Raw genomic sequence first — 144,179 nt, 5'->3', positions numbered from 1 at the left:
AGATGGAAAATAAGATACGAGGAAGCCCCTTGGGTCTCCTGGGGCCGGCTTTTCTATTTGCTGGGGTTACAGACTCTGATAATGCAAGTTGTAATTAATATAAAAGCAGGAGACAATGCGGGTGAAGAGGCTTGTCGTGCAGCGAAGGCCACGCAAGAGCAGGGGCGGCTGAGTCGCTGTGCGACGCGTCGTTTCGCACGGACACACACCTGCCTTGCCCATCAAAACACAACCCGCTGCTCCCGCCTTTTTTTTTTTACTTCTTTTCTTTTCTCTTTGTCTCTCCCTCTCCCTCTCTCTCTCTTTTGGTCTCCCTATCCTATCGCAATTTCAAATAAAATTGATTTAGGACTGTCTTTGAATTTGGTCTCAAATTCCCAGGAAACCTGAGGTATCTACAGAACGAAAGTGTGTGTAGCGGAGAAACAGTGAGCACAGAGGTGTGTGTGTGTGTGTGTGTGTGTGTGTGTGTGTGTGTGTGTCAAGTAGCGTGCGTGTGTGCGTGCGTGCGTGTGTGCGTGCGTGCATGTAGAGGGAGTGGTGCATAGTGCTGTATGCTATGGCTGGGAACTCCGAGTTACACATCCCGTCCTGCTGACACACGAGAAACACACCAGGCCGTAAATCTCCCCCGGCTGGCGTTTCAAGACGCATCTTGCACCTAAACTCCTCACACATTTTTGTCAAATTTAACACGTAATTACATAGCCTCGCCGAAAAGACATTCAAGTGCAGGGTCACGACTATTCAACTCTTCACTATTTACAAGACCGTCAATTATCTCCTATGCTTTAAAAAAGGAACATTAATTTGCCATCAAATAATTGACAGCTGAATTGTTTTAAAATATAGGAGTGAGTGGAGTATGTGGTGTGTGAGAATGTAAGTGTGTGAGTGGGTGTGTGCGCACATGTGTGTGTGTGTGTGTGTGTTTATGCGTGTGCGTGTATGTATGTATGTGTATGTGCGTGCGCGCTTGTGTGTGTGTGTGTGTGTGTGTGTGTGTGTGTGTGTGTGTGTGTGTGTGTGTGTGTGTGGCTTCATTTTCTGAAGTGGTGTTTTGCACAATGCCCTGACTAGCACATTACAAGCACAATTATTTTATCAAAGGAAGCAAAAAACTTTAATCCCAAGGCGGCAAGCCTTTTGGGACCTATTCTGATGCATGTAAACAACAACATGCACAAAATCTAGAAACTGCCTCCCTCAATAACAGAGACAGATGAGGGGAAAATTATGATAAAAAAACCCAAAACAAACCTTTCGAAACACACAAACTGTCACTTTTTCCCCGGCTGTATTCATTATGAATTTTAAAAAAAACAATGCACCGCATTTTTGAAAAACAGACTTGCATATTTGAGCTTACAGCTTTGCCAAATATTGCTCTCATCTGTGCCAAAGGTCGCTCTCATCTGTGCTGGCGTAGTGGCCACACATCACTCACGAGCAACAAGTCCTGCTTCTCTTCCATTGCTCATTAGGAAGGCATGCCAGCAGGCCCAAGCATCTGAACACTAATCAGACAGGATATGTCGAGCTAGACGCCGTACCATCACAAAACAATCATCCGAGATGGCAGATGTCACTGTGCTATGCCTCTGACTCTGTGTATAAGTGTGTGTGAGTGTGTGTGTGTGTGTGTGTGTGTAGGGGGGGGTGCTGGATCCAAACACAGGCAGCCTGCACGTGCTACTTCATTCGGAGAACCTCCACAACTGAACAAACCCACGGTTCAGCGGTTTTAGGAGCCCTGTAGGCTAAATGTAGGCAAACACACTAGTGCGCACAGGTGGCCAATCGTGGCCCAAACCATGCAAATAGCCTTAGAACTATAGACCATTAAAACACCTTTTGGAGAGAGAGAGAGAGAGAGAGAGAGAGAGAGAGAGAGAGAGAGAGAGAGAGAGAGAGAGAGAGAGAGAGAGAGAGGGAGATTTAGTGCTTGCTGTGTGGTTATTATTTCTTGCGGGTTACCTTGACTTGGAAATTAACAACATGTAAACAGAATAGCCTTTAGTGAGCCAGTGCAGGGCTTAGATAACCTACACGTAACCTCGGCAGGAACTACAAGCATGAGCCGCGAGCACTGGAGAAGAATGGGGTGCCAGAAACACACATGCCACAATATTTCTTCACGGCGCTCTCTAAAACTATGCACCGAGGCGGGAGAGGGTTTCAGCCGAGCAAGCTGTGAAACAACTGCAGCGAACGTGAAGTGCGCTTGATTTAAAAAAAGAGAGAGAGAGAGAGAGAGAAAACTGTGCAGTGGCGGGGCCCAGGCACAAAGACAAATTCATTAGTACTGATAATATTCAGCAAGCATTAATTCCATTCTTGGCCTTAATTGGATGTAGAATAGAGCCGGCTGAAATTTTATTGCAGTAATTAAAAGGCAAACAGGGCCGTACTGACACACGACACAACTACACTGTTCACTGGGGGAGATGGAGCTTGTTTTCACTTTTCATCCGTATGACAATATGATTAATTTGTACCCCCCCCCCCTTTAGAAAAGAGAGTGGGAGCTTATGGATGTATGGGGGGAGCAGTATGTGTGTGTGTGTAGGGGGCGTTAGGGAAGTAACAGGAAGCAAATATAAGAAATCAACTACGCGACAAAGGCCTTGTCTCCTTTGACAACGCCATAATCCAATCAGCTCAAAGATAATGTAGCATTCAAGTGTAAATAAAACCCTTCTTATTAGGCTCTACCATCAGGTAGAGCAGAGAGAGAGAGAGAGAGAGAGAGAGAGAGAGAGAGAGAGAGAGAGAGAGAGAGAATGAGCACAAACGCCTGTCTCCTTCATGAAGAGCCTCATCATCCCAGGCAAAGCAACTTTCACCAAATGAGATGTAGCCCAGGGCTATATATTAAAAATGCATATCAAAGCAAAGAAAAATGGACGTGAGAGATTCTAACTAAATAAATTAGCATATCTAACTATCAAATTGCCTTCTACTCTCTCCAACCAAAAAATACAGAAATGAATAATAAAACATAACCAAAATAAAAAATAAAATGAATAAAACAAAAACCAGTATCTGCTTGTACTTGACATCAGATATGCCTGATGTATTTACTTTGCAGTTATATGGTTTTAATGCTCGCCTCAGCTACAAACACGCCTCTTGCTCAGGGCAAAGGCTTTCTCAGCGAAGAACATTTACAAAGTGAGAAATAAGCCTAGTTTGGTCTATAGCTATGCCCATATATGCAATCTCTGCTTATTCCAAAATTCAGAGATTTATAGATACTGAAATGTTTATTTTTCAGTTCAAACTATTTCCTATTCAAATACTCTGTTCCTTGTTTAACCCTTCACTTGATGATCTTATCATTCAAAAATTGCAAGCACAGATGAAGATATAGATATTATCACTACAACAATACAACAGGTTTTGATCATGCAAGTAACTATTTTCATAATAGTTCAGGTGCACCCTCTCAAGTCGCATACTGGGTTAATGGCAGTGTAGGCGACAGGTCATACTGAAAGCCATTTGTGTTTGTGTGTGTGTGTGTGTGTGTGTGTGTGCACTTAATTTGAGTTTTGCATATCAATAATCTGCCCACATGCCTACTGCTACAAGCCAGGAAACAGTAGCCGACTGGCTAGGTCTCCTCTAACAAGCACCAGAGTGTACTTGCGAGGAACTTGCACTATGGTAGCACTGACCACACCAATTAGCTGTTGTAAAATGTCATTGCTGCCGTAAGAGACATATAAATCGCTCTAAACTAAAATACCTAATGAAGTGGTCAGTGCAAACGACTTTCGGATAAATTACCTGTCGCGCACAGCCAAAGTTTCTTTATGGCCACTCCTGATTTTCTCCATTAATATATTTAATTTTCTAATTATCAAAATGCTATGTCTTACAAATGGCCGGATGACAATGGCGCGGTCTAAACATTGCGAGGGAGCTGGAAATTGGCTTGAGCATCAACCATCTGCCACGAAACTAAACAGGCTAGTTTATCTAATCTCTTCGGTATAAACAACAGCATGCCTCATTTCTACACTTATTCTGAGCTAGATGCACAGTTCGCGGGGCTTTCAACTGCCGTTCCACCCTACTATCCACGTTAATTCTAGTTTTGTTCACCTTGCAGTATTTAAGCAACCATGCATGCACTGCGGACATTCAAAGCCAGCTCGTCGCTATTATAACTAGACCCAACAGATGCAGTCCGTTGACTTTGCATAACACTTAAATCTGCTTTAATTCCTAATAGGCTTGAGCTTGGGCCGCTGATACATAACCAGTCATTCTGTCGTGATTCACCCAATAGGCATAGTTATGCATTCACTCTTAAAATAGCATACACGCCTTAACAAAAAAAGAATTAATAATAATAAAAAAATCTTAATTTTCAACAGCACATTAAACCCAACTCGTATGTTCGTGCTACATTTATTGCCCTGAAAATCTCGTTTAAAACCACGGGATCGATCTCCAAATGTAAAGGCGGGCTTCAGGTACATATTGTTATTGAATTCAGTTCATATTGTGACCGTAAAATGGGCGCAGGGAGCAGAAGTACTTCAGAGAGCAAGCCACAAGTCGATCAATAGGAAACAATTAAACACATTAACCAACAGCGTGTAACGTCACTACTACGCTGCCCGACGTAAAAGAAGCTCTGATGCCACATTATGAACTTGACATTGAGGGCACCCCGGCAGCTTCAGCTGCATGGCTTAATACTTTCTCTGCGCTTATGAAGTAAAATCCCACAGCTATAGTTAGAGGGCTGTCTACTGGGTTATATCCCCATGGCATTTACGCACAATGTTCTTTTTCAAAAACAGCACATAGGCCTACAACTGAGGTACATTGCCAACGAAAGCCCATCAGTGTTAAAGAATACTGGCCTACTCACTCTACGTTGTAACCGAAGAGCGACTATTCCAGCCAAACACAAGAGAGGTAAACACATACAAGAAATCCTCAGACTGTACGGAATGGACACCGGGAGAGGCCTTTGACGCCTCCAACCACAACAAAAACATTACTAAATTATACAAAACTGACCAAACTCGCCAGATAGTGAGGATATTTTGAATATAACATCTAATCTAAAACTATGGATAATTACTAACATATATGTGACCTGTGCCTTTGCGTTTTAATTCTGTGTTTACCAAAGAATACACCATCGCCAGTTTAGTGACTACTCTCAAAAGCATTACCACACGCGAGCGCGCACAAACGCAAACGCGCGTGCGCGCGCAAACACACACACACACACACACACACACACTGTCAACAGGCTCAGAAGCGGCGCCACACGCGCCATAGCTACACATCACTGCAAGACAATAGTCTGTTATGAAACCAATTAAACCCGTGTTACTTACGTGATCTGCTAGGTTGGTTGAAGATCCCGAGAGTTCCTCGTGGTCCGATTTTGAGCTGCCATCCCGTTCGTCAATAACTAGGTCTATTGGCATTTTCCCTTTCAAACAACTGATGTACCGATGGCAAAAATTGTCGCAGAGCTCGTGAACCTAAAGGCAAAAGAATATATCTTTTTCAGGACAAGGGGAACTCCACAGGCGGTCCAAGAATAACCACAATTATGGGGCATTATCGGGCGCGACAAGGAAACAATAGTGAAATTGTTGCAGCGCTTATTATTCTCAAGAGACTGGCGCAACAAGTTGAATGCACAGAAAATAAACATGGTGCACAAGCTGATAAAATACCTAGACAAATATGTTGCACCTTCTAAACCTGTATTAGCACACTCTGACCCCCATCGCATTTAATATTAAACAATTGCCAACAGTTTGATCAATATCCCACAATAGTGCGTAATGAGTGTTTGAGCTTTTAATTCAACTGCAACATACATAAATAGCGTCATAAAATATTAATATATAGTGTATCAAATATTTCCAGAAGAACATTATCTTAGTTGGTCACTACTGCGCCATGCTATACACTGGTTCACTGGTATATACCCATTATTTTTATTCAGCTGAAGACAAATCGCAGTAAAGACATTTAGAGGCCCATTTACCTTTTCTAACTCCAAAAGATGAAACCGCAAAACTTGTATGGCTTGTATCATCTGGAAAAAAGGAATATATAACATGTTTTAACATGGTAGTCGATGACAGCCGTGTTGTCGTTGCACTACGATAATATAATTTACTAACTTTGAAGGATTTCATATTGCACTTTTTTTTTTAAGTAGGCCTATTGTCCCTTTATATTTACCATGAACATTGGGCAGGTGCGTCATCTAACATTTTACACATATTTTATCAAAGACATATATGACAACAGCGACAGAATGACTGATTTCTTAAAGCAACAAATTTAGTTGCATGGGTTTAACAGAAAATGCACATCCACGCAAACGCGATGGCGGATTCACCCCTACATGTAGCCACCGCGTTAACACTCCCCTAATCAGTGCTTTCCCTCACGGCCTCCTATGGTAGCCTAATGCTCTGCCACTCGAGACCCCTCCGAGCTTCCCCTTGTTCACTTCAAAGGAACCTGTCGAACATCTGTGTTGTGCTTTTGCATCAAATCCTCCTATATTTACTTTGCAATGTCAAGAACAGGGGTGCATGTTGGAGACAAAACAACCATAACATTTAGTGGCAAATGCAGCGCATGTGGAGGAAATACGAAAGTGTTCTTGAATCACGCTTACCAAATTGTCCAACTCTGGATTTGAAGAGAATAGAGGTTTTTCTGCACGGACCTAAAATATCACCAGAAGCGGGGGTTAATTTGATCACGTGATATAACTATATTACACAATGACATCTACAACCATAGCCAACTGCATGGCAAAATAACAAAGTTATTTAAGAAAATAGTTCAGTATCCTAAATTAAAGTTGTGACGGGCCTCTATTGTGCTATTCTTAACGTCTTAGCAAAATAATGCACGTGCCAATGACAATAGGCTACTTCACGTGTCATTCGCTAGACTTATTGTAATATTATTTTTACGATACAAAATTAGGAGAAACTTCTTCAGTCAGTAAATGCATGTTAATCCACAGTTTTTACTGTATTGCTATCAAAGGCTTATTCAAATATACAAAACACAAATGGCAGACGGATGTATATAAAAGTGACCTGTTTGGCAAAGACTGCGATGTCCTCGTTGAAGGAGTCGGAGGAGCAGACATCGCCGCCTGCTACCCCAGGCTCCCTGGGAGTGCACGTCGCCAGCTCACACTTCTCAAAAACCAAGGCAAGGAGGGGGAATAAAGGGTGACTGCAAGAAGGGAACATGAACTAAGCGAAACATAGCCGACTACTTAGTTTAAAGTGACATATTATAAACTAGAAGATGTTTGTAAAAGTTTAAAACATATAACGACGCCATTATTTTCACTTAGTGCCGGCCATGGCTTCTCTTGTTGTCTGCTTACAACTTGACATGTAAAGCCAAAATCCTTTAGTTGTAGCTTTGCATCAACATGTTGTTTTACATATAAAATAATAATAGTTATTCTTTAAAACAACAAGAAATATTTATTTGGTTTGTAAACTAGAGCAGACATAATGTTGTTCATTAAATAATGTTAACATATATTTCATTTTCAATCCGCACAGTGATACTGTCAAAATTATAGTCCATTACTTTACAAAGTGTGTGAAAATAAATAACGCGCATTTAAATATGTGTAAGGTGCCCTGACCTGTTTTATTATGTGTTTGGTGACTCTGTTATTGTTAATTGACAAGTCAGGATCAGGATTATTATTTTTAAATAGGCCTACAGACGACTCTGACAAGTGTAAACGTAGCCTAGTCATATTTTTACAATTAAACTGACTGTAGTATTAACCAAACGCAAAATGAGTTTTAATAGGCTAATCATGGAAATAATATGTTGCACCTACATGACAGTTCCACTTTTAACACCCCGCGTTTTTTAAAGCATTTTTGAAAAAGTAGAAAATAAACACAATTATTACTCACCCATAAATTAGATCTTTGTCCCTCTTTAAAACATCGTTGACAGCTGAGCCCATGCTGGTGGGCATTACATTGGGATGGGGTGCATGTGCACCGTAATGCTGGCTGGCGTGGAGCGGAGGTCCATGATTCAAGTGGTGGACCTGGGGTAGCGGTCGAGGAGCATGCGGATCGTACATAGATGCCGGAACTCCAACTCCGTCCATTCCCCCATAATGGGCCAGTTCATCGTACTAAAGTGAAACAAAATCATATCAGAGGAAACAAGGAAACTTTTGTATCATAGAAGTGTACAGGAGTGGTGTCAAAGAATCAAGTGATTCCTTCAAAAAATGAAAGGAAAGGAAAAGGGAAAACCATAACAAACCAAAACACAGTGTGTAGGCTACACGAGGTTAAAAAGTATTATTATTGTTAAGAGTAGTGCGTCGAAGGAAATGACGGCACTGGTTATTCTACTTTTAAGTGCAAACTGATAGTTTTGAAATTACCAAAAACATTCTAAACTTCTGTATCCCCGAGGCTGAGTTACTTTCGTGTTACTTAGAGTCCCTTTAAAACAGCTCCACGAATGCCGCGGAGATCACCGGTATGGTAGGGGCTGTCACGGCGCTGGACGAGTTGAGATACAGCAAAAATGTCAAATAAAATGCCTCAGATTGTAGTAGTTTGCAAATGAACCGCCACCGGCATGCGGATAGCGATAGACGAGGCCCTCCGATAGGATTTGTATAGGTAAGTGTTGGAGATTTAAAACCTACCCTTTGCGCCATCAGGCTGCGCTCCAATAAACTCCTGGATGTGTCGTATATTCAATATCCCAGTCTGGTAAGAATGTGATTTAGTGGTAAGATTCCTTTTTCAACCAACTTGGTGAATTCTCCTATTCTCCAATGTGGTTCAGAACAAGCAGAGGCATCAGGAGTTTTGCAATTTTTCTTGTTTTCCTCTTTGCCCCCAAAAAAGAAAAAAAATGTCAACCACCAAACTGAAGGTTACAATCGGCCCATCAACAACCTGCATGTAACTAAACTGTCGTGTCTCATGGCTTTTTGCCACTCCAGCTGTCAATCAAAGCCAGAGGTTGTCAAGGTAATGAATGAATGATGGTTGGTGATGATGTTCAAGAGAGGATGAATCTTTTTAGCCCGTTTTCATCCAACAACTCCGCGTCTCCTTTATGCCTCCGGATCGCTATCTTGTTTTATCATTACTGTAAAAAAAAGAAAAAAGTAAAAGAAATTAAGAGATTGCAATTCAGATCGTTCCTTTTCCCGGTAGGTATTTCGTCTATCTCGCAGTCTGAGATGAGTGAGTGTCAGCGAGTGTTGGCAGGTTGGCTGCTAGCTTGCTTATAGAACAGAGTCAGTTCGCAGCGCTGATCGGCGGGAGAATGAAATGACGGAACCCGGAAGTAGAGGTGGCCATAGCCAGTCCTACAGCAGCAAGAGAAAGAGAGGAGAGACCAAAGCCTGTGATATGCAGAGTATGCACACGGACGGCTTCAACTCCTCACGGGGGGAGCCAAACAACACAGCATCTGCTCTCCACCGATTTCGCTTGCAATATGAGCTCCTAAAAGTAGCAGAAGATGGACAAGAATGGAGCGCGGTTATACTGTAGCCTAATCTGCTTTTGCGTTTAGCTCGGCGTTTGTGCTGGTAACATCGCAAGCAAAGAGCACAAACCGTTTCAGTGTTAAAATACGGAGGCACCGCACATGTCGTCAGACCAACTTTTATCGGTCTGCACTCCAAAGCGCATTTCAAATAAACCACAGCCTGCCAACTTGTTCCAGTAGTTGTTTTGATAGTTATCGTAAGTTTTATCAACTGTAAGTTTCCATTTAGGTGGCGATAAACTGACAACACAAAATGCCAATAGGCTATCTGAAACTCAATTCATAAGTAGGTTACATTGTAAACGACTGACAAAAATCGTATCAATTGACGCATTATTTTCATCTCCATAAGCGCAAACTATTTCTTCGAGAATCCAAGGCCTTTCCCAAATGAATAAGGCAAATGGAGTGATATTGACCACCCCTTTTCAGATAAAATGAACTTTTCCAAAGGTTTTTGCGAGGAAAGTAATTTTGTATGTGTCTTCCGTCCAATCGTATCTCTAGATAGAAATCCGTGCCTTACCTCAGAGTAGTCAATTACGAGAGCTCCCCAAGATCATCAATCATAGGGAGAGTTTGAAGTTTAGAGGAGGGGCAAAAGCTTTGCTCATCGATTGTACTACGGCTTGCCCCTCTCTCTTTTTTCCAAGTCCAAGCTTTTTCTGACCTTAAAATCTAAACAGGCCATCAGTCCCTTTTGCTATTTAGTTTCATCAATAATAGGCTAATATAGATTGTTATGCGCATGACATCACCGTATCGATACGTTTTCTCACAAATGGTAACATTTATGGCTCCGATATTTTGTTGTCGAAATTCACCATGCACGAATGGGATGCGCTTGGCACACTGGCGAGGGAATGAAATGGACGGAGCAATAAGGTCAACAGTCTACCCAACAGACAAACAAGACACAAGGCTTTCCGAAGCAGTGAGAGAAATTATAACGATATCATAAACGATGCAGTGTAACAACAATTATGTTTGTGACACAAGGGGGTGGGGAGCCCTACAAGAAAAAGTAGAACTGAAGGGTTGACAAACGGCTCTGCGGACATTAACATGCAATAGAGCAAGAGAGGGGAACTCCACTGTTGAGCAGAGAGGTATGGCAGTCTCTCCCGGGCTGGTCAGCGCTGCATTCTGCGTATTGAGAGAGAGAGAGGCTGGCTAAGCATTTCAAGACTGATACTTTATTATTAAATCAACACTTCAAAATACTCGCCTGGGCTGAGGCTTCTAGCCTAACCTAACGCTAGAATCATCACCGGACAAATATGGTAAGTCTTTCGAATATCCTTTTGTTACAAGCTTAGTGAATAGTCAGTAACGTGCGTCTTAAGAGGACCAGTTGGAGATAAAAGTCAAAAAGTTGAGTGTGCGTATAGTATTATCGTCATTACCGAAAGCGGTAGGAGTGGACTTAATCACAGTGCGGCAAGAAAATGAGAACCCAGGGTATTATTTGAAGCTGTCGGCATATTCCTTTACACTTGAACAGGACTTGTATTTACGTTTTCTTCTTCTTTCAGTCTTGGCTTGTGTTAACCCTTGGCAAAAGGTTTGCGATTTTAATATTTTAAGCACTTGCTCTCAACACGATGACCTACAGTATAGTCAGTCTACACCAACATTACTTAAGTGCATTTAAATCGTGCCCTTGGACACAGGCCAATTTGAAACTGAATTCTAATAAATGATTGGTAAACAACTATTGTTTTCTAAACCACTATTTATTTAGTATAGGCTCTAAAGTCCAAGACCATAGGTTAATTTAAATAGAACAACACATTAATTGCCACACATAAAAGGCCTGAATGACAGCACCACCATTCAAAGCATGAATTGTTACTATGACTTTTTTTATCACACTGACTGGGCTATGTTTTGGGGTGCTTCGAGTTTGTAAACATAAAGTCCCAATAATAAACCAAGCACTGGTGGAGATTCGGCGCACACGAATATGCCATAGTCTTTCTGCAAGAACCTTACTTTTGCAAATTGATACGTTTTAACAAGACACGTTTTATCTCCAAAAATAAGGGGCATGAATGAAATCAGTGTTCCAGTAGACTCGGCGTACAGGTCCCACGCCTCTGCAGAAGATGGCATTAACAGGCGGTAAAATTTCATCTCGTGGTGTCAAATTGAGGTCAGTTTAGGGTTAAAGCTCTCGGTGTCCGCGTGGGACATGCCCAGCTGCGTTCGGATTCATTAGGGGACTGAGGATCCATTTCAAGAAAAACACTATCGAGACAATCACGGGGCCAAGGAGCCATTTCGTGGCACATCCTAGTGAAGATACTGTAAAAAGTGTTACCTTTAAAGGGTCCCCCTTAACCTATGCGCTGGATATGGCAAAACATAATTATAAAGAATGCATAATATTTTGCTATAATTTTAATTGATTGCCATCACTGATGCAGTTTACTGAAAACCTCCTTGAAGCTATTGCTGAGCAACTACAAAACGGCGTAATCTTATTTGCAACTTTGTTTTGAGTTAGTTTACCTTTGTTTACACAAAAGTGTATAATTAAAAGCAGTGTACAATGAAAGACTCATACTTTAGATCACATTGACCTCCATAACAAAAGTCTTGCCATTTTAAAAGATGTCTGGGAATAAAGGGTGTAGGCTATAGGTAATTATAAATATGCGTTTAAATTGCATTCAACGCTGAGGTAAAATCTGCATGTTAACTTTAATGTAAAAACACACTGTAGCCTATGCCCACGGTAAATGGTCATCTGTACCAATCATAACACTGTTTTAATGGTATCTAGGGACTATGGAAATAAAGTGCAAACTGAGGAACAAACTGTATATTTTAAATAAGATTCCCCTCAACTGTATACATTTGGCAACCTCCTTAGCATTACCTCATCGTGTTGAACTCTCTTTGACCCCCAGTGAAATGTGACTTGAAGCTAGACTGCATGGGCAACTCAAATACTTGTAAAAGTTTCGCGACTAACTGTAAATTCCTCTCTTCCAAAGTCGTGTGTTCTCCACACCAGCTCGCATGAACGAGTTGGTCAGGCTGCAAGAAAGAGAAGGGAGCTCTACCATTCCCTTGAAATCTGTAATGGTCTATCTGTGGCTTGAAGCATGCCAGACGATATCAAATCGCGGCCCTGTAGTGACACCTAGCGGAACCTTCCCCACACCAACAGTTAATTCACAAAAGTTGCGCTACTTCTAATTATATGATGGCGTTATAGCTCTTCTAAACTCTGTACCTTAGTAAATGTGTATTAATTTTATTGATTTATAGGGAGAATTAACGAAAAAATAATGAAAAAGTCCATAATTCAAATACACTTTTAGTGTTTTATTTAGATATCCTTACCAGTTTAAAACTGATAATCTCCCAAATATTTTAGATGTTTTAGAAAATTACTTGTGTATTTGTGTAGGCTACTCTTATGAAAGTCTTTGAGTATCATCCGTTTTTACGGACTGTATCAGACAAACATTTTAGTTGGACGGAAATATTACCTACCATTTTCTGCATTTAACCCAAAACGTGGTATTAAAATGGGTTGATCTAGTGACGGCGTTGATGGTATTATTATTATTATTATTATTATTATTATTATTATTATTATTATTATTAGTGGTTGTTTTATGCTATATTGTCTCGTGTGCTTCTCTAAATGTGCGTGTAGTAGGCTAAGAACACTTTACCTTACTGCATATTATTTAAACGACATGGGTGACGCACAAATGTTTTAACACATTTAACACAAATACAACATTTTATATGATTAATTTATTAGTTGTGTTTTTAAATTGATTTTAATTTTTACCATATCATTTTAATCAAACACCACGCTGGCTCAACACCAATTCTTTAAAATTGCATTCTGCATAAAACAAATATTAGATTTGGCAAACGTGGAAAAAACTGAGCGTCCGATATAGGCTTAAAAAGGTAGGCTATTATCCATTTTCTAGTTAAAATCTCGTGAGTAATAGAAACTTTGCCTTCTCTGGTTTCAGCTGCACTGAAACACAACTGATCATTTTTTTTATTTAGGTACACCGAGTATATTTGAAGATGCAGCTCCCGTTTCTCAGCATCCTCCAATGTAATTTGGGGAAGTTTAGTTAAATCGGGAAAGGAGAAAGTTAATCGCGGTGACTCTCTCTTTGTGCCTCTGTCGCTCATCATTTATCAGTCTTTAGAGGCTTTAAGTGGCAATATTGGCCCTTGTTCATATTAAATACATGGGTCCTTATCTATACTATCGGAGCATCATTGTTCTGAATGCTTTGCAGCGAAAAGAAATGTCCGATGGAGAGGGCCTCCCCGAGTGATCAAAGGAAAACTGGCTTTAGGCGCCAATGACATTCCCTCGTCTATTACCGATATTATGAGACATAATTCTCTTATTCAATTCTCTTTACACTCCTAGCTCAGTGAACCCCTCCAGTCATCCAGTCAGCTATCTCAGAGGAATGTTTAACCAGTTATGTGTATATTTGTTTTATTTGTCTATTTGAATGTTCATGTTTATTTTAGTGTTCAAGAGGCAACTTTCTGTATGCAGTGTTTTGAAGTAAAATAAAATGTTATTTACTCACAAACTCTTACAATTGTTGGCTGTGTATTCATCCTTGTGTGTATGTACGACAAGCCTTCAGGAAAGAATGTGCCCAGGCAGACTCATTATTATGCACACACTTTTATCCCCAAAGACCCCAGGAGTACAAATAAGAGACCCCTTTTGGGAACGTACTGTAGGCTACAGTACTCTTTTCAAAAACTGGACACAGGACTTGAATGAAAGACAGGCTATATGAAAATATCAAGACTGTAGTGTTTGTTTAGTGTTTGATGTGCAATGGAGAGACTCAAACTGATTTTTATGTGCACCTCACACACATGAAAATAATTTTTATAAGCCACTAGCGTCACACACTCATTCTGCCAACAACGGAACCAACACAGAAAAAAATGCATGGAGTTGTCCCACAAGTTTTTTCGAAGTCGCTCAACAACGCAAACTGGGTCATGAGATATGCTGAAATATGGTGCCTATTGATTGTGATGGTGACTACACTGTTATTAATTATCACTGACGCAAAAGCTTGATACCAAATGAAGATATTTTCAGCTATTTGTACTCACATTGACAGACTGCAATTATTCTAATGATTCACATAATTAAGGATTCTCATCAACTGAATAAAAATTCCTAGTCTATCAGTTTGGTCAGTTGAAATATTTGATATAACTAGAGCTTGCGAAGATGAACTCTAGGCTGATGCCGTCTTTTTTTTTTGGCATCACTGAAATCTATTGAGAGATGCTGCACGTACCATAAACTAAACATCTAATTGCAGTAAGAAAATACTGAAATGATGTTGATGATACAGTGAGAACACAGCAATACAGGCATTAATCAAGAGTCAAGAGCAGAAAGGACTTTCTCTGGAAAAGTTTTTGGGGCTGACAGTATAATATTTACACTATGATGTTTCAAAAAAGATATTTATTGAAAATAAGTGTCATAGTAGCCTACTTTACACTTAGTTGAAGCTAACTGACACACACACACACAGGCTGAGGAGACAAGCAATAACATTATACACTAGAGACATCTATACTGAATAATAGCAACTTATATTGATTTTAAAGCAGCGTTGACTAGAGATGGCCGACTCAAGCGTGATGATCCAGTGAAAGTGAGGATGGTAAAACGTGTGGAAAAAAGGTCGCCAATCTGTTTTGTATTATGACTGATCCACCACAAAGTGAGTTACATCAGACCATGAGGCCTCTTGATCACAAACAAGTACTTATATTTGTGGAATACATCACTAGTTTCTTCTGAGAGGGAGAAAAAGTGTGTGTGTTTGTGTGTATATGCGTGAGTGTGTGTGTGTGTGTGTGTGTGTGTGTGTGTTTACAAGAGAAAGGAGAAAGAGAGAGAGAAATCCCCTTACTCATGAATTGTTTAAAAGCCCTTCCAATTTAAACAAATGCAGTTGCCACGTTTGTTGGGTGTTTTGTTTTTCCCCGTTTCTTCCTGTTTGAGCGTTTCCCTCTCGGTTCTGGAAGAGTTCACATGATCAAGCAAGGTACCCAGGTAATTACTGAGCATTGTCAAATAAAGGGAGCACTGATTCAAATGAGGAGTGAAATATCAAAGCCAAGTGCTCCCTTTGCAGCCCGTTGCTTATCCACAGCGGAGACGGAAATGAGAGAAGTGCCACGGGGACACGGAGAGAAAGAGAGCGAGAGAGAGAGAGAGAGGGAGGGAGGGAGGCTGTGACAACAGTCAGACACACGTCTCTGAGTAAATATCGCACCATAAAGACCTACTATGTCACACACACACACACAGAGAAATACACATGTCTAAGCACACACACACACACAAACAAACAAACACATTTTTACATGTAAGACCTATATTCAGATACACAAACAGATTAATGTATGTGGTTTTGAACCAACATGCCGATGGCCAAGCAAACACATTTGCTGAGGCAATAGGGTGCTTTGAAATATGTTCTGATTTTCTCCTCGAATCCCCCATCTCATTGGTTAACTCATAACTTGAACTCTTCAGTTGGGATATCTGGTGGTTATGGAACTTCACTGACTAACTAGTTGTAAGACAACATAATCTACACCAATGAATGATCTCACTGAAAAAGTCGATTTCAATGGAGACCGTTTATGAAATATGAGGTGTGATACAAATAAAACTAGTAGGAGTCGTCTGCGGCAGATGTCACAGTGATTTTGAAAGTCTCTCAGTGTGACATTTCTCAGTGCTTCAAATAACGAACAAAATCCACAGCTTGTTATGACCAAAGAGATTCCCTTGCTTATTTAGACAAATGTTCTTCTGTTGTTGCATCATAACTATGGAAGTTGATATGTGCATTACATAGGCAACACAGATTTCAAGATCCATGTCTGAAAAATATCTGCAAAACACACACACATACAAACAAACAAACACATAAATATATATTACAAAGTTAAACAATGTCAAGCAATGTTCTTAACACAACAAATGAAACAGATCCGTTACTCTGGTTGGTGTGTTTAATGGTTGGAGGCAGAAGAGGAGAGCCTGAAAGAATGTTTGAGAATTTAATACCATAAACACACACTTCCCTCCCTCTAGCTCACAGGCAGCTCTGAGGGATACTTTACATGTAAATATTCATTCAGCAATAGGACTGGATATAAATTATTGAATAAAACAAAGAAGTACAATGCTTTAGCATTAAATGCATGAATCTTTCTGTATATGTATACATCTCTCCATAAGGCTCATGGATGAACGTGAAGTTAAAAAAGCCATGGGTGTGAAAAATGGTCATGAAATAAGCTGTGGAAGAACAAAATGGAGGGGAATGAAGACATGTGGACTATGTCTCCAGAACGTTTATAATGAGGTCCAAATGAAACAATATCTGCTTGAAGCAACAAAACAAAACATTTGTGAAAGGACAGTGTTTTTTTAGAGCATACCTCATAGAACATTTTATGTCTGCAGTCTCATACTGCCGAGAGAGGTTTGCCACAGTGCGATCAATGATGCGATTTGCAAACCATGCAAATAGAGATTATTTATCAACTGCTGTTAACATGCAGCTTTGGGATAGAGATCAAATTTAGGGAAGGGTAAACATTTAGGACACTTTTAGAGATAAAATAAGTCTTTCTGCTTTTCTGGGCATATTTTCTCAGAGTATGTTTAACTCTAATATTGCAAACTCTGTCCTAGTTTTTTTCCCCAAAACTCATTTGTAGAGGGCATAAACCTGATGCATTTCCACAACTGTCAAAAAGAATCTGTGAAAGTTTCCAGGTGTTCTGTGTCTGACCACATTCTAACCTTGATGCTTTGTTACATTGTGGCCTGTGGCTGAACTCATGACAGACTGTCACAAGTTGACGGACCTCAAGTACCGGCTCTAGTTAGTCGGTACTTAGGGATTCCAGAGCCTGGCTTCCGAGGGGGGATTGTATCGAGTCTGCAGTCTGGCTCACCTCAAAAGTATTTCTTTGCTAACAAACAGGTAAGCCTCGGCATGCAAGTGCCTCTAGACATCTTTGGTGAAAGATACAGATAACACAAGGTTGAAAAGGTTCACTATGACTGAGTGGTTCATTCGACTGGCAAAAAAAAAAAAAAACCTTCTGCAACGAAAACATGCACCTTCCACCACCTTGAATATGAGCATGCACATGCTTCTGCCTGGAAAATAGTTTTTTCATCCAAGCAAAATGGCTTGCAATTTGGACAGGTACTGGCATTGCTATATTGCAAACGGCCCAGTTCCCTCAGGGAGTAAATTGAGCTGGGTTTTCTACATGAGATATGAGACTACTGAATGGCTTCAATTCATAGATATGCTCTAAAAGGTACAGTCAAAATGACTGTATTTGTCTTTAGAATCCATGTAGTTTATATTACTAGCTTTGGGCCTGAAAGCTCTGTCATTGAACATATGAAGAAAACAATAGGTTTCATGAGAACACAAACCAGTGCTATTTGGTATATACAATAGTATTCAACAGAACGCTGTTAGATTCCAAACCACACACTTCAGTGTATAGTTCAGTGTTGGGCAGCCGTGGCCTACTGGTTAGCGCTTTGGACTTGGAACCAGAGGGTAGGCATGTCTGAAGTGCCCTTGAGCAAGGCACCTAACCCCTCACTGCTGTGTTCACTGTGTGCAGTGTGTTTCACTAATTCACGAATTGGGATAAATGCAGAGACCAAAAGAGAATATATACTTATACTTATACTTATACTTATACTTATACTTATACTTATACTTATAATTGAACTGTTTGTCCTCTTTTCACTCTCTGTGACAGAAAGTCACAGATAACTTAACATTGCTCAAATACATCACTTCCTTCCTCAGAGGGATTATGTAAGCCTGGCTAGCTCTTGGCTATCGAACTATATGACTTCATACTGCCCCCTCCAACTGATTGGGGGGCAGTATATTATTACATCTATCCATATTACATGTACCTTGGTTGAGGCAAACAGACCATGGATAACCACCTAGCCTAACAGGGGGTACATTTGTAAATTGAATTTGAATGAAAATGGATTTATGCTCCAAAAATTTGAGCATTCCATTTCTAAACTTTGACTGTCATGATTTAGCTTGTCTGTAATTGGATTTTAGCAAATAGCAACACAATTATTGACAGTCCATCGCTTTGCCTTGCTGTGGTATGATGCGAGAGAGGGCGATGTAGCCCTAGCTGGTTAGCATACTTTCTGTGGTAGATCATATTGAGCAACTGTGCATCGGCATTTTCGGCATCAAATCTAAGCAGTTATTCCTACACTGTAATACTATTTCCTTTTTTAATGATTTGCTAAATTACTTAAATATAGCACATTTAATAAACATCTAGGAATAAAATGACAATATACACCACAATAAAGAGAAGTGATACTTCATTTTAACAACTGTGGGCCTTATAAAATGACTAAGAAGTGTTGGTATCATGACTTTATAGTGATACTGAGTCATGTAATATATGCCCTGAAGTGCCATAAGCAGCAATGTAATCATTCCTTATTACATGGCACTACCCCACAATGACTTTAAACTTTGGCTAATCACTCTAAATAAAGAACTAAAGAGGTTTAATTTCATAATTCTAAATACACTCTTTAGTCTGTCAAGTGTAAAATTTTTGGATATGGTTGTAAATACCACAGAAGAACTTTGTGTGAGTAAGTTGACTGAAATGTAAACAAAGTTGCTCTGTTGGCCCAATGGTAGGTTTGCTTGTCATTTTATATCTCACAAGATATGTGAGATAAGATAAGATTAATAAGATAATACTATGGAAATGGTCAGTATTAAGTAAAGAGTTTGATCAACAAAGTATAATATTAATTTACATCAGTGATTGGTTGATGTGATATCAGTTAGATAAATATAGAGGTTTGCATAAATAAGACAAATAATGCCATGGATCTTCAGGGGTTACTATGATAACATTACTCAGCCAGTGTTTTCTTTCCACTCCATACCTTGCTCCCAAAACCTGGAAGACTAGTGAGATATCCTTAGTCTCTTCTACTTCGTCTAAGACCTGTCTGGCTTGGTTTGACCTACCTACCAGATATTATGAGTACTGTAAGCAGAGCCCTAAGTGCATACAACACTCATCACCATGTCAAGGTGACAGCACCACCCTACAGCATGATCTTTCACTGCACAAATAGTCTTTATGTCCCACCATCTCTGAACAGCATTAGCAAATACATCTGCCTTTTAACCTTAATAGACAAGACCATCACAGATATAATATGGTGTATTGATATTCCAAAAGTGAATAGACAGTGCCTCTAGGTGAGGAAGAGGGTGTAAAACAACTGCCAGTATTGATAAAGAGACACATGGTTCTTAATTATGTGTGCGATGACGGAGGCGTGGGTTAGCCGCTAGTATACCCAATATAGTAAACGCTGCAACGTCATGAGAGCTATCCAGGCAGTGATACAGCAGTCAGCTTCATCAATCAACTGTTATCACCTTCTATATCACCTTTACAACTCACAGCATTTCAGGGCTATTCGGGGAAACACACGTTTGTTTGCCCTTAGTGGGTATCGTAGGGAGTGGATGACCAATGAGGAAGAGGATGGCGAAGATACTGGCAAATGTATATTTTCTTAATTCTGTTTGGAGCACAGCTAATGTCTGAAAGTGTCTTGCAATTTTGTGAGGATTTCAATCATACTCTGAGTATGATATTTTTTACACTGAAGCCAAGCAGGTGTACATATAAGTGGGCAATGTACTAAAAGAGGGCAGTTTCAGTTGTATCACTGCGGTTAAAGGCACACATCCATATTATAGCTGTGTTGTTTTGATACTACATTGTTATTTTCCGAAGGTCACCCAGGGTCTATCTCAGCTTATTTTTATTCACTGATTCACTAATTACATGATTTGCTCCTCTGTGAGATTGAACACTTGCACTAATTGTAAGACATAATAACAAATATCATATGTCATCAGGACCTAATTAATCGAATGTAGTTAAAATAAAATGTGGAAAATAATAATTTACTATTTCTTTCCAATAAATATATTTCTCCAGGAGCAACAATCTCATCTTTCTATTTTTGCCATAGTGGACTAGTAGGTAATGGTCACCTTGACTGTTTGCCCAGCTTGAAATGCACCAAGAGATACAGCACCTTCATCCATTGTGTCATTTCTTTGTTCCTTGGTGCAGTGAAATTTGAAATTTAATGCATTTTCATCCAAGTACATCTGTACATGAAATTGTGCATTCTCCTTTAATATTCACTAGTGGTTAATTATTAAAGGTATGTATTTGAATTATAAATATACTAGTTATACAGAAGTAGGCAAAGCAGGCACATAGCCTGGGGCTAAATCCTTCCATTACCCATTATTTTCCAGCCTCCTGCCTCCGTTTCCCTGCCTCCTATCTTTATGTCATCTCCAAAAAGAGTAAGGCATTCCTTTGTACTTATCCACCCCTCCCAGTATGACCACGAAAAATGCCCCCACCCTCGCTATGTATGGGTGCTTCCTTGAAGTAGGATGTCACACTTGTCTTAAATATAATAAATTGCTATCTTCAAGGCGTCCCAGAATCCCGAGCACTCCCCACAGAAACCTGCCTAGACTGCCCCCATCCAGCCGTCCAACATGTCACAAATCATCCGCCATGGCATGCTTTACAGTAAATCATTAACTTTGTCAGAAATGACTCGGCTAAGAGACAGGACCCAGAGATGCAGCAGCCTATAGTCTATGTGTGGGGAATATGGAATTGTAAACAAAGAAGCCTGAGCTGCTTCTTTCTGCTGCCTCTCTCCCTCTCTCTCTTTCTTTCTCACACTCTCTCCATCTCTCTATCAAACACACACATACACATGCCCCACTCTTCCGTTAGTTTCCCCCTCGTCTTCTCTCTGTCCCTGAAATCCATGAATAAAATGCCAGATGTATCAGAAAAGAGAGAGGACACCACAGTAACTGTCAAACACAAGATAAAAAGTGAGATAAAATATTAAATTCAAGTCTCTTTTCTATTCTGGGCCTGTTACGAGTTTCTCTCTTTTTTGTTGAATTTATAAAGAAGAAAAGTTTGTCCACTGAAAACCTACTCTGCAGATTTTAAAGCCTAGTATCCAGTTTTTCCCCCGAGCTCCTCATGTACAGGCCTGACAACAACTCATCATCGGAAAATATAATCTGCCAATGAATAGCTTTTTAACATGATTAATGTCATCCTAGGTGATTTGTGATACCCTTGGTTGGAGGTTTAAAGGTAATAATTACATATACATTATACGCCCCGGCTCAGGCGCAAGTATTATAAATGGCTTCTTATCAGCCTATTTCAAAGCCAAACCGGGGGATATTCTCTGGTACCTGCAAGATATCCTCTTACCTCCATCAAGGAGATCACTAATTTTCTTTCAATTTCCGCCACACTTCTCTTCAGAAGAGCCTAAAGAATGATTGATAATGGATGAAGGAAAAGCAGCGTAGTACTGTTTTTAACCTTGCTCAAGTCATTAATCCAGTTTATGCCCATGAAGGTAATAAAGGAGACAATGAATTAGTCATTAAAGCACAGGTCAGTTTATTAGAATCCCTGATTGAACTGTAAAATGACTTCTCCCAGGCTGCCTGGACGGGGAGATCTGCACAAAGAGAAGGAGCTTCAGGAGGAGAGGATGGGAATCATGTCTCCGTGTCAGGAGTTCAAAAGAAATACATGCTCCAAGAACATCTCCCATGGATGATCAGATGCTCCACTAAACATAAAGGTCCTTAGTGCCCAACATCTTTTGTTATGGCATTGGCTACTGAATGAGATCTTTTCTTAAAATAAAATACTGCTGTTTAACCACTCTTCTGATAAAAATATGTATGTAATTATGGATGTGATGATGTAAAATGATACAGGTTATCTAACCAGTTCCAGATAAAATAGCAAAGTTGCTATTCTAACGGCCTTCAGCCTGGTGAGTTATGAAAGTGGAGTTTCTTGGCTTCATCCAGACATTCCACTGTAATCTTTATGGAATGTTTGCCACTGTGGCCAATTTCACTAGGTGTATATATGGCCTAAAATACTGATCAGGTATTGAAAGCTTTGTTATAACCACCATTGTTTTTATAGTATTATAGCTGGCTCAAGCCATGGTCTATGTGCTCACGTAGGCTGTATTCATTTCATTGTTTTGTCAAGATATGATCCAGCAGTCACTAGTGTTTGTTTTAGCATCTGTTCAACAACTTTTTTTTCTTTTTGCTCGGCTTTTATTTTTAATGGCAAAATAAACACTGTCATCCTTCCTCTTTGAAAACATCTTCCTTCCTGAAAGCCGGTTTTTGTTGGGTAATTCTCAAACAACAGTTTCTGCAGAGCCCTCAAGCTAGAGCACCAGGAGCCTGAGTCCCCTTAAGGACCATTTGTTAAGGTACGCCCCAACCTCTGCATTATTTGATGTGCCTGTGAGATGGCACCTTTATCTTGTCACTGGCTAGAAAGTCTGCTTTTCCACAATGCTCCCATTCCCCTTGGTGTTGATTCAGAGCAGACTTTCTGTGATCTTGACCTTTGTTCATACACAGCAAAAAGAATATTATGGCGTTGATATTTTTAGAGGCTTATGACTCCAAAATAAATAAATAAAAAGATCTGGAATTTCTGAAGTGCTTATGTCAAGGAATGAGAACGCAGCCAAGAGAACAGCAGTCTCTCAGACACAAAAAGGGCAAGCCCTCTTAATGACGGCATAACTACTGTTTTTGCATGATTTTTGTTATCCGCAAAAACACATGCCAAACGCGTAGCACAAATCTAAAAACGCAGTGTGGTAAATTGAAGTTATTCATTCTTGCTGGAGCAGTCCTCATAATCCTGTGGTAAGTCTGAGCACTCATTTAGAGTAGCCAGTAATGAAGGCTTGACTTTATTGGTGCTTGTATGTTGGATCCCCTTTAAGTAAGCCTGATTAACTGTTTGGATTTCAGACTCTATGGGACGCCACTTAACCCTCTGCCACAGTTCACAGGAACAGTGCTCTGCCTGGGAGGGATTGAAGTGTCCATGTTAAAGCCCCAACCTCGCCGAGCGACTACTTAATTTGACAGACACCATAAAGGGGGAAGCCTCCTCGGTGGCGCTCTTCAAGAAGCCCCGGCATAAAAATGTATTGTTTACTGACTTGTACTCAAGGAAGTCATTTTACACTTTGAACATCCTGACTCCCCCTCGGTTTCTCTCTCTCTCTCTCTCTCTCTCTCTCTCTCTCTCCCTCTCTCTCTCTTTCTCTTTTTTGGTGCCATACTGAGCTCAGTTCTTTCCCACCGCTCTTGCTAATGTGCGACTCCCCTTTAACAGGCACCATCTCTCTAATGAGTGAAATTGCTTATGAAGGGAATCTGTTTTGGATGGTGGGCATGATTAATGCACCCTGACAAGATGTCTTTCCTCGAGGTGCGTTGCTTTGCTTTTGCTCAGCTCTAGTGGAGGCGTGACGTAACTCCTTCTCCATCTTTCTTTCTTTTTTCTTTTCTCTCTCTCTTTTTCTTTTCCTCTGTCGGAGGAAGTTTTGGCCTCCCAGGGGAAGTCGATGGGTTGAATCATTTTGGATCACGCTTTGCTCCGGAGAAACCAGGAAGTCGGTAAACACTAATATTTCATGTCCCTCACACATCCGTCCCACTGTTTGATACGAGCTACTCCTAATTCTCCATGTGTTTGCTGATGCTGTGTGCACATACACACTGTACCATTGCAATCTGTTTGCACAAACAAGTAACATGTTTGACTTAAAAAAAACATCAACAACAAATAGACCCCTTCCGCTTAGAAAGACAGACGTAACGTCAAAGGAGGGGGTGTTGGTCGGTGACGGCTGATATTCTAGTCTAGTCCAGTGTGGGACTCCTACTAATGATATGCTGCTGTCTCAGCTGTTTGATGCTATCTGTTTCATCAGCGACCTCCATTTCCACAATGCTGAGGGATGACGGCGATGATGCTGGTGATGATGATGATGATGATGATGATGAAAGATTGGCCGTGATGAAAAGCCATTTGTTAATATTCATATTTACATCATTAGTCTCAAACAGCTAAGTGGCAACCTTGACAGGCGGCACCATACAAAGATCCCACACCATGCGGAGTGCTGGCCACATAATAAATAGGCATTGCTCATACATCATCCTAAACTGCAGGTGTCGTGCGGCTGATGTATGCGCACATTTGTGCTGAGACTTAGCAACGGGATGAGTGCACTTAGAGGCAGGCCCTCACTTAAGCCATGTATTAAGTGTATTTTCCCATAATTGTAGTAGCAGCTTCTTTTTAAATAATATTTGCTTAACTCCAGCTCAATAAGAAGATCTCTATGAGCTAATTAACCTGCTTGGAATGTTTTGAAATAAATAACACAGGGGAAGCCGCATCATCTACTCGCCCAGCTGCCTAATCAGTGCCAGGTCTTTGCTCTTGTCAGTGGCCCTAACTAGCAAGGACCCGAGATCACACTTAACGCAATGAGCTTCAGCCGAACGGATTTCATTGCCGGGGCTTTTTGGCGCAAATGAGGCCGGAATAACAGGGAGCATATTGCCACCTCTCCACAGACGAGGAAGGAGCTCTACCTGTTCCAGCCAGATGATTCCAGTCAGGGCTTAATGAAGTCACTAATGACTGACCCAGTAGAGGCAAAGGACACAGGTGACCCTCGCGAGCATATGGAGGGAGAGAATAACAAGAGCAGGGCAGTGGACAGAGGACAATCGCAGGTTTTATTCCAAAGTGGCACCACAGAGGTGCGACTGTGTCAAGGATGGAAATTGAAAAAGAAGGGGTGACTGCAGGCAACAGATGTACGATTTGTCACCAGGCAGAGTTCAATAAAACACTCGGTGTTTAGGAATGAGGGATTGATAATATTAGACATTCCTTCCTGCGATCGCGCCGTTTAGGCTTGGTCGTCTGTTCTGGTTTGATACCGGCTCTAATTGTGTGTGACTTTCCTGGTGAATGTAGAATGAATTCTCCATAATTTCCGCTGCAGAGATAGCGGCTCATCCTGTTCCTGCCATATGTTGAACTGCGAGAGGAAGGAAGGAGGTTTCAGAGAGGGAGAGAGAGAGAGAGAAGAGAGTAGGAGTCTGTTTAGAAATGCTCGGTTTCATTATGAAGATATAATTGTCTTTCCTTAGCTGCAAAACAAAGAGCAATCAGACAATGTATTTATTTTTAATTTTCCACGCATGTTTTATCTGCACATATGCCACACAGTGGAGGGAGGTCTCTCGTTCATGAGAAAGGGAGGGGCAGAGGGGGAGATAGTGATGGTGGAAAGGAGAGAGAGAAAGAGAGAGGGAGAGGGAGAGGGAGAGAGAGAGCATTATCATAGTCTTACATTGCTGGCTGTCTATTATCGTCACTCATAGGCTTAGCCCCGGTGCAAAACGTCTCGGGAGCACAGATAATGTTCTTTTTTTTCCCCGCGCCGAAGACAGGTTGGTGGCTGTCATGGGCCCGGCCAGAATAAATGACAGGGTTCCGTCGGAGCGCCTCGGAGGCATATTAGGGCTCGGGAGCTGTCCCAAACACGAGATGAAAAATCATTTTGTTAGAACGGCGTGGGGGTCACCCATCACTGTCTAATGCACGTGCTGATTAATTGTAAGAATGGATCAACATTATGTCCTTCCTCTGCGCCTCTTAATTGTCTAGCCCCAACCCCCCACCCCTATGTCCCCCAACTGCGCTCATTGCTCTTAGCTTAATGACGTGCCGTCTGCTTGGCTGGGGCACGTGTCTGCTCCTACACGAAGACACCACCCCTTACCCACCTCCACACATCTCCTAACTCCTGGCCACAATCCTTTTTTCCAAGCCCCCCTCAAAAAAAAAGCCACCACAATTCCCCCACTCCCTCACCCTACATTAGGATGTTCGGGGGCTCATGTTTACGTCTATGGCAGGCAGGCAGGCCGGCTGTTAGTATTAATGTATGTAGATTTCATTTCTGATGAGTGATTATTTGACTGCTCATTTTAGCTGGAGATTTATGGCATGCTTTCTATCTCCTGACTGCAGTGCCAGTCTTATCTTTAATGAAAGGGACGAGGGGCATTAATCAGGTTTTGTCAGCGGCCCTGACTAAGACATTAAATGTATTGTATGGGGGTAAGTAAACACGCTCCACATCCCTCTCTACTCCACTACATCAGGCCAGAGGAGAGAGAGTGAAGAGGGGGAAAAGCCCTCATTAAATTTATCATAATTTCACATCTGCTGTTTTTGAAGCAATGTACCATGAGGCCATAAACTGTATTACAACTGTGCATAAATTCAGCTGATTTGTGGCTGGAGTAACTAATTCCTTGAGTACATTTTAGAAAAACAAGCAGTGAGCCCTGAAATTGCAATTCCATAAAGGCCTTAAATTACTGAGTACCGAAATCAAGAACTTGCCTGAGTTGCCACGGCTACGGTGACCGTGTTACGGAGAGCGGTGGCTGCGACGCTCCCCGAGATTGAGTCAATAAAACCCGAGATGAGTGAGCCATATACTCAAACAAAATTAAAGGGAGAGGAGAGGAGAGGACGGCACCGGCGCCCACAGACATGACAGAGGAGTGGGGGTGGGGGGCAGCGACGAGTCTCGCATCTCATTTTGCCCTTTTAACCAGGAGAATGCCTTTGAGAGACCACCACACAGCATCATCCACTCCATATTTTACCCCAACCACCACCATTACCACCCAGCTCCCTCTCCACTCCTCCACCCTCCTCCTCTCCGCCCACTCTTGCCCTAGCTCCCTCAGGATGAGCCGGTGGAGGTGTGCCAGCACCCGTGTGCCAAGCTTTTCATTCACAAAGGCCAGACGTGTTATGAATCTGACAATTAGGCAAGACGGGGGTTGCATCAGTGTTGGTATTTTGGGACTGGAATGTGCCCCACATGGTAGGCACTTTTCCCTTCACTGCTCTCTGTCAATTAATGAACTGTCACTGTTTTTCCCCTCTGTTATTGTTATTTACTAGTCCTGCAGTCAAATGGATGTAGATGGCTTGGATGGAGTGCCCAGAACAAACAATCCACCCTTAACTTTTTATTTTGGTACATCAACCAGGCATTTTACTGCGTTTAAGCCTTGATGAATATTTCATGCCGTGTGTTGCAGCCCCCAGAAGTCATTTGGGACCAAGTTGAACAAGATTCTCATATTCTCACATGGAGTAAATGAATATCTTTATCGCCACGGTGGGAGCAGGGGCTGCTGAGAGAGCTGGGGCGAATAATCAGGTAGAGCAAACAGATATGAGCCCCAAAACAGAGCAGGAGAGGCTCCGCAATAACAAGCTCTCACTTCTCCCCACAGCACGCAAACTGTTATTATGATACAGCTCACATTAGGAAGCATGGCAACCAAGGGCCACAGCAGAGGGGAGGGGAAACATCATTGGCTGCAACTGTGAGGTTCCACATAAGCACACACCGATAATTGTGTGACATGAATAGTTGTCCCAGCTGTGGATTGAACATCCTGTTTATTATTTTTTATTTAATCTATGGAGTGTATGCTTTCTGCATGATATACTATTGTGCATTTTTAATGAAATGTTGAATGTTGAAATGTTTCTCCAAATGGCATACTGCGACAGCCGTTTCTCTCTCTCTCTCTGTGAACCGTGAGCATACTGTACCTGAGAGAGGCATAAAGCCAAGTGACTTGAGGGCTCTGTTTAAAACTGACTCCCTAACAGAATGTCATTTTCATACTGAGATCACGTTGAAAGAATGGCACTTTAACGGTGCACATTTATGTGTCGATTTATACACATAGGACGATCTCGTCTGTAGGACAAGATCATGGAAGGTGTATTTTGACAGGAGGCCAGAGATAATTTGCCCTCATATTTACTTGCCACTATATACTCTATGGTAGGTAAAAAGAAAATTTGTCTCCAGGAACAGTTCTATGGTAGTCATAACAGCAAGGAAACAGTAACACAATCGCTGTGCATCCCAGGGCATGTTTTTCAGCAGGGCATTACAATTTTGGGGGAGGAGGAAGAGACAGTGATTTGGATATGGTTGGCAGCGCAGAATTCCAATAATTTCTCATGCAGTGTGTAAAACAATAGCTTCCCAATTCACTTTATTAAAATACCCAATAATAATTGATTTAAAGGCTATAAAATGTGTTCATTAGAGGATTATATTTAAAAAATATTGGAAGTATACCTAAAAGTGTCACTTTTATTGTGGATGAACTGGATAATATAATTTCAAAAGAGTGTGATTATATTCAAGATTTGTCCTGCAGCATTATCTGGAAGCTCGTAAAGGGCTGAAATTTAATATGATGCTTTCAGTCAGTTTAATTGAATTTTAATTGCCACTTTGGGCAGAAGGTTTAGATCAGATCAATAAAATATTAAAGATTTGGTGCTTTGGCATGGAACAGTCTCCCATCCTACCTTCTGCAATGTGTCTTTGAGGTGAAAGGGAAAAGAGCCTATATGTTTATGAGCCATTTCCTTAGCTACCAACAACCTCCCATCAGATCAGAGTAGCACTCGGCCGTAGCTAAATAACAGCAAAGTTGAACAAGCAGAGAATCCATTAATTAACGTTGTGTGGGAAGAGTGGACGGTCACCTTCAGAGAAAGGGCTTTAATGTGCAGGAGCTATAAATATTTTGAAATGTCACACCTCGCCAAGACAGCGTCAGGCCAGAACCAAGTGATAAATCAGCCGCCAAGAAAGACCAAGAAAGAAAAGATGGCTCTTTGGTATTTTAGAAATAATTACTAATACAAAAAGGGTAATGAAGGAACCAATAAATTACATTAAAAAGGACTATTAGGAGGGGATTAGTTTATAAAACTATGCGCTGGTCCTTGAAAATTACCCTACTGGAATATTGCCCGTCTTTCCCCACCTACAGCATAACTCATAAAAATAAAAAATATTTTCCATAATACTGCAAAGTCCTTAGATTAATGCTCAATTAATCGATGTGCTCAGATGTGCCTTTTCCCAGCACGAAGACACATGCAGCAGCATGATCAGCAGTTTCCCATTTAGATGAATTCCAGCAGGACTGAATGAACAGCCCTCCGTGCATGGTGAGAGCATCTCTAATAAGATCACATTTGTCATAGGTTGGTTATGTTAAAAAGACAGGTGATATTTACATATAGCTGAGACTTAGGTATTAGGGCATGGAATGACTTCAAAGGTTGAATGACCAGAATGAAGTCCCAGTCAGCAGTCACCCATAGAGATGCGCAATATAGGCTCCTGTCCACCATGCACTGTAAATCTCTGCTTGCCCAGGCTAGACCCTACACCACTATAGGGCTGGGAGGAATTTATGCCCCATCCCATTGGAGGGCTCCGAGACTGAGAAATGGCATCAGCCAGCCTGTAAGGCCCATAAAAGTCCAAATTAAATATCAAATTGAACCACTGATGGATGTCGGCCTGCTCTAAATCGCCAGTTCCTCCCACAGACAGGTGCTGCTCACATGGCCGCCACCCAGACAACTTTGTTAGGGGAGCGCCCATTCCACTCTCCCCTGAAAAACAAAAAGCTTCTCCACTGGCAGACAACAGCAGCAGCAGCACCACTGTGGCTTAAAGGGGATAAGTGTCAAAACCGTGTGCAGGATTGTAAAAGGACCCTGATCTTTGGGGAAATCAGAGTAAATGTATTGCGAGGCCATGGAAGTATTTTTCAAGCCAAATCCTGGTATGACAACTTCTCCAAGGAGTGGGCGCTGATATTTGAATATCGGGCTTTTCAGCGTAATTGTGTGTGTATTTATAAACTGAGGATTGCACCCTTTCTGAGATGTAAAAGTGACAATGCTTGCTGTCATGTTCGGGTTCAGCAATGCAGGATCGGTCTAATACCCTCCCTCCCATACAATAGCGGAAATCGCTAGGCTAAAAGTGTATATTATGAATCATCTATTGTCCCCTTGCTTTGTATTATCCCCCCAAGAAAATCCCAATCTGTGCACGAGATCCTGGCTGATGGACATACCATTATTCACAGGGCGGCACTTCCAATCGCTGGCAGGAGAGTTGAGAGGCAGTAAAAAGACTGCCTTAAGATTAATCCTCTCGCGCTCTCTCACTCACACTCTCTCTCTCTCGAAGCTGCTTCCGCATCCGAATGAAATAGAACATCCCTAGCCTTAATCAAAAACTTTTTATCATTCCCAACTGGTGAAATGGGATATTCTTATTCCTCGCATGCGCTGTACTGAGATGACACTGGAGGGGGGGGGGAGAGAGAGGGAGAGAGGAATATGTGCCGGGCTTTTGTTCTTATAACAAGTGAGAACAATTTGGTGAAGTCAGCTTCTCCCTTGCATTACATGCTTTATCTTAAGTGGAAAAAAGAACCCTCCAATCTTGATGCATTACACAGCTACAATAATGGGCCAGTGATTCTCCAAAATGTGCCAACACCCCAATCAGTTCTCTAAGCTTGCTTTGAAAACGGTGATGATGACAAAAAGGGTTAGTGGAGGTTTAACGAAACAGAACCCAATTATCGTTGAAAAGAGGTAGAACAAGGTCAGTGAAGGGATGGATATTTCAAATCCGAGGCAAAGCAAAGCTCTCGCAGCCAACAAAACTGGCCAAGTCCTCAGAAGTTTCAGGTTGAAAGAAAATTTAGCTAAACTGCTTGTGTGACCTCCCAGGGTTGAATGTGGGGCTGAGATGTGATTTGGCTCACAGTGTGCTCATAGGTAGCAGGTGAATCAGAGCATTAGAAGATGTGCCAGCCTACACTCTCAGCTCCTGATCATACCTCCAGCTCGTGCTTTTAGCGATGGAGTGTGAATTTGTTTTCACAGAGGCGTTAATGAACTGATGAGTTTGTGTGCTTGAGAAAATAGGGTGTTTTATTTAACAGGTTACCAGGCAGAATAATGAACACTGAATGTGAGAGGAATGGCAAATATCCTCCAGATGTAGGCTATCTGTGACTTGCATTAATGTCTAAGTAAGTACTGTGTACTCAACTCAAGAAGACTGAATTTAGCCATGTTACTGGAACAATCCATGATTCCTGCAAATGTTTGTATTTAACCTCACCAACAGTCAGTTTGTCAGTACTATGACATAAAACCCTCAGTAGTGCATTAGTGCAAATTCTTAAACTGAGACAAGATGGCAATCCCATTGTTAGAGAGTATAGTATCGTAAACACAGGCGCTCCACTAAAAGTCCTGTTCAGTTGTTAAAGATGAACATTCAATGTTTGTAGATATATCACCAGCTCTCTGGTAAGACCTTAGTGGATGGATTGACTGCCTGGTGTGATATTTGCAGGTAAAAGCTATTTGGGAAGTCAGGTAAGTCTATATTGAACTTTTTATAGCACAGTTCAGTTGGCTTGCAGACCCAATACAGTTTTGGTAGGTTAGCCCTGCTAACATTAGCACAAGACATTAGCAGCAGTAGCCTTGCCTAACATATTTGTATGGTGTTGTGGCATAAGCAAAGATTCTGATCTATTTTGACAATCCTTTAATCATATGTTTAAACCCGACCAATAAGTTAGATAACTAGGATTAATGTTAAATGAATGTTAATTAATTAATGTTTGGATTAATGTTAGGATTAAATGGCATTGTCCCTGATTACTTTAAAACTGCAAGTGTGAGCCCATTGCTAAAGAAATCAGGGCTTGATCGATCTCTACCTCAAAACTACAGACATATTTCCAAGTTACCATTTGTATCAAAGATTCTTGAAAGATTAGTGTCTAAGCAGCTTGTCTCTGCACTGGAAAATAATAATCTTTTTGAAAAGCTACAATCTGGTTTCCGAAAGTATCATAGCACTGAGACAGCACTGCTGAAAGTTACAAATGACCTTTTAAGAACAGCTGATGATGGCATGTGTTCTGTCCTTGTACTTCTTGATCTTAAGCGCCCAGCCTTGACACTATTGATCACAGCATACTGCTGCATAGACTGGAACATTGGGTGGGAATTTCTGGTACAGCCTTACAATGGTTTTCATCTTACTTGTCAAATAGGAAGTTTTGTGTTTCTGCAAACAGTTACACATCTTCATTTTCTCCTGTCAAGTATGGGGTACCTCAAGGGTCAGTTTTAGGACCAATCTTATTTTGTTTATACATGCTTCCTCTTGGGCACATTATCCAGAAACACTGTGTCTCCTTCCACTTCTATGCTGATGATACACAGCTGTTCCTGCCCATTAGTTCCTCTGATCCTAGTATGCTGAATTCCTTAAATGAATGTCTTTGTGACATAAAAAACTGGATGTCAAACAATTTCCTCCAGTTGAATTCTGACAAAACAGAAGTCCTCATCATTGGATCCCAGCCCATAGTGAAACAAATGATACCATCCTTAGGTCCCTTTCAATTTTTAGACTGTGTAAAACCTGTTACAAAGAATCTTGGTGTCTGGTTTGACAGTAATTTAAGCTTTGAACGTCACATGACAAAGCTCATACAGTCTTGTTTCTATCACCTCAGAAATATTTCCAAGATTAGTTCCATCTTAACTTTTAAAGACACTGAGACCATTATACATGCATTTATTTCTTCACGCCTGGATTACTGCAATAGTCTTTTTTCTTGTCTGAACCAAAAATCTATAAAGAGACTTCAAACTGTTCAGAATTCAGCTGCCCGGCTTCTTACTAAGACAAAGTACTGTAATCACATTACTCCTGTTTTAGCCTCACTGCACTGGCTCCCAGTAAGCTTTAGAATTGATTTTAAGATTCTTCTGATTACTTTTAAAGCTCTACATGGCCTGTCTCCCAACTACATATCTGATCTCCTAGTACCTTATACACCTGTGCGTACTTCAAGATCATCTGGTAGTGGTTTCCTAACAATTCCTAAGGTCAATCTCAAAACTAAAGGGGAGAGAGCATTTAGTGTCAGGGCACCTAGGCTGTGGAATGACCTGCCTGATGAAATCAGGTCAGCCAAGTCAGTATGCTCTTTTAAATACCTCCTTAAAACTCATCTTTACAAGCAAGCCTTCCTTAGTTTTGTTTAAGTATACTTCATTTTGTGTTAAGTTTATTAAGTTTTATTTCAGTGTCAAGTTTTATTTCAGTATCCTAAGTTTTATTTCAGTGTCAAGTTTTATTGCAGTGTTTATTTTCCTTTTTCAAATTTATGTTAAGTTCTAATTGAATTATTATATATTATTTGATTGTTATATTATTATGTCTTATTTGCATTTTCATTTATGTTGATATTGTACAGCACTTTGTAACTTTGTTTTGAAAAGTGCTATATAAATAAAGATTATTATTATTATTATTATTATTATTATTATTATTACTATTATTATTATAGGATAAATGACTGGCTAACTTAATATTTCACACATATAACCATACACCCGCTATATTTGCCTCCACTATACCCACTATATTTGCCTTAGCAACCCGACTGGACTGTGCTCTGATATGGATGATTTTTAAGTTCATTTTAAATCTCTATTTATGCACTTAATATATTTATCAATTCCATGTCTATTTGTATGAATGATTATGAGTGGAAATGTTGTTATGTCATTGTGTTTTTGTACACTACTGGACATTTTGAATTTCCCTTCTGGGATGAATAAAGTCCTATCTATCTTATCTTGGTCAAATAGATGGTAGCCTACATCTTGTTTCCAAAGCATTTGGACTGAAATGGACTCTAGTTTCCCAACTGTTCAAGCTTTTCTTCATTAATGGGATATCAAAAACACTGCTGGTTTAGATTGTATCATCTTGTTGGTGACCTCAAAAATATTTTTTGTGGTAGTCCGAATGTATTGACTTGTCCCTAGTTGGACTGTCTATTCCAGTACTGAAGACTTTGAATATACCAAAACCAGTTACAGCCCATGTCTGGAATGGATATAGCTTAAGCTCGGAGAAATGTGATTAATCCTCAAGTTAAATCCTTATATATTTATATTAAGTAAATGTGAGTAAATCAAATGTGAATGTATTTTCACTAGTTTTCCAGATATACACAGGAGAGATGTTAAATTCCTTATGCTATAGGCAGGGGATTTCCCACAGTGACCAATCAACAACCAAACCTGACAAAACGCAAAGCACTGATGTGGGCATTAACAAATACCCCTTCATTCTTCAGTAAATCCACTTATTGTTGTGGCCGTTTATGATCCAATGAGCAACATAACCAAATGCCAAATACCAATAAATACTACATAAGTATCAATCCATTCTTTGGTCATTCCTCTTCGTTGCTGTGACTCGTTTATGATATGATCAGCAACATAACCAGATAAAATGAAAAGCCATTGATGCAGGCATCAACAAATACCACTGAATGCCAAATACCAAACACTGGGCACCACCAAATACCAAAATATTACTCCATTCAGTAATAATTAGGCATAACAGACATTGTGGGTAGGATTTACAGTAACTTCTGAGTTCCCAGATGTTAGTTTCAGTTTGAAAGTTCATGCCCGTGGTGCAAGGCAAACTGCACCTCTCTTTTCAAACAACTGAGAGGACAGGCTGGGCCCCTCTGTCCCTTTGTGTCTGAAGGTGTGGGTTCTTATGCAGATCACTAATTGCCAGGGCCTTTGAGGACCATGGCTTTTCTCTGGGACATGCCAGCAGAGTAAAAGACTCTCTCTCTCTCTCTTTCTCTCTCTCTCTCTCTCTCTCTCTCCCCTTAAATTGGCAGCTGGCAGGCAAATGAATGCAGTGTGAAGTGAGCCCACAGAAGTGCAGGTTCCTGCTGTTCAGGCAACAAAGGGGCTCCATGCGAGACATCTGCTGTTCAGTTATCAGAATACATTTAGTCACGTGCCTCCAGCACGGCCCCCACCACACCATTAAGCCCAGGCAGGCAGGCAGGCAGGCAGGCAGGCAGGCAGGGCAGAGCAGAGCGCTCTTCTCCCCAACCGCCTCTTCTTCCTTTCTTTCCACCGGCATTTTTTAAACATCCTTCATTCGGTGTCATTTGCCTCCATAATCCCCCCTTTTCCCCCGTTTCCTTTATTTAAACAGTTTTAGGCCGGGCCGATAACCCTATCTGCTCCTATGTGTGAACCATGTGTGAAAGATTACAAGTGGGCCTGAGGTAAAACCAGGCAGAATCTTAATGAGCGTGCCTCACAGAAGCAAAGGTAAATTGAGCTTACCACCATGATAAATTAACCTAATGAATGCAATTGTTCTGTTCAGGCTAGCTTGGGCTATAGCCAGATGGTCGATACTTGGCACGCACCATTTTTTTTTACTCTCCACCCATAACCAGTAATAACCACTAATGTAGCTAGAGACCGTTTTTACATAATTGTTTGTTTTATTGCTCATATTTCAAGAAAAAAGACCTGATGTGATCAGTGTTTGGTGCTCCATGTGGATTTATTGGGATGTAAAGTTTATTTTGAACCAGGGTTGATGAATTAATCTCCATCAAGGATCATTTTGTTTGGTATTGGCACAATAAGTAAAGGCTCTGTCATGTGCAGAGATAGGGAAATGAACATGAGGTCATTTAAGACTCACTGGATAATCCTCTAGCCGGATGAATCACTGAAATGCCAGACTATGTATTTATTTATTTCATTGTTTCTAATGCTACCTCCAGAAATGTCTACTTCAGAGGTGGGGTGGTTCTCTGATGATGCTACCCCAAATGAGGCCTTTAGTTCTCTCTTCTTTCGTCAAGGAGGTGCACCGATCAACTCCTATCAGGTGCGCTGTCTCAGGCTCTCATTATTGTCATTGCTAAGGTGTGCGAGAAACTAAAGTGGCGGGTTCACCGCTTAGCAAAATAACCTGCTGCAGCGTAATGATAGGGCTGCGAGAAAGACAGCAGCGTGCATTCTGTAGCCGTCCCCAACGTAACTTGTGATATCCGATGTTTACTTTAAGCGCTTAATCCGACCACGTGCATAATTTGGTTAGTGTGCTCGGATGCTCGTCTTTCCCACCGAACTCAGAGCCTGTCGACATAAACATTGGAGAGAAAGCTGGCAGGAAAGCCCCCACGCGTCGGGGACGAGGGGGACGGCACGCGTCCAGATGTTCCACCGCTTTCTGGGCTATCCGTGACACTCCTCCATCACGAGCCCTTCTCCCTGAGTAAGCAGCAGAGCAGTTTGCGCCGTAATGACTGTCTCGCCTGGGGCCCTCCTGCACATCTGTGCTGTTCTCCGTGCCCCCCCCAACCACCACCACCCCATCCTCCAACCTCCGCCCCAGCCCCAAATCCTGCATCTCCTCATCTCCTTAACAACCCTGACATCCCCCACGACCCCTCCCCCCCCAGCCCAACCTCCCTCTCCTCTTCCTGGAGGTAACCGCCTTATGCTGTTTGCCTCATCAGCCACAGAGAATATCTCATCCCATCAACCATACAAATAACACAACACTTTAAACCGGATTCAGCTCAGTTTAGGAACAACTGATACTATGAAACATGATCATACATTTAGTCCTCCTTCAAAATGTCTGTGTGATAAAATCTAAAGTGAAATTTCAACAGAATTTAATATAACTGAAAAATTACAAATGGAACACCACAGGTAGAAAAGGGTGATCATGTGATCCACTGTTTTGATGGCATACCATTCTATTGCTGTGGTTAGGGTGGCATGATTAGTGTTTCATTTATCTGCCATATTTCTGTCTAATCCTCTGGTACCTGCAGTCTGTCTGCATGTGGAGGTCCTAATTGGCTGTTTCATGTGTGTATTGGGGCCTGGACGATGGGCAGTAGGGGACATTCGGTGGTGTGGTGCTGGAGAGGCACGAGGACGATTGTGAGAGTGTGGTGTGATTTTTGTCACACTGAGGGCTCCCCATTCGCCTCGCTCATTACCGACTCCGAGAGGAAGGTGTGACTGAGGTGTGACCATCTGCTGACCAGTCACTCCACCCACACATGCACACACACCCACACATGCACACACACGCACGCACACACGCACGCACGCAAACACAAGATTCACAGCTCCCTGTGGTTAGGGATACAGATGATGAGGAATGGATTGATCAGCAGGCCCTTACTGTTGCCCCGAGCTTTAACACTCTCCCCCATAGCACCAATAGACCCATGTTATGGGTTGTTTCATACAAACACACACACACACATAGATATACACACACACACACACACACACACACTTCCACTGTGACCACATATTACCCCTTGCACACCCACACACATTACTTTCATTGTAGCCACAGATTACCCCTTAGACACTTACTTACACACACACACACACATATACACACTGTAACATGCTCCCCTGTACACATGTCACATGCAAAGCTGGTGTGCTCACCCACAGCCTTGTTTTCGGCTTCATTAAGCCACAGCGCCACACAGTTTGGGTTGACAGGATGAGGAAGCGCAGTGCGATCTCACCCCGCAGGTCCCCCATTCAGATGATTACTGGGAGAGAGCCTCTCTCGTTACGGCTTGAGGGGGAAAACTACTAATTAAAGGGACAGCGGCGGCTTGAAAATGAGCCACTCGTACACCTGTGGACGCTCCGGCTGGGGATACTGGGGATTTTTCTGCTAACTCTCGCTCCCGATGGTGGGTTTGGCTTGCTTGGAATGGGGGGGCCGTTAACTTAGAGAGAGAGAGGGAGAGATAGGAAGAGAGAGAGAAAAGAAATGAAGGACAGAAACTGTCAGACATTTGAAAGGCTTTATGAAAATGATCATCCAATTAGCAACTATGATCAAATCAGGCATGAACTCTCTCTGGAAGGCTCCATAATTCTCCTTCTCTCACACTGTCTTTTTCTTGTATGTGTGTGTGTGTGTGTGGTGTAATTTCACCAAGCTCAAATGAACTCGTGAGAGGAAATTCAGTTAGTTTTCTCATCACTGGTAATTATACTAATACATTGGAAATGCCTCTTACAAAATGCATGAGCCCTCCAAGCCACCTCATTACCGTGATATCATTTTTTGGCAGAGTATGTATCAAACCCATTATCACCATGGCTATTCTCCTCTCTCTGCTCTTTCCCCCCAAAGAAAAAGAAAAGTGACTATCTGATGGGGAAAGAAAAAGTGCTGCCTTCTTCACTGTTTGGCCCCTCTTGTAATTAACTGCAACTGCTCGACAGTGTCTACGCCCTCTTTTTTTATCGCCGGTTTTATTAATCCTGTGTTCTTTCTAAATAGCTCTGTCAGAGCTTTTTTTTACGACTGAGAAGACAGGACCAGACTCACAGCTATGTGTTCTGCATATATGTTCAGCATTAATTTAGACCAATATTGGTTTCCCTGACTTTATGATATTGCTTATGCTGCCTCCCTCTCTCTCTTTCTCTGTCAAAGTGTGAGATGAACTATACCCATTGACTGACAGATGAAAAAAAAACAAATGTAAAGAGATATAATGCACCCTTTCAAACTGTTATTGAACGAAGACCTCTATGTGAGGGCAATAAAATCAAGGCAGATCTGGTTTGGTATTTTTGTCGGTTAATGTTGGGTACCAGGCAGAGGTCCGTGTTGAGACATGAGTTAGTTCCAGCGTTTAACCCTACCAAGCTAATTTATGCTCTGTGGCACAGGACACTCCATCATCACACCTCATTGGGGAGAGACAGTAATCTCATTAACCAGGATTTAATGAAATGCAAGGATACACTTCTTAATTTGAGAGATTACTGCAAGAAAAACCAGGTGTAAATCTCGGGCTCTCCTGTGTCGTCATAAATCGTAGCGAGCTCTTTCAGAGGAGAACTGACACAGTGTGAATGGAGGCAGATGTGAAAGATCCCACACTGTAGGCAATGCCTACCACAGACAGCATCACTTAGAAATAAGTCACTGCATTGAAATCTATGCTATATGTGAAAAGTGAGGAAATGTTCACATTTTTGTGCTAAAGAGTCAATATATGTTCATATATTTGTGCGTTGTGTAAGTATTCTAATAGTTCCAGAATGTCAGATGTGGGCTGGTGCATTTGCATGTTATGTGAGCAAGAGAAATGCACATTGAGAATAAAGCACATAGAGCACAGGCTGCTCCATTCTGCATTTGGATCATTTCTGGAGGGCAGAGAGGCTGGTGCCGGCTGCGTGTGTATTCCCCGCTGAGCGAGCCGAGCGTTTGTGGTCACCAGAGAACTGACTTGGGATTCGGCCTGCCACAAACCAACAATAATATCCTGCTCCAGATTGGAAATATCGGAGCTGACATTACTGAGAATGTGCATCTTAAATATCCTCCTGACTACTATTATGAAGTCCCACAACTGTGTTAACCCCCAAGCTAAGCAGTCAGATAGAGTGAATACTTATTAGCGTATACAGAGAAAAGAGAAGTGGGGGCTGGTGTGTGTGCGTGTGTGTGTGTGTGTTGGGGGGCAGAATAGATTTTAGTCTAGTCTTCTAAAACGTACGTGTTCATTACCGATGGTGACTGCTGTGATGGAGAGAAGGAACCACCAGAACAAAAAACCAGCCCATTGCCGGCAGCGCGATGCAGAACATTAACACTATAATTTACATAAAATTACTTACATACTGCTGCAGTAATTTAATTTGTTTGACCAGTACAGTGCAACTGTGAGGAATAGATTTGGAAAGGCACACAAGGGAGCTGTGCTTATTCTTCCACATGGGTAGCTCTCTCACTGAATATTGCACATCGAAAAATAGGGACAGTATATAAAAAAAAAACCTTGATTTCATTTGTAAAGCGTTGCATCTTCTCTGACTTTCTCTCTCTCTCTCTCTTTCTGACCCTCTCTCTCCCACAGATATATGTTACACATTACATCCATCAGACTTTGAAAATATTATTTTTTAAAAAAATATACTTCCTTCACCACAATCAATATGTCTGGGTATCTGTAAAATCTGAATTAGAAATATGTAAATATGTTTTTTGTTTTTGTTGAAGGATATTTTCAAAAACAGTAACTAAAAGGAATTTGTGTTGTTTTGCACCATACACTTGCACTGCTGGGAATGCAACTTTGCCATGCATAAATGCATTTCACAAGGCTCATGTCTCTCCCAACCATCAACATTCTGTGCACAGTTCTTCTGTCAACAGGGCGCTCTCTGACTTTCACTGTCATTCTACCTATCACAGACTATCTGCCAATTCCTGCTTTTCTCCTGTATTTTTCTGTGCAAAATACCCCTTCATCCCCCTCTTTCTCTCCCTTTCTGCCATACCCTTTTCCATCTCTCTCTCTCTCTCTCTGTCTATCTCTACTTTCCTTGTTATTGTGGGGCGGCACACATGTAATCAAAAACAAGATGGGCATATACATACGTACATGCGTGAGCGGGCGAGGAATGGGCAAGGGACATTTTCCGCCCCTCCACCCGTCTTCTGGCTCGGATCGTTTGAATTTGTGGCAGAATTACAGAAGGTCTTATTTGCTAGGCTCGGCTGGCTTGACAGGTGAGCTGTCAGCCTGCTGTCTCTCAGAGTCTTTAGCTTCTGTCTGCTCGCCGCAAACCCTGTCAAATGACAGAAAAAATACCCACCACCACCAGAGAAAAGAACTTAATGTCCTATTCACCCTGTCGCCATTTGGAAATTGCTCAATCTTTTCCCCCCTTTTTTTCAAACAGCTGACATATTATTATATATTGTTTCCTGGGGAAAGGCATTTTCTATTATTGCCATTAGAAATATGAAAGTTTTGGGGGGCATGAAACAGGACATTTGGGAAGGGGTGGAATTGATTGTAAGGATGTAATTATTTAAAATCGTCTGTTAATGTGTATTATCATGTCATTAAATGTAAATGAGATGAAGCGGAAGGACCCCAAAGTTGAAGACTTGTGACTTGCCTGAGAAAAAAAGGAGAAAAATATCTTGAGCCCCATATGTTTCTTCCACACACACGCAGGATGCTTAGTGGGCTTTCAATGGCCTGAAATGAAGATTTACATGTGAACAGCCTGATAATGTCACTCACCTACAGTGTAACTATAATACACATGCAGAAAAGCCTGCTGGGGGGCTGCTCCCAAAACAACCAGGCCACTCTCCCCAGAACTGTGTTTGTTTTTCAAATAGTCACGGCAAGAAACATGCCACGGGACCATTTGATTGGAAAGGCCTGATGCCCTCAGAAGCTCCACTAGAAAGAAGACAGTGTGTCTGAGGGGTTGCATGTACATGTGTGTGTATCTGGATGAGTGTGTTTCCCTGTGTGTGTGTGTGTAGCTTTGTTTTTGTGTATGTGTGGTAAGTGTATGTGTGTGTGTGTGTGTGTGAGTGTGTGTGTGCGCGCACGTGTGCGTACTCTAGCATTTGATCCCCAACATGAGCGAGCATCATTCCACTCCAGCAGCTTAATAAGGCTGTCTGGGCCGGCAGCTCTTTACCGCCCCGAGCCCTGTTATCAGAGACATTAGGCTGAATATTAATGTCCTGGCCCGAGACGAATACCATTAAGCCTGGCTGGCCATTTCTCTCTGTCCTTCTCCTCCACTGTACAAGAATTAATGAATCGTGGGTAACACAGAGAACAAAAAAAATGGAGCAGAGATGAGAGATTTCTCTTCAGTCTCTTTGGTTGTTATTTTTCTATCTCTTAAAGATAAATAAAAATGGTAGACGCTGAGGTTGTTTTACAGGTTTGGTGTTATATGAGTTATATGATGCGAGATACATTTCTGCTTAAGAGCAAATACACAATATTTCTCTTTAGTCCTCTGTTCTTCCCTTTCGTATTCAATTAATTATACACATGATGAACCTCTGTGTATAGCTAGAAGGTAGATGTGGGTAAAATGACAATTTGATTATGAGTTGTTCATTTCTTGTTCTTTTTTTTCTCCTTTTCCCTTCTTTAACCCAAGAGGTTTACGTTTGAAGCGGGGAGTTGGGGGGAGCGAGGAGGGCGAGGGAAGGCACTCATTACTCCCCTAAGTGCCGTGGCGCTCCAGCCCGGGCAAAGTGAGCTGTTAACGGATATAATTTGCGCCCAATAGCCAGAGGAGGGCTTTTGATATGCAGAGGAGCTGACCCCGCCGCTGCTGCCTTAATTGGGTTTTTAATTTTCCAGGCCATCTGACAATATCAAACATGATCCCTGAGCTTTCGCTACAATGATTGGAGGCCCCCGTGACAAGAGAGCTGCTGTTCATTTACCTTTTTTTTCCTCTCTTCTTCTTCTTCTCTCCCCTCTCCTCCATCCCCATTCGAGAGAGAGAGAGAGAGAGAGAGAGAGAGAAAAGCCTCTGAGGTATAAGGAGTGGGGAATGGGGAGATTGGAGGGCTTTGCGGGGCAAATTTGTCTTCATGATAATGCATCGCTGTGGCGCTGATGCCGCCTGCGCCAGGCCGCGGGTGATGGGCCTGCCGAGCCGTCCTGAAGGTGTCAAGACCGAGGCGGCTGGATTTACACGCTGCCATGGCGGCCGCCGCAGATAGAGAGCTCCGAGGACACACAATAAACAGACAGTGATTTTTACTGTGCCATCGAGCACGGAGGAGGAAGCTATCTGTGGCTCTGCCAACAAGGCTGGCTCAGATACTGACTACTAGTGGAAATGATTGAACTATTTCAACCCCTCTCCTGACCCTAATTTCGTTAAGTCATGATTTCATGTTTTATTAATACTAGTAACCCGAGTTGTGTGTGTGTGGTAGGACCAGAGCTTGTCTACATGGTACAATTACAGCCAATGTGAAACTTACTCACCACTTTCAGCAATACCCTTTCAGCAAAGTAAATGAAGTGGTCAGAATCAGAAAGCTCCCCCCCCTCCCCCCGGACACATGAAAAAAGCAAAGCTCTTCATATGGCCATGATTGGCTTGTAGGCCCATCAGACATTCTGTGATCAGCTCAAGATGGGGAGGATGGGGGTGGGGGGTGGTGGGATTGGCTGACCCAGGACAGCCAGCGACATGGTGCCGCTCACAGCACTGCAGTCCTGCCAGCTCCCTGTTTGTTCAATCTGCGGGACCACACAAAGAGGTTCAACCTCCTAATCTCTTAACCAAACAAGACAGCAATTACACAGGACGATAAAGAGGGAACATTTCCATCCAGAATGACAGTGTACTGGCCGTGGGAGTGTCACTCTCTCTCTCTCTCTTTCTTTCTCTCTCTCTCTTTCTCCCTCAGTCTTCTTGGACACAGTTGCCTTTTTGTGCGTCTGAAAGGAAGAGATTCCCACTCTCAAGCACCTGCCAGACATGCGGCAACACCTGTTCTTCACATAAACACCATGTTGATTCAGCACGGGCCATATGCTTTGGCTCTGGTTTTGTAACAATAAAAATGCACACAATTTAGACCAGTTGTTTGTGTTTTTTCCTAAGGTAGAATCCTGGAAACATGATTATTTGAGGTTCTAGAATTGTGATGAAAACGTATCTTAAAATACAGACTACAAAAACAATTTAACGAATCACAAACTTCCTATTTTTTCTTACATAATGTATTTATTGGTACTAAGCCATGGCTGGTTTAAAGCCTGTATAGACATAATCACAATACACCTTCAGAACCATAAAGACAGTCACACATTTTCTATTTCTTTCATCACACATACATCATACATACACCCTCTCATAACTTTAATTAGTGATCACTAATATGTGTAGGGAAATGCTAATAGCTTAAGTAACAAAGCAGCTGTGTGTATTAAAATCTGCAAAGTAATTATTACATTCAATATTAATTTAATTTGCATATTTTGTGTAGTGTGAAAATTTAGGAGGGTTTCTCTAATCAGTCTCCTGAAATAAATTAGCAGCCAACAAGACCCAAGAGACTTAAAGGATTTCTTGAGATGCAAAATAAAGGTAGCCTTGTCTGTCAGATGGGTATGAGGAACTCTCAGTTAAAGCTGTGACAGCACTCTGTGTATTCCAGTCATATAGCAGTTTTCAGACATCGAAAAAGTGTTTTGTTGTTTCTATGCTCGCTATGGAAGTGACAAGGCCATCATTTGTTGTTTATGTTCATTCTGCATTTGAAAATAAATAATCTCTCTCTCTTTCTCTCTCTCTCTCCCTCTCTCTCACACACACACTCTCTCTGTTTCTCTAGTAAATAGTAATTGTAGGGTGTAGGAACATCACACACTTAGAAAGCGGTGGATACCAGCATGATCACAAAGCCCAACAGGCATTTCTTTGTCTTACTCTTTTCATACCAAAATCTGTGCTCCTCTGTCTGTTCTTCTGCTGAGAGTGTCTGTCTTTTGAGTGAAATATGTTGTTATCTCCTTTGGAGTCTAATTGTCTGGGAAGGTTTGGAGAGGAGTAGTGCTACAGGGCTCTCCCTGTGGACCAAATGGGTATAATATGTGCTGCATTGTGTGTTGCCATAATTCCAAAATGTTGATGGAAAATGATACTGCAATACATCAATCTGTTAGCATGCAGTACTATACTTACATGTGCTTAAATACATGGTAATGTGCACATCTCTTCCTGTGTATGTATAAAAGGACCAAGGAGAACAAGGACACAAGTGGTGAAACCAGGGAAAGAATGATACATCCGTTCTGGATGTATGAATCCGGGAACATGTGAAGGTGGGGGCAAGACAGACAGAGATAAAGAAAGAAAGGGGAAAAAAATAGTAGAGAAGCCTGTCCGGTTACTGTAAATCACGTCCCTAAATGACTACACCTCAGGAAGTCAGTTCCTGGAGTCAAAAGTGTAGAGGTATTTATATAATAACACTGTTTCATTCCAGCATCCCTAGAGGTAAATCTACAGGACCTCCACTCGGCCCCCCCCTCCCCCACGCTCCTTCCTCTCCTCCTGGATGTAGTAGTGTAGGGATGTAGTAGTAAAATAAGAGGTGGGTAAACTATGAATTCTGTGATCACGGTGAGATGGACTGCGCCATGTGGTATCAGATTTTTTAAAAAGGCATTCAGAACATGTTTGATGATGGTGGAGGTTATTGTCCAATGTTTATAACAATACCAGTGGTATTAAATGGTTCCTAGAGTGTTGATGAGTGTACATATTGTGAATGTAGATAATACATTTTTGATGGATGTTAAAAGTTGCAATAGGTGGATAAACTCTAATAAGAGGTGGATAAACTCTATTTCTGAAATTTCAGAGGTGGATAAACTGTGTTTACTTGCGTTTAGCCTCCACTACATCCCTGCTCCTCACATCTCCAAGGAACTAAAGATGGGAAGACAGAAGTTTGGCTGTTTCCATTGCAGAGTTTTAGATTTCCAATATATACTTTTCCCAGTTGGTATGAAAGAGTCCCCAGTCAAAAAAATATGATTTAAAGTAGGTGGACCATTTCCTCCAGTCATCTCATGTCCATGGGTTGTCAAATTTGATTAAAAATACACTGTGCTATCTTTTACTTGCCATGCTACTTATCGTTCATTTGAGTTCATTGTCAGATTCTGGTGATGTCGTGCAGCTAACGCCCACTAAAATGATGTGGTCCAGATATAGAATCTCCATTGTGTTTGGTGTAATTTCAGGCCTTTTTCAAAGACTTCATTCATCACACAAACCTCTGGTGCCCATAGGGAAATGCTAGTCAAAAATATTTTTTCACAGGTGGTTAAGATCTATCTGAGAACACTGTGCAAGGAACAAAAGGGATGAAGGAATATTCCAGAAACCTCTGCCTCACATTGTTTTCTTTAAAGATGTGTCCAAAAGGGAACTACAGAAATGTTACACAAACAAATATTGTTATTTATAACTTTTCTGTTGTGTATTACTTGATTGTACTTAATGAAAGCCCACCGTGAAATGTTCAAGATTCACTGCACATCAATCTTATTTAAAAAAAACAAATGTTTTTGATTATATACAGCAAAAAGGTAGATAATAAAGTGACGATGGAAGCTACTTAAAATGATGATTAAAAATTGGTACAAGTGTTAAATGCCCCTGCTGAGTTTGCTCTTAGGGGAGTGCATGCAGGGATGAGGAAAATGGTTGTTCAGGGTCAATAGTCAAGATTGGGGGAGCTTTGTCGATTAGCAACCCTTTTCTGCTGCTCTGTCTCTAACCAGACCCGCAGTGGCACCATCAGGCTTTCTGTTGTCCTATTATTCCGCTCAGTGATTGTGATAATAGCATAGTCTTCACTCTGTCTTTTTTTAACCATTCTCTTTAAGAGGTCGATTAGGCAACATCCTTGTCTTCCATTCTCTAGAACATTCCTTGTGGTATTTCAGTGCTATTGTCTGGAGATCCTTTTTAAATATGACCATTTTGGTCATTTTTCTTTAATGTGAGCCACATTTTCATTAACATTCCTTCTAAACTGTGAATGCCTCCAGTTTGCTGCACCACACGGCTAATCCTGAAGCACACTTGCTTAAGTCCTCTTGCCTTGTTTTAACAAGTTGAGACTAGTGACACACTAGCACAATAAACATCCTCCTAGTCCGTGGTGCTTATCCTTTGGTTTGATACACAACCGGATGAAGCAGGGGGAATCTTGTTTGTCGTTTAACCTGCTTGTTTATTTTTAACCCTCGCCACACCTATGGATTCCAGGTCAGCGCTGCACAATCCAGAGCCAGGCCGTCAGCCAAAACCTCGAGACACCCTTCCCTTTCTACCCGTGACCTCCAGCAGCCTATGTGTATGGAGAGGTGTGGAGGCGCCGTGACACGGATTTGATGTAATATCACATTGTCAATGTGGCCGAGCTGGCTTGGACTCCCAGCTCTAATGGCCTAAGAGACACTGCAGACAATCTTCCCGGGGACAGAGTAAATCCTATCAGCTCCCCACAGTGCCCCCAGCTGACAACAGCAAAGCTTGCTTGACCTCTCCCCCACCACCACCACCACACCCCCCACAAGCATGCCAAGCTGCCTTTACAAACCCTTTCGCATGCAGTACCCTCTTCTCTTTATTTTTCTTTTTTTATCCTCTTCTCCTCCCCCCAGCCCCTACTATGGAGGATAAATGTGTGTGAGAAGACGTGTTAAAGAGTAGGGAGAAATGGGGTGATGCTGGCAGAGGGGGTCAGGTCACAGAAGGACAGACAGACAGACAGGTTTTGGAGGGGGTACTGCTACTCTTCCCTCTGTGGTGCTGGTAACTAAGCTACAGACCTTCTCTATCACAACCGATTGTTAAGTGATGTAGTGTGATGTCTAAAAGCCTGAAGATTGTTTCACTAAGAGCTTTTCAGTAAATATATTGTTTCCTTTTTTAAATCCGCACCATCTCCTGTTAGGAGTGCTAGTAATGTAATCTCTCCTCAGATTACCTTGTCTGGGAAATGGTAAATCAGGAGGACCCAAACGTCTTTTCAGTGGAATGCTGAGATAATGATATTTCTAAACAGTTCTTACTGTTATTAATTCCTCTATCTTCGCAGCAATGCTGAAAATAGAAGGTAAGACCAGACTACATATGTTTGCGGGTTTAAACGAAAGGTTCTTTCAGTGCATGCAGCCAGTAATGGACCCCCTGCCTAACTCCAAACCCCCATACCACCATGAGCTTTTGTATAAAACCAAATAATGAGATTGGGAGAGATAAAAGTAAAGGGAATTTAAATCCCAGGCACACATTTGCAATCTGGTTCCTTCATGCAAGTTGATGAGATTAAAGAATTCCTTGTCCCCGTGTGCCTACTTCAGGAGATGGATACACTATGTGATTAGCTAACTGTGTGCTGAACTGTATTTTACAGATCGTTTGAATGCAGTTGCATGGATTGTTCATCTTGCCGCTCACTTGAGTTTTGTGTATATAAATGGATCCAGATTTGGAAGATCTTTGTGGGAGGCTATAAGCTCTTGAGGATAAAAAATGCAAACAAAGTAACATTTTATGAGCCATGTGTCATCAATCACATGAAAACGAGTCTGCCTGCACCCAAATGGTTCATTTCATTTCAGAAGAAATCACTGAATCTCAGCAGGCTTGTGATAATATGCAGTTTTTGTTTGGCTAAAAGAGGAGATGGGCCATTCAGATTCTACTAAAAGTGTTCAGGGTTCAGGGAGGGGTCAGGGGGTCACCCAAGGACAGGTGTTAAGGTGGAAGTGAACCCAGGAATGGACACGGATAGCATCAGGAAGGCCAGGACCTCCCCGTGACCCTTACCGCGGTTTGGGCCACAGTTGTCCCACCCCCAATTCCCTAGCAGTCCCTTATCTTCCCCAGCAATTCCCCCAAAAGCTCACAGGCACGACTGGGGTCTGTCAATCAGCACGTGTGCGGGAGGTTTCACTCTCTATCTGACTTGCAGGGGATGGGAGAGTGTCGGGAGAGGCCACTGACAAATCACTTCTGCTCCTGATGTTTTTCAGGTTTTTTATCAGTACTCTATTTTGAGAAGGCTTTTCCCCCTCTTCAGCTTGGTTAGAGTAATGCCAAATTGCAGTAGCTTCAGCATTTCAAACTACACAACTAACTGCTGTTAGTGAGAGAAGGAGACAGTATTCCTTTAGTTATAGATGGGCTCAGTTTTTACTGAACATGAATTCTGTGACGGCAATTAGGTGAGTTGTGTTATGGTATGTAAAGGTTACTGTGATTACGAGGCTCACATGTCTGTCACAAAAAGCACATAAGCAGCAGGCATTCTTTTTTATCCCATCCTCTCTCCCACTTTTACCATATATGGAGAGCCCTAATGATACACGCTGTAAACTCCTGCAAGCATTACCTGCTAAAGCTAAAAGTGACCCTTTAAACTATAATGGGGCCATATCACTCACCGTGCCAGAGAGAGAAAGAGGTGTAAAAAAACAATTTATACGTCTTTGTTCCTCTGTTTAGTGCCGTTGAGTGCTGTTTCACTTTCAGTGGTGACGAGACCTTGTAATTTTCGGAGTGTCTATCAAAAACGAATGGATGGACCATCTGCATTAGCCCTCAGCATGTTCCACCACACGTTCATTCCCCCTTTTTTTAAGGGACGTGCGAGAGAGGTTCTTCATTAGTTCACCATGCTTTTTGTACACAACAACTGGTGACCCAGGCCCTGGTGCTCTCCTCAGAGGCTGTAATTGTGCCATAATAGCAGTCTTGGGCTGTGTTTAAAGAGCACTAAAGGTACTCCCCCAGCCCTCTGTGAAGATGCTACGCTGAGCGGCTTCCCCGCTGTGCTAACTGCTCTTTAATGAAATGTTAGTCACAAAGAAGACATCATAAAGGCATCTCTCAACACAATGGTGTTTTATGTGGTCGTGATCCACTGCTTTGAGAGGGGAAAGTGTCACTAGTTCCTTGACAGCCAGGATTTTGCGAAAAAACCTGCAGCGGATTGGTGAGATAGGGGCCTGCGGTGCCTATGGTTTCTGGAAAGTTCTTGTAGAAGCTTATAAGTTTGGAATGAACTTTTTTTAAAAATGCGAAACTACTTCTGCAAGTTGTATAGAAGTACTTCACGTGTTCATCTCCCTGCTTGGCGAGACTTGGCGTCGCTTGCTAAAGCAAGTTTAATTCTTCATAAAGCCATCGCATTTGGAATTCTACCCCTATGCTAGAGAGAAAGTAATGGCTAAGATTACTTGGAGGAAAGAAAATGAGCAACTGTGAGCATTAGAAGCTTGAGAAATTATAGCTTTCTTCCCCACTGATAAGTGCCTGGACTGTTAATCGGCCCAAGAATAGATGAGAGACCAAGAGCGGTGGACTAGACTTAGACCCACTAAGAAAACATCAGCTCATCAAAGAGAGTGAGAGAGAGGGAGGGAGAGAGAGAAGAGAGAGAGAGAGAGAGAGAGAGAGAGAGAGAGAGAGAGAGAGAACACAAAAGGAGCAAAGCCTTCCTGCTATCGTGGTGTAGTCCCATGCATTTACTCTAAAGATATTTATTCAATTTCTTCACACTGGGGAAGGAATATGATAATCCTCTAAATGTCTGCACACACCTTCCCAGTTAACACTCTCCTTATTAAAATATGCAGATTAATTTGTGACCAGTTCTGCATGTGATTATGGCGCGTGGATTGGGGTGCTCGAGCCTCGGCTCATATTTGTAATCTTCTAAATTTAACAACGGACTGAGAGCTTGTCAATTAAACGGAAGGAAATGATGTGAGAGCGAGACTCATCTTCATCTTCTTGTTTTACGCTCGACTGGCCACCAAGTTATCGTTTACGAGGCTCCAAATAATTGCCATGGAAAGTTTTGTTGAGAGCTTGCTTTCCGAATGAATTTATGGGCTCTCTCCCGAAGACAGCCTTTCAATATGCTTTTGCCCCACATGTGCCCGGGCTTTGTCAATTACAACGTGTGTCAGCGGGTTAAAAAAAAGATCATGTCATTTTAGATGAGGGAGGGCCACATGAGAAGACTGCTGTGAAGTAAGACCTTAGAGAACGGAATGGTATTTATGTCAGTGGTTAGAATGGGGTAGGACTAAAGTGGGTTGTATAATGTGGTACATTGAATTATCGGTTTAATTTCATATCTTTTTTGCCCTTTGGTTGAACATGACATTGGGATGGGAGAATGCCTATTTTTTCCAGGGGAATTCATGTTCAATTTAAAGGTAATAAAAATGCTTCACATTGCATGGATATAATTGATATTATATATTGGATGCATGTAACATCTTGTTCAACAACCTTCTGATGCCATTGGTAACAGCATGTCAACCAACACAGATCTGTACATTGCAAATCTGTGCAAAATATTTCTACATTACATTCGATGCTTTAACCACATGAGCAATCTAATTAATAATACGGAATTTGTCTATATGTTTTACAGCTAAGACAGGACAGTAGGCTCATCCTATGTTGTCTCAATGCAAATCTTTCTCCTGAAAACACAGTCAAGAGTAAACTGCTGAGTACTTTGGTTTCAAAGTCGCTCAATTGTAGAGTTGCTTCACTTTCTACCCAAGACAGTGACTGAGAAGTGCAGAGTGAGATCAACAGAACCCACATCTCAACAATGAACTGCTCACAGTCTCTCTTTGTCATGAAATACAATAAAGTCATTTGGGTTAATTAAATCCAATACAGTCAAGGACTGAGCCATGGTCAAATTTTCTGTCTTTCACATTTTGCCAAAATTGAATTAGGCCTGGTCCTTTGTCAGAGCATAATGGAGAAGGATGGATGTGGCTCTGCTGTCTCCGAGGCGTTATCAAGACCCTGGAGAGGGCCTTTCTCCTATTGATCGTAAACCACCAAATTGGACTAAATCCCATTTCCTTACACATCGTTTATTACCGTGCAAAATACATAGCTATAAAACACAAAGTTATTAGTGTCTGTCGCTTATGAGCTTTTCAAAAAGTTGTGGCTCAGTCATATGACTTTGTAATGTTTTTTTGTCTGTTTTTTCATCTGCTCTCTCTTTTGGGAGTTTTCCAGGGCAGACAGGGGGAATGAGTTGATGTTCAGGACAAATATTCCCGGCAGGCAGTTTTTGACTCTGATAGTGGAGGCTGGGACCTTGAAGCTGGTGCCTGTGTTGAGGTGGACTTCCCCATCCGTCTGAGTACACGGCCAGCCTCAAGGTCTCCCAACAGCTCTGACACTCATGGACCTCACCTCAATTACATCTGCCTAGCCAGATTCCGTTACCTGAAATTACACCCACTGGACGGTGATTGAGTAAGGTACTGGTATTGTCAAGGTCACATACAAACATCCTCCCAAAATGAATTGTCTTGTTATCGTGTGTTTAGCACTGGACAGCACACCTCACTTTAATTCAGTTCTGCTGTGGTTTAATGGATTTTCAACCAAGTATAAACTTATAGAAACCAACTAAAACTCCACATATCTATGTGGCAAACTGTTTCACTTCTGTGTCGGAGGGAACCATGCCTCGTTCCAGTAGACTGAGCTGTCAGCAGGTGGTGGTCTCCCAGCATGCAGTGCACAAGTGCCCACTGCCCGGACAGCCAAAGCCAGTCAGACAGAATGAGACAGGATTAGAGCCCGTTCCTGACATTTGGCACAACACCCGACTGGGGGCAGAGTTCATTTAGCCACGGTGGGTCAGGGGTCACACTCCCGACTCCACTTCTCCTGCCAGGTTGACTGGAAGAAGTGTGGAGTGACACAGACATGTGACCTCTTTCCTTTTGTTAAGACTTTCATTGCCATTACTAACTGTAGTAGAAAACCAGTCCACTGTCATGTTTTAGTCATGTAATTGAGCATTATGTTCTAAGAATCTATAATAATGTGTGCTGGACTGGGTCTATGTACAAATTTGCCCATCTGCTTTATATTCTGAAAGTACAAAATGTGTGTTAGTTCTTTCATACTATCATTTGCTCTGATGAGATGGTCTGGCTGTGGAATGATGTGTGTTGGCAAGAAAAAGAATAGGAGAAGCTACTGTGCCTGTGTCTCTTTCTATCTATCTTTGTGTGTGTGTGTCCTACATGTGCATGTGTATATATCTTTGTGAAAAGAGGAAGGGAGGGGGGCCGTAGCAGGGTTCTCCAGTCCTTCAGTCACTTCCTTTTGCTTGACTAGTCAGCTCAGCCAGGCTCGAACCTCAGCCGTTGTCATGTTGGAGTGTGCTAATTAGGCTCCGGTCTAATTTTCCAGGATGCTCTGCTACCCTTTAAATGGCGATTTAAAATTCAAAGTGATGGTAATTGTACAAAGGCATGCTGATCTAGTAATCACCCCAGGGTTTTAGACATGTGGGCACTTTTTTCTCTCTCTTTCTCCCTTTCCCTTTCCCTGCCTGTTGTTATTGTATGGACCTTTAGTGGTGTTGGAAGAGGTCTTAAGTGGCCACACAAACAATGCCCCCTCGTCCTGCGTTGCACTGTGGCTAAGCTGGCCTTCAACAGGGCCCGGAGACCACAGGTCAATGCAACCAGCGGCTTCAAAAGCAGCAGGGCCAAATTAAATGTCAAAATAAGAGTCCACCTCTGGAGAAGAAGCAGTGGGATGGTCATTTTGAAAATAGGAACCGTCAGGAGCAGCGGAGGGGGGTCAGGAGAGAATCAGATGGGGGGAGGGGGCTTCTTCCAGCGGGTCGCTGTCAAAAATTCATGCCACTTTCCACTGCTAGAAGTCTGAAATGATTGACACTTTCTTAATCACTGTTTATATTTACGGATTTCCCTGTGATGTTTCCCTGCTGGACGAAAAGCAATGAATTTGGCATTCTCTAGAATGAATGAATAACCAAATGAGCAAGTACTCTTTGAATTGAATAAATAGTTGGGGAGTTGAGTTAGTCTGAAAGTTATTTAAAAACAAAAACAAAAATATTTTTATTAAAAATTGTTTTGTAGAAAATTACAATGAAATTATAGATTATCAAGAATTTATGTTTGCTACCTTCAGGGGGGACCTTACAGTACATGTTAAGTGAATGCAGATGTGAGATACTAATATTCTTAGGGAAGGGTAAAAAACGCATATTTCGTACGCATATGTCCAGTTCTGGTCAACATGGCTTCTTTCTTTGTTATACTGGAACATTTGGGATTTTTCCATCTGAGGAGGAAATACCCCTGTTGTTTGATACTATTTACTTTTATTCAGGCGTGGCTTTGGCTTTGTCAGCCAGGGTTTTTTATTTGTTCTTGAAAGGGATTCCTTGAAGTGACTGGGGTGTCAGGCTTGTGACGCTCGTCTTTTCAATTGTCTTTGCACTTGAAGGAGATGTGAGGGAGTGTGACTCCTCAGCCGTCACAATATTGATACAGTACGAAGGCTGTCTCAGCTCAGGCCCTGTCTCTAATCTGCACTGACAGCCTGCATGGCACACCAACGAGAGCAGGTGTGACAACACACACAACATCCACATGAAATCAGATGGAGACAACACACACACACACACACACACACACTTGCTGAAAGTTGGCTTGCGCTACGCTGTGGAAGTCTCGGAGATAGGAAATTAGTTGGAAGTCGATCCTAGTTGTCTTCTATCCCTCCAATTTTGCCTGGAGTCTCACTATCTTCCCTTTCTGTCTTTGACGGAGTAGGGAAAAGGTTGTTGATAGAAGTTTCTGTTTTTTTTTCTTCACTTTTCTCACTCTGTGCTATTCAGCCTGCATGTCACCCTTGGTTCCATTGTCTCCTTAGAGAGTGAAAAAAAACCCAGTGGACAGTGTGTTTGGGGTGAAACAAAGAGACACAATAGACTTTCAGAAACACCTTGAAGTCACAGACTCATCTGTCACGCGGGGAGCCTTTGGGCAGGTGTCTGGCCACAATGGCTAAGGTCACACACACACTGCTCCATCAGATCCTTTTCTAAAAGGCCACGGTGATGGATGGGTCCATTAGAAGGTTCCATGCGCAGGCTGAAGTGGGCTTTGATGCAATGGCATGTGTGCCAACAGCACCGCTGTTGTTTAGCCATGAGTTGTGGGACCAGTTAATGAGGATTCCACAAAGTCAATACCTGCTGATTCTTTAGGTGCAGATGCAGCAAGCGCCATTCTGACAATGGCCTTAACAAAAGACTCTGTCTGATGTTCCTTCACCCACACTGATGACACATGAAACTTACGAGTGTCTGTCCAAAGGAAATGCTTAGCAACCATGAAGTGAATTGACAGTGAGTCGGGCTAACTGTTCATTTGAAGTCATTTTTTATGGTGAAGCTTTAGTCATTTTGTCTTCTGAAAAGACCTTCCATTGCCAATTTAATGTGAATTTCAAAGAAAGAAAAAGTTCAAATAACAATATCTGGTCCATTTGCTCTCTATTGGGCATACGTAATAAAATGTAAAAACCAGATGTATGTAGGGTGTTTTCATACATGCATTGATGGAGTATGCAGATGCAAAAATTGACTTTGCCCTAATTGTGTTGTCACCCTGTTGAAGTATTGCCAGTGAGGCATTAATTGCTGTCAATTAAAATGCAAGGTAATGGATTTTTCTTTCTTCTGAATCAATAAACACTAACATGCTTAATCCATTAGCTGATATGAGTGCCTTACCGAGATAGTGTCTGGCCAGCCTTGAATTTCATCACTTTTTTCAGCACCATTATACACGCTTCACTGGTGGTGTCTGAGGTACAGTAATGTGTTTGTTTGTTTGTTTGTTTGTTTGGACGGATAAATATTGGGAAGATTCTTGAGAATGAGCAGCTGTCAGGTGATGAATGTGCACGGAGTGGGCTTCTGAGATGGCATTGTTCATGGTGCGGCCTGAGCATTTGGAGGGTTCACAGTGTGAGTGACAAGGTGAGAATGGGCAGCAGCGTGCCCCTTTTCTTTCACTGTAAACACACACCCACACACACATAGACACACACACACAGACAGGGCACACACACACAAACATACATACACAGATAGACACACACACAGACAGACACACACCGCTTCAATCTTTGTGTCTGCCAGGCTGCTCTCCGTATCTAAGCTGCAATCTCATTCCTTGCCAGTGATCAGGTCACAGGGGTGGAGGGGGGTGGTTGTGGGGTGGATGGAGGGGGGGATTTTTGTGAAGACTCTGTCGGTCTTCAGTGGAGGGAACATCAGCACCAGAGGACAAAAGACTTTTGATAACAGTGATGAAAAATCTGAGCACAAGAGAAAGAATGAAAAAAAGAGACAAACCCTTTCTACAAAGGCCTGTCAAACGATGACAGTGTTTGTTTGGATCTTACTCATTCAATTTTAGGTATTATTTTAGTTTGTTGTTTTGCAGCACAGAGCACTGGGAAATTGATTGCTCTCATTTCTTAACGGAGAGTACTGATGAAGTATGAAGGTTTTAATCAGCGTAATTACCCTCCCCAAAAGCGTTCAGTCATTTTCTGATTGGGCCTCTGGATCCGCTCACTGCCCAACCCAGTACACTTCTTTAGACTGACGGACAAACTGTGTCATCGCAAAGGTACTTTTTGTCTTAGACACCGGCTCAAATGCTGACCTTTCCTGGCCAGACTACTTTTTCTTTTATATGCCTGTTTTTCTCTCTCTCGAGTCCAGTTTTTCCTCCCTCTCTTCTAACTCCCACAGGAAAGACTTGCGTTTGTTCATTTGCGGAAGAAAGAAGTTGAAGGCCAGGACATTCTTTTCGACTGTCAGATTTGCAAAGATTGCCTCCATTATGATCCTATTAGCAGACGAGAAAATGTGACTACTTAAAATGGATTTATGGAAAATGGTTCTCCAAAAAGAGTCCTGCTCCCTGGATGAATTTCAGCTCTCCTCTAAAGATTTCTTTTTTCTTCTTCTTCTTTTCTTGCATACAAATTCATCCTGAGGGCCTGTATTTGTCTATTTCAAGGCCAACAAGTCTTTAAGTCATAATCCCAGACTGTAAGTACCACTTCAGGTTCCCAGTGTGCAACCTGAAAATTGTTGAGTCTAAGTTGATTTCCCAAGGGATTAATTCCTCAAGCACCTGCAGTTATTCTTAAGTCTAGTAATTATTCTTTTCTTCCCAGAGGAACTTTCCATGGGACAACCCAAAGATAATACGAGGGGGGTGGATTAGTTTTGTCCAGTCATGCTAAATCCACTCAATCATCAAAAAAGTACCCAGTAGCCCACGGTCTTGTGGTGGTAGAAGTAGTTCCAGCAACATTCAGTCGTCTCTAAACTTTGACACCCAGCTGCCGATCTTTCCAGCAGCCCTTTGCGTGGGTTTCCTGCTCTCAGGTAGCGGAGGAAGTGGCTGAAGGCCTTTCCGTGCTGGTGACGATCTCCACCAGTTGGGCTTCCGCAGGTCAGTGCCTGGTTGAGGGCCCGTTGGCTGGCACCATATGTGCAGGGAGCGGCACAACGGCAGCCGTGCCAGAGAGAGAGAGAGAGAGAGAGTGAGAGAGAGAGAGCTCAGGTAAGATTCCCGGATTGCCGGATCTGCCCTCTCAGAGGAGGGGAGGTGTTGAAACCTGAAGGGCCTCTCCTCATTCCCTCAGAGCATGCAACCATCTGCTCTGCACGCACACACACACACGCACACACACACACACACACAAAACGTACAAAACACACACACACACAAAACGTACACATGCTTGCACACACACATCAGTCCCAGCTGGCACCCTTTCATCTGCCTACCCAAAGCCCAAACCAGTGTGATGAGAGAGGTCTTCCAGTTTGACTGCAAGATGTACCTGAGCATCTAGCCATGAGTGTGTGTGTGTGATGTGTGTGTGAGAGAGGGAGAGAGAATGAAAGAGAGATTATAATTGCTTTCTGAAAGTTGAGACACACCTCGAGGGAGTTTGTGGTTGAAACACCAGTGATGTTTTACTTATTGCATATTATGAAGCATACCTTAATTTAATTTATATAATCATTAAAATGTCTTTAATTTCCTGTTTTTAGATTAATTACCACAGATACACAATGTGTTTTTAAAGTATTTTTTACTGTATTTATCTGTATTTCTGATAAGAATGCAAATGTTGGCATTAGAGAAAATTCAAACAAAGTTTGTTGCCGGAGAACAATTTGTAACCAGAGCAATATAACAGTCTTCAGGCTATTTGAATATTGCTTGTGAGCTGAGGCATTAAGTTCAGGTGAACCTGAGCCCGCTGTTTCAGGTTTTAAGAGATAAAAAAAAACATATTTTAATGGAATGACCAGTTTGAACATGAATTATTTCACGAGGACATGCACTGCATCTCACTGTGACACGGGTCCAAATTGATTCTGTGGAAAATATCATGTGAATAATTAAAAGCACAGATTAAGCGGTGAGATAATATTTAATTAAGGTGCTTCGTTAGAATTCCTTCGTACACACCATTAATGAGCCATTAACACAACTAATTAATTAACCTGCCTCTGAATACAAAAGAGAAATCCAATCTATAATGAATATTTTTTTTTTTTGAGGAAGTTAATTAGCAAGGCTGTGTCCACACGCAGTCACAGAACCTAGCCAATGGAATGCTATTAATGTGTTGTCAAGGCTATGGGTAGAAGGCCTTGCAATTTAAAGTAAGCAAAGTTTGTTTTTACTCTTCCATTCGTGAGGGGAGAGATTCACTGTATACATACAGTATAACTGTTTTACTGCTTTAAGACAACAATGCACACAGTAAGTGTTTCTCCTCTTAATAGAGCTGTTTGACTTGTTACGTTCTATCGTTCTAACGTTCTATGTCTCAAGGGGTGAATAATATTGGACGTGTTGTGCTTATTAATGATTGAAATACATTTTTTGTTACCTGCATGCACGGCACACTATCAATATAAAGCCTGTAAAAGGGACACAGAGATTACTATGGAAGAACCAGATGAAGGAAGAGAAAAGAGGAAGAAGAGAGAGATAGAGTGACACAGGGTGTGTGTGTGTGTGGGGGGGGGGGGGGTTAAAGCCAACCCCCTGTGTGATCCAGGGTGAGACCCCCCCACCCCTCGCCTGACTTGCCCCCGCCACTCAGTTTGCCCCCTGTAGAGATCCCTCACCCCTGTAGCGTGAACAATCTTCTCCCATGATCCGCCAGCTAACCAACGTGCATAAATAAAATTAGATATCTCCCATCACTGCGCCTCCCTGTCCGTCTATGCGTGTGTGTGTGTGTCAGCTTTTCTCTGTGTGTATGTATGTGTGTCTGTGTGCATGCATGACAGAGAGAGTCTCTTTATGTGTGTGTATGTGTGTGTGTAGTTGACAGGACAGAGCCATTTTTCTGGCTGGTATAATCTGAGGCGTCTCCGCTCCGGTCATACGTATTAATCCTGCCTTCCTATAGCCTTCTCTTATCAGCATCCCCAAAGCCCTGCTCTCTGGGGATCCTCCTTGGCTTCTCAGCACACTTTAATCTGTCCACTGAAATTGTTAACAGGATGTAAATGGGGCCCGGGATGAAATATGGTGGCGTGTACGACACCCATGTTATTGTGAAGCCTTTTGCATGCAACATATAGATTACACAAGCCGCCGAAAAGCCTGTCTGACTCCACTGACTGATGGGAGGACAAATATGTGGATCACTCTGGATGCAAATGATCACAGTGTTTTGTATCAAAGTAGCTGGGGATCTTCGGCAATGCTGCTGCTGTTGCTGCTTGTGCGGCGTCTGCTGTTGTTGAATGATTGAAGAGCATCGTATTTGATCTCACTGCTCCCGTATCAGTCAGACTCTCCGCCGCCGCGACTGCTCCTCGGATCGCCTCTGATTGTCACGTTTGCGCAGCCAAAGGAGGCTGGGGGGGGGAAAGAGGGGGAGCGCAGTAGAGTCTGGGCCACTACTGTATGTTTGCTGTTTGGCGGGAGCAAACAACCACCAACCATCACCCCCTTTGTTTACAGAGGGCAGACTCGATTCAGCCATCTTGATAGTAGGAGCTGGAGAGTGGTCGCGGCGCCTACCTCAGAAATGAAGACCACGAGTCCCGGCAAACTGATGTGCCATCACTCAGACCTAATTAGTGTAAGTGTGAGGCGAGGTAGCTAGTTTGACATATTCAAGTCTCCTCACACTCTCCTGTCATGGTTTTGTTGGCATTTCCGAGTGAATGTCCTATGTTGCCAATGACTGGTTATTAGAGGAATAGTCCAGATTTTTGGGGAAAGAAAAAAAATTGGGAGGGGGGTGGAGTATGTGCATGTTTTCTGCACACTTCTGCAGATCTGTCACAAATTCACAAGTCCTGTGTGCTTGGGTTGGCATGTGACTGGTTATCACTACCAGTCGACGGGGACAGCATTAGCATTGTGATTTCTTGTATTTTTTCTAGTGAGCCATAATTAGTGCCTCCCAAACTCCACAACAACATGCAAAGCAGCCCAAACCGGTGGCCGGCCTGATTAAAGACGACTCGTTATCTCTGATGCGATGTCAGCACTGGGGGGTGGGTGGGTGGGTTGCTGAGAGTGTCACCAACACAAACATGTCATCGTCATGAGTCTCACTCGTGTGCGTCCATCGCTGAAGATATGAGATCACACTGTTATGATCTTTAGAGAGCTACTTTCGCTTCATGTTGATACAGTCTATCTATTTGGTTACACAAATATCTCATCTGCCTATACACTCTCACTAGGCCTCACCTGGTTTCTGTGCCTTTGTTAACCTTTGCCATCCAAAGGTGACAATTTAAATGAGCCTAATGTTTTGCAGTATTATGATTTTAGACAATATTTTTTAATTCACCATTAGGTGCATGACATTTCTTTTTTATTTTATTTTATTTTATTTGTGAAATCAAGCAGTGTGTAGAGGTGTAGTGTGTTCCTGTACCTACATACAATAGAATGGGACTCACATGTAATTTTACCCCATGGAGACAGGTGAGGGAAAGGTTTGACAGACAGATGCAGATGACCCAGAAAATGTGCAGAGTAGAAGGGAAGGGGCTGGTGCTGGTGGAGGTGGAGGTGATGGTGGTTGTGGGGTAGGTTTGGGTGGGGGCTGGGAGGGACGAGGAGTAATTGGCTTGGAGAGCCTCAGCGAACTCCTGTCCAGTCGGGCATAATTATTACAAAATCAAGTGCCGGGGCCATCCCGTGCGGCGGCAGCAACTTTTTAATGGAAATGTTACAAACAAGGCCCTCAAATGAGGAATAATTTTTGCCCACACTCAGCAGTGTGCCGCGTCGTGAGGGTGCCAAAGCTGGCAAAGTCGTCCAGCTGCGGGCTGATTAGGAGGATGATGGAGCTCGGCTGGAGGACGGACATGGCCGGGACTTCCTGGAGGAATAAATTTGCACCTGCCCTGTCTCCCACAATGGCCCTCGTGCCGGCGCCCGGGCGACGCGCTTAATTAAAAAACATGGATAATTTGCACACTCGCCTCGGCCCCCAAATTGGAAAGCCAGTTCACCACTGAGCGTGTTAATTTGCACAGGAAGCCAGGTGATGGAGAGAGAGAGAGAGAGAAAGAGAGAGAGAGAGAGAAAAATGGAAGGAGAGAGAGAGAAGAGAGAGAGAGGGCCATGCGTCCATGCGTCGCGTCATGTCAGGAGCCAGAGCCAGGCGGAAAAAAAACGTGGATGGAAAGGAGGGGACCAGGAGGATTAGGCGTCGCATCCCAGTCCTGGTTACCTCCTCTCCTTTTTTACAGGACGAGACATAAAAGAGGCTGCAAGGAACGGGGGCCTGGAATAATCAAAGCTGCAAAGCCGGCATGGTTGTGGGATAATCTCCATAATGTGAGAACACAGAGGGACCAGGGCAGGGGGACACGTCCTCCCTCGACAGCCCGAGTGGGATTGATGAGTCTTCTGCCATGTACTTTTTTCTTGGGGAAAAAAGAGGATGAATTATGACAGTTTTCATATTAGGCAGACTTATCTGGAGCAAAGAGCATTAAGTGAGCAGAGTACATCGGCCGATACCATCACAAATTGACCTGCCAATCACGAAGCCTCCTAGCTTGAAAGGTGCAGATAAGGTATTTAAGGTCACTGAGAAGAGACGTCTCTGCTACATCTATGGGCTTTCCCTCTATTATCAATCGCATGTTATTCCCCTGATCACACGGGCATTTTCCTGTGCCGTGACTCCAAATGGACTTTAGATCACTGACTGAAGTCATGGTCATTTCCCCAGATCTTCGTCGAACATGAAATCCCATATTTCACAGATTTTCCCAAAGAGGCCCCCTTTTAGTCATTTTTTTCTCCATTACTGAGGCAATTTACTCAATAAAGAGTATATTTCTAAGGCTTATGGTATAATCTGGCTGATATTTGTTCTTCTAATGAATACTAAGAAGGTATACTGGTGATCACATTCTTTCCAGATGACCCCAGTGCACTCTGATTAGGCAAGTAACGGAACTTGAATAAAAGGAACTTAAAAATGTTCTAGTTAAGATCAAATAACCACGAGTCAATTCAAGTAATCCCTGCTAGGTATTAAAGTTGGCAAATTCTAGATAATGCCATTAGATTCCGAGATGTATGCGCAGCAGTGGGGAAGAGCTCTCATTTAGTGGACTGAACAGTCTAAATGAAAGCTCTTGCCTTAATGGAAGGGAGGAGGGCTTATACGAGTCTTAATTGTCACAGACAGGACATCATTATCACCGCACGCAATATCCTCAAGCCTGCCGATGAGCCTTCTGTCTCTGCTCTATATACTATTTATGTGTAATTGGAGCAATTCACTATATATATATATATATATATATATATATATATATATATATATATATATATATATATATATATATATATAGAGAGAGAGAGAGAGAGAGAGAGAGAGAATGTGGATTTGAAGATAGAAAGTACTTGGTGCCTCAATAAAAGGCTGTGAAAAGTTGCTGTAGAAGTGCGTGATTTGAGTCGGAAGACAAGATGAAATAGGGAAAAAAGTGACAAGCTGGAGGGAGTGTCTGAGGCCAGAGGAGTTGAGAAGAGTGTTACATTTGGGTGAGATCACTCCTCACATTCCGCCGGAGCTGTCGTACCTGTCGCCGTGGCGATGACAGGCGGTTTGTTTGCACGGGAGGTCAGGCCTGAGTGCAGGGGAAGTGCAAGAATGCCGGCCTGCCCCGTTCTGCTCGTCAGCTGCCTCGGCGGCGGCGTGGGCAAGGTGGGGGCCAAGGCAGCAGCGGAGGTGACATCTTGATTTATTGACCCCGTGGGGGTCATCTTGACCCGTGTTTGAAGTCGCAGACATAGTCGCACATGATGCATTTCCTCCCATCGCCTATAATGGACTGTCTCTGTGCTAAGTGAGTGCTTTTCGTTAATGTAGTATTTTGATGCATTAAAAAATACACTTTCATCTCTGTGAAATGGTCAAGGGGGCCACATATTTATGAGGAAATTATTTCTCAAACCATTATCCTTAATGCTTCTCTTGTATACTGTTTGTCCAAACACAATGGTGTGTATTGTCAAAAACTAAAGTATGTTTGTATATAAAAGTCATATGCTGATTTTGCTACCTAAACCCATTTGTCATTCAGAAATGTTTGATAAGCTTGTAATTTCCTGTACAATGCATTCATGTGATTGTGTATTAGGCAGTGACCATGACAGCACATAATAGCACTTAAGAATAAAACAATTATTGTTACCAGGGGCCAAGTCCTTCCAGCTTTGGTCAACTTGTTCTCACTTGTTCTGCTTTTCTTCTAAGCTCAATATGATCAGGCTCTCCTGGTGTCATCACTTCCATAATGACTTCATCCTAAGAACAAAGCCCTAACGAGTGAACACACAAACACACACGCTTGCTCTGCCCTCGCCTTTTATACCTATACAGGGCACACTGTAAGCACAAAATCCATGGGCAAAGCAAAACACACTGCCTTTTAATCGCCACTGTGTTGCCAGCTGTCGGCACTTGGGTGGTTGCGTGCGTGGGTGTGTGTGTGTGTGTGTGTGAGGGGCGTGTGGGTGGGTAAGTGTGTGTGTGATGTTGACACTGTTGCCCGCGTGCCTCCTGTTGGGCCTGCCAGCTGCCTCTCCTCCGCTGGCTGAGGCGGCCCAGAGCGGTGCCCGCTGACAGACGTCTTTTCTCTGCCGCCGCGCGTTACTGGATCTGTGTGGGGGTTTTCCGGGCTCTTCTTTTTTTTCAAGCGACGGGCAACAAAAGAGAGCTAGGGAGCGGAGCGTGACGCCCACAAAGGAGTCTGCACGCTGGCCCTGTTTGTCAACACTTACTTTTGCCACAAGGCTGCAAATGTACACACACACACACACACACACACACACACACACACACACACAATTACAATACATGTGTGCAAACATATACCCATACAAATTTACATATAAAGACAAAAAACTAAATACATGTGTCACATTTGACAAAATGATCATGTATTGTAGCAGTTATGTTCAGATTATTCCACATGCATGTGAACATATCGATCATGCAGTGATCATTTCAAGGTGCCACAAAAAATGAATGTGCGCAGTTATACATGAATACACCCACACACACACACATCTTGCAGACTTACACACCACTGGACAGGCCAGGTGATGGCGAGTGTCACGTGTTTTTGCTTGTTTGGTTGAGCCAAACAAGAGGAACAAAAAGAGGTGAGGCAGACTCTGTGCTGTGCTCCACACTGTGGTTATGTACCGTCAACCACCAGATGTATCCTCACTGAGGAACTTGTTTACACTGCTGCAGCTGGTTAAAAGCACTGTATGAGCAAAATGGTGAAAGCTATGTGAACGAGTACTGTACACAAGGGGATTACTAGTTCATTTACTGTGGACTGAGGAGCTCAATGTCCATGTTTCAAAAAGACAAACCAAGCTTTTTTACCAGTTTTTTTTCTTTCGTCATTAGGTGGCTTATATTGTTTGTGTTGAGATTGTGGCTTGAAACCAGCAGTTCCATTTTTGAAACTGCACTTGGAGGTGCAAAACATGTGTTTTTTTATGTTTCCTACATACACACACACACATACATACACCCACACTGTATATATGTATATCTGTCGCATTTATGCTGAAATGATTTGGACAACAATCACCACTTTAAAGCTTTACATGTCATTTCAGATTCAGGTAGTGCCATATTTTACTTCCTCACTTGTCAGCTTTGGGTGAATATGAAGATGCAGCACCAGCACTGCTGCTGCTATCCGGAGCCTTTTTTAATAACACACTCTGGTACAAACACTGTGAGGGATGAAGGCACATCTGCAGCTGCTGAGAGAGAGAGAGAGGCCTCAGGTCCCACATTTACAACATCCCAAAGCTTCTATGGCCATCAGCTCCTCAGATAGGTAAAAATATGTTAAATGTATTCAGATCACCCTCAGTGCATGCATAAGATATATAAGAAGACGTCCCATATCTTGGCAGACAAGTCCATCATTAGGAAGCAGCAAGGCGAGTGTTTGTGAAGCGGAAGCACGCCTACGATTTGCCTAACACATGCCAACCCGTCCTCTTTGCATCTCATGGCCTGTAATGATATGTGACTATTTTGAGAGGAGATTGTCTTTAATAAAGGAGACTTAAGGAAGAAAGAAAGTTTGTGCCGGGACGGCTGCCTCTAATTGAGCGAGGCAGCTGTGTGTGTGTGTGTGTGTGTGTGTGTGTGTGTGTGTGGTGGCGGCGGTTTACTGGGGACTGGGCGAGGGAGGATGAGAGTGCGTCACATGATTAAAGTGGAGATTTGAGCTAGAGAGGGATGTGTGAGGTAGAGGCAGAGATAAGAGGAGAGTAACCATGTTTAAAGTGTGCTCTGATCAGACGTTCCGGGAGGGAGAGTGGTGACAGGTGTACCACAGACACATCACTCCTACAAAACACACACACACACACACACACACACACACAGGGATGGAGTGTTTGGTGCTGGTGGTTGTGTGTGTGTGTGTGTGTGTGTGTGTGGTGGTGGTGGTTGTTTGGGCGTTTCAAACTCAATTGCTAAAATTAGCAGTGTTTTAGAATATCTTTTTTGGTGCTTGGGGGATTGTAAACAAACATCATTTTTCTCTGCCTGTGGTCCCCAGTGGATTTGAGTTGTGCCTGCGTTGCTACATCATATTTCAGAACAATTTTGTGTTACATGCTATGAAGTGTTTTTGTGGGATAAGATGCTGGCTTATGAGAACGCACTCCTTTAAATATAGTCTGAACAGACAAGGTGAGATAGCTAAGCATTATCTGAGGTGTCTGGCTAGAGTTAGGGTGTGGTAAGAACACTAATAGAGGTTTAATAATATACTGTAACACAAATACAGCGGGAAAGTCTTTAATAATTATATTACAGAAACAGAAAGACAATTGTCAAAAAATTGTCAACTCCATATACTATATCAATTTAGAGTAGATCAAGATATCAATCAAGGGAACTGGAAATTAATACATGTGAATGGCCAATTTGGTGTAGAGCCTGTGAGAGTACCATGTCCCCTTACACCCAGACACTTCCACAGACACGTCCAGACAGACACAGGAAGCTGAGCTGACATGATGAGTGGGGGAAATGAGCTCTCATCTGCCCCTGTGTGCCGAGAGGAAAGACAAAAACAGAGGTGCAGACTCAGCTTTTTACTCTCTCTCTCTCTCTCTGTCTCTCTAGCTCGCACGGCCGTCCGCACAAAAATGTGCAACACGCCACCGCCGCCGCGATGCTCTGCCATTCCCTACGTGTACGGTAAACATTCGGAGGGGAAAACAAATTGTTCATAAGCTACCTGTTTAATTTTTCAGGGCTCCTTCAAGCATACATTTCCATATTAGTTGTGAAGCGGCGGCTTGGCTCGGCGGGATGGATGACGCTGTCAGGGACGGGCCATAATGGAGGAGCCGTATGAGTGATTTCTACCAGGGAAAGCCTATTAGGCCTGACAAGAGGATGATGATATTAGGCCATCATCATTCAGAAGACACCACCACCACCCACACCTTCATCCATCTCTCTCTCTGTCTCTCTCGTCCTCTCTCTCCCTCTCTTTCTCACTCACTTCCAGTCATGTAAGCTTTCTGTCCTTTTTTTCTCTTTTCCTCCCTCCCTCTCTCGCTCTTTCTTGTCTTCTCTCTGGTGGCCAATACAAAGACAAATTCTGCCCTTTTCTTAGCCCATGAAACATTTAACATTTCATTCCGGATTCTGGCAGACGCGAGTAAAAAATGGCCTAATGAATCTTACTTATTGTCTAGCCCTAGTGCAATCATGGGGCTAAATATGAGATCTCTGTCCCCTCGTCCGTATCCACGCTGTTTCTCGGCTAGCCGGCTTGCTTTTCTGCACTTGGGCTTTGCCTGAAAGGGTGCTATTGTTGCCAAGGCGATGACTGATCTTGGAGTGAGCGCTTCTCCGAAGCTATGAGGTCAAAAAGGCTTCTGAATTCTGATTTTCTGTACCTGTAAACGCTCACGGGTCAATACTCAAGGAATTGTGTGAATTATAAATATCACTCTTCTGTTCTCCACCCTTTTTCCGTCTCACCTCTCTATCCCTCCCTCAAAGTGTGTATGTGTTTCTCACACATTTGAAAATCTCTCTCTCTCTCTCTCTCTCTCTCACACACACACACACACACACAGACAGTCACACACACAGAGTGTGAGCCTCACACGGGTGAAAGAGTCTAGCTCCGTCCGAGTTGTTTGCCCGCGGTCTGTGGGAACTGTGGCAAGCCTGTTTTCATGGGGGATTAGGCTCTGAAAGTGACACGGTGCCCTGGCCGCCACCCTGCCAGCGCGCTCCTTTCATGAGGCCATGAACCTGAGACGGCCGCCCTGACCCAGCGTTTGACCCCCGCCGGCCCCCATCCAGGCCACCGAGGGCCAAGGAGGGGGTCAGCCCCGGAGCCCCAAGCCCCATTCTGGGGGACCGATCAATGAAGCCAGCAGCGGGGATGGAGATTGGGGTGCTTGGGGGGCAGGTGGTAGCAGGGGAGGGCTATTGTGTCCGCGGTCACTAAGCGTCAAGAAGCTACCAATGCTCACCCCAAAGTTAAACTGCTTGGTAACTTAGCTACAGAGACCTCTATGACTTAAGCTGTTTACAAGTCTACGGACATTGTAATTTATCAAATATGGACACAATTGCCAGTATGTTTTGCCATTGGCCACGAGTCTAAAGCACATACATTGTGAAAGTATGTAAAATAATAAGCCAAAGTAGACATGAGTAACATATCATACTATTCAAACTTCAATGTGTTTCAAGTGTTTGTGACTTTCTATCACCAGACATCAGAAAGAGACATAAAGAGAAAATAAAGTGACAAGCCTAGAATTTTAAGATGACACATCGCAGTTTGATTTATCCCCACTTAATACAAAAAAGATGACAACATCAAATCCTCCTCCATTTAGGTGCCTCGAAAACACTTTAATTGGAGCTCATTATGCATACTTATGCATGCATATGAAAAGCAGATGACTCCGAATGATTCCTGGCAATTTTAAGACCCTCAGATTTTTGTCAAGAAGGTATGCATAAAACCATCCTCCACGACAGAAATGTCCCAGGAGAGCCTGACGAAATGTTCAAACGCTCTATGTGGCTTACTGGTTTTCATAATCCCTTCCCCTTTTTTGATATATTTTCAAAAACTTCATTTTGACGGGGAGGGGGTCATTTTAAAAAACAATATAAAGAAATAAACAACTGTGGGTCACTTTTTTTAGTCTGAGTCACATCTTAGCGTTAATAAACATCTCCAGGAAGAATCCCTGGTGAAGTCATTAAGAGGGACCCCGGTGTAACATATTCAAAAGCACTGGCGTGTAATATCTCCCAATGAGAGATCAATTACAGCACCAGCCTTTGCTGCATGGCTTCAACAAACCGCCCCAAATGTGTTGTATTCTGACCAGATAAAAGAAGACATGCAACCGCTTTCATGCATCACCATTCCAAGGAAATTGCAATATTATTGGGAAGCACATCTGACTGCACTCCGAGAGACTGGGTCTGGGAAAATATCCTTGAAATAGATGCCGGATTATTCCCGTCTTGCGCATATGAATGTGCTCCAAATTAGAGGGGGTCATGTTTTGCAAGGGCTTGGTTTAAAGGTTTTATGCAAAAACGTTCATATCTCTCCGCCTTTCCATTAGCTAGCCTTTGCTGAATTACTTAATGTGTTATAGACATTTCGCCATGAAGCAATTAAGGGATTATTGTAATACCAATCACACTGGCTGTTTGCTGTTGCACCCTGCTGTCTGTCTGGCAGGTTCAAAGCCCCGACCAGGCCGCGCATGTGAATTACACAGTCTTCTCCATCCATGAACCTTACAGCAGGGCTACACCAGCCTTACAACTGAACCATCTCAATCGCAGAGTGAATGCTGCAACAAGCTTCCTCTGCAATCTATGGAGCTGACTACACCACACATTTAAAAAAAAAAAAACTATTTTTAAAAAATAAAAAAATGTCATGCTCCCGAATGGAATACTTCAGTTGCGTTCTCTGTGTAGCCTGGCTGATAGACACACACAGCCATCGGGGAAAGGCCTTATGGCAAAAAACCCTACCTGTACTTGTGTCAGAAAATGGATTACTCTTTCTTTTTTGTAAGCAGGGGAGGCCTTCCAGACGGAGTGACAACAGAGTTGCATGGCAAACAACTTCATTTGATCAGCTTTATGTAAAGCAGCCAGGAGACAGCGAGTGGGTGAGCAGATTAATTGTAAATGTTTACAATGGATTTTGGCCTGTGTGCTAAACATGATAATCCACCCAGAGACCCAGGGGATGCAAACTAGCAAATTAATAAAAATTGGATGCCATGGCTTATCGTGGACTTGTGTCAATTCAGTTCTACTTTTAGTCTGATGGCAGTAGTCATTCCCCCAACACACACACATTCACATTAAAAAAATCCCTCACTCACACAAACAAACAAACATATATTCAACATGTTTACTAAAACCTAAAATCAGTGTAGACAACAACAGTACCTGCCACCATGCAACATAAACTTTGCACTCTACAGACATTTCCAACCTTATGGGCAATACTTTCTGCATTATGTTCTTCTTATGCATTTTAATTGTATTTTCCAGTCAGGATCAATGTCATTAATTGGCTAACCTGCCATTTTTAAACAGGTAAAGCACAATTATCTCCAGCGAAAGTCTGACAAAGGGATATGAGCTTTCACACATTCTCCCACTCAGGGAGGGTACTAATGACGAGAAAGAGAGAGAATAGCAGAGAGAGAGAGAGAGAGAGAGAGAGAGAGAGGGATGGAGGGAGGGAATGAGGCGGGGTGGGTCCTCTGCTCGCCACACCATAATCAGCTCTGCCTTCAATCAGGAGGACTTAATTAGCTACTGTTATGAAGGTAAGCGCGGCTCAGCAAAGCGTTCCACAAACAATCCAAATGCTACGCTGCACTCCTGTGTACTCCCCTCTCAAACGTGCCAGGAGACAGCCATACATACTCAATGGGCGGCTGCAAATCTATTAATTAAGCCCCCCTTTTGCATGGCTGGCGAGCACAGTGTTTTTTTTATTAACGCCTGTGACTGTGTGTGCTTTTGAAATGTTACCTGCGTGGCTAGCAATTGCACCAGCACTGAAGCCAGTTATTAAAGATGGTCTCCTGTATAGCATGCATTATTCTTGACAAAGTGTCTGGTGCTGTGTGCTTCATGTAAGGTACAGGTTGGCTGGGATATAAGTCTGGCCTTTAGCTCATGATTATTTGATGTTTTCATGTCTTCATTCAGCCTCTAGGCCTATTTGATGTACACCACACGGTATAGAACTGAGGAATAGTTTAATAACGGAAACGGTAATATTGTGGTCTGCATAGCTAGTCATGTTTGTGATAATAGTCTGCCGGTGCATGACTGATGTGGCTATTGCCATGTCTGAGGCTGCGTGTCTGTGTCAAATATTATCTCTTCTCACCAGATGAACAATTAGGCTCCAGTTTTTAGTGTCTCTGTTCTTAGACACTAACTTCCCTGTGATGGGAGACAGGCATACACTCATGGAAATGACACGTTTTTGTGATATTTACCAGGCATGGTCAGAGGTGTAGATTATAGCAAATTGAATTTTCTGTCCAATCTGATTTCATAACAAAGGGGAACACAATGCTCGGGGGCCAGTGCGAATGTTATCACGCGAGTATCAGCACTCCGGCAAAATTGAATTGCATTCTGAACGCTGCTGCTGCTGCTGCTAGCGCTTCTCCCACCCGAGCACTCCATCACTTCACTTTTCACTGGTCTTTTTTCTCTCGTCTCTCATTTCTTTTGGTCGGGTTCATTGTCGTTTTTCACCTCTTCATCCCTGAAAACGCACCTCAGCCACACACGCACACACACATACGCACGCACACACACACCCATCGACAGAAACGCGAGGGCCAGAAAATGAGCAGGCAGCATAACTGGCGGCAGGGTGAGACTGGCCTGGACGCGGGGAATGAACGTAGGCCATGATTTATTGCGCCGCGGCGGAGCCAGCTGCCCAGCCCCACGCTCTCCACACCACTCCGCTCAGCTTCCGACAGGGCGGCTCTTTATGTAAAACAAACCATGTGTCTTCTTTTAATCTCCCTCCACTCCACTGCAACACCGAGATTTCCCCTAATGTGTCCTGAATGACAAGGCGAGCTTATGTTAATTGAAGCAGGCTTAGAAATTGCTCTTGTTATCATCGGTAGAGTAGGGAGATGGCTTGATGAAAGATAGAAGTTTGAGAGTAAAATTGTTTGAAGGAAGGAGAACAGTAGATGGAGTCTTATAAATATTGTGATTTTGATGAGATATATTTATTTCAACTACTTGGGTGTTGAGTTGCCATAGAGAAACAGTGAATGCAGTCCATCAAATGTAATTGTGGTTCCCATTGAGGTAGTGCTGTCAAAAACTATTAACATTGCCTTTGTGGTCATTTAAGGTTTTGTACTCTCAATTTCATGTGCCTGACGGCACATTTTAATATTACTTCTTTCCTTTTAAGTGTTTAAAATCAAACTTGATGGAGATCACATTGGACATTTTCATAGTTCACCATGCAACCAATCCATTGTGGTATTTCTGAGAGAAAAAAAATATATATTTTTGCTGTGACGATGGTTACAAAAATTGCTACTGAAAAGACCACCAGGTGAACTTTATTCACTGGATCTCATTGACCAACAGTGGACAGAGGGGCACACCAACCTGTCAAAGTAGTGCCAAAACCTCATGCACCCCATTCAACCCACACAGTGCTTGATAGATTGACAAGTGATTGAGACAAAAGTGTTTGGTCAACAAGCCATTTAAGATCCATTATTATGGAGTGTACTCTGTGTCCACTGACAGGTAAACACGTCTTCATTGATCCGGTGGATAGACAGAAATATGTTCTCTTGTTCACCTCCATCAAGAACCCTTCACAAAAGGCAACGCCAAACAATATGAGGAGAGAAAAAGGGACACTGGCACAGAATAGGCTTGACATTCTAGTCGAACGGTAAATAATGGCAAGGGCTAGCTGGGCTATCCATAAACCCTGAAATTGCTGTCTGCGACGATAAACTGTGCAACCTGTTTCTCCCAAACCCCCCGTCCAAAGACCAACTGGGTTGATGTGGTTTTACTCTCCTTAGTGTCAGATTGGGTCTGTCTGTGGAGAAGCAGCTCAGGGTAATTCGCTAATGACTAGCAAAGCCCCGACTGGCCAGATGCATCTGGGTCCTGAGGAAGCCACTCACTCACAGCCTCCTCCTTATGCAGCCTTGGTGCCTGTAGTCATTTTGGTTTAGTCAATCCATTTGGAAACTAATGAGTTGCTGGGATTACCAAATAATAGTTTTAAGATGCTTCAGAGAGCTGGTTAAGAGTGGTTAAAAATGACTGCTTCATGGACCAAAACCAACAGATAATAAAAATGTTATTATTGATTGGAAATTTAAGACATTTTCATTTAAATAAAAAAAAACGTTAGATTATTTTATGAATGTTTTGTGCGACAGTGGGTCTTGATGCCTTTGGATGCTATTTGGCACAAAGACACACTAATGTTTCTTTTTAAATGCATCACAGTGAAGAAGGAAACAATACCAAAGCAATTGCACAAATGAAGCCCATTAATATTCCCAGATTTGTTCTGAATGCTGGCGAGCAGCGAGCTCTTCCATGGCCTCGCTGTTATAAATGAGAGCTCTGAAAGTTGTGCTGCATAGTAATTTCTGAATGGTTGCTGTGAGTGCACCGCGAGGTTGTGCCATCACAGCAGGGAGATTATATCCTCCTGCCGTATAATGATATATAACAAACACACTTTCTCCCCCCTGTCCCACATCCCAGTGGCATCATAGAGCCCACACCACTCACAGCAGTCACATGCCCATTAAGAGCAGAGGAACTGACAGGAGGTCACCCTCCTCCATGGCTTTGTTTCAGTTTTATTTTTATTTTGACCACTTATTGTATGGTACTCTCTCGCCCTGTCTCCTCTCTCTCTCTCTCTCTCACTCCCTCTCTTCCATTTTCTTAATTTCTCCCTGGGTTCTTAACTTTCCTCCCTTACCGGGTGGAAAAAAAACAAGCACAGTGGGTGATTCACACTATATTAAAAACTGTTGGTACAACAAAGAAGTCTAATCACCAGTGCAAATTATCAGCTGTAAATTAAATCCCGGCGCGGAGCGAGACGGTAATAATATTCCCGGCCTCTCCTGTAACAGTGTAATCACAATCTGAGTTTAATATCCGCATTCCCCTGAGGACCAGGCACTTTGTGTGTGTTCTTTAAGGGTATTTTTTGCCATTTTTGTGAAAATTGTATTACTGATAATGAGTAAGAGATGGTTGTTGCACAATTCACTTTAGGGGCTGCGATAACAATGCAGTAATTCACATAGCCCCAGAGCAAGGACTGATAAGCTGTAAGTGAATCCGGGTGTCCTCGCGGTATTGTATTTCTATTCAATACCTCTTCAGAGACATCAAAACACCATTACAGCTTGACATCTGAAATCACTCTCAAAGACTTCAACCCATCACTTTGGTCTCCTCATCTGTTGATTTATTCTAAGTATTCTTGCAATTTCAGCCCGGCTGTTATTTTAAGGGGCGGTCTTGAAGAGATGATGCAGTTCATATCCAAGCGGGTCCAAGTGCTTGTCATCTTTCCTCTGTTCACATCACTGCTTAATGCGACGGCATTAAGCTTTCCCCCCTCTATAAAATCATGTTATCACAAACACACAGAAACCGAATATTTGCATAAGCGTCAACTAACTACTTAAACATTTCCAGCAGATGTTCACTAGGTGAGAGAGGATTTACAATGCACACACCATATGGATCCTTCATCTAAATGCATGTCACTCACAGTGTCCTTTCCTGCAGCATATATCTGATTATTCTGAGCTAAAATGTACAGATTATTGTATAGCCCCTTCCTGCTTTGAGGAATAGGTAGGTGGGTGGGTGTGTAGGGGGTAGTTGGAAAAGAAGGGGGTGGGGGGTACCTGGGTGTGCCCAGCGCATTTTTATGCACCAGAGCCCATGTTACTGCTGTACCTCTCGTTCCACTGCGCCCTCTTGAATACAAGCCGATTATGGATAACAACCACATTACAGCGCGATACATCAAAGAACTGGCTTAGAGCACAGTGGGGAGCCACTCCGGCACATTTCAAAACTCCAACCATTCTAACAGCCGAAAAACATGTGATGCACTAAATGTGTCACATTCAAAAAGGGGGTTTCTGATCCATTTGACTCTGCACCTCGATGGCAGTGTGTGTGTGTGTGTGTGTATGAGTGTGTGTGTTCATTAAGAGTGTTGGGTAGAGTTGAGGAGGATGTTTCTGTAAGCAAGAGAGAAAGAGAGAGAGTAGTATGGATGTTCACACAGAGAAATGCAGTACTCTGCACAGTTATTGGCAGTGGGTTAAGCTTATCACATTAGCTAGGAGATGAGGCTTACACAAAACTGGTGCATGGGTGTTTTAATTGCATCTCTATAATTATATATAAAATAATTCATTTAGATTTCATTATATATTAAATGTATTGATAGAAAAAAATACTTTTCAGGAATGGTTCTGGATAACTGACAATATTATTATGACCGCCGCGCAGCGAACGGGACACTGTAAGACCGGGGTACACGAAACTTGGTGGGCATGTAACCCCACATGGATAGCATGGAACCATCGTTTTTCGTTTTGATCTGTAGCCCCCCCGCTGGACTGGACCCCCAGAAAGGAGGGTAGGGCAGACACAGTTTTCTCTGAATATCTCGAGAACCGTAGGGCCCATTTTTTCCGTATGTTTGCCTCCAGGGGTCATCTTAACCCATTCCATGTGCACACATGCATAAACAGATACACACGCACACACATACATTCACAGTAATCATATGTATGACACATACTCACACAGTAGACATATGTACGCATGCATGCACATGCACAAACACAGGCACATACGCAGGCACACACACAAGCACGCACACACACACACACACACACACACACATAAACATAAACATGTACATGCACACATGCACACAAGAATTTCTCAGAATTATGAACAGGCAAGATGGGGGTGGGGTTGTATAAAATGAATTTTACATGTGAAATCTATGAACTAATCATGTTTTGGTACTTGTTGTCTAGCAGATACCAGTGAGAATTGAGTGTGGATAATGAAATTTAGTGAGACAGTTAGAATCATATAGGCCTTTCAGCGTGATTTATTTTTGTGGAAAAAATGTGCTGGACTGGGCGGCGGTCATATTTTGTACCGCTCTGCGGTACATCTAGTTATTAAATATTGTATCTCATTTTAACCATGATGATGACCTTGGTTAGTGTTATGTGGTCAGTCTAAAATGTTATACTCTACATAGCTCCATTTTTCACATGCTCCATTAACAATTGTAACAGTGTTAGAAATAACGAGCAAACCCTACTTGACACATGTGACACATGAAACCCTTTGGGTTTGTGCTAGTCCAACAGTCTGACATGATCCCCAATAATGAGTATGGTGTGATTGCAGTCAAGTAAGAGCACAACTTTTGATGTTTGTGGAGCAGTTAAGAAAGGAACAACGATGCCTAGATACAAGTTTCATAACAACAGCCAAAACAATATAATAGATTCATAACCTTTGGGAAAAGTTATGTGTTATGGGAAATGGAAGGTACATACAGCTGTATGATTTGTACTGTTGCCTTAGTTGTGTTGAAACAAAATACAGTTTTGTAGTTTGAAGTGAGAGATAATTGAACTTGAGCATTTCTGTTGGAGCTGATCAACACTTGAGGAATATCAAGGCAATTTGAACTGCACCGGGCACTCAGCAATGTTGTTTGCATCTGTGAGTTTCCGGCAGCGAGACCTGCCAAGTCTCCCTGTGGATTACAAGGGCACTTAGATATTTCTCCCTGGCGGAACTGCAACGGAGGAGGGGGGAGAAAAGAAGTCAGTGCAGGAAAGGATTTTGAAACCCCAGAGCTAACCCTTAAATCCCTCCACACCAGCCAGCAGACACCGGCAGCACCAGCGCACCAGAAACAAGAGCTATTTTCCACCAGCTTCTCTATGCTGCTCCGCTTAATTAAGAGCATTTGAGTGTCTATTAAAACACCAATGCATGGTTGATTCGGCCTGACCTCTCCTCATGCCCCCTACCCCAAACCACTGCAGCTCATTATAATAGCATAATTGTAGGTAAGCATCCTACAGTATAAACAGGACTAATTAGCACTGGGAGCAGAGTTCACAGTGGCAAATGGTTCAAAAAAACCTTGTCTACAGACGTGTAAATAACCATCATTTTTACTAGTGACATTTGGTATGAAGGTCAATTACCCAATAAGGAAGGATTAAAAGTTATATGCAGTCCGGTGTGGTGGAATGCATTACAGTAGGTGTGAAATTTAACACTGTTTCCATTTTTAAGGGTTTGATGTTAAAATACAGCCACAGTATATTACATAAAATGGTTTATTTTATACACTTTTTTATATAAGCCTGTGTGGAAACGAGAGAGACTGAGACAGGAGGAATGTATTTGCTGTGAGAGGGTATGTATATTTCATACTTCTCATATCTCCCACCAAGTTTTATGCTCCCCCAGAAAGTCGTGAAGGATTCTCATGAATTTGTCTCCTGCAGGGATCCAGGGCACAGCTGATGGTGGACAGCACTTGCTTTTTATTCTCTCTCTCTCCCCCCCCTCCCCCCTCCCTCTCTGTATTCCTCCTTTAAAGGCTCCCTTTAAACTCAGGCCACTATTAGGAACCCCAGTGCATGTTTTGGTTTCAGGGCTTTGCTGTCCGGATTAACAGCATGTTTTTTAGGAAAGTCTGTTTCCCTTGTGTGTCCCCTCTGGACAAACCCTCACAAATAAATACAAGCCTAGTGGGAGATACATGCTGAAAGAAAGGAAGAGCGAGGGAGAGAAAGGAATGAAGCTGTTTCTTCCCCTCATGTGAAGGGGTTAAATATGGTGTTAATCTGGTCTTATATCCAATATTGAATATAATGCTGTCATCCTTAGACTAATGTGCACTAACTGGATATACATTGTGCAGGAATGCTCTTACTTCTTGACGTGTAACCTGCCTCTGAACCGTCAAATTTCTCATGCATTTGATCCGTCCGTTTTATATGTTTTAGGTCTTTTAAAAGCTTTTAAAGCTACTTAGTAACAGTCGGTCGATCAAAGCCCCAGAGCCTTCAAGCCTCAGTTGTATTGGAGCACAATTTTTTGGATTGTCTGAAAGGAGAGTTGGACACAATGAAATCTTATTGTTTGCCTGGAGTTGAACTCTATAAACCAAACACATTGGTGTTTGAGTGAAGCTAGTTGTGCTGCAAGAGGTTTTTGCAAGCATGGTTCAATACATGCAGTGTAATGGAACACATGTTGGCCTGGTATTAACTTCGTGCTGCAGACTGGGTCTGTGCACTTTCAGTGACCCCAGTTTTCCTCGGGACCTCCTGACCTGCCTAAACTCTCTCTGAACTAGCCATTCTGGACCTTCTCACACTGGCACTTTAAGTCGAGTAACTGTGACAATGCCTCTGAAATGTCTGACTTTTTGGGGTCCAAATTGATACCAGAGTTAACAATAATAATTTTCAAACCGCATCACATCTGCCTCCATCACCTCCTTCAACACACACAGGCAGAGGAGTGGACATGTCTGTCTGTCTCACAGTTCATGAAATATTCTCTCTTTTTTGCATACATTGGATAAAGTGAATGCAGGACTACATCCGTCTGCATGTGTGTGTGTGTGTGTGTGTGTGTTTGCGTCTGCGTGGGAGGATGGGTGGGGGTTGTTTGGTGGAGAAGGCTAAGGTATCAAAGATCATAAAAAAGTATATGACAGCTGACAATTTCAGGCTTTTGATTAGGATTTGTTGATGTGACCAGTCCTGGGGTCTATCCAAACTCACTCCGGGGATCCCGCCTTGGCACACTGTGCTCCAGACAGAACGACCCGACAGTTGACAGAATCATGCGGCACAGCCGATTTTTCCCCCCCGTCTCCCCTCAATGCATTCTCTCTCCCCCTTCCCTCCTGAAAGCCTAGTAATTAGAGTCTCTGGGCAACATGCAGAAACAGCGCTCACACTGTGTGTGGTGTCATAGAGAGCCCCAATTATGCAGCCATTTTGCTTGTGGATGCAACTTGTTCTTATTGTAAATTACAGACATATGCAAGGAGGCACTCTCACACATTCATTCTCTCCCTGACACACACATTCTCAGCTATATCGGGCAATTAAACCTTTTTTTGAGGATAGAAATGCTAAGTGAAGCAACATTACGGGCTCAATCAATTTAGCCCTGAAACCACTGCTTAGGTATATCAATACTCTGCTGTGCTCTCAGAGGTGGCACTGTAATATGTTGAACATCTTACAGCAGAAATGGTTGTGGTTGGATAACTGAACACAATGATGGCATAGGAACCACATAAATACTTTTTTACAATGCCTACAGCACTGATGATATTAAACATATTAAACAAACTATGCATTGCTAAAGATAGTTATATCAGGAAATATACCTATCTAAATATCACAGTTTTTTGCGATGGCGTTGGCACTTACTCTGTAATGGGAACAATCAGTCTTTTAGGTTGATTAAGTTGGAAAGGATTATCTGTTGGCCCAGGACATGGAATTATCTGTTGTTAATGTGAACCACACACCTTCTCAAACTCTTCTGTCTATCACACTGCTCCAAACTTGACATCTATGACATCTTCATTCCATTAAGGCCATCCATTAAGATTTTTTTCCTCCACATTACCACAATTATTTTATTTCTTGCTTTTTATCAACATCAGAAAGATGAATTAAAGCACACTGTATGTATTTCTTATGATGGTAGAAATAATGTATGATAATTTTCCTCTCAGAACATTCTGTTAAATCATCCTTGAATAATTCAGCACAAATGGGCTATTATCTTCAGCCCTAATATCAAATACAGTGCCATAGACATTGTCTAATGACGTTTTGAAATGGACAGAACAAGCTTCGGATGGGCCGGTCATGCCTTTGAAATGGTTTTCCTCAGGAGCAACCCTAATTGCTGATGAGCTCATTCAAAACGCACCAAATTAAATTTTTTAAAAGATGACAGACAAGTTAGAGAGAAAGAAGGGCCAAATAACTTCAATGATTCTTTTTTAAAGCAGCAATACTGTGTCTTACACTGTATGTCATACCATAAAGGAAGAATCTGGTTCCCTTTAAAAGTTTTAAAGAAATCTGTCAAACAGCATAGCAATGCCTAGAGTGCTTTAAACATGTTGAGCATAGTAGACAATTTGCAAGCAAACTTGCAACTGAAACATCCTATCCCTAAATTCAATACTGTAAGACTATGCTCACCAAAAACATTTAGTGAAATAACAAAGGGATCAGTGGCTAGCAGCCTTCCAACAAAGAACTACAGTTGCAGTTACTATGTCAGTTGGATTGATGTTAATACATTTGCAATCATATTAAATGTCCTTGATTAAAGCAACACCAAAGAACTTTTCCTCTGTCGCACGCACTATTTGTTTATCCAGCACCGGCTTTGCAAATAACAATGTCCACAGACAAGGTAGAATATGTTGCATGATTTTATGAAAGTACAATGTATTGCGACATCAGATGCAAGTCAAATTTGTAGTTTCTCATGTCTCATTCCATCAAACTACAGATCCGCTACCCGATCCGGCAAACTTACATAGTGCGGTTATAGTCGATAGAGGGTCACCAAGTTTAATGCAGAAAGTGCCGTTCACCCTGTTATAAGTTGATGAACCACTGAAACGATTTTCGAAACATTATTTTAAGGTACAAAAAACTCTTTGGTGTTGCTTTAAAGGGAAAACTCAGTCTAAAGGTTTATATTTGTATGATAACGAGTGTAAATATTTCTTTGAGGACCAAAACAATGTTAAGCGGAGAAGTTTTGAGTAAGACTACAGCATGCATTTACAACAAAGTAGCATTAGCCTGGCTGAACTTAGGCAAACCTGTTAGCAAATCTGAATTTGCTCTACAGGTCCATTTGGAAAAAAATCCCATTGATGCCCGTTTCCGAACTTCCCATATTATGCTTATAACTATGACCAGGGGTGTAACCAGCAATGAATCGAATAATTCCAAAACAAATACACGTTCCTGAGTTCAAAAACATACGTACTGACATGGCCAGTCCACACCACCACACTTTATACAAGATGTCTCATTAGCTAGTAGGCAAAATCATGAAACTATTATTACCTTATACTATTATGAACCTTTTTACTAACTATAATGCAGGTTGAGCTTGCACTGTAAAAACAAATCCCCATCAAATTACAATTAAGCTACTTGCAGCAGGGTTACCACTGTGTCACTGTACTTTTCATAGTGTGCTACTGTGATTTTTTGTATATACTGCTGTTTGTAGTTAGCTAATAATGAAAATACCACACTAATATCATATCTTCTCAGGCTATTAATACAGCGTGACTACCATCACTGTATAGCCTGAAAATATAAGAGGTTTGTTTCACTTTATCTCCTAATATGAATTGATTTTAAAGTCCTTCTCAAGTTCGGTTTGTCTCATTCTATCTTCTAATGCACTTTGGCATAAGAGATATATGCCTGTTACATGCCAATTATCTGTTTGTACAGCTCTCAGAAGCAGTGCTAAAAGTTGGACCGTATTCTGATCAGCAGTATACATCTATTGATAGCTACTATGAATGATCGGTTGTTTCTTTAAGAGACTGTTGTTTTCACACACTTTTAGAAAGGAATAAAATCGGAAAAGATTTTGAATGTCGACATGTCGATATTTGACATGACAGTCGGCATCTAGTACATCAATATAAGCACCTTCACCAAATGACTCATAATAATTCTAATGTCACTGTAGCGAAGGTGACTGCCTTCTCCCTTCGCTACAGTCCCTGAAAAAGGAAAGCTGTATGAAGCAATTGGGGCCTTGTGTAGAGAATAATACAATCCCTGGACAATGTACAGTACCTCTATCTACAGTATAAAATCCTATTATGTTTAAGCACTGGAGAGATAGTGCCATTGCAGGAATTCTCAGTTAGGCCAACAACATCAAATTCCACTGGTGGGGAAATGCACAAAGACCATAGCTACACCTGGTCAAAATCTCCATGTAAACCTGTTCTACACTAATGTTTATTGCAAGAACAAATTGCATTAGCTTTGCTATAACTGTGATAGGCTCCTTCAAAGATCAGTCAATGGAGGCTAATACTTTAATATTGCCTTCCATCACAAAGCGGGACCAGCAGAACTAAGTGGAACGTCATTTAGATGTTAAATCTGAAGGAGATTAGCGCTATACTTATAAACTGCTTAATGCATTGTAAAATTTCCACTGAACCTTTGACAGCAGAATCGTTCCATTTCTCAGACACATCCAGAGAGAGAGAGAGGTTGTGTGGCCAGACATTTTATGAAACAATCACAGGGCTAGATGCCCAGTGTTATTTTGATTTAAGAAAAGAAAGAAAGTGTTAATGAGAGGTCTTTTAATTTCTGCTCTGCTTCTGGGCATTCTAAAAATATCCTTTAATAACCATTGATGCAGGAGTCAATGTGGGTATTTTCCTGAATTGTAACATGGCATATATTATGTGGATGTAATCCCTTTTTAAAATGACTCCGTCTGTTTTTTCATATTGAACACTGTTGATCTGGCAACAGTGTTGCGTTGAACATTGCTTTTTAGGGGAAGGAATAATTTCAAGGCATTGTTGGTCTATCATAGAAATAGACCTACATGTTACTCTATTGTGCACCACTGCCGATCTTATGCTTCTCTCTCAAATTACATGTCATGTTGCTGCATTCAATTGCTGGTGCAACATTTGGTTGGCAAAGAGAAAATCCCCAAATTTGCAAGAGGTAAAAGACCTTTAACATGACAGGAGTTTCAAAAGAGTGTTATTGTCTTTTAATTCTGTGCCGGTATAGCCATTTCGGTTTAGATAGACAACCTTGTGTTTGTTGAGCTTTGCTGTACAATGAGCAGGTGATGGAAGCCACCACACATTCTTTTAATTTCCCCAGTTAAAACAAAACGTGACCGCCGAGTGAAACATAGCCTTGTCACACAATGTAACGAAACCATTAAATGCACAGCATTAAGGGGGGGACGAGACGCAATTAGCCAAGAAATGACTCTGATCTTAGTGACATTTGAGGAAAATCGTAACACAATATCCGGAGCGGCCAGCTGATTGACAGCCTAATCCACGTTTGATGGGTGCTGGTCCACATTCCGTGAGCAGAGCGGGTCGCGGGCAGATAACGAATACAGCTGCACATCCCTGATATGTCCGTGACGACTCGTCACCGGGCAAATTCCTTCGGTTTAAACGATGATGAAAGTATCGACCATTAATGACAGGATCATCTCCCTGCCTGAAATAAACGCTATAATCCCCTCTGCCAGGTCCATGAATTCCTAATATGAGTTATATAAACTGTGGTAATAAATCTGTGTTAGTTCAGTTGTCTTCTGCTGTGTTCTGCAGTCTTTTCTTTGCTGAGATGTATATGAGTACATTGCATTTTCAGTTTTTAAATAACAGTCATCAGTTTTGTTTAAATTTACCATCACCGCTTTGAATACAAAACATTGGCACTGTATAACATTTCTCCACCATATCATGTCCTCTGTATTGAGATGGTTTACCTTTTCTTCACTATATTTTCTTTAAAGACAGAAATCTCCAAACAGAGGGTTTGGAGCTGATTGTTTTTTAGTCATGGTCCAGAGAATTCTCCAGATCAATTGCTTCTACTATATTTATATATAAATGTTCTCTCATTTTGGAAATAATACATTGGGCAAATATTTTGTGTTCTTAATTCAGTAGCTTCATTTGTTGATGACATCAGGCTCCTCTGGGCCTAGAAAACCAGTCAGCCTAAATGGCTACATCCCAATTTCACTGCCATTTCAGAAACACAAGGATGCCAAGTCCTGCATCTTTTACTTGCACCGATTCATAAATAACAAGTCGGAATGTATGCAATGACAGCATAATTACAGAAAAATTGATGGCAAGAACATTTTGTTTTGATTTATTTCTGATGCATCAGATCTTTTCATGCCTGCTGAGAAAAAGGAGCATATGACATAAATGCAGGAGAACCATTATGGGTCATGCCTTTAAAAGGTATGGAAACATCATGCAAAGAGGGGAAGACCTTTGCTGGTCTTGGGTGCTTTTCATATTAGATAAAAACAGTCCACCTACCAGACGCCTGCCACACAAAAGGAGGGGAGGCATCCCATAATTCTCCTCCCCTCACCGAGATGATTGTGGCTTTCCCCCCTTCTTTTTTTCTGTCTCCTCCTTTTTTTTGAAGGGGGTGCCTAAAAGTGATGATTAGGGCAGAGGGAAGCAGAAGTGAATGGTTTATGAATATTTCATGTAAATGTAAGCGGCACTTACTGGACATAAGGTCTGATTGATGGGAAAGTCCCTCTAAATGCCTCGACTTTGAAGGGTTTCAGCCCCCCACCTACCCCCCTCCTCCAAGGCCTCCTTCAAAACGCTACAGTTAATAGCAGAATAAAGATGTATTTAGCTGGAGAGCTCTTCATTAATGGCTTGCGTTAAACAAAAGTAGTGGCATAGGATTTGTGTCAGTGAAGTGGAGTTGAAAAGGGCTGACGGGTGGAGGAAAAAAGACAAGAGGGGGAAAGCATGTCTGGGGGTAAAATGCAGCTTTTAGCCGCTCCACTCTGCCATTTTCTTTTCCGCTACGTTTTTCTCTCTCTCTCCCTCTCTCTCTCTCTTTCCCTTTCTCTCTGTCTCTCGCTTTCTGAAAAACTCTCATTTCGTTTTCAAGCTTCAGCAGCAAACCTACGGGGGGCCCTCCTTGGAAATGTCAAAAACTAGATGTAGCCAGCTGCGGCGATGGCCGGCTGCACAGCCTGCTCCTTGCACTTAAGTAGAAAAGCGGACGTCTGTCCACTCACAGTTAGATGGATCATACACCTGTAGCAGCGTCAGTCAAACGCTGCACCCAGTCTCAACAAAAAGGTAGACCAAGACTGATAAATGGACAGAACCTGCAGCTGTTCTGGCCATTGACATTTGTGGATTTCAGTGGATTGATATTCTAAATAGAAATACAATAGTGTTTTCACAGAGAAACTTTTTGGAAAACAAGTACATGTACACACACACAAAACTCTCTTTTGAAAAATGAGTGATAATTTTGGATGCATTTTACATTACATTGTGTTAAATGTCAATCAATCCTTTTTGCGTTTAGCCATGCCCACTTCAACATTAAGAGATGACAAATCCATCCTTTGTCTCAGGCCTTAATGAACCCTGTGCATTTCTCTGTTAACCACAAGCCCATTTCCAGACAACCATCCATCACATCTCTGCCTTCTTTATGATATTGTGTAATGAATTGAACAAAAGTGATTTGTTGTAGTAATCCCTTTGATTAACTGAAGAAAGTCCTGGTATCCTATATATTTTTCTGCCACCTGTTCTCTCTCGCTCTCTCTCTCTCTTGCACCATAAAAGAATGGTCCCCAAAAGGCATTTGGTATCCTATCAATTGTAGGGAACACTGAGGTACGTGTGGTTTTGTGCTTCTACCTTGGATTTCTATTAAAACTGAGGCGTTCAAATTATCCCCGCCGCCATTATTAATTAGCTTTAGTGCCTTTTCTCCACAATCTTTTGCCTATTATTCAGCCGGGCTGTAGAATTCTAATAACTTTGGTGTCATTTAGAAGCTTTAGAGCATTTCAGAAGCTGAGTATTTGGACTGTTTTATCAGACTGGATCCCTCTGGGGAGACCATTCAAATGAATAAGCTCTCTGTCAGATGTGTGTACTTCCAGCAATATTTGACGCTGTTTTGATTGTCAAGCCGAACATTGAATGTTTTTGTACAGTTGTGAGTCTCTGGCAAAGAGGTCTGCCATTCAAAAGCAGCCGTAAAAGTTGAAGATGATTTGTGTAAATCAGACCGAGATGTGGGAGTGCAGGAGATGGATCATTGTCAAAAGGGCTCTGATGGCTTTTTTCCCCGTGTAATGGCTACGTGTGCGAAACCTTCCTTGAATTCATTTGTTTAATCCCTTTGTTTGAACAAGGCTGAAGTGTAAAAATGAGTGCTTGGTTGAGGGAGAATGAACGATCGCAGTTTCATCTCTGCGGTGGTATTATTTTTTGCCATCAAGAAGATTTTATTGCCAATGAATTTTGAGCTCTGCCAAAGAGCTGCTCAACCATTTCTAGTGGGGATTCTCTCTTTCACACACATAGAGGGAGAGAGAGAGAGAGAGAGAGAGAGAGAGAGAAAAAGGACACGTACACACACACACTATCAGGTAACTGACTGCTCCCCTCTGTATTCACCTATGTCCCGAAGGGTTTGGGTTCAGCGAAGGGACTCTGTCCCTGGGCCTGTTTGGACGTGTCCCATATTGTCCCAACTCTCTCCCAAAGCACAGCCATAACCCCCACCCAATCCCACCAACTCTGACACGACGCAGCCTGAGACCTGAGATTTCTGTGCCGCGCACCAGAGCGCCACTGAACAAGAAGTAATTTGCTGTGCTCCAGTGGTGTATGACACACACGCGTGAGTCGGCACCTCTCTTTATTCCCCTAATGGCTTCTCTTCCCCCTGACGACCAGTTATGCGTGCTCTTGTAAATAGACACATTTTTAAAGGTAGAAAAGAGAAAGTGTGTGTGTGTGATTGGGTGGGGGGGTGGGGGGTAAAGAAAGGTATAACTCTTGGTCTGCTGGTTTGACCTTGGTATGGGGTCGGGGGGAGCATGGTCTGTGATTACTCTAATCTTTCCTGGATATGTGCAGGCTGAGATGGTGCTCTGATAATTCTGAAAGGGGGTGGAGCCTGCCCATCAAGGCATAGGGAAAATAATAGTAAGAGGAGTCCATTTGCGTGCCCAGGTCATTGAAAGGGGTTTGTCACAGTGTCATTTGGATCTTTGAGAGGATGGCCTTCTGGGTCATCGGGGTGACGTGTTCCCCTGGTACTGGGGGCTACCCATATGTCTGGTCTCCCTTCACTTTTAGGGACCACTTTTCCCAATGGCTTCCCCTTCAGATGGAAATAAATGGCCCTGCCCAGTCAGGCGGAAACGTGTCAGTGGTGAAGGCGAGAAAATGCAAATTGCCTGCATTTTCTGGTGCGTCCTCTCGGCCAAAAAGCTTGTTTGCACTCTAAAGAGGGATGCACAGGACATTGTTCATCACCCATCCCAAAAAAGGCCATGTCTTGAGGGCTACAAACAGGGGGCTTAAGTGAAGAATGAAGGATGTCTCAGGGCAGACACACACACACACACACACCCTTGTTTGCGCTGTGTCACCGGTGTTTAAAAGCATTGTAATTCATCTTGTGTTCTCTGACAGAGGTGGAGGTACTGCTCTAAGATGCTCGGTTGACCCTGTCTTCCACTCTGCAGTAATTGTCTTCCCTCACCCATCTTATCACATGCATGTTATGATTTACGGGCCACAAAATTCATGTCATTTATGGCAAGGGTTTAGGTAGTGCTTGATACTTCCCGTGTAAGTGTTTTGCTTTACAAACCAGCATGCTGGGCCTCACTTTTTGTGTTCCATTGTTTCAAGATAACAAAAGAAACACAATTCAGATGCATAACTTTATAGACAATTTCAGTAAAATATTAACACTATAGGATCTGTGTTGTGTGATGCATGCTTCAAGCCAGTAGCGTATCATCAAAGTATATATCTTGTCTGCTGTTCTGATAAATGACATGAGCTGCAATCAAAGCAGCTTTGAAATGTTTTGTATGTATCCTCAAACCTGACAACTGACTTTTTTTCCTTCCAGAAAGGAGATTTGATTAAAGATAGATGTGAGTATATCCTCCCCCCACCAAAGTGACTCTTCTCAGTCAGAGCCTGTGTTTTCCTTTAACAATGTACCTGAGTTTTCTTATCAGTGTTTATGTCCATGCATCCAGCTGTGAAGCTCATGCATGGAATATTCTGGAAGAAGCAAGATGGTTGAAGATTATGATCTGTAAGTATGTTCATCCGCCATTGAACTTTCTCTCTGTGTACTGTACCACAGATGAACAGGCCAGAATATATATTTGGTCAGACTGAGTTGTGTGTGTGTGTATCTCGTTGTGATTTGAAATTCAGAACCACGGGAGAATCACATGAGGACAAGGTGAACTCAATGAGCCAGCCATCTGAAACCTGGTTTGTTTGAGGTAAATACGGGGAGGTATTCCCACAGCTCAGAAATCCAATTCACTGACCTTTCTGCTTGGGTGTCTCAGAGACAGGCTAACAAGCAAACCCGGCCATTTCAATAGCTATCCACACACCCTGTCCCCACCCAGCAAGGATCAGGCATGTCAAGCGGTCAAAAGAGGTTGCGAAACACCGAGATGTAATGATATTGACATACAACTGCATAGTGTGACCTGGTCACTGACTTGACAATCCCTTTGGATTTTATAAAAAATAACAAATAGAAACAAACAGTGAATATTTAGGTAAAGGGTCATCTTTGGAATAGATTTAAGTTTGGGGTGGGGTGGGGGATATACATTTCATTTTATATTTTTTTTACTGAGAGGTTTCCATGAAGTGTTGAATGGGGTTTGCCTCTGGTCGGGCCATTCCTATCCAATCTAGCCACTGATTCCATAATATGAGTTAGCAGCTCAATCCCGGACCATGCCAGTTGCTTCTCACAGGATTTAAGAGGTACAAAAAGTCCCGGAGTGCAGGAGAAAATGGAGGCCCCCTCACATCGCCCCTTGACGCAACAGTCCCCCTAATGTAAGTGGCATGGTGTGTCCGTGAGTTAATCATCTGCATGACAATCCCCTATGGCTGTCCACTCTTTTATTTCAACCTCCTGTTTCCCCCAGTCCGTGACCCATGTACAATCAAGCTTCCCTTTTCTTCCATGCATGTGTCTGGGTCGCTCAGTTTTGCCTCGTTTGGACGCCCCAAAATGCGAGTTGATTGCGTGTCATTGAAGTCTCAGGATGTTATTTATACTGCGTCATGGGCTTTGTGGCTGATACACTAGGATGGACCTCTGAAATTCTGCACATTTTATCATCAGATAAAATGGTTGAGATTATCTTTTTTGGCTATCCTGTCATGATTGTTGAAAGAAATGAAACGTGGGTTGAGTGGGTATTTTATTGGACCATAATTGTTTTTTGTCTGATGTGCCTTTGTTGTTTATCATTTTTTAAATGGATGCTATTTAGGCAACAAGAAAACAAACCACAGTTGACACCATAACGATCATAACCATAAAAGTAATGATCTAAGTAGCACTGGGACCTATGAATATCAGGCATACTGCCAATCCTATTCCACAGAATACTGCTGGTTCATTCTTTGCCAAAACTGTGGATGTATCCTCAACCTGACCTTATGGTAGCGTGGCATGTGGTCATGTCTCTTTTGGATTCAAACCAAGGAAGTCTGGGATAGTTTGGCCATTTTCTGATACATATTCCACATTTATTGCTGATGGATTGCTATTTTTAAGCAGTTAAAAAAAAAAATCTTAAAAAAATATCTTGGAAAATAAAACAACTGCAGTTTTTATCATCTTTACCGTGAGAGGGAAGGCACACATTGTGCGTTTGCCAAACCAGACATCATTTCCTCAATCTGGGTTCAGCAGAGGAGCAAGGGCCTCAAGAGTCATACAGTTAGTGAGGAAAGAAGAGAGAGGACACAGCATACAATTTTAGCAGTCATACAATTTTACTGTTTTGTTTATTTTTACATTATGATTTTTGTATTTTGAATGTAAGATAAGATTCCAAAAAGCTGCTTGAGCCAAATTATTATTTTGGGTTCTGTAGGGGATCTCTGGGCATTAGGAGAAGTAATATTTGAAAATGACCTCAGTTTACACAGGGCACAGGTTTGGGGTGCGGGTGGGGTGGGGGTGCACCGAGGGGGAAGTTTGGAGAGGATGAATGAATTGTGAAACCCACAAACTCCTATTCCTTTGATGATATTTTGAATACAACTCCCTCTTTAATCAGCCGTGGCATTGTGTTCCTGTGTTGAAAACTGTGCTGCCATTTTTTTCCTGTTCCTCCCCTCTTCCGGGTGTTGTCGTTACCTCTCAGCAAAATTCCACGGATTACGGTGCGCTCGTACGCCGCCTCTGAAACCCTATAGCGCTGTAATCCAAGAACAGCCACAGCCCCACATTTATCAGCCCCTAATAGATAAATAGAAACTCTAGTCCCAGCCATGGGAGCGAATAGCATGGTTTACAAGGCTTAATTCTGAGCTGTCTACTAACCCACCCACCACACATACACACACACACACACACACAGACTATTTGTTTGCGTTTTGTTTGTTTGAAACTCTGCCATTGTTGCCATTTCAGGAAAACATAAATTCATTTGAATGCTTTAGGGATTAAAGAAATGGTGCCAGTTTACGAACATCAAACACAAGGAGCATTGAAAATGATAAAGTTTTATACATAGTATGTGTGCGTGTGAGTGTGTGTGTGTGTGTGTATGTGTGTTTTAATCAGTGCTCATTGCCAGAGGAGGTGAGTTTTCTAAAGGTTTTCAGTTCTTCAGTGTTGAACAACTCAGCCAACACCTCACGATTTCATTGTCAAACACGGGCCCCAGAAAACAGAAATCCCCCTCCTATCAAGGAGGGATACAAACAAGGCCGTGTTTTGTTTAATGCCCGTTTGTGCTGCTTTAAAACAATGAAGCTGTCCAGCCGTGTTCCTGTCTGCTGCTGATAGTGGTAGGAAACAAGGAGCTGGACAATACTTCTGAGCAAATGGAGGCCCCGCTTCTGTTCTATCACATCAATCCCTTATCTCCTCTCATTCCTCTGTCGTTCCACAACACCAATTAGCATTCGCTTCCGCTCCCCGTTGCAGAAAGGCTGCCGTGTCGCGCTGACCAAAGCAGGGCCAAGAGCTCCCTCGAGGAGCCACAGACGCAGAGAGAATGTGCCGAAGCAAAATGGCTGAAGAGGAAGTGTCTGGTCTACTGTGTGGTGTGTGTGTGTGTGTGTGTGTCAGTGTGGGTGATTGAGTGTATGAGCTTGCGTGCATTAACCATAAAGATGGATGTGTCACCGAGCCAGTGATAGGATCAACAACTGGGCAGCTTAAACAATGGTTACGCTGCATTTGTCTCTGGTAATAGAATACATCAGACGAAATGTTCAGTGTTAAATATACATTTCCACTGCGTTTTTATTATATGTCTTGAATACAAATACAGAAAATATCCATTAACAGCCAGAGATGTCATTTCATTTTATCTGTGGCGGCCCAATATTGAGTTGGTCTGTGTGATTGTTTGTGTTGCAAAGATGGCCCTTAATATACATAAATATAAACCAAGAACATAAGTATGTAAATAGAAATTTTATGACCCGTGGTCCCAGCATGCTTTTTCCCTCTCCATGCCTCCCTACTTTTCAGTACAATTATCCAGCCGTTGCTTATTGCCACATGCTGATTGCTTTCCTGCTGCTTGTCCAGCTCCAAATGAGGGCTAGCACTCGAGCTGGGAAACTAATAAACTTCAGCTGTGTGGGTGTGTGGCTGTGTGTGTGTGTGTGTGTGTGTGTGTGTGTGTGTAGTGCAGTGTGCACCATTGCTCATCTAAAAAACTGCCAAGTGAGAACACTGTGACATTCTGACAGTCGAGGCGCGAGCATCCCGCTGCCGGGCCCAGGGGCTTTCTAATTGGCCCACTTCCAAAATGTAATTTTTTTTAATTGCTTCGAGACACTTATCTCTCCTTCTTTAAAAAAAGAAGAAGAAATTGGTAAAAAAAGAAAGAAAGAAAGAAAGAAAGAAAGGGAAAAATCAATGCAGATGTAATAATATCTGTAATTGTCTGCCACATTTCTGAGGCTGGCACAAAAGCCTCGGATCAATGGAGGAGAGCGGCTAAGCTGTTAGGGTTAATTTTTCCCCTTTTTTCCACGGCGGCCATAATGACAGGGAGGTTGGGACACTGCTACGCCTGCCTCGGAGACGCAACTTCTACATCCTACATTGTCTCTCCCTGCCTCTTAATTGGCCCAAATGCAGTTAGCTCTGTACTGAAGGTTGCTGAGGCTGTGATTAACGATGCCGCCAGTCACGGCATGGATAAAAGCCGGGTGGATGAGACAGAGAGGAAGAGAGAGAGAGCGAGAGAGAGAGAGACCCATTTGCCTTTTTTGCTTTCTTAGCTTTTTTTCCACCTATGTATCCCATTTCTTTGCAGACATGAAGAAGTTCCCATAGGTAAGCCACTGAAGTGCTGGGGTCGATTGTTTTGGCCTGCAGTTGTAATATCCCTAATGAAAGGCTGGCCGCTACTGCCGACCGGAGAACCTGACATCCACAGCGGCTGAAATAAGGACATTACACCTTGTCAATCAGGCTGGCAAAAAAATGCCGCTGCTTATTCCGGTGGTGTTTGAGAAAAGGAATGACTGCCACAGGCACCACTGCTGCTGCCGCCACCAACACCTCGCTTTCCGTGCCATCTCAGGAGACATGTGTCAAGAGTCCGGGGTAAAAAGTTCACAGGTATTAGCCTCCTAGGGGTCAGGCTGGCCTTTGACTAATTACCTCATTAGGTTTTCGCTCCAGTACGTCCTGAGCCTCACCACACCGCGGCCTGTTGCTCGCGCGAGAAGCTAAGGAGGCAAAGCCAGAGTGACCTCGAAGCACAGCCCTGGACATGTTACACTGAGGTCAGCCCTCCTGGGAATAAACAGCGTTTGTTTTTCTCTCTCTCTCTTTTCTTTCTGTCGTTCCTCTTCTGGCTTGTCTTTTCTCCTCATTAATGGGGGCCAGTGAATGAGACTGTTTGCCCGAGTTGTGTTTAAAGCCATATTGTGTGGCGCGAGTGACAGCTGTGTCATGTGCACAGTCTTGGGGGGTTGGAACGCTGAAATGAAAACCTCTTTGTGATGCACGGCATTATTTATTCATGACTGTGTATGTAAATATGAAATTACGGCTCCTTTTATTGTTGGCGTTCGCTTGCCTTTATTTGTCTACAGCGATATGATGAGGTTCCTTTCCCCACCACCCTCCATCCCCCGAGTTCTACCTCCACCACTTCAACCTCCACCCAAGCCAAACGGTTCTGCCAGTCAAGCAATTGCAGATATGTGTATCGCTTTTTTTCCCCCATTCTGTGTCTTATTATGTATTTGATGGATATACACTCATTACTGCATCAGATCATTAAGAGTGGGGTTTCCCATTAATGTTGTTTACAGGTTTCTGTGTGAGACTGTGATTTCACCATTACCAGTCTCTGTGATAGATCTCATTCCTTCTCGCCTTTTTAGAAATTAATTAATGTTTATATTTGGGTGTGTTAATAACCGCCTGGTATTTCAGAGGCATTGTTGCTCCTCAGTGAAAAATTCACCAATTACCATAAAACGTATGAAGGATAATTATGGAACAATGTAATGTCAATAGTTCTCTGATTAATCCCTCCAAAGCCAGCCAAATGGTGTGCACCGTAACTTACTAATTGATAAGCAATTTCATTTATTCTTAATTACCGAAAGGCCCATTTTCCCGCAGTCACGACAAGCCTTCCAAACCTACTTAACCAGCCAGGGGTAATGCATTTATAAAGCCATCCTTTCTTTCTCTCTCTCTCTCTTTCCTTCTCTCTCTCCCTCATTCGACTTTTGGATGGAATTCAAGTCTAATTACTCACAAGTAGGCATGTGTGCTTACAGTAGCACAAGTGCGGCTTGCCAAGCAACATTCATCTGCAAAAGCAATCTTCAGCTGCTGTTTTGGGGGTTCTTTTTGAAAGGAAGGAGGAAAGAATCTCCCATATATTTATGTGGGTGAACACTCTAGGAGTGTGTATGTGTGTGTTTGTGTGTGTGTCTCTCCCCTGAATTTGTGTGTTTGTATGTGTGTGTGTGTGTGTGTGTGTGTACAGTATGTGTATGTGTATGTGTGTGTGTGTGTGTGTGTGTGTGTGTGTGTGTGTGCGTGTGTGTGTGTGTCTGTGACCGTATATCCTCATGGATGATCAAGGAGTGGAGGGTCCAGTGATTCATTTCCCAGGTGGGGGCGACATTGCAGGTGTTGTGTGTTGCCTTCCATATAGTGGCCAAGAGCCAATGACAAAAATCCACCACCACCGCAACACCACCACCACCACCCCCACCACAACACCACCACCCCAACACCACCACCGCAACACCACCACCACAACACCACCACCACAACACCACCACCGCAACACCACCACCACCGCAACACCCCCACCACAACACCCCCACCACAACACCACCACCGCAACACCACCACCGCAACACCACCACCGCAACACCACCACCACAACACCACCACCCCCACCGCAACACCACCACCGCAACACCACCACCACAACACCACCCCCACAACACCACCACAACACCACCACCACCACAACACCACCACCCCCACCGCAACACCACCACCGCAACACCACCACCACAACACCACCACCACCGCAACACCACCACCACAACACCACCACCGCAACAACACCAACACCACAACACCACCACCGCCGAACACCAACACCACCACCGCAACACCAACACCACAACACCACCACCGCAACACCACCACCGCAACACCACCACCGCAACACCACCCCCACCTCAGCCGCTTCCTTCCTTTCACCCCGTCCTTTTCTACACCTCTCCACTTGTTGGGCTCCTGCACTTTTGCCAGAAAGAGGCCTCTGCTGCTCTCATATGGGGGGAGAGGCGGCGTGGAACTCTCTCCCAGGGCTTCCTCACCGTCACCCAAAAGCACCCTGGCCACTATTCCTCTCTGAGATTATCCCAGACCTGAATTCTTCATTTGGTCACACCGCCTGCTCCTGAATGGTCACCTTTGAGAAGATTAACCCTTTCATTAAAAATGCCTGACCAGGGTCAAACTACTGCTTGGCTCCGAGAGTCCAAGCCGGGCTTTGATCTATCAGCTATGGAGAAATTATTAGCAAACTCTAAGCCTTGCCATGTGATTTGTTTTTGTAAATTTGTAGAAATTATTTCTAATCCTATTATGCGGCCCAGGGGCAAACCTGCATTAAATATATGAGGCTTTTGTTGTGTGGGGGACGGAGAATGGGTCCGGGGCTGAATGTGGGTCCATTCGGAGCTCTGGGAATGGAGACACCCTGGCAAAACGGCTCTAATCTCTTGACCAGACCCCTACACCTTTGATGAATACTCCTCCCTGGGACCGCTGTTGCCAGTCACTTCACTTTGGGAGGGTGGGGAGTTGGTGCTGGGGGTGGAGGGAGTGCAGGATACTCAGACTTTGTCTTTGGCCCCTAAAAACGTGAATATCACAACGCTAGCTTGTGAGACAATGAATAATTGTGACATTAACGGCGGATGTCTCGGCATACGTTATTAGGTCCTGCGTACGGGGCCTGCACAACCGGGAGCAGAGAAGGAGGAGGGGAGAAAAAAATGGCAATTTCTACACCTTCCATCTCCCTTTCAGGGGCCGACACTTTGCAGAACAAAAGTCAGTGTCTCAGCCCAAATCTCGTCTGACAACGCGTAGCAACCCGTGCTATTTTCAGCTCTTTGTGGTGCCAATCTCCTATCTCTCCCGTGACATTTTTTCAAAGAAAGAGTAGATTTCCTAGAGACTCTGCCCTTTGCAACTTCCACAGTGTATTCTTGTGCACAGAATCGGGTCCCTCCTACCCATTCTAATGCCACGGCTCCCTGCTCCCTCTCAACTACTGACCTCATAAAGGAAAATTAAGACAGCGTATCATGCTCAGATAAAGTGAAAAAGGAAAGGGGAGAGAGAGAGAAAAAAAAGTTTATACAGATACTTAATTCCCAGTTGTTTTCACCCGCTGGTGGATAAAAGACTGAACCTGGGAAAGTTCGGGATAGGCAAAGTAAAGCTCGCTATATTCAGCTTTCTGTTGTTTTAAATGCAAAAGTGTGGACTAAAGATTATAGTGGTGTCTCGTGGCTGGCAAAGGTTTAGGAACATAAAATCAGATATAAAAGAATTATAGGTTGATTTCCCTTTTCACCCAAATATAATTTTCCAGTTTAAATTTATTTTCATTTGAAAGCACCTCCTGTGCAATTTATACCATGCGCTGAGGTTTAGGTCTTTGGCATATTTATTTCTCATTTTCTTGCTAGGCCTATACTTCAACTAGTCTAAGCTAAGTCAGAAATTGCTGCATGTGTATAACTTTTCTCTTATGAGGATGGATGTGCTCTTAGAGTTGGCATAAGCCCAACATGGCACTAATTTGCCGCCGAGGCTTCGGATGTCTTCCCATGTTATTATACCAGCTGGGAGACGAGGCAAAAGTCCTTCTAAATAACACACCTCTAATTGGCCGTGTTTTGCAGTTAATTTCCATAAAGAGTCTTGGGAGACTCACCTCGCTCGCGGAGGATGGGGTGTTGCGTCTCGCCTCCCCGTTAATCAGTGAACACTCTCTCAGCCAACGTTGCAAAAGGGCAGGAGGGGATTCGGCTAAATAGGAAGGACATTATATCTTCACTGGAGCAAGGTAATTGTGGGAGAGCAAATTGTTAAAAAAACATGTGTTCAATATTTTAGTGTAGATGGCTATTTCCAATGGGTAACAATGATATTAGAATCAAACCTGCCCACAGGTTGAAGAAATTATTTTGAACATTTGTCATTTGCTAACTTATGATTTGATTGACCTTCTAGTTGTTGAAAAATTCTACTTTATCCCATAATTTTGAATAATTTTTGAGAGAGTTGATTATAATATTTCATTGTCAAAACAACAAATGAACAAGACTTTTTCTCACATAGACCTCGAAACAGCACCTTTTCCCCTTTCCAGTTCAATGCCATGTGGCAGTGCTTCACTGAAATTCCTGAGCCCCTTCCCCATTGTGAGTCAGGATTCCAGAGAGGCTCCTGAGCCTCCTCGGTTCTGCCTCTACCCTCCCTGCCGTGGTGGTGGCTGTGTGGCTGTGGCCTGGATGGGAGCACGGTGCTCTGCGTGACCCAGAGAGAGAGGAACTAACTCTTTTGTGCCGGCCGCTCTACTGTAGCCTGCTCTGTGGCCATGCTGGTAATGCACCGTGCGCTGATCCCCGCTGCTGTGATTTTCCGGCTGCCATTTAACATCGGGAACCGGAGGGCTGGAGGAGAGTGAATAGAGGTGGTCTAAACAGAGCTCCCCTCCCCTCTTCCCCTTCCCCCGCACACACACACACAAACACACACACACTCTGCCAGGGCCCTGGGTCCCCAAAGCTTTACAGGATTACGGAGAGGTCCACCCGAGCCAAACAAGTCCACATCCCCCCTCGGCATTTAGCAAACTTGAGTGTGTACGTGACTGTGTGTGTGTGTGTAAGTAATGATGGGTGGGGGGTGGGGGTGGGGGGGGGGGGTTAGGTGTGTTCATCCTCTCCCTGTACTCACCCACAGATGATTTCAGTACTATAAATTCCAGCGTGACCCCCATTATGATAAAATAATCAAATGTTCCTTTTCTTGATCGCATTACATAAAACATTTCATATTAAATTCATTCAATGGGAAAGGTGTGTATTTAGGGAGCAATATATACTGTATATGCAGCACCAGTGAGTACAAAAGAGAGCAACTGCAAGTACAATAGAAGAAACAGAAAAAAAGTCACGAAGAAATATGCTCAAAGCCAAGGTTAAAGCCTCGGTTCTCTCTCCTGATCACCGCGGCCATTATCGGCCGTTAAGACACCACGGACAAGCTGAATGGCCGAGTAAAAACTTCATCACCGCAGCCCACAAAACGAGCAGGCGCAGAGAAAGCCACTCGATGAGGATTATTTGTACAGCAAAGCGGGCCTATTGGGTCTGTTGAATGCACAAGTCCCCTCTGGTACACTTAAGTGCTTTGCAGAGAGTCTGTGGAGATGGAGCTGTCAAGTCGAGCTTTATGGGGACAATTTAACATAATGGTCAAATAAATACCGGAGTTTAAAAAAAAAAACACCTGTGCACACTAGTGGGAGCGGGAAGCCCATTATCATATTTTTTGAGTGACATTTTCACAGTGTTCTACAGATTTTCCCCTGCTTCCCCTGCACTGGGGTACAAGGTGTTTTGTCTGGCAGATCGAATGATGTGATTCCATTGATTTCATGTAGCCCAGCATGTTTTTCTCAGCAAGGAGCAAAAGTTTACTATACCCGCAGCTCAATTCAGTGAGCTGAGAATATCAAAAATCAATATTTTACTTCAATATAAGGAAGAGAGAAGGAAGGGTACGTGAAGTGTGCAGGCTCAACAGTTTAAACCAAGAGTTTAGACAAACGTGCAAGGCTTTTTTGTTTGCGATTGGGATACTTTTTTCTTTATACAAAACCTGACTTGCTCTACCTTTTGTACACTTGTGTGTGTGTGTGTGTGTGCGTGTGTGTGTGTGAATGAGTTTCCCTTCTCACTAAATCAAGTCCAGCAAGACAGGCAATTCAGCACAAACTTCAAAAGAGGGATCGAGAAAGAAAAGCTTCACTTGGCCCAAGGTGTATGTGGGTAAACAGTGGCGGTTCAGGTGACCGCATACCAGCTTTGCTTTCCCCTCCAAAAAAAGAAACCCCCCCAGTCTCATTCAGGTCAAGAAGGAGGAATGTGTTTGCTAAATGAGTGTTGTAGGCTATTTGTTCGGCCCTGGGGCACACTGACAGAGCCGGCCGCTCGGGGTCAGGGAGGTGTCCCTGTGTCAGCGCTCTGTCACACTCCCCTGGCCCCTCTCTGGTGAGGAGGACTCGTGCAGGTGCCACAAAGAGCCTGCCATCTTACTAACAGGCACATACAAGGAGGTACACAACGCTTAACAAAGTCGTGTTAAACAATTTAAGTCTAGCCAGACGTGTGCACTTAAACATGAGTGTCTGAGTACATCTTTTTTGAACATTTTCTGTCTTATCATATCCATCATGTTGACCTGGTATGAGTAGTCAATAACATACTGTAGACCTCAACTTCAAATTCTTCAAATCCTTAAGTCTGAAGGATGACTGAGTGCTACCAGATATTAGCAGGGCACATGTCAATTCACCTACAGCAAGTTATTCCTCCTGTTATTACAAGTTATTGCAAGTTATTACCTGAAATACACTCATCATTATCAAATGTTTAAAAACGACTAAATAAACTACCGCAGTAGTGACCGGGTCACACATTTGTTATTTCACCTTCTTCCTCTCTCTCTCTGTCTCCACTGCCCCCTACTCTGCCCAGTCCTATGATCTGCTGGTATATTTCCTTAGAGAGGAGACCCTGTGTCCACACCCCCTGCTAGATGACTGTTAGCTCACCGGTCCAGCCTAACCCAGCCCTTCTGCTGAATGCCTCCTGACAGGTTGTTGTCCACAGAAAACAAAACCCCACTTGGCTCTGTTTGTCCCTCCTCTGTCCATCTATGTTGACACGCGGCCCTTTTGCCTGGTTTGCTTCGTCCAGAGACGCATCATTCACCTCAATGGCTCTCTCACCTCATGTCCTCTCTTCTGAGTGTACCTGACATCCACCCCTCCCCCCCGCACCCCCCGGCCTTTGTCTCTCTCTTTCTCTCCTTCTTATTCTCTCTCTCTGTCATTGTCTAGCTCTTTGTCTCTTTCTTTCTCTCCTTTGGGCTTGCTGCCTGAGAGGTCAATAAGAGTCTGAAGTAAATTATGAGCTTTTTACTACCCTTGTGCTCTTGGGACAAACACTTACACGATACACAGCACGAACTGAAACTGAGAAAGCTTGTGTGGTCCTGTTAATAAGCAATTTCTTTGAAGAAAATAGGCATTTTCAACAAATAGATATAAAAGCACAGTGTCCATATGCAAATACAAAATTAATTTCCAATTGGATGTATTGTTTTCTGGATGGACATCATAGTGAGATAAAATCATTACTATTATAAACTGAGAATCGCCAAAAGTACCTAATCTTATTCACAAACACACACAAGCAGTACAGAGTACAATCACATTCATCTCTGTGGTGCAAAGCAGCTAATGGCCTCCAGGGGGCAGAAAAAACACACTGATAACTTTTGCTTGCCTCTGTGTCACCACACCACAAACTGGTGAGCAGTGCAAGGCGACAGCCAGTGGGGCCTACTAGACTGTGTGGCTGTTTGACTGGTCGTCAAACAGCCCTCAGTCTTGTGTTTCGGCAGAAAAAAAAGAGTGAGAGAGAAAGAAAGAAAAAAAAAAGACATCAGAAGGTCCGCCCATACTGAACCCCCCTCGTCTCCACCCCCCACCACCCCCACGCCCTGTTCCGAGCAGCGGGAGCGCGTGGCTAATTTACGAGCGCGGGCGATGCCAACTTGCTCTCCGAGGAGGGCAGATTTTAACACCTCCAAATGCCGTAATGCATCCCAGCTGACCTTAATTATAAAAGCATGCCGCCTGCGTTCCATAACCTCCCCGCCTCACCCCGTAGACACACACACACACACACGCACGCACGCGTGCGCGTGCAGAGAGATGGGGTGTGAGCAAAGCAACCTGCGGGGAGCTCTTCTGGAACACAGCTCAATGTTAATAGTTGCATCCTGAGAAGAAATCAATAAGCCTATAAAGGGTGATATCACAGTGTCTGGAAGCCCTTCTCCTCCTTCCCTTCCACTCCACCTCCTCGCTCCCTTACCTCCCCTCTACCTCTCCACATCTACCTCCCCCCATCCCTCCTTTCTTTGCCTCTCTGCCCCCAGAGGAGGGTGTATATACTGGGCGTCAAAGCCACAGCTTAGGCTGCCGTTGATGCCTGGTGGTGTCATGGAGAGGGTCAGAGGGATCCAGGAATACTTCAGCACACTCAATCACTCCTCCACCAACACTATACTGACACATGCCTCAACCCACCAGAGAGATGGAGGGATGGAAAGATAGAGAGAGAGAGAGATGAAAGAGGCCAAGAAAGAAAAAGGGTGTGTTTTTTTGGGGCCTTATAATGTTGAGCTTAGACATTAGGCATGATGTGTGGAGTACTCAGTAAAAATACACATTTACAGGGAGACTCTTTGACACCATCACCTAGGATGACTGAGCAAGGATGAGAAGCACCACCCGACCCAACCAACCCCCCCCCCCCTGCCAACTGCAAGCCCCTAAAAGCCCACGTCACCTTCACATCAACGTGTGCAAATTGACTCATAATGTTGAGTTACAGTCAGGCACACGCGAGCCGGGTGGGTGAGAGGGTGGTGGACGGGTGGGGTTGGTGGGAGCCAGGCCTGGGAGGAGGTGGTTAAGCTGTATGCATTGAGCCATCGTTGCCCTGATAAACTGCCCAGACAATAGATAACTTTTTTATGTACCTCCCCATGCAGAGCACAAATATTATGACTTCTAGTACATGAATTAACTCCTGTGCCCAGGGGGTCTTCCCTCTCAGCTGAGGTTAAGAGCTTCTTTAATTAAAGATCAATACTGTTTTGGCCGTATATTTCGCTCCGCCGCGAGACAGATGGAGTGGCTGGGGTCTGACGGGTTGGTAGGTGGAGGATGGATCCAGCACAGAGGTACTGTGAAACTCATCATGGCGGAAATGCAAAACACTAAATAATTGCTCTCGGTACTTAGATCTACTCTGTTTTGTCAGGGACATATATCTGTGTGGTGTTTATTTTTGTTTTGCTTTACTGGTGGATGTTTGATGGCCCTGTCTACATTTAGTCACTTGCTTTGGTCTGGCACTACCTTTTTTTTTATTCAAGTTGGTCATCTATAAAGCTGTAAAGGGAAGGCATTTTCACTTTTTGAGTGATAGTTTCATCATACAAACACAACACTCTGACCAGTGCAGTCATGTACCCTCACTGCTGCCCCCCATCCCCCCTCCAAAAAACAAAACGTACACACACACACTCACAACTCTAGCCTCCTGTCCAGTGTGAGATGACGGGCAGTCAGTGTTCCCTGGCGTCTGATCAAAAGCACAGCCACTCTGCTGAAGCGCACACCTTTGGACTGTGTGTGTTTGTAGTGCTGGAGGTGGAAGAAGCTGAAAACACACACCTTCAGACTCCGGGCTGCAAAATTCCTCTCAGATCTCGCTAATCCGAGCGGATCGTGCTTGACAGGACAGCGATCCTCACACTGCTTTGGCGAACCTCACCGCCCCTCCTCGATGTGCACCTCCCGCATTTTCGAACGCACCTAACAAAGGGTGCCTGATCCACTCGGCCCACTGGTAATCAGTTTCCAGACCTGGACCCTTTATCTGGAGTTTAGCATTTTAAACCTGGCTAGCGACAGCTTCCAGTGGACTCCCTCAAACACCTCACCCACCAGAGCTTTGGGAATGTAAGTCTCCCTTCTTGAATATATTATCAGAACAAGACAGATGTCAAAAGGTATGTTTATGCAGGTGTTCATTTTAAGGACAAAAAAAAAGACAGAAGTCAAAAGGTTGGTTTTAGCAGGTGCTCATGTTAAGGATGTGGAGCAGATGCATCGATAAACATGTTGACATGGAAACCGGTGTGTGTGGCGTTATTGCACTATATGACTTAAAATAGAATTATCATGCTGTTCAATTCCAAGGGAATCAATTCAGATGCATACAAACACACACAAATAAACATACACATGCACACACACACACACACACACACACAAGAGGGTGTGGTATGCATGTGATCTGTAGAATCAGATCGTAGTTCTTATCGATGCAGGCCCGGGTCTGGCTTAGCATCCCAGAGTCTCTATGGACCCATTGACCAACTTCTCCTCCTCCACCTCTCTCTCTCTCCTTCTGTCTGTCTCTACCTCTCTCCCCCCTTTTTGCCCAGCCACAGAAGAGTAAGCCAGGTTAAACAGTTAAACGCCAGCAAATCCTGCACTGCCCTGTGGGAAATTTGCCTCTAATCCTAAACTTATAGGCACACAATCAAAGCCAAAAAGCCTGAGCAACAAATCTGATCCTCCAAACCACCCCACTACCCACACACTCCCACAGCACATACACACACACACATCCCAACAGCCCTGACACACACCCCCTTTTCCTCCCCTAACAATCTGCGGGCCTCCCGGGAGAGCAGTGAGATGGGCGGTGGACAAGCCCGAGATGGATAAATACCTAAATGATGAGACAGGCTGGGGACATGGGAGCAGTGTCTGGCTATAGCCGTTCACCTCCAATTTGGCAGCGGCGCGAAGAAAGGCAATTGGGCGGCAGCTCCCCCGCAGCAGCCAGTCCTTATTATTATAAGTTGAAGCGCGGCTCGCCGGGATGATTAATGACAGTGTCAGGGCGAAAACAAAGCGCGGCACAAGTTATCTCGCATCCACCTGCTCCGCCAGGGCGATTGCATTGCATGGGAATAGAAAAAGGCGAGCGAGTCGAGGAACTACACAAGCACCCTGATAAAGGGAGAGGGAAGAGTGAAGAGGCTGGGGCTAGTGTGTGTGTGTCTGTGTGTGAGTATCCACGTGTGTGTATATATATGTGAGTGTGTGTGTGTGTGTGTGTGTGTGTGTGTGTGTGTGTGAGTGAAAGAGGTGGCCAGTCTGAGACTATGGAAGCATTTGTAATGCACACCTGCATTCACACACTCATTCACATGCACATATGGACCTTCCTCTCTTTCTCTCACACACACACACTCAAAAATACCAGTTCACAATAAAGGATGAACCCACAACACCCACCTTTGTTTAACTATTGCAGCTGAATTAGAAATGTTGTTAATATGCAAACATTCTTCAACAAAAAGGTCACACATACATATATTTTTAAATAGCCCTACACACACACGTATTTATACATGTGTGTTTGTGAAACACGAAGCACGGGAGCAAAGGTAATTCTCATCTTAGGTGTGAAACTCCGGCAGTCCCGGCGGGTGATTGATTCGACACACATAGTGGACTTTCATAGTGTCTGTGTTTGTTACACGCAGGCCAGCCGTCCCCTGCTGTATCGGCGCTGACATTTATGATGGTGTGAGAGGGAGCCTGGTCGCAGCTCTAATGAGGCAGTGAGAGGAGCCAAGGGCCGGGGGCCCTACAGCAGACAGACAGTGCCATCCAGTGGTCACTGCTGGAACTGACCTCTAAAAGTGGTATTTGTGGAAATGGCGGGATACAGTAGTAGTGTATGTGCTCTGTTTATTTTCAGGATTAGGAAGCGGTATTAAATGCAAGTCTCCTGCTTATTTGTTTGTTTTGGTTGGACATTTCTTGCATACAAAATGTGGATGTTAAGTTTTAAGGTATGGTTTCAGGTATGCTCTTAGAATAGAATATCCTGCAATATTTTTTTTTCATTATTTATTTTTTTTGTTTTAAATTATTTTTTGAAATGTATTCTTGTTTGAATTATATCTCATAATTGGACTTCTGAATCTAAATGTCTAAATGTGAAATGTAAAGCAAATGTATCATGTCATTACTTCATAATCACTGCTAGTCATACTGTGTGTAATATGAAGTACACTAGTATCTAAGTATATCTCTGGTAGGTTTGTACAGGATGCATGTCATATCACTACTCTTTCTTTTTCATTATTGTTGGTTAGTGTGTGTGTGTGTCTGATTTTGTGAGTGTGTGTCTATTTATGAATAAGTTTTTTAAAATGTGTGTATGTCTACACGGATGTGACAGATGAGTGTGTGTGTGTGTGTGTGTGTGTGTGTGTGTGTGTGTGTGTGTGTGTGTGTGTGTGTGAGAGAGAGAGAGGGGAGGGGAAGCTCTGTCTGGACAGCGCCTGTCACATACGGCTCTCCAAATCAGGTCAATTGGTGACAGAGAGTGGCAGTGTAGCAGTGACGAGAGAGAGAGAGAAAGAGAGGGAGAGAGAGAAAGAGAGGGAGAGAGAGAAAGAGAGGGGGAAAGAGAGAGAGAGAGAGAGCATGGTTGACCTAGATAATGACATACTACAGTGTTTTATTTATGCACACACTACATATACACACACAGCCCAGGTCACATTACCACCTCCCTTCTCTGTCTCCCTCTCTGTTTGTCTGCATGTTCTTCATCCATCTATCTTCCACCATTCCACTCTCTCTAGCTGTGTGTGTGTGTGTGTGTGTGTGTGTGTGTGTGTGTGTGAGAGAGAGAGAGAGAGAGAGAGAGAGTATGTGAGTGTGTGTGTGTGTGAGAGAGTGAGAGAGAGAGAAAGAGAGAGAGAGAGAGAGAGAGAGAGAGAGAGAGAGAGAGAACAACGTGGGAGAAATCTGCCATGGTGGAGAAGAGCTCTTATTATGTGGGCTGTCATCCAGCCATAATGTCCTGCTAGTAGAGGACTAACTATGTTGAACATCACTGCTCCACCATGGGCCAAAGGCTCCCCAATTACTTCAAACAGGCAAACCGACTCCTGCAGTTTTCCTTGGTTTAGATGAGTTGCTTTTTCAAACGGTTTACCGTAATGAAGGAGAAAGAACATCACCTGATTGTGGAGGTCCCTCCATGTTCTCAGCGCTCTGAAATCGGCGAGTGGTTCTTGTGCAGAAGAGACCTGCAAGGGATGAGCAGAGATAGAGCAGGTGAGTGGTGCTAGAATGGTGTTCCTAAACCCCTCAAGCAGCCTCTAAGTGGCTGTGCTTCAGAGGCGAGGGTGAAGTACTCTCAGAGATACAGCTCACCCTGGTCTGCAGACTCACCCCCCAAAACACACACACGCAGAGACCTACATACATGAATCACTACAATATGAACAAATGCACATACACGAACACTGACATTGCTTTTGAAAAATAAAGCAGTCGATAAGGACTGCGTTTCCCGAAAGCATCACTGAGCAACCACTATGGAGAGACAACGCCCATCCATAATTATACTCTCTCTAACATTTAACTGTGGTAGTTCAACAACTGTTTCGGGAAGTACACCCTAGGTTGGTGTCAGTGGTGGAATGTCAAGAACATTTACTACTCAGTCGCCCATCAACACCCTCTATAGAATATTCTAGAATAAAAAAAAAAATGGACTAGTAACTGTGAAAGTCACTGCACCCACTCAAACGTGTGGCCTTGCCCCAGGGTGGGAGTGCATGTGGGATTGGGGTAGTGTTTTGTGAGCGAGTGTGACTGTAGGGCATGCTACGCATAGCCCCTGATAGAAGGGTCAAGGGTCAGTCATATTGTAGCCCTCAGCGACGCATTTGAGTGCGACAGTCTCAAGTGCGACCCAGCAGATACATGTGTGTAGGAATTTGTCCACTTGTCCACTGGGCATGTAGCGTGGCTCTTGAGACAATCGGGAAGCATTCCCAAACGGCTTTTCTCTTCTCGTATTTTAAGCACGTACATCTTCCATGTCACCCATGGCGTCACACTGGGGTTATGGCTTAACGTGTCAACAAATACACGTTCTACATGTATATATAAGCCGTTGTTACATTCCAGAACTGTGGTTCACTGGATAAAATTGTGTCAAATCTGGTTTAATGCTAATTTGGTGAAAAAATGGGTATAACATCTTCATTGATTCGAAATGTTTTTGAAGGAGCAATGCAAGAATGAATACAAATGCTCTCCATTTCTTATAACATAATATTCTATATCAGATGTTTTCAAAGTCAGATTTTCCCCTTTTTTCAATTATTTTCCAATTTTCCAACCAACTACAATCACCACTGTTCACCATGAGATATTTTTTTTCCTGTTGTGCTTGAGCGTGAGGAGACATCCAGCTCCTCAGAGCCATGTGGAAGGGGGAAGCGATGGAGTCTTAATGAGAAACTGTGGCAGGTCTCACGGAAGCACAACTTCACTCTGCAGTACTTGGTGTTCCTCCGACACACTGTCTTTGCGGGATTGTGCAGGCCTTTTGAAGTGCTTAGTCGAGACAACTTCCTTTGTGTGTAACAGCTCACAAAATCAAAAAAATCACCCTGAAAACACCCAAAAGAATACCTGAAAGGAAACGGCATCAAGCGTCATGTGTGTATGTGTGTAACACATCTCATTTTTTTTTTAAATCCCTTTCAATATCATGCATGTCTTTCTCCGAAACCAAGCTTTGTGTCTGGAGAGACGATTAATGAAACCAGGAGAATACAGAAAAAAAAATCACGGATATCTTCCAAACACTCAAACGAACAACCTAGGGACAAAACATAAATTTCTCATGGCGTCTCCTTGTAGTCCCATGCTCAGACAAACGCACTTTAAGCTGGGGGGGGGCTGCTCCTCCACACGCCAGGGTCCGGTGGGAAGCACAGATATGTGTTTATCAAAGGGCAGGAACTCTCATTCACTCTCTTTCTCTTTTTTTCCTCCGTGTGGCATACTTCTCCTTCCTCTAGGTGAGCTGGTGAGAGGAGCACAAAGAGCAAGGGGAGCAGGCTGAGCGCAGACGCGAGGAGGCCCCTGGGTAAGCCTCTGACGCGCTTTTGAAGGTGGGCTCATGGGGTCAATGGCATCTGAAATCTTCCTGTTTATCACTGTATTGTTAGTTTCTTTTAATGTTGTTTCTTTCTAGAGCAGAATTAATATGTTTCAAATCCATATTCCATGTAAGCCAATGCCATTATGAATGCATTTAGGTTATTTTTTGCTAAATCATGATAAAATACTGCTTCACTTCTTTATCACTTAAGATGCTGTCGCTAGCAGCCTTGTCTGACTGACTCCCTATGGTTCGAGTTGCATTTCAATTCCAGTCTGTGTTTGTGTTGTGAGAATAAATGGCGATTTGGAACCTGTCCGTGATCTTTAGACTGTGTACCAGGGACACTCAGGGTCTGAGATGCAGAGTCTCTCTATGCAAACTCAATGGAAGTTCAGTCAGTCCTTCCTCAAATGAAAGTGTTGCTGTAAATAGGATACACATACTAACTCATGTGTTTAATTACACTTCCTTACATCCGGTTGGATGTTAAAAATAAAAACTTTTCTTTTTCTTCTTTCTTTTACAACCAGTTGATTAACACAAAAGGCAGGAAAAACTAGTTATCCCAATAAAAATGCAAAAGTACATTCATTGGTTTAGATCATACAGACTTTTTAAAAATGATTATCTGACAGAGCTTGTCTGTGCACAATGGTCAAGGTAAGTTAACATATTAGAATTCCATCTATCAGTGGAGGTTGTGGCAGTACCACCAATAACTTTATCTATTGTATGTGGATTATAATGTTCATAAAGAATAAATGTTATTTAGTGAATAAGAGTATATTAATGCATATACAGTGCATGGGCTAAATATTCAATTGAATTTGACATGTTCTTTGACATCTAAAAATATTTCCTGTGACGGCGTCTGTACAATGGCCAATGGTGCCGCCTAGTGGGTATATATGGTTATTGTTCAAATCAGCTTCTAGTGAAGGTCTAATGAACTCCAAACAGCATCAAACAACTCATTCATATAAATTATTCCAATGTCAAAATTCAGACTTACAATAAAATGACGGTGCTGTTTAGTCCTCTACTGCTGTGAGGCTTTTCCTCAAACAAAAATGTGCTTCTACTGGCCTTTCTGAAATAGCTATAAAAAATCTAGAGGTTTCTTATCTTCATTTTTCCAGATTACTTATTTGGAAAATTGGCAAATGATTGACTATTTACCTCACATACATATTAAAGCATAGCATTCTTAAAGTCAGAAAACAACTGAGGAAGGGTCATAGTGGTAACTATTCATGAACATTTTTACCTAATTTACCTGTAGTGTCTCACTTTAAGTGTGAAACACTATATCATCTGATTGACTTAGTCTTGTAGTTATATTTCACATCTAAATACATGTTCTTAATATAAGCTTACCAATTCTGCTACCAAACAAAACTACATTGTTGGTAGATTTTAAGAGGTAAAAAGGAGCATGGCTGATGATGTCACTTTAAAAAAGTGTGTCAAAAAAGATTACAAATCAACACCCCCTGAAACATCATTTTTCAGCAATAAAATTACATCCGTATCCTACTTCACACTAACACTCTTATTCTACAAACTGTCTATATAACGTATTGATGAAGATCTATCGGCAAAGAACAAACTAGTAGAATGAATAGGCCTAGTTATTGGGTAAGGAGCCTACAATTAAAATAATGCAGTTAATGTTTAAGGCAGGATACTACAGGAACAACATTTCTCCCATGTAGGCTACTGGTCAATTTTGCACATTTTTTTCACATTTTACATCTCAAAATTCCATACTTTTTCCATACTCAAATGTTCAAACTTCTCGTTAGATTTTTCTGACCATATTCTAGACATTGTCAATGGAGTGTTCTACTAGCATTGTGAAAAGCTGTATAATAATGTTTATTATTAACTTGTTAGCACTCAGAAAACACTTGCCCATTGTTGAATACTTTTCATTGGGGAAGTGTTGTGTTGGAAGGTGCACTCACATTTGATACAGCATAGCCTACATATGTTGGGAGACTAGTGCACTGCTGGCAGAGGCCTCAGAAATCACCGTAAACAGTATTATTTGTTTGCAATAACAGTTTATCAGATAATGCCGTATCCATGTCTTGGTAACTTTTACAAAATCAAAAAAGTCTACCAGTGTTTTAGCCGAAAATAGCAGAGCTACGCAAACAAACCAGTGCACAATGGTATAATGGTATATATAGGCACGTGCATAGAACAGGGGTTCTCGGTTTGGTTTTGGTACCAGGGTCCCCTTGTGGGAGAGATTTTTTTTCTGAGGAGCCTATTCAATTATATCTTGATGATGTGGACTGACAACTTAAGCTACACAACAGTAGGAATGGTTCATTATGACCTGAGTGAAGTGATTGGCACTGAAGATGCAATGGTCTGGAAACACAAATATTTCTCCATACCCTTGTTTCTTTTTTTCCATACTTATCCAGACCTGGAAAATACTAAAGTCAAATTCCATACTTTTTCCATACTCAAATGTTCAAACTTCTCGTTAGATTTTTCTGACCATATTCTAGACATTGTCAATGGAGTGTTCTACTAGCATTGTGAAAAGCTGTATAATAATGTTTATTATTAACTTGTTAGCACTCAGAAAACACTTGCCCATTGTTGAATACTTTTCATTGGGGAAGTGTTGTGTTGGAAGGTGCACTCACATTTGATACAGCATAGCCTACATATGTTGGGAGACTAGTGCACTGCTGGCAGAGGCCTCAGAAATCACCGTAAACAGTATTATTTGTTTGCAATAACAGTTTATCAGATAATGCCGTATCCATGTCTTGGTAACTTTTACAAAATCAAAAAAGTCTACCAGTGTTTTAGCCGAAAATAGCAGAGCTACGCAAACAAACCAGTGCACAATGGTATAATGGTATATATAGGCACGTGCATAGAACAGGGGTTCTCGGTTTGGTTTTGGTACCAGGGTCCCCTTGTGGGAGAGATTTTTTTTCTGAGGAGCCTATTCAATTATATCTTGATGATGTGGACTGACAACTTAAGCTACACAACAGTAGGAATGGTTCATTATGACCTGAGTGAAGTGATTGGCACTGAAGATGCAATGGTCTGGAAACACAAATATTTCTCCATACCCTTGTTTCTTTTTTCCATACTTATCCAGACCTGGAAAATACTAAAGTCAAATTCCATACTTTTCCAGGTTTTCCATACTGCGTAGGAACCCTGATTTTGAGATTTTGGTTTACTGTGTCTTCTTTCTATGGACGCCTGTATCAGCCACTTAAAAAAAACATACATAAAGTGAAAAAAATGAAGAAGTCAAAATAATAAACTGAGCAACAACCAGCAGCATCACTTTAGTCCAGGCAAAGAAGCATTTTAAGACAGACTAATTGTAAAATATTTTTTTGCAGCTTAGATCATTTCTATGAGGTGTCCAGAACAACATACTAAAAGTCCTAAGAAATCCTAATTGAGGAAATATGTTAAATTCTCATCAATCCGAGATGTGTGCCAATAAGGCCAGGCAACAATACACCCCAATGGGGCTATTTTTTTCCTTTACTCCTATCAAAAACTAAACTTTACATAATTTGAAACTTTGCCCATGACAAGTAGGGTTGCAAAGGGGCGGAAAATTTCCGGTAAATTTCTGGAAACAGCAGTGCATAGTCTCCAACATACATACGTATGTAGGCTATGCTGTATCTACAGAGAACTAAAAATGTGAGTGCACCTTCCAACACAGCACTTCCCCAATGAAAAGTATCCAACAATGGACAGGTGTTTTCTGAGGGCTAACAAGTTAATAATAAACATTATTATACAGCTCTTCAAATGCTAATAGAACGCTCCATTGACAATGTCTAGAATATGGTCAGAAAAATCTACCGAGAAGTTTGAATATTTGAGTATGGAAAAAGTATGGAATTTTGAGATGTAAAATGTGTAGGAACCCAGATATTAAGGGTTTGCACGGAAGTCACGTTCTGGCCGGTAACCATGGTAACCCAGCACGCGCAGCAGTGAATGAAGTACAATGGAGTACCAAGTTCAACCACAAGCGCCCCCCTTCCTCTGATAACTTCTGTCATTATTTTCCTTTCTCCCTGGTTTTTTAATAACTTTTGGAAGTCAATACCTACACCAGATGTTTTTCACAGTCTGACCTATTGGTACAACCTAAAACACGGCAATAATTAACCATTTTCCTTGACAATCTTAGGGATTTACTTCAGTGCCTAATGCTTTCTAATGAGGGGAGTATCTCCAATATGGCGACGTCCAGATCTGATGACACGCCGTGCAAACAATTAGGCAGAAACATCATTCATATATATGACAAATACATCAGCCCAATCTCTATCCAATCATCCTACTGCAAGCAAATGTTTGTTTGTTTGTTTCAGTAGGCTAGGAGATGCTACTTAAGAGATGAAAAGTAGGCCTAGGCTAGTTTTGGCTATACAACTGTATTACTCGGAAACTGCTATTGTACAGAGGCATGCTTTCATGTATTAGGTAAGGTCTGTTGTGTTGTGTGTATTGTGATATACGGTTTGCCACGTGTTGAGTGAAGAGTTCGTAAGATATTTCACTGAATGCAAATAGCCTACGATTAGGCTATGTTAAATTTCATGCAAGTTCAATGTTCATTTACAGTATCACAGCAACTTGGCGCTAATATCATTGGAAAGCTTAGAGTCCACTTGTTCACATGACATGATATCTGTGTGACCAGTAGGCCTACTCCACCATAAATTTAGACTAGTTAAACCTGGACTTGAGATTTTTTCTATGCATTTCTATGCATCCAAGGCCAACTGTTGCGATTTAGTGTCATATGCTATTCATGTCTGGTTTGCCCTCTAGTGTTCAAAGAAAGGAAATTCATTCTTTATGGACAGTCTCGCTCATAACATTGAGTTCATGAAATAGTTTTCCCATTATATGAAATGAATTAATTAATTAGACTAGATTAGATTAAACTTTATTGGCATTGTGCAGAGTAGGCCTACAAGTACAAAGACAACAAAATGCAGTTTGTGTCTAACCAGAAGTGCAAAATAAGCAGAAAAGTGCAGTGTGATATACAAAGTATAGACAGGTGGTGCATAGACAGGACAAGAAAATATAGTGCAATGTAGACAGTAGTATACAGCTGGTTTACAGAAGGTGGTTTAGAGTAATATAAATTAAAAATAAATATGTGCAGTGTATTAGCAGTTGGGGGTGCTGGGGGATGTCCGCCTCCTTGTTGTCCCTGTCAAGGTTGCCTTGGATGTGGACACCTCAACAGGCACAGGCAAGGAGGCATTGGACGGGGTGGGGGGCAATGGGGGCTTAGTTGGTTGGTTGTCACCAGGATGCAGAGCTAGAGTTCAGTAGGGTGACAGCCGCAGGGAAGAAACCTCTGAACCTGCTGGTTCGGGCGTGGAGAGACCTGTAACACCTCCCGGAGGGAATTAATGCAACAGTGTAGCATTTTCATATCAGATTAAAAGCAGTGCATCTTGTGATTATTATTAGACAGTGTTAATGTTGACATATAAAAGCCAATTACACACCAATATCTCTAATAGACACAGCTATATGTTCTTGGTGGAGGTATGCGTTCTCTGAGTGCCCTTCTAGTTTAATAGGCCTACTGTTAACAATGTTCTGTACTGCTAATACTTTGCTACAAAGAATAACGTATGTGTTGCCATCTATACCACATATAAAGATAGATTTGCGGCATCGCAAGTGTAAAATGAAGGCTCCCAACAGAAAGTGTGGGCGCATTGATGTCTAGTCTTCTAAATACCTTATGTTTTTCTGACAGCAGTCTGCCTTCTGACTAGCACCGTCTCACAGGCACTTCCGTCAGATTGAGTAGTTTGGCTGTATTCCACCTGGTTATCAGATCTTATTACTTACCTCAATCATTCCTTTTACTGAGGCAGATATCCTAAATCCACAAGGCTGTGACATATTAATGGTAGGGTAGGAAGTTCTAAAGCAATTTTGCTAAATTTCTTGAAATTCTGTTTATATCTGTTTCTGAGTACAAATATCTTGGTATATGGCTGGATGACAAACTCACATTTAATTACCATATAGCCATCCTGGGAAAAAAAACTGAGACAAAAAATTGGTTTCTTCTACAGAAACAAAGCCAACCTCCCTATGGAATGTAGGAAACAAGTTGTTGAAGCAGTTTTTATGTCAGTTTTAGACTATGGTGATGTGATTTATAGAAATGCTACTGCTTGCTCACTTAAAGCCCTTGACTCAGTCTACCACTCTGCCCTGAGGTTCATTACTAGTGATGGCCATATCACTCATCATTGTGTCCTCTATGGTAAAGTGGGTTGGTCATCTTTGACTGAAAGGAGACATAACCATTGGTATCTCTTTATTTACAAAGGTAAGGTTGGAAAATTACCAGGTTATATTTCAAACATGCTTGTTTGGAATTCTGGTCCCTATCAGACCAGATCAAATGACTGTTTGATGCTTAACTCATTGAATGCCAAGCTGTTTTCGGAAGCTTTGTCCTAGAGTGCCAGCAATCTAGACCATTGTTGATGATTTTTGTACAGCCACAGCATATTCTGTGTTATAGCTATGAACACATACAATGGCTCGTTTAAAGGGACACCAGGCAAGCCTGATGCTTTTTCTCTACGAAACTCCCTCTCGCTCAGTCTGAAGCTCTTATCCTTTTTAGGGTTTTCGCTGCTTCTTCGCCGGCTCTGCCATTATACACACGTTTGCAACAATCTCTAGCGTTTCGTTAGCCTGCCTCTGTGCTGTAAACTGATCCTGCTTCGGTCGGCGGGTAGGATACACCGAACTTGCAAGTGGGATATTCTTCCTACAGGCATTAGGGGCGGGCGAGAGAGCCTTCATTCGCCCCTTAATGAGTCATTTAACCATATACCGACTTACGAAGATGAATAATTAACACGAAAACGTTGCCTGGTGTCCATTTAAAAGGTGAGACTTTAAGCTCTCAGTGGGTGCAAACCGTGTATTTCTACACGCCTCTGTTCCTGAGAAATCCCAAGCTAAACAGTGGCTAGTTTTCTAGAAATGGAGATATAACGTCTTTCATGAAATATGAAGTGTTGCCTGTAAACTTTCCGGGAAGTGATCAGCGAGACCTGGCGAGACTGCCACCTAGTGATAGACCCACGAAAATGGCCTGGTTTTGAGTTGACGTGCATGCGTCACTGATTCGACCCAAAGCGGTAATAGTACGTTTTTGGCACTCAACGCATGGCACTCAATGAGTTAACAGTCTATGTTTAACGGATTTGCCTTCTATGGGCAAAAACTGGTTTGTTGGTTTATTTGTGTTGCTCCCCTTCGAGAATTTGTGTGGAAAGGGGTGGGTCTAGGCTATATTCCCGCCTTTCTCTTTTGTAAAGTGCATTGTATTGCCTTTGTGTGTGAAATGCAATAGCCCTGGATTAGGACAAAAATGTGTAAAAAACTTTGCTACAATTGAGCAAACGGCTGCAGCCCAAGTTACATAGATAGGGAAGATAGGCCTATCTTAACCCATTTCACCCCATTGGTCACAATTGTGACCGAAAAAAAAGAAATATTTATAAGCCTCGAAAAAAGTTTCTGGGGAATTTCCCAACACTCTTTCAGTAAATATTGAAATAATAGAGTGTTTCAATTAAAAGTGTGCAGTGTCAAATGTTTTGAGTAAATTGTCACATGACCAGAGCTGTTTACTTCCTGGATGCACCTTGAGCAGAGGATGGCTGCCTCAAAGCTCTGTAATAAAAGGTTAGTGTGTTTGTTTATTTGATTATTTAGTGTGTTTGCAGAATGAGTAAACATATTAACGGTCACAATAGTATCTAGATGCACTCATAACTTCTATACAAACAATTTTTTTGTTGTATCTTACCTACATTTTTTCTTTATTTTAGCTTGACTTTAAGTCAAGTCCTTGACATGTTGGATGTAGGTGACGGCCCAGACAAGGCATGCAACATTACAATCATACCTCAAAATGAGAAAGATGCCATTATAAGTGATTGTGATAGTGATGGGTCAGATATGGACTATCAGGGGGAGATGGGCCATTTGCCAGACAGGATTTTAACTGAGTATGATATGATGACAAATTTTCCAAACATCCCTAAACTCAAAATGGATCGCATGACTAGATAGAGCTGAAAATTCCCTTTACAATGGTACCTGGATTGTGAAAATCAGTTGAGGATTGAGAAAGTTATGATATTTATAATATCGATGATTATATTATAATACATTAATTACAACAGAAATCATGTGACCGGAAATTCATACTATTTAGATGTTTTTGCTGGTAACTTCCTCATTTTATCAGATATTTGCATGAAATTTGAACAGAAGGTAGATTTTTGTTCTTTCAAATGAAATTACAACTTACCATTCTAATTGGAATGGGCATCAGGCTCACTGTACCTCACTGAAAACAACTATAATTAATAGCCTATAAGTGTTCATTCATATTCAAAAACATTTATTTGACACAACAAAGACAAAACAATACACATCAATTGTTAATTCATGTGTTCAATTTACCCTTTTTCCTCCTCCCCAAGAGTTGAACTATTTAATTTTACTTTTCTTCAGTTCACATATTCCTTTTTTTTTTCATACTAACAATGAATGATCAGTACAACAAATATACAAGTTCTCTGTGTGATTGTGCAGACTTAAGAGTTAGTTCAGACAGACTATTGCACAACCAAGTCATCTAAGATGATATCTGCTGCCATTGCATAGACAACTTCATAACCCTCCTCGTTCACGGACCAATAGCCAACAGTGTATTTCTTTTTTTTTTTTAGCATGAAAAGTCTAAATTTTTCCATTGAAAATGACCCTGTTGCCATCCAAATCCCACGCATGACATACAAATGCCCCCACCCCTCTGCCACCCAATAACTCCTTGATCAAGCTCACTTTCTCCTCTGTGAGCTCTGGAAACGCTTCCTCAGTTTTGTCTGCACCTAATTCTTCAATCTTTTTCTCTAACACTTTCCGTTCTTGTTGGCTTCTTTTTCTTTCTTTCGTGGCTTGACGTTTGTGTGATTCCTCCAGCAGCTCTCCTTGCTTTTTCCTCCTCTTTCTTCTTCGCACTACACCCAGCCTCACAGCCCTCTTGATGACCACTTCTTGCTCTTTCTTGTCTAAACTGTCTAAGTATTCAACGGTCTTGTTTTTCTGCGCTCTCATTTTGCATGACATGTAACAGATGGTGGCATTTGGTGCCTTCTTCTTTAATGCGCTGAACATTCCCATCACTTCCTCAGCATCCATGTTGTGTGACCTTGCAGAGGTTGTCTCTTGTTTTATTTTCTCTGTTACTGTCCATGTATCAACAAAGTATTCCCGATACTGTCTTTCAAGGACTGAAATGACCGCTCTCAGACAGCCTTCCATCATGTCAGTGAACATGACCATGTCTTTCGGTTGTTGTTGTAATTTCTGAAGGATTTTGTCTGGTACTCAGTATGAGCTCCCCCTCCCGCCACCAGCCCTCCCTTACCACGTGTCACCACTGAACATGAAGATTACAGTGTCTATCAGCTTTTAACTTTTATTTATTATTATTCAGAAGGATTTTAAAAGTCCACCCAGAGATACCCTTCGTGATATGAATCGATATTCTGCCTGCCAAATTCGTTCTGCCTTAAGCAGGTTAAGAATTGTGTCATTCAAGCCAGCTAACGTTAGCTAACATTAACTTACAATTACTGCTCATGTTAATGTTAAATCTACACAAAGACAGACTCTTAAAAACATAGTTCTGTGTTCACTGGGTATGAACTGCTGAACAGAAACAAAACAAACTTTTAAAACGAACTAAAATTAGCGGTAATCATCATGCCTATAGACTGTATATATAGAACTGGACAGTGTGCCGTCTGTTAAGAGTGATGCGAGCGCTAGTCCAGAGCCCCCTGGTGGCTGGTTGCAGTACAATGCGTAACTCCGCCCACCTCCATGTATTTCAATGGGCAAGTAGCCAACTTTCCGTGTCACTTTTCTCACCTAAAACTATTTTTGCATCTACAACTTTTTATTCGAAAAAATAGTTTTCAAGATGCTTCAATACACACTATTTTTTTTTCTCGATGAAATAATTTTTTTTAATGTTATTTTAACAAATCTAAAAAGGGCGTGTTTACATCTATGATTGACAGCTGGCTGGCAGCAGACTCGACGCTTTGCTGTGTTGCTGTTATTATAATTAGGCTATATCTTATCACAGTCTGATTAAATACATATTGATGGTCATACATTGTGTGATTGTTTGCAAGAGACATCGTTGTTAGTTGTGACAGATTCTTAGTGAAAAAATATATGTGCTGTTCTTTCGTAGATGCTAAGTATATTAGCTTATAGCATGCTAAATCATGCTAGCATTAGCCAGTTGAGAGGTAAAGTAAAAGGGCTCTGCTATATTGATCCGAAGTAACGTTAGCCATAGTCACGATCATTTACAGTCCTACTTGTTTCAAATGGTTTAATGTGACCAGTGATTGCCGCCACCACCATTGCAACTTCATTTGAATACACTTAAGTCACTGGGAGAAGGCGATGTTAAGTTTCATTAACGTTAACTCTTGCTTAGTTTTGCACGAATGGCAGTAAACGTCACCTAGCCTGCTAGGTCGACAACCTCGGTATGACCATTTATTAATAAGCCAGACAAATAACGTAACTTGTTTTTTAGTGAACACATATTGGACCGTAGCTTAACGTGAGGAGGGATTCAAAGTTACAAATGGACAATTTGCTTAGTATGCTCATAACAGCGGTATCTGAAAATGCTGAGTTAAGGTATTGTTGTTACCTGCGATTGCACTGCTGGAGAAGCATTTTGCATTGGTATGATTTGATCAGGTCTTGCCAGTGATGTGTAAATCCTCCCGTGAGGCATTCCCCATTTCAATACGCCTAAATTGAAAACTGTGACAACTCATCATAGGCTCCCTCAATATGTCTGTAATCGTATGACTCTTACCACAGGGTTGCTAGTACTAGTCTTTCACCAGAGAGGGTGCTCCATTATAAATCAAAAATGTAATATTGCAGCCTTCATGTCAGCTGTAAAAATATGAGAACATGGACCTACTACATCAGGATACTCTGTAGACATTTTACACATAATCAGGAAGCTACTTTGCTGAAAATACCACATTATGATGGCTACACTTTTGTCCAAAGCCATATACAAATACAAAACAATATAATACTTAAATTTAACAGGGATCAATCAATAGCCTAATTAAATATAAACAATGAAAATGAGGGGGTAACACTACATTAAGGAGAATATCAATAAAAAAAACAATGTCAAATTAATCAACAGCCTAATGAAAATAACACAGTACTATACAAACCATAACACTTAAGAAGCGCTTAATGAACTAAGTGCATGTTGAACAGATATGCCTTTAGACCCCTCTTAAAAGACCAAAAACTATCACAGGAATGAAGAGCACTGGGCAACTCATTCCACCAACATGGAACCACTGAGGGAAAGAGTCTTGAATTTGACCTAGCGTTTAAGACTGGTCGACATAACAGACGCTCAGCAGAAGACTGCAGTGGGCGGTGGGGATGTACATCTTGATTGTTGAATCAAAATAACAAGAAGCAGATCCAGTCAGTGTCCTATAGGCCAAAGTGTGAGATTTAAATTTAATTCTGGCTACTATAGGGAGCCAACGGAGAGTAACTAGGAGAGGGGTTACATGTGTCCTCTTTGGCTGATTGAAGACCAGGCGTGCTGCGGCATTCTGAATGATACTTCTAACAAAATAAATAAAAACATTCAAAATTGATTTAGTATCAACCAATAATTATTCTGATATTAATGAATTTAATAGAATTTAAAATGCAACGTTGGTAAACTGGCTAGTAGTTAAATTAATATGACAAGTTGATGAGGTCCATGCTTCATATAACGTTAACTTACGTTGCTTTATCACATCATAAACTGTACTGACTGTGTAATCTCCATGTACAGTCAATGGTTACTCCATGTTGAGATGGCATACATTCAGATTGAGATATTTGAAAACAGCAAAAACGAATAAAACCGACTAAACATGCATCGACTCTTACGGGAGCTGTTTGCTAATCTTCACCTCAATGCAGACCCGGCGGCAGACACAAATTCAGGGACGGGCATTACACCTTTCCAGGGGGGCACTTGAACTTAAATTGATCACGGTAGTTTAAGCTTACACTTGACAAAACATTCCAATATGAAAATGTAGATCCAATTGTTGTAAAATGGTGCAGTTGAGACTGGAGCTAGTCATATAAAAAAAAAAAAATGCAAAAATAAATCCGCAGATAAAACCAAAATCCTCGTTCATTTGCTAACCACTTTCAGATAGAGTGTTAGGGAGCTAGCCCCGAAGTTACGGATAACTTCGGCCCTGGAGTGGTAAGCTCCCTGTTCTCCGACTAGGTCAGAAGAAAAAAACTGTAAAGGTTAACGCTATCAAACAAACCTAGAAACTACTAGGCATACTTCTACTAACTACGATATGAGATATAGCCTACCTGCGAGCCGATAAGCTATATTTGTCATCGGAAGTGAAGTGCAGAAGTGAAGTAGACTGCGCCACGTAACCTCCTCTCCATTTAGGTGATGGGCTTACCTAATGTTCCTGATTGATTAGCTACGGAATAATACAGATTTTACCAGTTTAATTTGCTACTTGCTAGACTGACAAACGTATAGGCTAGGTCTACATTTAATAAGTGTTCAAAATCAATCTATGGGATTAGGGTTGGTTGGAGCAACCAAACTCGTCCAGGGCGGGCACAGATGACTTCCAGGACGGGCCTGGCCCCCCAAAGCCCCCCCATGCCGCCGGGACTGCCTCAATGACCAACTTAGCCTACCGTTTACAGTAACGTTAATGTAGCTGCTAACGTTAGCATGTAATTCGCTGTCCGTATTTCTGTTGTTAGCTGATTAGTATTCACCATACTAATTACTAATACTACTTAAACGCCACCGACAATCAAAAAATCCAGTGGAAACTAGATGGCAGAAGTGTGTAGGCCAATCTGCCCAGCAGCTTTTTCTACTTTGTCACCTACAGAGTTTCCCATAGACATTTGACGATCGAAGGTTGGATGGATACAGAAGTTAGGAGGCGGGACTTATTCTGGAGAGGTCTATGGTTCGTGAAAGTCTTGATATAAAGTTCTGTAAATAGCAATGATTAATTCACTCTTTTTCATTATTTGATTGACAGGGCTGACCCCCAAATGGACCGTGAATCTAGCTGTCTTCATGGAATAACTTATCACATGCTGATGCTGCTTTTAGAGTAGGCTAGCCGTTCAAAAATAAAGTAAACTGTCAAATAAATAATTCTGTCGAACTGTTTTATTTCATTGCATGGCTATCTGTTGCCCATTTTCTCTTAATGCAACCCAAATACTGGGTTTGGAAAACCTGACAACTGGTCATTTTAACTAGCAGTTCTGTTGATATAACCCAGTGGTTTGGGTTGAATCTATACCCAATATACTGTGTGAATTTTACTCAACATGTACGGTATATAGTTATAACCCAGCACATTGGTTACCTTTACCCAGTCTATTGTTCCAATTTAACTAATGTTGTGTTGATATAACCCAGCGATTTGGGTTAGAATCATACCCAAACTGCTGTACCCAGACCATTGGGTTAGGATAACTCAATGTGGTGTTGGTCCAATAGTTAACCAGCGGCTGGGTTATATTTGGGTTATTTTTAACCCAACATTTTTTAGAGTGCTCAAGTTCTAACACAGTGTTTCTCAAACTTTTTTTCTGGGAACCCACTTTTTAAAAATGACAGACTATCGCGACCCAACTCATGACTGTGGTAGTTAACAAACTAGATCAGTGGTTCTCAAGCTTTTTCTTTCATTCCCCACTTTGATCAAGGGGGCATTCTCGAGCCCCACCTGTCCCTCATCGCTCTAAGAAAGTGGTAGGTCAAGCTTAAAATTGTCAAATTTATTGAAATAATGACAAGTTCTAAATATATCCTCTTCAACAGAGTTAAAATCAGCTGGTGCTGCAGATATAATAATAAATAAATACATAACACATATATTTCTGTTTTCCAGCAACATATTAGGAAGCATAGGCCATTTTACAGCATTGTGAAATATATTCAATGAAATACCAACATGCTGCATTAAATGGATCCATAATCCAGTCATACTGAGCACTGCTGGTTGGGAAATATTTTTGAAATAAACTTTGCAGGGATGTGATGTAGGCCTACTGTTTAATACATGGGATCACAAGACTGGCTCCCAATCAGACGTTTCAGCGATTTCGCTCAGAAATTTCAAAGACATAATACTGTCGCGATCGAGGCGCCTGTCCCATACTCAAGTTTTTTTGGTGAATGCAGTAATCTTATTTGCTAGGTGAGGTAGGTGCTTGTCTTTGCCTTGAAACTGGACATTTAACTCAAATGTATCGCTAAGATATATCAAATATATCTTCGTCAAGAAATGTTCATTAGCGAACGTGCTTGCAGATTCAAACATGCGCTTTTCCTCCAAGAAGAGGCGACTCGAAGCTCAAACACGCGCAACAGCACTTTACCTCCACCTTGTGGCTTTCAAAGTGAAACAGTACAGCCTTTTGGTCAGCTACCATCTCTTCGCAAAGTGCAGAGAATACACGCGCTTTTAAGGGCTGGGTTTTGATGAAATTCACCACTCTCACAACAACGTTCAAAATCTCATGTAGGTCGGGACTAACTAAGCTGCCTTGACACGAGCGCATCCCTGTGAATAACACAGTGCGTCCATTGCGCATCGGGTGCTACCTGGGCCCAGGCTACAGATAAAAAAATAAATTAAAAAAAATGCTGTTTTTCACGTCAGTTCGCGCCCCACCTGGCATTTCTCCGCGACCCACAGTTTGAGAAACGCTGTTCTAACAGAAGGAGAGAAGCTGCTGGTCCGCTGGAAGGACAACAACGTTGTCACTTTGGCAACAAACATGGAGAAGAGCTATACTGAGACTGTTGTCAAACGATGGAACAAAGAGCAACATGCTTTTGACAAAGTCCCTCAACCACAATGCATCAAGCAATATAATGAGCATATGGGAGGTGTTGATCTTTATGACCAACAGGCCTCAAGATACAGCATTACAATCAGGTCCAAGAAGTGGTGGTGGCCCATCTTTGCATGGTCTCTCAACAGTGCACTCGTGAATAGCCATTACTTTTACAGAGATGTTATGGGAGGAACTATTGACCTGCTCACCTTCAAACGGGTAGTGGCACAATCTCTTATACAAAGGTTTGGCACAAAGCCACTGAGCCACGGAAGGAGATCTCTACTGTCCACTACTGTTCAAGATCAAGCAAGATATGACCAAGTCTCTCATTGGCCAGTCAACACAAGGAATCGGTTCCTGAGATGCCGTCTTTGTGATAAATGCACCACCTATGCATGTGAGAAATGCAACACTTCATTGTAGAAAAGAAGATAAAGTGAGGGCTGAAAGGGCCAACAAATTAAGAATATAGGAGTACAAGAGACAAAATGTTTTTTTTTTTAGAAAGAAGGTCAGTTGAGTCAAGAGATGCTATATGACAGTGGGACCTCAGGCCTCTAAATGTTCTAAATGTTAAATTTATATTCTATGTTACTGTAATAAGATGTCTGACTGATTGTGGTTCAGAATAGCCTAGTTAAACAGAATCAGAATCAAGCACTTTGTTCTGGTGCCTACCTCTTTACTGTATACCTGCCTCTAATCTAAATACATTTATTTTTTGTTAAATGAGGCCTCTTCTTCATTGTATATTCGAGAGGGTACAACGTTTCTGAAGTTATTATGTTCAATTTGAATGAAGTACATGACTCTAATGTACATTTTCTAGTGAATGTTGCACTAAAATGTTATGCCAACATTACAATTTTGCACTAAAGTACAAATTAAAATGTTTTATTTTAGTTACAAATAAATGTTTCAATACATGTTACGCTAAAGTAATGCTGTTGCAAATTGCATTCAAATAAATAAACAATGTAAACATTATTTTGATCTTTATTTTTGCCATTGGTCTCTGTGTTCATATCAGTGTGGAAAGTCCCAAGTTCCTGATCAAGTATTCTGTTGCAGTGATTGCTGTCAGAATACCCTTATTTTAACAAAAAAATTGATCAACCTTTAATTGAGAATACGCATATTATTTGGTAATAACACACACTTTTTCATCTACTTTTCTACATTTTTAAAAAAAAATAATTCTTGATTATTTCAAAAGGTTGCTTATAACACATGATTTGCATATTTGCATGTCTGGGAAAAATTTGGGCTTAAATGGGTAAAAGGAACCAAGATTGTGGCCAAAAATGGTACTGCAATCACTTTCAAATTACTGTACAGTGGTGTATCCCCTCCCCCCTGACTCGAGGTTGCCAACCCGGATGCCGAAACACTACTGACTTTATGATTAGTAGATAGGTAGAGGGTGGCGCATCAGGCCAAAACATGACATGGTAAAACACAACATCAACATCAGTTGAGGGCTGCAACTTCACTTTTTAAATGACAATATCCTGGCCGGACTACTGTTGTCAGTGATATAAGTATTTGAAATGAACATGATTTCTTGCTGTCTAGTGACATTTATGATTAATTGAAATTTCTTACATACGGTTCCTTTAAGGTCATTAATTGCTTGTAGGACTTCAAATCGTGTGTAGGCTGTATTTGCTTGCGTGCTTTCTGTAATCTGTGTGAATCATGTAGACAACCATGAAATCTGAAAATGAAAGCATTCTAAACTAGGGTTCGTGAGTGAAATTATGGGGGGGGACTTAGCTTGGTGTCAATTCCTCTAATGCTGATGTTTAAAATAAATCTGCACCAATACCTTGATCTTCAACTGTAGCCTTGCTGAGCATACCTGTCATCACTGTTTTTCCCGGGTTTCTCCCGTATTTCAAGGTCATCTCCCAGCACCCTCCCGTTTTGTTATTTCTCCCGGAAAACTCCCGTAATTTGCATGGCCATCAAACTTCATTTTAAAATCATTGATCCATTCAGGTTGCCAGATTGTGTATGAAATAAATATTAAATATTAAAGCATTACAGGCTGAAGCATGGTAGCTGTACTAGAAGCGAACCGTTTCCTTGTCCTTACAAGGAGTGTCTGTGCACGTTTAGGTCCTTTGGCACGCTTAGGACTCACATGTCGCGATTTCATTTGGCAGGTCAGTCGCAGCAATCTGCCCCAGCTTTCCCAATTAAGTTACGTTGTCAGCTTTGCGATTTCCTTGAATCTTGCCAAGAAACGGAATATTTCACCCATCTTCGAGATCACCAAAAGGTCCAGTGTCCGTTTAAAGGCTGTGATTTTGAGAGCAGTGTGTACTCAACTTTCAATGCACATAAAAGTAAGCAGCACAGAAATCATAACTGGAGGAATTAATAGCTGGTGCTGGTTTAGAACACGAAAGCACAGACATTGATATTTCCCATAATGTTATGGTTGATACAGATAGCTTGGAGGACGTCACTGAAGACACATATGACGCAGAATCTGAAAATTTAGCAGAACATTTGGAGCATAACTTGGCAGCTCTGTTTTAAAAAATGCAAACAGTGCTGCACACACCAGAAAAGTCTGTCCAGGAAGTCATTCAGCAACTCTGTCTGTTAGTTCAGTTGTCCCATCCACTTATATACAAAACAGTGAAAACTGTTCTCCAGAATTATTATCCTGACATTGATGAGTCAGTTGTAAAAGAAGTGGTTGAGGCTGTGACAGAAAGCAACATTGTCACTACCTCCTGTGACAAAGATGGATGTCTTGCGACCATGAAAAGAAGAGCATCCTATGTGTTGCGTGAATTTCCAGTGGTAATGCCTATTGAATATGTAGTGGAGAAAGGCAGCAAAACAGTTGCTTATGTTCCTCTCCTGCAAATGCTTCAAAAATTGCTTGGTAGGCAAGACATTTTACAGAAGGCTATGTCAAAGCCAGCTCATGTCCCAGATGAGTACAATACTTGTAGAGATGGCAGGTGCTTCAGAGGAAATGACCTTCTGTGTAGTGATGAGTTTACAATTGCCCTGACCCTGTATATAGATGATTTTGAGGTTGCTAATCCATTAGGGACATCAAGGGGGAAGCATAAGATGTGTGCGATATACTGGACCATTGCGAACATACCAGCAAAATACAGATCGACACTTAATTCAATTCAGCTGGCACTTTTGTGCAATACAACAACAGTTAAAGAGTATGGCTATGACAAAGTACTGTACCCACTCATTTGTGATTTAGTCTCTCTTGAGCAACAAGGTGTTTACATTGAGCACCTTGGTGCATGTGTCAAAGGAACTGTGTTGTTTGTGTCTGCAGATAACTTGGGTGCACACTCTCTTGCAGGCTTTTTTGAGAGCTTCTCAGTGGAAAAATTCTGCAGATTCTGTATGGCATCCAGGACTGACACTCAACTCCAACAGGTACGCTCTGGTGCATTTCAAATCAGAGATAAAGATACACATAACGTGCAGGTACAAGAGTCTTTGCATGATCCAACATTGTGGAAAAATACAGGTGTGAAAAGAGCATGTCCACTCACTGCAAAATTGGAGTATTTCCATGTTATAGGTGGTTATCCTCCTGACCTTCTACATGATGTGTTCGAGGGCATAGTTCCCATAGAGATGTCTCTTTGCATTGCAGACTTGGTGGCAAAGAAGTACTTCACTCTAGATGTACTGAATGCGGCTATCCGATCTTTTCCATACTCATTCACAGACAAAACTGATCGGCCACAACAGATTGGTAAGGGCTTCTCCACCAAGGAAAAAATAGGAGGTAATGGCCATGAGAATTGGTGCCTAATTCGACTCCTTCCTCTTCTCATTGGCCATTATATTCCTGAGGGCGATAACACTTGGGAAATACTCATGCTCCTTAAGGACATTGTTGCACTGGTTGTTGCCCAAAGACATACCACCGAGTCATTGTACATCCTTGAATTGAAGGTAGCTGAGCACAGAGAACTTCTGCAGAGCACATTCACAAAATTTAGGCTACGACCCAAACATCACTTCCTAGAGCATTACTAAGCTGTATGGTCCACTTTGTGAAGTGTGGACAATGCGATTTGAAGGAAAACATAAGTTCTTCAAAAAGGTTATTCGGGATGCTCAGAACTTTAAGAATGTACCAATGACGCTTGCTGTGAGACACCAGAAAGCTGTCAGCTACCAGTTAGACTGCAGTTCCTTTTACAGGCCACAGGTGGAGATGGCTAAAGTTACATCTGTACAGGTTGCTGATTTACCAGAGAACGTTCAGAGAGCGCTTGGTCAAAAACTCCCCAATACAGCTGCAGTTCTTGTTGCATCCTCTGTCTGTATTGATGGAATTGACTACAAAGCAGAGATGGCACTTTCAGCAGGATCATGTTCATGTCTTCCTGAATTTAATCTAATCACTCATGTTATTGCTGTGAACACAGAAATAATGTTTGTATGCAAAATCATGACGGCATGGTACACTGAACACCTTCGGTCATATGAGCTTTGCAGTGCAGATGTTCCGTCTTTTTGTGTGCTTCAGCTTACAGACCTGAATGATCATTTCCCTCTTTCATCTTGTACAGGGGAGACAAATGGTGACACCGAGACATTTTATTCATTGCTGAATGTTCTTTTTGATTTTTCTCCACAGATGGCCTCCCAAACAATGACTATGCGTGTTATCCTCTGCGGCCGAGGGGACATCAGGAAACTCATGCTGGCTTCAAGGCCCAGTTCAGTGGACGATTTGATCACCTGTCTGAAAATCACACTCTCACTTCAGTACAATTTCACTTTACAGTTTAGAGACCCAGAATTTGATAATGAACTTTGCAACCTCACTGATGTGTCTGAACTCCCAGAAAAACCAACTGTGAAGATAATTCCTGTGCTTGAATTGGTGGAGATCGCAAGCGAAAATTTGGATGATAGTGTAAGTACAGCCGATACAGCGCTGCTGTCCACGTCATCACAGCAGATGAGAAAGCCATGGCCTGATGAGTTTTCCCTCCCCAAGTTCTCTGTAGATGTAGAATTTAGACTCCGACAAGGGAATTTAAGCTACCTCAAGGATGGAACATACTTGACCGTTTCAAAAGAGTTGAAACATGACATTCTCCACAAGATAGCTGAAACCCTATATGCAAGGTTCAAAGCATACCCCCAAAAAAAGGACCTTAGAGCAGTAGCGAAGGCATTAATTGCAGCTCATCCCTGTCTTCAAGAAACGGCATCGCCAACTGGTTACGATGGATGGATACAGAGCCTAGCGGATAAGATGGGTAACTACAGGTCAAAAATGAGGGCCCTGGGACACAAAGATGTCAAGGTGAATTCTGGTAAACGTGGAAGACACTCTGTTGGTGGGGAGCCACCAAACAAGAGCATCAAGAAACCGAAAAAGGGGGAAGTCAATTTCCTACCCAATTTTCCAGACGGACATGATGCCACGAGCCTTGAAAAGGCCCGACAACTACTGGTGGATGAGATGAAAAAGAAGAACCCAGATGCAGTCTTCATCAATCAGCAGATGGACTTCACGTTGTCTCTTAGAAGAAAGGAGGTTGTGATGGACAAGCCTCCTGTAAGCCAGATGGTACAGCGTTGGCCGGCACTCTTTGTTGAAAATCAGGTAAGGTTTGATTGTCTCTGTTAATGTCTGTAAAAGCCTAATATAATGCAGCCATGTGAAGTTAACATAATGTTACTGTAGCTTTTGGTATACATTACCCCCACACACACATATACAATACCCCCCACACACACACACACAGGTACATCCCCCTCCATCATTTCATCACCCCAATTCCTTTTATGTGTACATGACAAAAAACAGAGTAGATGGGACAGCCCAAGTGTCAAGTGAACTACATAAATGATTGTTCACAGTGTCTTGATAAACATGATTTATTTCTGTGTGTTTCAGGTCTCCCAGGAATTCAGCAGAGTGGTAGGGAAAAACCTGAAACAGGAATTCTATGAGTCTCTGGATCGTCTTTGCCCTAAACTGGTTGAAATCATCAGGTCAAAGAGAGGTCTAAAGGGACAACTTCTGGATGGTCTGTTAAGTCAAACAAAGGTTTGTAAGCTGAAGTGATACTACTGATTTTGGTGTATGGATGTCTTGAATGACAGCTGTCTCTAATGTTACTGTGTTGTCTCTGCTTTCACTGCAATCCAGACATCGGACACTGCTGACATCAGATGCCTTGTCCTGAGAGGGCTTCCAATACTCTTTGATGACAACTCAGCTGATTTCTTCAAGACTTGCTTTGTAAGTAGCATCACTGAAGTATAATTCTTCAGTTGTTAGATATATAACTAAGGCCAATAATGCCATGAAGATTTGCTTTAGGTAAGACATTTGTGGTTCATCCTAATGGGACACAAAATTACAATTTATATTATAATATAAAATGTGAAATCAGCATGCCATTCCTTATGTAATCTAGGTTTCATTTCACTTTATAATCTCAAGTCAGTACTCAAATATGTTACTGTGTGCTCTGATTTTCCTTTGTACCTATAAGCCCAACATGACCACAAGGGTGGCTGGTCACAATTTTCAACCTGGACCTTTTTGTATTTCCAGTCTGAATATGTATTTGGTAATGCCAATGCACAATGCCCAATTATGATGTAATTTGTACTTGTTCGGGTTTTTAAAAGTAATAACAATGTGTTGTATTTCTAAATAAATATATGTGTGTGTGTGTGTGTGTTATGTTTAGGTCACTGATGACGAGGACGTATACAGACACATTGGAATAGGAATTCTCTGCTTCACTGAGGAAGATGTTGCACCACATCCTCTGACTCCATCTTCTGTAGGAATCGTCTTGGAGGGGACTCTTGTGATGGACAATCTGGACATTCCAAATGCCATGTGCCTTCTGTTTGGCCTGACCTATGCACTCCACTTAAATTATCCTAAGTGCATGACCAACACATTCCGTTTCATTCAACAGGTCCTGTTGAGCATTGAGAAGACCGAGCTAAAAGGGAAAGTATTAACACTGACAAATCAGCTGTAAAGTGTGTGTGTGTTGGGGGGCTGTTGTATTGTGTACCTAGCTGTGGTATTGTGGGGATGCTAAAAAGGTAAGTATTAACACTGACGAATCAGCTGTAAAGTGTATGTGTGTGGGAGACGGGGAGAGCGCAATTGTATTGTGTACCTAGCTGTTTGCAGGGTGGTATTGTGGGGATGCTAAAAAGAAAAGTATTAACACTGACAAATTTGCTGTAAAGTGTGAATGTGAATGTGAGTGAGTGTGTCTGAGTGAATGTGAATGAGATGGGGAGAGAGCAATTGTATTGTGTACCCAGGTTTTTGAAGGGTGGTATTGTGGTGGATGTTAATGTTTATAATAATACCTCAGTGTTTGTGTGTGTACACCTCTTCAGTGTTTGTGTGTGTGCACCTATCCAGTGTTTGAGAGTGGTACTTTTTGACTGCCTTGTTAATGCCCATGTTCATTTTTTGCATAAAGGTGCATTTTGATTATTTGTTACTTTTCATAGTATGCTATGAGCTGTAATATAATTTCTTTGTGGATGTGTGTGGGGTCTGGCCCATTTTGCCTTTTCCCACTTTGGGAAAGGTCTAGATAAGCTGACATATTTTTTATAGTGTGTTCTTGATATTGCATTGATAATGCAGATGTATTCTACATCTTGTGTGTATGTAGAGTTTATATAGAGCTTATTTCTATTCTCTGTGATTTTGAATAAACTCTTAAGTGTTCTGAATAAAAACTGTTTCTCTTACTTTCATAGCTTAATCAGCTTAAAACACATTTAACTATAAGAAATGTCTAATGAACTTTTAATTAAATTAAAAAGACTTTTTATGTTCACTTAACTAAAAGCTCAAGTTAAAATAGTAAGTATTTATAAGTTACATAAACATACATTGAAGGTATTCTTTCATCGCAAGTTTACGTTGTTGTAACATGCAAAACTAGTTTATTGTACTAAAATTCATAAGGCATTACTATTTGGCACATCGTACACTTGACGTAAATTTGTTAGTTTATTGAACAATACATAACATAAAATATTTAGGGCAACGTGTTACCTCGAAAATTTTATGTTTATTGAACGTATTAGGGTTTACAGTGCATGAACCGTATGCCGCAAAACTCGTGGGTGGCACTGTTGGAAAGCCTGTGGTCGAATTGAGTCTGGCGGACATTGGTTTGAAGTCTCTACGACCTTCGGTTATCGAGACAATGACTGACATACGAACAAAAAACAATTTAAGCTCTGCGACCCACCCAGAACAGTTCCACGACCCACCAGTTAAGAAACACTGGTGTACAGTATATGTTTTGCTGTGCATTTCAATAGAGGACACATGCAAGTGGCGATGGCAAATCCTGAGAGATCGCTTCAAATGTGAGCATATTAAAAACAAGGAGGTCAGGAGAAGTGGGGCAGGGTCTGTGGGGGGTCCGGTCATGGAAATAGATGGCAGTCACGTTAACTCTGAACTCTCTGAATTCTCAGCTACATCAGCCAGCAACCGGCAGGGGGGAACCAGATGCTAGGCTGTAGCCAGGTCCCAGGTGGTAACCAGGAGGCAAGTTGCCCCCAGCCAGCACAAGGTTGTCACCAGCTAGCCTCAAGTCATTCACCAACCTTCATCTATCCAGCCTAAAAAGAAGAACAAGATGGGAGAACAGAGGGAGAGGAGATGAATCGGGAGAAGATGCCTTTGAGAGGGCGTTACGGTGACGGTTTTACAAGGTAGGACAACTCGACATGACACCGCCATCTCCCCCATGTCAGCCTGTGCGGCCTGCCCAGCTACACCTCCACCTCTGCCTCAACAGGAAGATGAAGACCAAGTTTTTTTTAGAAGCCTCCAGCCCTCCGTGCGGAGAATGTCCGTAGCAAGGAGTGCAAGAGTTCGTTTCCAGATGCACCAGCTTATTTATGCGGCTGAACTGGAGGAGGATGGACTTTAGACATTCTGTTTTTGATTTGCCTTTTGTTTGTTTGTTTACCATTTTCGCCAAACTCACTGACCTATACATTTCTTTTTGTCACACACACTTCACACAACTCACTCACTATACCACAACATGTATACAATAAAGTAATTGAGTTGACCTTATGGCTGCGTTTTCAATTGGCCAGTACCACTCAGAAATTGGGCAACCCAACTCTGTATTTCTACAGAATACAACAATGTCAAAACTAGGGCTGAACGATTTATTGCATTTGTGATAATATCGCGATATGATGAAACACGATTTTCAAACCGCAAAGGCTGCGATTTGTAATATGTGACGTCACCAAAACGCATTTATACTTGCGCTTGCCGACGCGCCACCGACTCTTCTCACGGACCACTGAAGAAGCAAAAAACGTAATCAAGAGGGCCAGCTAACAGTGTCAAGAAAGGTCTGATCAGTAGAGCTACTTTGGTTAAAAATAAACCTCTTCATTACCTTTTGCCGAACCTGCCATGTCCCTGGTTCTAGTTCATAATTCCCCTGTGCTGCTACTCTGGCTGGTAACTTCGTTCACTTGTCCAGCTGACGATTAAAACTCCACGACTGTTTAGGCTGCACAGCAGCCATTCACCTGTGCACTGGGGACTTTGTTTACTGGAGTACAGTGACAGTGGGGGCATTTGCGATATCCAAGGGGGTTGGCTGCACAAACATTTAATCTCACAGGTAATGCATAATGTTATCCGCAAGTAGTTAACACAGCTAACCACCAAAAACCCAGCTGTTCTAACATTAGCTTACCAGCTAAGGCTCTAGGCCAGCGGTCCCCAACCACCGGGCCGCAGGACATTCCTAACCGGGCCGTAGCCTACGACATGAGTTTAAAAAAAAATGCATGCAAACTAAACTAAATTTAATTCGCAATAATGTCACGTTTTTACATGGCATAGGCCTATATACAGTTGTTTGATTGCACGCATGTTTGCATTTTGCAAGGTCTATTTTCTTACGTCTGTCTGTCCCGCCTTCAACACTTTTACATATTGCCTTCAGCACTGCGCAGCCTCAGGTCAGCTCACTTCACTTGATCAGTTCTTGGCGAATGGTAGTGTCACACGAAGTTAGCTAAACTGCTAGAATGAGCAACAAAAAACAAGCATCTTTAGCAGGTCACTGGCCAGAGTGTTTGAGTTGCGAGAGCAGAAAAAAAGTCACCGTTAGCTGCACATTTTAGTGATGAGGACTGGGTGTCAAAACTCGCTTACCTGTGTGACATATTCGGGTTGCTTAATGACCTCAACCTGTCACTCCAGGGGAGAATGACGACTGTCTTTAAACTGGCAGATAAAGTCGCTGCAGTTGTAGGGACGACGAGTGGACCGGGGTGTATTTGATATGTTCCAAAAAGTAGTGGGGGTTTTGGGAGAGACTGAGGCAGGGCCCTTTCTCTCGCAGCTGGTGCGCGATCACCTTGTTGCACTCTCAAATGAGTTTGAGCGTTACTTCCCATCCTTCAAAGATTCACGGCAAACCAATGAGTGGGTCCGCAACCCATTTGTCAATATCCCGAATAGTCCTAACTTGTCAGCGCAGGAGGAAGAGCAGTTGATCGAAATTGCAAATGACAGTGGTCTTAAGAGTGTGTATAAGGAAACCTCTCTGGCAGGTTTTTGGATCAAAACCAAAGCAGAATATCCCGAGATAGCCGTAAAAGCGTTGAAAACGTTTCCCACCACGTATGTATGTGAGGCCGGGTTTTCGGCAATGACTGCAACTAGACAAACTGCGCAATCGACTGGACATTTCAAACACACTGAGGGTGTCACTGTCTTCCATCACCCCCAGATGGAAGCTTCTTGTTGCAGGGAAACAAGCAGGGCTCCCACTGATTATATTCGTAATGCACGTTTAGTTCCCATATTTTGTTAAGCATGTTCACACTTATAGATGTAGCTTCAAGTTGTTCAATATTCATAGTTCATATTGTTCAATTTTCACTTCTTCAAGTTCACGTTTTTCACAAGAGATCGTTACCTTCACTGTTCATACATAACTGGAGCTAGTTCTAGTTCGTGGCTACTTTGATAAATATGTTTTAGTTTATAGTCTAGTTAGTAGCACTGCCCCTCAGACGGTGAGAGCGTCTGTTGGCTCCTCATGATCTAGACCTGTTTCTTGACCCATTGGTGTGATGGTGTCTGTGTGTCATTGTTTCCTTTTGTTACAGAAGTTGGGGCCTTACCGCAGGGAGGCTTGTCCCCTCATGGTGGGAGTCCTATTTTGCATGTGTGTGTTTCACTGTGTAGCGTGCACCTGGGTGGTTGTGGTGTTTCGCTGTGTGCATTCCCAGTGTAGCGTGCACCTGGGTGTGTTTCGCTGTGTGCATTCCCAGTGTAGCGTGCACCTGGGTGTGTTTCGCTTTGTGCATTCCCAGTGTAGCGTGCACCTGGGTGTGTTTCACTGTGTGCATTCCCAGTGTAGCATGCACCTGGGTGTGTTTTGCTGTGTGCATTCCCAGTGTAGCGTGCACCTGGGTGGTTGTGGTGTATCCACGTGTGGTCCTGTTGACCCCAGTCCAGGTAGCCTGCCTCCCCTGGGTAAGCCCCACTTCATGTATTTAATTATTTGTTTTGTCCTGTCTATGGGAGTATCCATAATGTGAATTGTTCTGTCTTGTCAAAATAAAATGACCGTATGACATATCCTCTAAATGCCATTCTCTTCAGGTTGATGTGTTCTTGAAATACAATAAAGACAATCATTTATAGAATTCCGTCTCTGTCTCATAATTGCAACGAACCTGTGTGCCTGCCAATCTGATAGCTAGGAAGTGTGTGCCCAGGCTGCATTTAAGCACACCACCTTACTATTTAATTCCTGGGGGAGCATAACTCCTCTAGGTGGCGTAGTCGACAACTAAAACTTGAAACTCTACCCCCGCCTCACTACATCAATATTCCGTTTAACCTGTTTACATGCAAATAGAATGTCACGTTTTGAGCATATTCCTGTTTACATAGCAATCGACGACAAACGTCAGCACAGCTACAGCATACACAGCTACAGCAGATACAACATCTTCAGGGTCTTTCACTTGTTCAGGCGTATGTCGATAGCCAGCCTCATTAAGTTTTTCACAAATCTTTGTAAAACCGTCGCTATTACGACATTTTCTCCCGTCGATGAACTCCATGACATTTGCATGATTGCAAGACATAAGTTGCAAAGCAGCACACTTATTGTTCTTCTTAAGTTTTCTTATTCCTGTAAGCCCGATTTTTGGCCAGCTCCTGCTCCAAGACCTTTTGAGAAATCGCCACCGGTCCAACTCTGGAACGTCCGGCCGGAACCGGTGTAGTGTGGAAATTGAAAATTATGTCACTGACCCTTGTCATTCTTCCGCCATATTGGATTGAATATAAAGCGAAACTAAAGTTTCACAGGTCACAAATTTGGTCCGAACTTCACGAAACTTGATGTACTTGATCCTAGGACCAAGCCTCACAAAAGTTACAGAAAGGATTTTTGATTCTCAGAAGCGTTTGCCCGTCACAGCCAAATGAAATCGGCGGCGAAGCTCCAAAACAGGAAGTCGTCCATATCTCAGGAACACTGTCACATATCGATACCAAATTTTGTATATGAACTCGGGACTCCAATGTGAGGGTGCATAAGCTAAAAAAAAAAAGAAATATTCCAAAAGTTTCCAGCATTTGGCAAACCACCCACCCGTATTTGGTAACTGCCACCTTGCACCTTTGCAGTTGCACTCCTATCACAATGCCTTCCAAGTATGCACAATGTCTCTGGCCAGCCACAATGTCTCTGGGCAGCCTTGCCCAATCATGAAATCCTTGCTCAGCCATGGGATAGTATGGACTTACGAACTGAAATGCGAAAAAGTTGCAGTGTTTGGACAAAATTGCGAGGTCGCCCAGAATTCACGAGGATTTGCTGAATTTGCGTTAATTGTTGCGATCGCAACATCGCGAATTCCTGGAGGGACTGGTTTAAGGTTACAGAAAGGATTTTTGATTCTCAGAAGCGTTTGCCCGTCACAGCCAAACGAAATCGGCGGCGAAGCTCCGAAACAGGAAGTCGTTCATATCTCAGGAACACTGTCACATATCGATACCAAATTTTGTATAGTTTGGCAAACCACCCAACATCGCTGTATCCTGGAGGGACTGGTTTAAGGTTACAGAAAGGATTTTTGATTCTCAGAAGCGCTTTGTCTGTAAACGAAATCGGCGCGGAAGTCTCAAACAGGAAGTCGCTCATATCTCAGGAACACTGTCACATATCGATACCAAATTTTGTATATGAACTCGGGACTCCAATGTGAGGGTGCATAAGCTAAAAGGAAATATTCCAAAAGTTTCCAGTTTGGCAAACCACCCACCCGTATTTGGTAACTGCCACCTTGCACCTTTGCAGTTGCACTCCTATCACAATGCCTTCCAAGTATGCACAATGCCTGTGGGCAGCCTTGCCCAATCATGAAATCCTTGCTCAGCCATGGGATAGTATGGACTTACGAACTGAAATATCAAGGAGAACATTAGCTATTTATTGCTGACGTAGTACAGTTATTTTCACATTAACGGTATTCAAATTAAATTTTTCATTATTGTTAAATATCATGATGGGAGAGTATTATTAAAAATGTTACAAGTATGCAAATTCATATGTTTACGGGCATTTAGGTTTTACTGTGTTGTTTTGTTGTAAAGACATGCAAGGCATTCTGGGCCATGTAATGTAATGTAACAGTGGTCGGCAGCACTCCATACGTATTAATATGAATAGGTGTTTCTGTAAACCTAGGGACAATAAACAGCTATCTCTGTTCGAGATATCAAAAACGAGCTGGTAATCGCTCATTGAAGAGGGAACTAAAAAAGATTGTTTTCCTAAAAGCATGGAGTTGACGAAAGAATAAGCAGGAAATGTCACGTTAATGTTAAATACATCTGAACGCTAGGTGGCAACGTTGTATTACATTTCACTAAATAGGCCTACGGTGTGAGCTTCACAAGTAAGGAAGGTGCAAATATTATGTAATTTATCATAAGAAATTATTGGAAATGTTATTTCTTGTTTATTCTAATTGCAAACCACACACATCCATTCGTAATCACATGTACACTTTTAATAGCCTACCTTGAAAAGACTCTCATTTCGTTTATTTGATGTTGCCTAGCAACGCAGCCTTCAAAGCAAAGATTCTAGAACAAACTCACGTTTTGAGTTTGTGGCCAAGTAGCCTACCTAAAATATCGGTTTCCATGTGTATGTGCTGGATGGTGTGCGTCCTTTATGAAAGTAAGTGTTTTATAGAGTTACAGACATAATGAGTCATGTTGTAGTGGTCAACATAAATGTGCCCCTTCTGTTATTACAATGCTAAGTGGAGAAGCATGATAAGCAGAGATTTAGTATCATTAATTTCTTGTGTGGCTAGCTATAGGGAGGAGATGTATGTTGCTAATTGGGATTTATGTTGTTTAGCGTAATGCCATGGTCATTTGATATGAGATGCTTGCACTCATAACTTCGTCACTTGTAACTTTAGGACTGTTATTTTTTTTACTAACAGTAATTCACGAAGCACTTTAGCCTTAAAAGTAGCGCCTAAGTCTGTGACAGCTTAAAAGAAGTGGCGAGGACTCCTAACGCGACCAGGGGCGGAGCTAATGGTTCACTATAGGGGGTGCGACGATCTTTAGTGGGCCCCTATACTGTCGGTGTTTATCCCAACATCATGTTTTTATTTAGTCCACTTCATATTGTGCTTATTAGAGGCTGAGGCATTTTGTTTATGTCCTGATGACCTAGCCTACTGTTCAGTCTGTGCATCGGGGCAGCTTAGGCCTGCGACGATGCGAACTGTATGATCAGGCGCGCCTGCAGGTGTAGGCCTACGGCCGTACGCACTGTGCGTACCATCAGGCAACTCAATGAGAGAGAATTTCCCCTGTGTGTGTTCACACAGTTAGCCCACCATAACTTCCCAACTGCTCGACAATAGGCTATTTACAATTTTCTTTAAAATTTGTAAACACGTTGTCAAAATCAACGTTAATGTTTTGTTTGAGCAGGAGAGGGAATAATAGCCTAACAAACGCACGTAGCAATTACAGAAGTTGTGGGCTAGGCTACTTTCTTTTGCTATGGTTGCCTGTTATCAACACACATATTAAGCTAATTCACTAACTCAAGACTTCAAGGCTATCATGGATATAAAACGTTTTTTGGAAACAATGAAAGGGTGGAGGTAGCAAAGGATGGAGGCAGCAAAACTAGAGGAGTTATTTCAGATTAACAAGGTAGGCAAAATGCTGGTCAAAACGTTAGCATTACATCTGGATTATAGCTACTGAATAGACCCCTTCGCAACGGTGGTGAAAACATAAACATTCGGGTGGGCGTGACGTCACTGGAGGCAGAAACAATCGTTTGGATAGTGAGGCGGCTATTTGAATAGTAGATAGTGAATGCATATAACTATCTCCTAAATGGTCATGTCCAAGACTTACAATAGGCCTACAATGACGTGGTGAGTTTTGTGTTTGCCGAACCGACATTTTACCGAGCCAGTGCCCGCCCATGTCACAAGGCAAAGATGTATTGCAAACGTGCTAATTACCAACCATTTCGCTTTTACTGCCTGAAATACCCAATTTTGTTTACCACGCTCGGAGTTAGTGCTGGGCCTTACACAGTAGTAGCCTAGTAGCTAGTAATCAAGGATTTTGTTTAGCTCTTCGAGTCACAGTAAAATTAAATTTTTGGTAGGCTACATAGCTTATTTAGATACACTTATGGTGTGGGCGCTTGCATTTTTTTAGGAATCCGCAGTCTTGGTTTGTATAGAAATGAATAAGTGATATACATGTAAAGAGGTTGGAAATACAGGACGATTGGTAGGCTAATATGTGAGGTTCCGATACAAGGCTTGGGTTATCGTGAGTCAAACGAACAACTACGTTCTCACTGGAAACTGTAGCCTAGGCCCACTTATTTCAAATTTAACCGATGACTTTTTCGGTTCCGGCACCCGACAGCACAGCAAGATGAGACCATGATAACCTTTAGCCTCCCGAATATGACTGTTCGTTTAGCTTCCCAGCTGAGGTGATGGTTTGTTTTGCCTCCAGTGAACGTAATGACGTAGACTCAGAAGGTACCTATAATGTTTACTGATGTTAAAGCGCAAACGCTGTTTAAAGCCATGCACAACGGTAAATTAGAACAAAACTAAAGATAACTTTACCCTTAGGGCTGTATAAAGTTGTTCAAATGAATAGGTCGTTATTAGGCGTTGTTGTTGTATATTGCATATGGATTTTGTACTAGGCTACTTTTTAGGTGACCAATGCACGAACGAAACCGGGAAACGGACAAATATTATTAAGCCTTTCAATGTTTTGTTGCGCGCGGAGGGGTAGATGGTGCGCTTAACATTCATTCCTACTGGCGCGCCTGATAGTGACTGCTGTTGTCGCGGCAAGCTTAAGCCTATGCTCCTGTCTCTAAATAGGCCTAGTGTAGACTAGACCTACATGCTATGTCGCTGATTTTCTGTAATAAATGCAGCCTATAGCATAGGCTACTTCGGCAAACCCAGACCGGTCGTGGCATCAGTTTCACTTTTAAAACGCAACAGTGTAGCGAGAGGGAGAGTGCGGGCTATTTGCAGCATGACAGACGAACTCCCATTGTGAGCGCAGTGGCATCTTTAATAGGCCTAAAATTTTTCATTATTATTTTCCCCCAGCAATCAGTACAAATAAGCATCGGGAAATATAACAATTAATCAAGATAGATTTGGCCAAAAGTGGGCCCCCTTTGCGGTCGTGGGCCCGGAGTGACCCCCCCCCCTTATGAACGCGATGTTTTGAAATGCGTCTACTATTCTCTACAGAAGCTTCCAATCGCGAGGGAACTTGCATTGTAGGCATAACTAAGGGATGCAATAACACCACCAACGACCAAAACTAGCCTACTCATTGTCAACATGTACATTAAATGTAACGTTTCATGTGAATCAAATTAAAATGTTTTCTTTGCAAACGTAGGCATAGGCATATTTGTCAGGGAGGTAAAAAGGGGCGGGCCTTTGACGTCTGGCATAGCACAATGAGGGTCCTTGAATTTAAATAGAGCCGCTGTTGTACTAATTGGCCCATATCTAGCTACCGAGAGCCACTCACGATGCAGCCACCTGAGCTTAAATGAAAAGTGGGCACTGTACCACTACATTCTGCTACACATGCTTTAAACCAGCAAAGTTATAAATGTTTCTAAAATTAATGAAAATGGCACGAGGATGTCAGTGATATGCATTTCTATGGACTTGATGTGCTGGAGATAGAACATGAATGCAAAACATTGTTTCCAATCGTTTTCTCACTCATAATGGCAATCGATTTGTTACTTTGTCAGATGACAGAAAAAGCAACCCAGGTGGTATGGCAAGGTCACTCACAGCAGCAGGTGAACTTGAATAAGGACATGGTGTTTTTTTTAGCTAGTTATAGACCTAGTGAATACTTGGACCCTGTTCAGACTGCAGGCAAAAGTGGCCCAAATCTGATTTGGGGTCAAGTGACCAGGTCAGTGTAGTGTGAACACTCAAATCTTACCCAGTTCTGATTTTTTCAAATTAGATTTAGACCACTTCCACATGTGGTTTCTGAATCAGACCCAGGTCTTGACATCTACATCGACATTGTGACCCTGCAAGGCGAAACCAGTCGTCTTGCGCACAGTGCTATTTTGAGAAAATCCACGATAAACAAACGTACGGGTTAAAATGTCGAATTTCACGTTTTTGCATAATTCGACAGTCTACACTTTCATATTGTGAACAAATTTCACGGATAAACATACGTTTTGATTGTTAAACCCTGACTTTATTTAGGTGAAGATTAATCACATTAGCAGTCATTCCATTTGTCCATGCCGCTATAAGGTTTTACGATAGAACTAAAATGTAGCCTACTCATTAGGCTACTCGTTACTCAATGTGTAAGCTCTCTACCGTTCTTGGCAGATGTAACCGAATATGAATGTGAAAGACTTGCCTTTCAGGGCACGAACGGTCAAAAGCACGAACTTTTAGAAATATCCTGGCATCATTTTACGGACCAGGAGAAGTTTTCCATTGATCTGTGTACATTACTTCCCCCGAAATACATTAATTACATTCTATAGTAACACCTTATGACCGTCCCTGGTATTAACTAGGGGGCAGAAAAAGACACTCACTCGGTTGATAAAACTGGACATAGTCAGTCATCTGCTTCAAAGTCACGCTACTGTAAGGCTAATAATAGCTGTGTCCTCACACTATCGCACGTGACAATTTACTTAAAAAGGTGATTTTCTCCTCTTCTGGCGTATCGTGACAGGAGAACCATGCCAACTTTGGACCCTCAATATACATATCATTGGAAAGCTTAGTCAATGGCCGTTCGTGTGAGCACATTAACTTAATTTAGTAAATTTTACCAGAACGACTGGTTTCGCCTTGCAGGGTCACATTTGTCATGCGTACCATAGTGTGATGTTCCGTTTCCATGACAGCGGTGTTACTGGATCTAAACAAACTTTCGAAGTGCATTGAATGTAGATGTGGCATTACGGGATATCTTCCCTAGACTACGCCACCCCAGGAATTGCCAGGGGCCCCAGGGACACACCACACATGATAACAGGTCACAGGGCAGAGACGTGGTTTACAAAAATATAATATGATTTATTAAACAAACAAGAAAAGTCTACTCAGGGCTGAGGCTTGTTTCCAGGGAACTTAGGGAGGGATGCAACATCCCCAACCAAGGGGCAAGTCAGAGTGCTCCACAAAAGACACACCAAGCTGTGTGAATTAACAGTACAAGTCAATAGGCACGGCAAAGCACAGCACAGAACACAGTAAACGCCTTAAAAGGAGTTCCCCATTTAGCCTAACCACAGAACAGAAAAATAAATACAACACACTAAATGATATAACAAACAGACTGAACACAGATGAGTCTGGATGGTGCAACAGGTCTCGGCCTCTGTTGTACAGCTCACACCTTTGGAACAGCAGGGAGAGACTGGAGCCGCCCAAACCAGCCTCATCAACGGAACCACCGAACCAGCGTTGCCCAAGCACAGGGAGAACAGACACAGACATCACGTGAACGGAAGCAAGACAGTATGAGATGAAAACCAGAAACAGAACAGCCTCGTATGTTGGCCACCACCCGATGTTCAGGCCTGCAGGAATGGAGAACAATAAATAAAATGAGCTCCAATAGATCATTAAAAGATGACTTAAAGGTGCCATGTGTAATGTCAGCCAAAAAATCAATTCAAACTCCACATTCCATAAAAGATGGGGGCAGTATACCTCCAGAAAGTGAGTTGGTCTACCCTAGAGTAGAAACCGAGAAACGTGTATTACAGTTTGGCTGGCGGTTATGTTGCCCGCATACCGCCTCCCATGGCCGAAACTGGTATTATGACACCTGTCAGGCTGTGGCTAGTAATTTAGCATGCTAATTCAGGTTGATATCTCTGCAGCACTATACCTTGTCATTTTTTTAATGACATCACCCTTATTTCTTCTCATTCTTTTGATGCGTGTAGCTCTTTTTTATTGGATATTTTTACCTCAATTCTTACACATGGCACCTTTAAGTTGGGCAAAACTGAGACCTACCATATAGTCACATAGAATGTTGACAACCATTCAGCTGTAACCTTAGAGCAGTTTGTGGCCAGCAGTCCTTTACAGACCTACAAGGATCCAGTGCACAGGCGAGTGAATCCAAAAGCATGGCCACTGCTACTACCGTAAGGGACCGTTCGGTATTTATGGAATGGACCACTGGAGGAAAATAAGGGAGGGTCATGTCTTTTTATTCTTTGTTGAGGGGAGGGTCACCCAACTTTTTTTTAGTCTAGGAGGGGGTCATCCAACTTTTGTATTCATGAAAACAGCAACATTTCAAAGTGGCCTGTTTGGTGCATATTTTTCCATGTAACTCTCAGTCTCAGTCTTCACACTTCGGGCACCCCTCTCTGCACACCACGTTTACCCCTCATTTCCTTCTTTCTTGAAGAGTAGCAAGATAAAGGCCTCGCCTCAAACTTTTAAGTAGAGACTCAATGGAGACTGAGGGACATCTAGGCACTAGCAAAGGTTCTAGAGGGTGATGTGATTTCTGGTGCCATATTACGTTCTCTTTCGTTCCATAGCTGTTAACATTGAGCATTGAAAATAAAGGAGATGCCCCAGGTTTCTCACACAAAATACGGGAAAATGTCAACATTCGTCCCCATTAACGTCGGAAGGGTTGCAGTTGTAGCGACAAAGTAGCCTACTTTATTCACGCCTAACAGCCTATATTACAGTAATTTGATCAGCTTTACACAGCCCTAAAAAGGCTACATTTACCTTTAGTTTACTTTTAGTATACCGTGTAACGTTAAACAGTGTGCATGCTTAACATTAGTAAAGCATACTTGTGCTTCATTCAATCACATTCAGCTCCTAATGTTTTGACAAGCATATCTACCAATTGACCTTGTTCCTGCCCAATCTCTAGCTTTGCTGTCTCCATCCTTTCTGTTTTTGTTGTTTGCAAAAATATATAGTATTTATTGGTAACCAGCCACAAGTGCAATTTGTTAATCGCTGTCATTCTCTCTCCTGCGCAAACAAAAATGTGTTCCAAGTAGCCTAGTGCGTAATTCTCCTTCATAAAGTTGAACAAATAGCTTATTTGGTTTATGGTCTACAGTGCTGAGTTGGTAAGTTATGGTAGGCCAACTTGGAGTGAACATACAAACAGGGGAAATTCTTTCTCTAGTAGCTGAGTAGCCTGATGGTAGGCAGGTGCGTACGTAGACATACGGCCGAACACTATGCAAGCGCCAATGAATCGTGCTCTCACGACAATCTCGCCGTTAAACTTAAATAGGTTAACATCACTCTTAAGTTTGCCTTCAAGCAAGGAAAACGATATTTGAAGACATCTGTTTCGTTGGAAGGGCAAGGGGGTAGCAACAGGGCAACACAGAGACAGGCCCGATGGCAGGGCTAATGTTATGAGAGTATTAAAATATGGGATATTCTACGGGAAAATATTAAAACGGCAAGACAGCGGGGGGGAAGTTAAAATATGTGATAAACACGGAAAAGGTTGGCATGCATGTTTCAGTCCCTGTGCACAGGGATTATGTCATATTATTAATCACATATGATTATTTGTGAAATTGTGAAACCAGGTGCAACACATTTGAAAAGGAAGGACTGGTAGCATGCAAGCTCCCGGGAGAGATTGATTTAAGAACGTTATCACAGTGTGTCTTCATGGCGCAAAGCAGCGCGGGCGGAAGACAGTGCCAATTGGCAGGGGAGGGTCATGTCTTTTTTGACAATTCTGCCGGAGGGTCATTGAAAAATTTCTAGCAGGCAAGGAAGGGTCATGCAACTTTTGACTGAAGCACTCAAAATCCCTTCGGTGGCCCCTTCAATAAATAACGAACAGTCCCTAATCGTACTAATTTGTTGCAGTGAGATTAAGATTGTCTTGGTAGTGTATAGGTCTAATTGAGTGCCTGTCACTTTAAGACCCCGTTTACACGAGCATGTGTATTTTTATAAACGAAGACATTTCCCTACGTTTGAGCCTTTCATTTAGACGCAAACGGAGAATTTTCCCCCGTAAAACGGTTATCCAAAAAAAACCCGGCCAAAGTGGGTTTTTTTGAAAACTTCGTTTATGCGTTTGGTTGTAAACTGTGGTAAACAGAGTTTTGGGCAGCCAACGTCACAGTATGCGACAGAAGTACACCAAATGTGCGACCAATGTTTACATTTACATGTTCTCACGTGCGACTTTTCAGGGTTCTGATTGGTTAATGTGGGCTTGAGCTTATCGTTAGACTGCCACTGTGGTTTGGCGTGCTCATGACAGCATGTATGTACACGGGTTCGTGTAAACACATTTTTAAAAAAAAAACGGTCTCGTGTAAATGCAGGTTTATTTGCAAACGTAGATGGCCAGATATTCGTTTAGGAAAATACCCTGCTTCGTGTAAACGTAGTCTTTTGTGCGGGAATCCTTGCAATTGTAACAGTTAAAAGGCTGCTGATGTGTGGTTGCAATTCATAACGTTTCCTAAGGTTTGTACTTCTCCTTGGGACTTTCGAGTCTTGGAAAACACTTTTCCATTTACATCGGGATTTTGCAAACATTCAGTGTCAGAGCCAATAAAATGAGCCCAGCATGAGTAACGAAATTGACAAGTAGCTGTAGTAAGCATGCTAA

At 42.4% G+C, this 144,179-nt stretch overlaps 1 protein-coding gene and 2 long non-coding RNA genes across 12 annotated transcripts in view; 1 reads left to right on the top strand and 2 right to left on the bottom strand.

Annotated features, from left to right (window-relative positions):
* Positions 1-10,050, bottom strand: part of meis2a (Meis homeobox 2a) — an 88,689-nt gene extending 78,639 nt beyond the window's left edge. For 2 of the 10 annotated variants that reach the window (XM_048227391.1, XM_048227392.1), the window contains exons 1-6: positions 8,720-10,050; positions 7,962-8,191; positions 7,110-7,251; positions 6,677-6,727; positions 6,032-6,082; positions 5,367-5,516 (exon numbers count right to left, since the gene is read on the bottom strand). In XM_048227391.1, the coding sequence (XP_048083348.1) occupies positions 5,367-5,516; positions 6,032-6,082; positions 6,677-6,727; positions 7,110-7,251; positions 7,962-8,191; positions 8,720-8,731 (636 nt within the window). In that variant the 5' untranslated portion in view covers positions 8,732-10,050. Of the gene's footprint in view, positions 1-5,366; positions 5,517-6,031; positions 6,083-6,676; positions 6,728-7,109; positions 7,252-7,961; positions 8,192-8,449; positions 8,665-8,719 lie in introns of those variants that run through there. The other 8 variants (XM_048227383.1, XM_048227388.1, XM_048227385.1 and 5 more) reach the window with 5 other exon arrangements.
* A 15,339-nt stretch (positions 10,051-25,389) lies between these two features.
* LOC125284561 lies at positions 25,390-104,941 on the bottom strand. Its single transcript, XR_007191896.1, has 2 exons — positions 104,871-104,941; positions 25,390-25,720 (listed from the first exon to the last, which is right to left on the bottom strand). It is a non-coding gene; the product is annotated as an uncharacterized LOC125284561 (long non-coding RNA).
* A 19,797-nt stretch (positions 104,942-124,738) lies between these two features.
* Positions 124,739-126,576, top strand: LOC125284478. The gene is made up of 3 exons (XR_007191869.1): positions 124,739-125,317; positions 125,541-125,642; positions 126,537-126,576. It is a non-coding gene; the product is annotated as an uncharacterized LOC125284478 (long non-coding RNA).
* The last annotated feature ends 17,603 nt before the right edge of the window (positions 126,577-144,179 follow it).

Source organism: Alosa alosa, chromosome 19, assembly GCF_017589495.1.
Source record: "Alosa alosa isolate M-15738 ecotype Scorff River chromosome 19, AALO_Geno_1.1, whole genome shotgun sequence".
Taxonomy (NCBI): Eukaryota; Metazoa; Chordata; class Actinopteri; order Clupeiformes; family Clupeidae; genus Alosa; species Alosa alosa.
This window is presented reverse-complemented; position numbering and strand designations above follow the sequence as displayed.